The sequence below is a fragment of the Enhydra lutris genome, unplaced genomic scaffold, assembly GCF_002288905.1.
Source record: "Enhydra lutris kenyoni isolate GAN:26980312 unplaced genomic scaffold, ASM228890v2 scaffoldscaffold24, whole genome shotgun sequence".
NCBI classification, from domain to species: Eukaryota; Metazoa; Chordata; class Mammalia; order Carnivora; family Mustelidae; genus Enhydra; species Enhydra lutris.
The window spans coordinates 6,273,234-6,417,412 of NW_019154108.1; positions in this window are offsets into that span (position 1 = coordinate 6,273,234).

Here is a 144,179-nt window from a genome sequence, read left to right on the forward strand (position 1 = left end):
CTTAAACTCCAAATAGGATTCTTCCAGGCGGTGACACTGCCAAGAGGGTAAGTGTAATGACAAGAGGCAAGAGAAGTAAAAATATTGAGAACAGAGGAGGGAAAAAGGGAAAGGTTTTCTTTTTTTGCAAAAGCATTTTTGGGCAATACAATTACTGAGTACAATACTGAATACAATTACTGAAATTTTGAGGCCGAACTGTTAAAGAACTTTCCTTATGCCTCCTTAGTTCCACACATGAATTGTCACGTGAAAATGGCCACGCTCCCAGCAGATTCATGGCAAGCACTGAGTATTGGACTCATTCAACTTATACAGTTTATTATACTTGCAGAATGATTTGTGATCTCAATAGTCTCTTAAAAAGAAAGTATGTTGGTTCCATTTTAATAATTTCTAAAATTATTAACATTCTGAAAAAACACAACCAAAAGTTTGCAAGTCCCAGCCAGGAAAGATTTACAGAGTCAGCCTGGTCCTCAACCCCCCTAGTTCCAGGAACAGCTTCACAGGCATCTTTGATAGGCTCAACGATGCGTGCTTTTATTCAACAGGTCCTAGCTGTTGTCAGAGAGAACAGAATTAAAACATGTTTCGATCAATTTGGGGCAAAAACTCTCAGATTCACAGTATTAGATGTGATGATTAACAACATGCCTTCTTTGAACGCTTTGAAACATTTTCACAACATCTGGCAATCACCCGAAGTTATTCTTCCCAAGAACCTAGGAGGAAAGCAAACCTCCCATTTGTAAGAGCAGGAAAAGAGGCTGATGATATCGCTTGGTGACTGGGGCCAACTGGGGGTTTCCTTCCCTCCATCTCATTTCTTTACTCCTTCACACAAAGCAACAGGAACGTTGCCAAGGATCTGGAATCTTGGTGTCAGGACAGGCAAGGAGGCAAGAGGTATTTTGCTGGAGTGACCATTATGCTTTTCATTCCAACCAAGGGCACCAAAGCAACTGAGTTTTTGCTCACAGCGCATCTCCTCTAGCCCCTATGTATGCGGGGGTTCTCAGGGGAGTGAACATGCATGCCTCTTTCTTCAGCTGGCTAACTCGCTCTCACACACACACTCACACACACATGTCAGTGGCCCCACCATACCCTGAATTTAGCCCTCAGAGTCTTCCTTTGCCTTGAATCACTTTGCTACTCAGAGAAGTGGTTCGCATACAATTAACGTCTCAGGAGCATTGCCATAATAGTTGGTACCACAGCACGAATATCCTTCATTTTATCCACACATCTTGTGTTTGGCTTGTCTCAGAAGAAACTCGTAAATTATTCCTTTGGTTTTATTAACTATCCTCGGGGGCTGACAACGTTGTCAGTTTGCAAGGGGTGCCGGGACCGTAAATGCTGATCTGCTAAGCAGTGTGGGTTGGTCAAAGTGGGTTGGGCAGAGAGAGAGGAAGCAAAAGCACTTTCCTCTTAAGTAATGCCCTGGGGCCCGGGCTTTCTTGGTGTCAGAACAGGGCTGCACAGGCCAGGATAGTACAGAGGCAGCTAAAGGATCACTGGCCCTTTTCTAGAACATCGGCCTTTTCTAGAGCAATAGGCTCTTGAGTCGTAACGCCTCCTACGTTCTAGGAAAGGCTGCGGCAGTGCTGGATCCTCCCTGCCAAAAGGTGTAAGTGACCGAAGGCCAAGGGTTCAGCTGAGCTGATTAACTCACTCCCAGCTCGACCTCGTTGGGTTTTAGAGGTCAGGTCCAGGCAGTGCCGGGCTGTGCGTGAGTGGCGAATGGGATGAAGCTCAAACATTTTCTGGGACCTAAGTAAGAATTCTGCACATCCTGGGCAGGTTGGAGGGAAGCGCCCAAGGCTGCACATGGACAGGCGCATCTGGGATAAACCTGCTCCCACGGCCCAAGGGAAAACAGAATCCGAATCCAACAGCGAATAAAAGGCCCTTGACAGTGTTAGAATGCCACGATTATTTTTATGAATTTTACTACTAGAACCTCAACAGCCAAAGGTACTTCATCCGTGACGTGGAGCCTTTGTTTGGGAGGCTGTGGCTGAGCTCTCCAGCTAGAGGTGCACGTTCCTTGGCTCGGGGAGCACCCGCTGACTCTCAGCAACTGTCATGTGCGGCCCACGGTGGCCCGATGGGCTGATCCCAGCCTGCACCCTGTTTCCGTAAATAAGGTTATACTGAACACAGCCGTGCCTGTTTAGCTCCATTTTCTTCATGGCTGCTTTTGGGTTACAAAGACAGAGTGAGTAGTGGGGACAGAGACACACCCCACGAAGTCAAAAATATTTACTATGTGGCCTTTCACAGAAAAAGTTTGCCGAGTTCCTAACTTTTCCTCTCCCATTCACTCATTGCTCTCCCTTTCCCTTTGTGCGCTCTGGCTCGAAAGGTAGCTCCGCATTTTAAAATGTCTAACTATGAAGCATTTCAAACATAGAGCAAGCTACCCACCACCGAGGTTAAAACAATATTAATAGTTCCAATCTTTATTTTGCCATCTCCTTTAATTTTGAGAGAAATGAAACAATATAGGCAAAGCCAAAGTTTTGTTCTCCTATTCTTCTGCTGTTGCTGAGATGACCAGTGTCCTGCAGTTGATTATATCATTCCTGCTAGTGCTTTTCCGTGTTTCCTGGTATGTTTTGTGGATGAAGGCATGTCTGTGTGTGTGCTCGTGACCTTCACGTGTATATAGTACTACACTCTTGTTAAGCAACTTTTGTTTTATTGATTTTATTTTATATTATTTTACTATATTGTATTTTATTTTACTTTTGGAGCACCTTTTAAAATCAACAATTGGTGTTTGAGATTTTATACATGTGGATGTTTTGAGAAGATCTATTCACCTCCACTGCTGAATCTCAAAGCACGGTTTGTGCATTCGCCTTACTGGGGGCCCGTGAAGTTGCTTCTACTCTGTCACTGTTACCAACAGTGCTGTCCTGAACATATTTGTGTGTGTTTATTTATGCCTACCTGTTAGAGATTTACTAGAGGAGACACAGAGAAGTGGAAATGCTGCATCACGGGTTATGTACAACTAGAGCTTGACAAAGTTCCATCGTTACCTTCCAAGTCCTTGCACCAGTATTCTCCCCCCAGAGTAACCTTTGAATCCCTGCTGCTGCACACACTTGCTAACACTTGTGTTACCAGATTTTTTTTTAAGATTTTTATTTATTTATTTGTCAGAGAGAGAGAGAGAGAGAGAGAGAGAGTGAACACAGGCAGACAGAGTGGCAGAGGGAGAAGCAGGCTTCCTGCGGAGCAAGGAGCCCGATGCGGGACTCGATCCCAGGACGCTGGGATCATGACCTGAGCCGAAGGCAGCCGCTTAACCAACTGAGCCACCCAGGCGTCCCTGGTGTTACCAGATTTATGATGTTTCGCCCATCTGGAAAGTTTGAAATGGCATCCTATTATTATTATTTTAATTTGCATCCTTCTGATTCCAAGTTAGTTTTTCACCAAGCTCAAATACTGTAGTTGTACACTGTAAGGGAGTGATTGCAACTTATCATAAGTGGAGAAATGAAAACATTAGGAAAGGACGGGACGCCTGGATGGCTCGGTCATTAAGCGTCTACCTTCAGCTCAGCTCGTGATCCCAGGGTCCTGGGATCGAGCCCCGCATTGGGCTCCCTGCTCAGCGGGGAGTCTGCTTCTCCCTCTTCCACTCCCCCTGCTTGTGTTCTCTCTTTCGCTGCATCTCTCTCTGTCAAATAAAGGTATAAAATCTTTTTTTAAAAAAAAAGAAAGAAAAAGAAAACATTAGGAAAGGAAAAATAAGTACTAATTATAAATCTTCTGAACTTCCTATGAGAAAAATAGGCAGTGGCTTGCAATTTCAAAGCAGAATGATCAGGGCATCCCATATGACTCAGAAGTTTGAGATCCAAATGGATTCGTTTACTTTTCCAAGTGACATTGTCTGAGTGGAACACTGACTATCATTTTGTTCCAGGAGAAGTTTAATTTCCTCTGGAAAAATTATATTATGTTTTTAAAAAAGGTTTTCAACCAAATAAGAAATGATACTATCATTACTTACTTTGACTTCAGGATAGCAAGTGTATCATTTAGGAATTCGTAATCAGAGTTCTCAGTCTTTGAAACAATCGGGATAAACTCAGTCTGGGAAATGTCACGTTGAGGTAAGATGGCAGCAAAGCAGTAAGTTGAGTAAGAAAATGGAAGGGAGAGCTCTTTGAATGCTGTGAGCTTCTACACACATGGTTGCTTTTCTCAAGAGTGGAACCACTTGGGAATAAGAGTGAGAACATGGTTTCTGGGCCTGGAGCTGCCTATCTCGTGACCCTGTGTGACTCACTCCTAAGCTTCCCTGGTCTCCGTCCGTAAAATGGTGTTAATAGCACTTGCCACCCCCATTCCATGTCGCTGCTATGAAGAATGTGGCACTGAGATCCAGTCATGGTCCAAGTACTCTCAGAGCAAAAAGAACCATGTGTTTTATTTGAAAGGAAGGAAGAAATTATGAGTGATCCGTGAAGGATTTTATAGCCGGTGGCGTTGTTCTCTGCAGCCACGAGGCAGAACCTTTATTATGATGACGATGATGATTTTCAGATGAAGATTTTAGGCTGCGGCTCAAGGGACTAGTCATACTTGAGTGACTCTGCGCTTCTCTACCTCGTTCCTCAAGTCTTCTTCAGACAGTCTTGTGTGTTCAGGGTGAGCTTCTAAAACAAAAGGCTTCCCCTTCTCTGACAGCGGGGTTTGGAGTTTCTGTCTATGTATCCATAAAAATCAGAGGGGCCTGTCTAAAATGTGTGAGCAAAATCAAAAACGTCTTGACCACGCACCCCGTCAACAACCTCTACTTCAAGCTACTTTGTTTCACTTGTGTGACAAAGGGGAGCGGTGGGACCTTGCACGTAGGAAACCCTGACAAAACCGTGTACCCCCTTTTCACTTCCTCTGGAATTGACAACACAAGTATTTTTATTCCTTTTCTTTAGTCTTTTGATGTCTTTCATGGATTTTTCTTTCTCTGGCTTCCTCTTAGAGGTTAATAAACCTGTTTTCTCCTTCCTCACCTTCCCACTAAGAATTTCATCCGTGCCAAGATTTTAGCCACCAGTTGCTATCTGTTCATGACTCCCAGACTCTATACCCAGCTGCCTACCGAACATTCCCTGGATGCCTTATAGGCACCCCAAGTTTTCTAGGTCCCAAATCTTATCCTGTTTTTTTTACTCAGCGCCTCTTCTGAAAGTTACTGTTTCAGTGATGCAGCGTTTATCCTTTTCCCCCAGGCCAGAGAGCTGAGAGTGCAAGTCCTAGTTGAGGTACTACCTGAGAGCCAATGTCTTCATTCTTCTTGCTAACAGAAGCACAATGTTGTCCAGGAACCGGAGTCCAGGTTCATCATGGGCACTTCTACATACCGCGGAGTACGGAGTTGATAGGTCCTACTCAGTGACTAACAAGATGTAAGAAATAACCTCCTGGGAGAGACTTTTACTCCCTGATAAAAAAAGACATGCCAGAAGAAGTTACTGTTCTGGTCTGGGTTGTGTTTGTGCAAGGATCTGGAGACTGAGGCTACAGCAGCCCCCAGCAGGGTACAGCATGGGATGCGAGTCACACCTTTGCAGCATAAAGCACAAAAGAGAAAGCCACCGGACTCTTGATCACACGGGTAAGCCACTGAACTGACCATCCCTACCACTGCTCATCTCTGGACTTTGATGTTGTCCGTTAAAAACTCACCAGTATTTAAATCACTTTCATTTGGGTATGGAGAATACCCAAACTTATCTTCTCACATATTAAGCCCATTGTCTTAATTGTCTTAAATGATTGTCTTTCTTGCCTCACTGCTGAACCCACTGTTAGGACTTTGGCTTGGGTCCTCACTGGCCTCCCAGCCTCCAAACTCACCCTCACATCCACCTTCCAGGCTCGCATCGAGGAGATCCTGACATGCAGATCTGTCTCTCTTATGCCCTTCAGCCTTCCCTCGCCAGGTTTCCCATCACGCACTAGTTCAAAGTCCTTGGCACAGCGCATAAGCCTTCTGTGATCTTTGTCCCCTCTTGTTTCATCATGTTGTCCCCTCACAATAGCGCATTATGCCTGAAACACACAGAACTACGTGTCCTAACATGCAAGGTCGTTTTCCACCCACGAACATTTGCACGGCTCTTTCTCTTGCCCGAAATACTGTTTCTTTGACCACTGCTGGGTATTTAAGTTTCATTCAAGTTCCACTTCCATTGTGCTTCCTGTGCCCTTCGCTGCTGCTGTCCTCACACCTGCCTCATCACAGCCAACAGGCCGTTGTCCGTATTTTCCCCACTCAAGTGGATATTACTGGAAGACGTGATATTTAACCTTTGTTTCCATACTGACTTGTGGTTGGTCTACAGAATAGTTATGAATGCTTATTTATGTATGAATGAATGAAAGAGGGAATGATTACATAGGTTTTGGCTACACTGGTACAGATGAGAATGTTTTTATTTTTTATTTATTTTTTTTGAGAATGTTCTTATTTTTAAAAACTATAAAGAAGAACTTGAAACTGGGTTAATTTTTCAGTAGCAATAATGCTTTTTATGAAAGCCTTTCATCATCATGATTTAGTACATACCAAGCTATCAAAATCAGAAGTCAACGTAACTACTAAAAGTGGAATGATTTTTTTTTTTTTTACAATCCAATAGATGCCTATGATTCAGTAGTAATACTTTTGCAGGTCCTCGTCCTCATTTTATTTCAAACTGTGTCCGCCTGTCTTTGCTCTTGCTGACGCTGACCTGAAGTTCATGTCTTCTGCCCATTTCTTTCTTTTTTCTTTTTTTAAAGATTTTATTTATTTATTTGACACAGAGAGAGAGATCACAAGCAGGCAGAGAGGCAGGCAGAGAGAAAGGGAAGCAGGCTTCTCTCTGAGCGGAGAGCCCCATGCAGGGCTTGATCCCAGGACTCTGAGACCATGACCTGAGCTGAAGGCAGAGGCTCAACCCACTGAGCCACCCAGGTGCCCCACTTTTTTTTTTTTTTTTAAGATTATCTATTTATCTATCTATCTTAGAGAGAAACAGAGAGAGCGCTTGTGAGCATGAGCACAAGTGGGGGAAGTTGGGGGATGGGCAGAGGGGGAGGAGGAAGGAGAGAGTGAAAAGCTCAAGCAGACTCCAGGCTGAGCTGGGAACCCAAGGTGGGGCTCCATCTCCCAGCCCTGAGATCACGACCTGAGCTGAAACCAAGAGTCTGGCCAACTGACTGAGCTACTCAGGCTCCCCTCCCCCTCTTGATCTTGACAGGTTTTGGGTTTGAAAGCCTTTTTTCTTTTTAATTACTTTTAAAATTTATTTTAGAGAGAGAGGGTGCCTGCCGGTGCCCATGTAGGTGGAGGGGCAGAGGGGGAGGGGTGAGGAGAGGAAGTGAATCTCAAAAAATTTAAACTGACAAGATTTTCAAAAGTTTTAAGAGTTTGGGAAAGGACAGGGCGCTTGAGGGATGCAGTCCTTAAGGGTCCCACTCGGTTTTGGCTCAGGTCATGGTATCAGAGTCGTCAGATTAAGCCCCTCCTTGGGCTCTGAGCTCAGCCTGGAGTCAGCGTGAGATTCTCTCCCTTTGTGTCCCCCTCCCCGTCTGCCCCTCCCCTTCCTCCCCACTCAAGGCATGCGTGTCTGTGCCCACACTCTCTCTCTCGCAAATAAAATCCTTAAATAATAAAATATATAATAAATATATAAATATATATAAATAAAAATAAAAATAAATAAAATCCTTAAAAAAAAAAAAGCCTTTCAAACCCCAAACCTGTTATAAGGAGATAAATTCTATGGGGGAGAACTAGAGAGAGATACGATTCAAGGAAAAGAATGACATCACATTTCCTTTCAGTGTTTCTACATGTATTTTTTAAAAATGTGTAATAGTGGGCATAAAATATAGCTATGGTATTTGGCTATTATGGTATTTAGATTCTTCTGGAGACATTAAAGAGAGTATTATAACTATCATCTTTTAAAACATCCGTGTTGCGATATTCTTTAAATGATATTTGCTGCAAATTTGTATGTCGGAGAGTTTGTGAGAGGTTCCATAGATTTAATAATAGATTAGTAAAAATGTGTATAGACTAGTACACTAAATATGTTATTATATTACTATTTCTAAACACAAGAATTGTGTTAACAATACCAGGCAAGAAGAATAATTTGTCCTTGAATTCTCTGATACATACAAATTTTATGCCCCCAAGTAAATGTCATGAAGAGAGATCTCAGACTTTGCTTCTCTCCTATTCTTGTACTCATGTCTCCCAAATTCTGCACCCTCTTTTCTGACAGCTTTTCAAAACACTCTGTTGGCTAATGGGTCCATAGAGAACTGGAAACTCCCATATTAAGTAATTTAATTGAAACAAGAAGTGTGGTTCAGTTGCTGTTAAGTCTTATGCACCTTGCCCTTTTCATGTTAGCTCCTGAATTCAACTGATGTTGAATTCAGACAAACTAAAGGGTAAATTCAAGGCTCTTGACCAAAGAAAACAAACACAACCACAGACAACGAGCAGACTTATGCCAATGGACATGGAGTCATGGAAAAAGAAAAAAAATTAAACGTAAAAAAAATTTAAAAGTGTCAAAAACGTATTTAAAATGAATATAATACCCAATTCCCAAACCCGTCTTTTTATACACCTGGACCGGGCAGCACTTTTACTAACACTGTAAGCATTAACTGGTTTGTTCATTCATCCCATGTGTTCTGTGCACCTTCCTAGGGGATGGGATACAAAGATGAGTAAGACATCAATTTCATGCCAGGAAGAAGATAAATGAACAAGAAGTGACATTAGCCTTGGAAGTAGGAGACTAGTCAGCTGTGGAGTAATCCGTGAAAGAAACAATGGGGGGGATATAACCAAGGGGCAATGGTAACAGAAGAGAAGGAAACATTTAAGTCCTTGAACTTGAACGTGTTGAAGGGATTGAATGGACACGCGAATGGGGGAGACTGGGAAACCTGGGTATCCGCCCCAGGCAATAGGAAGCTGGAGACCAGGCTGGCTTTCCCAGGATGCAGAACAGGAGAGGAAGAGCTGGTGGGAGGAGACAGGGCGGTCTCCACACACAGGAAATCTGTGTGGTACAAGGAGGGCCTCACAAGCTCGATCTGAAGGGATGTCATTCTGTGGGGTTAAGAAGATCAAGAGGAGAAGTGGGCAGCGGCTGGAACTCGGGTACATAAGCTCTTCCAGAGACCGAGGAAAAGGAAACCTACAAAGGAGGCCGAGAGAGGGCCGAGATAGCCAGGCTGTGAGAAGTCAGATGAGGGAAGATGGATGCATGTTCCCTGGATCGAGGGTCCCCCCGTGTTGGGGCGAGGAGTTTTAGAGACATAGTGGGGTGAGGGCAAGACTGCAGAGGGGGGAAAGTGAAGATAATACGTAATGGATTCTGACTTTCAGACCTTAAAATTTTGGTAAGCCGTCATTATCTCGCCTTCCAAATAGTCAACAATTTACTCTGAGTGAAGTCAAAGGACCAACTGGAAAGGACAGAAAGTACTTTCTGAACCGCAACATCGGTAACCCAAACAATTTCACCCTGAAAAGCTGAGCAAAATGAAGCGAGGGCCGAGCTGGTGCCTGGGCTTGAAGTTCCTGATACTCCTTCTGAGGTTTCTGTTGATTTTCACATTTAATCTTCTCCCCCGAACACCTAAGCTTCCAGTCCTCTTCAATGGAAAACTCCAGCAGAGCAGAGATCAGTCTGTTTTAACCACTACCATGTTCCTGGAACTCAGCCCAGGTCCCAGCATATAGAAAATGACCAACAAATATTTATTGAATAAATGAACAAATGTCTAAAATTTTAGAGAAATTACAGGGGTCATAACTGCTGGTATTCAAACAGCCAGAATACAACCGATATTGGAGAAAAAGAAAAACCCGAGAGATTAGGAATCAGTCCTTTGCCTTTTATTTGGGAAATAAAGTGACTGTAAGTGTACCGTTCATGCAGGAAGTATTTACTGAACGCACATGTGCTCGTGATATGTTTGGTGTCCATTCTGCTTTTTATAACTCTCTGTTTAGATCTTTCCTTGGATCAGCCTAATTATAAATAATGTAAATAAAAAGGATCCTTACTGAACTTTCGAAGTAAGTCTAGGGCATGTTTCTTGTTAACATCAAATAGAGACAGTCATACCTTCAGCCAACCTTATCAAATATTTTCTAGGATATAGTTTCCAAACAGAAAGATGGGCACATTTTTCTATGGAGCAAGTTCTATTAACAATATCCACTATTTGCATTCAATACGAATTCAGTATAGGACTCCTTTTCTTTAATTAGTGATCCTCAAACCTCATTATGAACGAGACACACATGGGAACTTGTTAAAAGTGTAGATCCCAGGACTACATACTGCAGGAGTTGTGATTCCCAAGATTTGGGCTGGAACCTAAGAAATGGCATTTATAAGAAGCATCCCATATTCTGAAAAACAGAGCCAAAACTATTTGTCTAAAATGAAATTATCTGCGCTCTGGTCCACTGCCCAGGGCCAACTTCATTAATTATATCCTCATTAATAAGGACCAGAGACTAATCCAGGAATACACATCAATCAGTGTTAAAGTTAATTGAAATTCAGAGCTAACATCTCTTCTTTCTGTGAGCAATTTCCCCATGTTTAGAGCAGGGGACTTCTTTCATGGTCTGTGACAGGATGATGTGAGGGAGATGATTTGCAAGTAATTGTGATGTATGTTTCCACTTAGAATGCCTTTCTTCTCAAGCCTGTGTGCCACGGCTTTGGCAAGCTCCGTGGACCTCAGTGTTGGGAGGGATCCCTGCACGGAGACCCCAGGGGAGAGGGTCTGCACCGGGGACTGGCCACTGCGACGCAGGTGTACTGGAGGTTGGCAGTCACGTAACACGCGGAAGCCTGCAGCCCAGGGACCAACTCGTCTGATTCTCATGACCTGCCTCCCCTTCCCTCTTTCCACTTTTCCATGAAGTCTGGGGCTCTCTCAGGCAACACACATGGACTGGGAGCCTCAAGGGCTGGAGAGAAGCCATAGCAGGTATCGGTTATGGAGAAAGGGGCCACGTAAAGAAATCTGCATATTTAGTATGAAGACAATCATAGGCATTTGGGAGAGGCGCCGGCGATGGCAGTGCTGGGCGACGAGGGAGAGTGATTGATCGATCTCTCAGAGCTGCAGTCAGTGCCCGAGGGGCTGTCGTGTGGAGGACACAAGCCTCGCCTGCCTTTTTCAGAGCGGGTGACGGTCCACAAGCAGCTGCGCCAAGGCCAACTGTTCTTACCAAATATGTACATTTTTTAAAATATTTATTTGAGGGAGACAGCCAGAGAGAGAGCGAGCACAAGCAGGGGGAGCAACAGAGTCAGAGGGAGAAGCACCTCTGAGCAGGTCTCACCTGGTCTCACCTCTCACCCCAGAGCAGGAAGCCCAAGGTGGGACTCGATCTCAGGACCCTGACACCATGACCTGAGCTGAAGGCAGATGCCTAACTGAGCCACCCAGGCATCCCCAAATGTGTACATTTTTAAAAAGATAACAACTAAAGCTTTTTAAAAAGTGACTGGTGTCAGGGTGCCTGGGTGGCTCAAATGGTTAAGCATCTGCCTTCAGCTCAGGTCGTGATCCTGGGGTCCTGGGATAGAGTCCCGCATCAGGCCCCCAGGTCATGGGGGGAGGCCTGCTTCTTCCTCTCCCTCTCCCTCTGCCTCTTCCCCGCTTGTGCTCTCTCTGTCTCTCTCTCTCTCTCAAATGAATAAAATATTTTTAAAAAATAAAAATAAAATAAAAATTGTTTTTATTTTTTTAAAGATTTTATTTATTTATTTGACAGGCAGAGAGTACGAGTAGGCCGAGAAGCAGGCAGTGAGAGACAGGTAGAAGCAGGCTCCCTGCTGAGCAGAGAGCTCGATGCGGGCCTCGATCCCAGGACCCTGAGACCATGACCTGAGTCAAAGGCAGAGGCTTTAACCCACTGAGCCACCCAGGTGCCCCATTGTTTTTTTCTTTAACGTGACTGGTGTCAAGAATATATAAATCCATAGAGACAGAGCACAGACTGGTGGTTTCTAGAGGCTGGAGTGGAGTGGGAAGGGGGAACTATTAATGAATGGGCACAAGATTTCCTTTGGGGGTAATGAAAATGTTTTGAAACTAGACTGAGCTTGTGTTTGCACAACTTTGTGAATGTACTGTCATTGAATTTTGCACTTTGAAATGGTTAATTTTATGGTATGTGAATTTTCTCTTAAAAAACGGCAGAGAAATTAACATAAAACTTTTTTGAACAAAATTCTGTTTATGGTTAAAATTGAAATAAGTAAAAATCAACGATTGTTCTCAAAAACAAATACAAAGAAGTATGTGGCTTGATTCATAGCACATTAAATGCTTTACCTCTGAGGACATATGCAATGAAAGTTCTGTGGTGGTTGTTCAAGGACGTTATTGTGTAAACAGTGGCCATATGTATTACCCAAGTTAACTGCTTTTCTTTTTAAGAACTTGATCTTTTTGTCTTTAAAATCTTAATTTCATTGGGCTGCAAAAATTCTGTTTGCTATTTGTAGAAAATTTGGAGAATTCAGAAAACATGAAAGAGAAATATAAATAAGTTTCAATGACTATATAATCTTCTGACACATGTGAGTGTTCAGTGTACTTAATTATTCTTCCATTTGGCTGGTGCCCAATTTCCAACTTTACAAGTAATACTGCTCTAAACACCTCTGTATGTGAAGTTTGGAGCATCACACACTTAGCTTCCTAGAAGTGCCATTACTTTACCACAAAGAGACCTCTGGATTCCAAGATTTAATGGGTCTGAATATTTCCTTAGGGAATCAAGTGCCTTTGGTCCAGGGACAGATGGAAGAGAGAGCTGCCGCAGGCCCTAATAAGGATGAGCCTGGAAACTGACAGTTCAGAACTCCCGACAAGCCAAGGAACCCGGAAGAGGTAGGGGCTGAGCAGACGCAGAAAAATGACCTTTGATTATTTGTCTGTCTTCTCATGTCAACTGATTCTAAGTATAATAGAAAATTTTGGAGTTCCCATACAAGGGAATAGTGAGAGACAAGCTTTATGTAGGCAGGCTGTCTTTAAATAAACACAGGAGAAGAATGTGCTGGTGAAGAATATGTGAGAAGAGCATCAGATGAAACATCCGTATGCATGATCAATAAATATCCCGTAATAAAAGGAGGCTTGACGTCAAATGGACAATATCCTTCTATATTAAAATAAATACAAAATATTTAAAAAATGATTTCTCTGAATAGCTCGATAGCAGGTTAGTCGAATAATTCCAGAAGTTATGGATAAAATTTCCTCCTATTTTCTTCCATTTAGGGCGCTTTTCCTCTTTTCACAATTAATTATGGATAAATTTTGATCTTAAAGTGTGGTTCCCTGATTAGTAACATCTGTATCACCTGGGAATGTTTTAGAAATTGCCCCTCACCTCCATCCCCCAGACCTACTGAATCAGAAACTCTGGAGAGGAGATGGGATGTTTTGGGGTCCAACAGTCTGCATTTTAACAAGCCTTGCTGATGATTCTGGTTTTTTCTACATGGGCTCTCTGTTACAAAACTTAGGGGTAGAGGGCATTAATGGTAAGGGTTTTTAATAATTGATGCAATTACTTCGCTCCTTGCGAATTACAGTACATTTCTTACTTCCCTGACATACTGATTTAAAAAGCAATATTAGCTCTGTATATAAAAAGTGTCTTAATCATTCCTTATAAAGTTTTCATCTAAAATACTTAGTGAAAATAGTAAGATATTTCATCGAAAATTCACTGTTCATTTGTTGTTTCACAGTCCCACTTTTTCTGGAAGTTACGTTTTAGTGAGGGTGCACAGTTAATAAACCAGTAAATGTTACAAAACTAGGATCTTTTCAGATAGTAGGAGGTGCTATGGAGAACAAAAGTCCAGGATGATGGGAGGAAAAAAAGATTTGGCTGGGGTGTCATGAGTTGAGTGGTTAGTTAGGGAAGGCTCGTTAGAACGTTAGTTAGAAGGGAAGTTTGTTCTGAGGAGGACATACAACCTGACACCTGTACCAAGAAGGAGTGACACTCTTCTTTCTGGAAAGAGGCAAGAGCTAGCACAGGAACGACCAGGGGTGAGGACAACTTGTCACGTTCTTGCAAGAGGAAAGCCAGGGTGGCTAGTGATTAGTGATCTGGGGGACAGTATCAAGACATCGCGAAGAAGCAGGTGGGGACCAGATCGTATATGGTCTCGTGGGCTAAAATGAATGTTCGGGCTTTACTGTATGTTCAATGAGAAGCCAGCACAGGTTTTAAAGTAGCAAAGTGGTATGACCTAATTTCACGTCTTAAAAATCTTAGCGCTCTTATTGCTCTGTGAAGAAAGGAGAGTATGCGGGTGAGAAAGCAAGTTGAAGACCATAGAGAAGGCTATTGGGATAATCTAGATAAGAAACAACAATGGTGGAGAAGACAAGGAAATGGCTGTAAGATATGTTTCAAGGCGGGGCGCCTGGGTGGCTCAGTGGGTTAAGCCTCTGCCTTCTGCTCAGGTCATGATCTCGGGGTCCTGGGATCGAGCCCCACATCGGGCTCTCTGCTCAGCAGGGAGCCTGCTTCTCCCCCTCTCTCTGCCTGCCTCTCTGCCTACTTGTGATCTCTGTCAAGTAAATAAATAAAATAAAAAAAAAAAAGACATGTTTCAAGGATAAAAAACAACGTAACATACATTTGGTTAGATCTGAGCGTGAAGCAAAGTTTTTGAAATAAGAAAGACCAAGGGAAGAGAAGTTTTAGGACAGAAATCAAGGATTTGGTTTTGGCCATGTGAAGTGAGATGTCTATTAGATATCTAAGTGGAAAGGATCCGCTAAATTGTTAATAGGAGTCTAAAGGTGACCATGAGAGGTGAGAGGTGACAGTGGGCGAAAGATGGTGTTTAAAGCCAGGGACACAGAAAAGTGTATTTAGGCAGGCGCCAGAGAAGACTGAGTGCCCAGCACAGCTCTGGGGCCCTCCTGCCTCACAACGTTATGCAGAGAAGGAGGAACCAGCGAAGAAGATAGATCTGGAGCAGCCAGAGTTGAATAAAGGAACTGAGGAGGAAACATCACACAAGCCAAGAGAGAACGTTTCAAGAAGGCGTGGTTAAGTCTTTGGAATGCTGCTGAGATCAAGTAGGTAGAATTTCAGGAAAAAACCTGCTCCATGGATTTGGTCCTATGGAGGCCACCGTCAACCGAATGAGAGTAATTTCAGTGGAGATGCTTTAAGAGGAAGCCACATTCAGCAGGGATGGGGTGAGAATGAGAGGCAAGGAAAGAAAGCAGTGACTAGAGGAATTTTGCTGTGCAGGAGACCATAGGAAGGAGATGGTGGCTGGAATGAGTGAGGGGGCAGCTGGGAAGGTTCCAGAAATGTTAGGGATTATTTCAGGGTCTGTGATGTGCGGGGGTGCCGCAAAACTTGTTCTTCATGGAAACAACGAATGACTCCAACAAATCTAATAAATCCTCAATATACATCTTACTCTTGTAAGTCCAATCAATTGGGTTTCAACTTTTTCTCCACTCACAGTTTTATTCATTAAATGCTTTTTATTAAAGGGACCTATCAGTCCAGTGTCTTTTTGCCTCACTTTCCCTCTCCATAATTTAAAATATTAATTTCTGTTACTCCCACCCCTTTGATGAGGTCAAAAGTCAAGAGAATAAGATAACATCTCAGAAGTACTTTAAGTCTCTTGGAGGTACTCTGTATCAGTAAGGCTTTTATTATTTTTCCTCATTTACTCATTTCCTTTCTCTCTCTGGGAGGGCACTTTCGAGATTATACGAGGTTGGGATTTATGAGTTAAACAACACAAATACTTCACGACACAAGTACTAGCACTTAAAGAAAAAGGGATAGGGGTCATTGCATAATATTGTAAATTTTGGGACTAACAATTTTGTTTTGTGGGTTTTCTTCCTGAGGCTGTGTTCCAGAGAGGGCAATAAAGGGTAAAACTCATTAGTGCATCATTATCTTTTGTCTGAAGGAAACAATGTGTGGTTTTGGGCAGCCCACTTGGTGTTTGCATTGGTCCTGGATGTATTTCAAACCGACTATATTGTTTGAACAATTCCCCCCTTCAACATGAAAAAGACCACCACTAAACCACAGAGTTGATGCTAAATTACTAGGTGATGACTCTACTGGCTCCTAAAGGTTTCTAGATCCCAGTCACTGAAATCATGGATCTTTCTTCTAATGAGAAAGATCTAAGCCTTTATGGTAGACCTCCCATGCAGTCTTCCCACTCCTGCCCCCAGTGCGTTCCATGGACTTCTGAGAAGTTTGGTTTAGAATCAAGGTCATTGAGTTCTCTCCAACCCTGGCTCTTAATAGCAATTCTTTGGAAACTGCGAAGTATTTCCAGGTCAAATCTGCAAATTCACTTTTATCAGCAATTGTATAATCAATCAATATGTTTGATAATGAAAATCCAATCTGTTTTCTCTTTATCAAAATGAGGCATTAAGTGGAGAGGGGTGATTTTATTTTATTCTGTTGTTTGCTAACTTCAATTATCTTCCTTGGAGATTTCATTAGACTTTATTTTTTATTTCTGTATTTTTCAATGGTGATATTAGAAGAGCATTTATGAAGAAACTGAAAAAAATACATTTGGGGTCATCTGGGAAGAAATACTTTTCATAGGAATTTCCATTAAATATAGCACCATATACTGTGTCTCCAAAAGATTGTTGACTTGATTTATTATCAATTGATTTGTTTTGCTTATTATTTGTCTCTTGTAATCTCACGTCTAGACTTAAACAATAATAATAAAAACAATTGCCTTGCTCCTGGCTTATATTGCTTTCCAATTATGCAAAAGTTTCAAGGTTTTAATGTCAGAGAGCTAGAAAACCATAGGAACGGAAGAGTCATGGTATAGTGACTGAGCCTCAAATCCATGCTTGAATTGTGGGTTTTAGTTTTGTTCTTATAATGATTAGTGTCCGGTAGGATCCAGTGACGCATACACGGGAAGGTGATGGCTAAGCAGTGACTGGCCTTGTCCTCGAACCAGACCGCCTGGGTTGCAACCCTGTGTCCAACACTTTCACTGGCAAAAACGGCAGCAAGTTTGGAACTCTCCTTGTACTGTGGTTTCCTCATCGATAACTGGATAAGAAAACTGAAACGCCATCATTATTAACAGCCAGGATTCAAATTTATGCCTGACAAAAAAGTTCCTTGCTTTTCCCATATATATCCCAATTATTCAAAAATTAAAACCCCCTTACTTTTTAATAATTTAATAATGTGCCTTTCTCATTATCGGTTAAATATCCAAAGAAAACAATAAAGTGATATTTAAAAATGGAAACAATCTATCGTGCCATTTTGAATTTCTTCGTAAATTTTGTACAAGGAGCCCATTTTTCAAATTTTCTCTAGGTGTTCACACACAGAGGCCCAGAATTTAGGGACTGTCTGCTCCAGGCCTCTCCTGGCCATCCTGGGTTTCTGAGGGAATAAAGCACATTTATCATCTGCTGGTGCCTATTCTTGTGCCCTTGGTTAACACTGGATAAAGCTATTCTTCAAGATAAGTTCTTTGATTTCTCCTCAATTATGAATTTGTTGAAAAAGTTTTTAAAAATTGGAAATATCACATTATTGCTAAGAACATCCATTGTGCTCGAATATAGAGGAGTCCTGTGACATAGGCCCACTATGGAAACCCTTACCTTTCAAAAACCCAAATCCTATCTAGCATCACTCAAAGACATTTTAGAGACGCCAAGATAGGGAAGGTGGTACCTTATGAGGCAGCAGATTTTGTTATTTCTGCTCACTGTCATCAATATTATTTCTGTTCACTTTCACAGTCTTTTCTTTCAAATATTTTTTAAAGATTTTATTTGAGAGAGAGAAAAAGAGAGAGAGGAAAGACACGGATCACAGAGGGAGAGGGAGAAGCAGCCTCCCCACTGAGCAGAGAACCCAATGCTGTGCTCGATCTCAGGGCACTGAGATCGTGACCTGAGCTGAAGGCAGACGCTTAGTGGACTGAGCCACCCAGGTGCCCCAACTTTCACAGTCTTAAGAACAAAATATCATCACTTCCGCAAACCATGCCTGTTAAATTCCTTTCATGTAAGCCAAAGAGTTGGTCTTCATGTATCTAAAGATGTCAGTTTTTCCCAATTAATTCAAGTTTTAAATGACTTGTTTGTGCTTTTCAAAGGAATATATATTCCTGGAAGGCGAAGGAGTAGTGCGATTCTGGTGCAGAAGTGAAAACTGCAGTTTTGAAATGTTACGTATGCAATTCTGCCATCAGTTAGAGGGGCAGGACTAATTAACTCATGGTAAAAAAATCAATAATTTCCTTGCTAAATGTACTTGCTTTTTCTCGAAAGGACGGACAACAATTCTGAACAGAAAATATGTCCTTGTTAGTCTATATGATGTGGAGAGGAAGGTGTCCTTGCCTTTTTTCACCTTTTAACCCTTAATTCTTCCCATGTCTGAAGAAGGTCGAAGTGGACTATTGAAGCCTAAGAGTTTCTGGATTTGCGGCTAGATGAATTCATAAGAAAAGCCAACTCCATTTGAAAATTATGTTTTGATCAAAGAAGTATATCTCATTCAGAAACATCCACCTCCCAAAAAGAAACATCGTCTGAGTGGCAATAAGTTTCACTCTGTTCCTACCCCCACATTTGTGCTTTTGGACCAAAGAGACTTTAGAGGAAAAAAACAAAACAAAACAAAACTAGATGGATGGCTTGGCATGACTGGACTCTAATTGGAAAACAAAACCTCTCAAAGTACATATTGTCTTTACACAAGGATAGCACGTTTTTATTTCTTGATTAATTTATTTCTTGAAAGAATGTCACTTATTCTAAAGACCAGTCAGTGTTCTTGTGGGTTTTCAGAGTGCATTAAATTGCTGCTGTTGATGGTGTTTTGCTTTTTCAAGTTTTCTGAGTTTGGGGAGGAAGAAAGCTGCCAGTCCACGTCAAAGGGGAACAGTCTTGGTGGAAACTGAATTTTAGAAATTTACTCATTTTCAATGTATTAGGCTAACAGCTTGTAATTACGTGAAAGACTGTTGCAATGTATTCTTTCAAAAAGGAGATATTTTTTGGAAATTGAAGGATCACCCCTTAAGTCTTCCAAATGTACATTTCACATATTAGTTTACCTGAAAAACAGAGGTTAATGATGTGTATAACGTCATTTGCTCATATACTCACTGCTCTTAGGTTGGCGATATAATTGTAATTGGTATTTTTTTCTCTCCTTGCCCATAACAATAGCTTTTTGCTAGTGTTGCTGTTTGGACTGATTGTTCTCTCATGACTCTCTTCTACCTTCTTCATTTTTTTCTTTTCCTCTCTTTTCTTAGTTATCATCTTTATTTTTTCACTTGCTTCTTTTTCCTGGTAACATGGTTTTTATGACCACCATTTCCAAAAATAAAATTGCTTTATTCTCATCGGTAAACCAGCCAATTATACTAAATTCCTATATTTATTTTTAGGCTCTAGTTCAAGACAAGCTGAATATTAGCATATGTGGTATTCACATAAAACTTACTTAAAAAAAATCTGAAGCCATATGCATATTGATAGAGATGAAGTGTTCTTTCTTTCTTTACCTTTTCATTTCTCTTGGTCTCCTAAAGTTAATCCTTAGTGTTTGTCTAGTATGTTTTGGGAACAGAAGGACACCCTTCTTGTTCTCAATAATAGAATCAATATATGGAAATAAATTTAAGGCAAAATGAAAAAGATTTAAAAATGCTATGAAAAACTCGTCAGCGGGTACTCAGAAGGTAGTCTAGGGGTTTACAGGGACTCAGAAGTTGCCTTCTTATAGAAGCCAGCTCAAACCCACCTACTTCAGAAAACATTTTTTGGTGTATATCGCAAGTTCATGGTTCTCCCTCTCTCCTTTTTTGGGGGAGGGTGGAGGAGCAACTTATCACTATTTCTGCATTTTCCCTTATGCTCCATTTTTCTAATTTGTTCTTAAAGTCTTTGACTGTAGACATCATGTCTTAAAATTGGAATGGGCCCTAGTGGTCTTGTTGTCCATTCTTCAAACACAGGAACCCAAGCTCTTGACTCTGTTTTCACAAACAGTGACTGGGGTGAGATTCTGAGTGGAATGTAGACTCTGCTTCCAGAGAGACTGCTTCAAGGGACACATGTCCCTATGAAACACGTGTTTCATAGAGTGTTTTCATAGAGTGTTTTTCCATCTAGATTATAAATCATTGACAGCAGGAATTTTTTTCACATATATTTATCTTTTTAAAGGTTTGTGGTTTTTTTTTTTTTTTTGTATAACATTTTGTATTAGTGGGCAAAAAAAGTCTCTTTTTTTTTTTTTTTAGCCAATTTGAACCAACAATCTGGTTCAGCATCCTGTCTTTCATATTCTTTAGAAAGCAGAAAAAGTAGACTAAAGTACCAAAATAAACTCCTAATATAACTATAGTTTGGGTAAACTCTTTTTTGATGATCCCATTAAATTCTATCCTTGAGTCCCTTACTCTCTTCTGATTTCTCTCCTCTGAGTTACAAAGGCTTCATATTTTCCTGATTTTGTCTTGTGAGTGATGCTGGCAGCTTATAAACATCATTAGTATGCTCTTGCTTATAGTTTTTTATTTTTATAAATTTTAAATATGAAATAGGGAAAGACAGTAAGCATACCAAAGGAAGTACAAATGGCAGGATATTAACGACATCCGTTAGGATATTATCTATTCACAGTGAAGAGCTTTCTTCAGTTCTCTCAGACTATGCTTAAGATGGTCAACTCTTTCTAACCTTTATATATACATATATTCCAATTTGTTATTAGAATAATATAGTATTATATTATCTAATATAATATTAGAAAATATATAAATTTATATGTGTGTGTGTGTGTGTGTGTGTGTGTGTGTGTGTGTGTGTGTATGAACATCTTTGCCAAGAAAAGCCATGAATATACTCTGGGCAGGGTCCTATCTTGATCACAATGAATTTGGCTTCGGACATATTCAAGTCCTCAGTTGAATGCTTTACCTTGATAAAGCAGCATTGGAAACAGTGGTAATTCAGTGGGAGGGTAGAGCTTTGATGGTAAACACAATCTTACCACCTTTCTGTCAACATCGAGTAGTGACATGGAGCAGGAATGACTAATAATGAAAATTTACAGTAGCTTTATGAAATGATTCTAGAGAAATTTTTAGAGGTCCTTTGACCTCTAAAGGCACTGTTGTCAGGAGTTCTAATCCAAAGGCACCTCTGCCCTATCAGTTCCCTTGTGTGGGAGTGTTTGTCCTGCCTCTGAGAAAACACTGACTTACACATTTGTAACTTCTAGTAATTTAGGTTACATTTCCTCTGGTGTTTGCTAAGACCAAAACCTGTTTGGTCAGGTACAGTACACTGTTACTTCATTCTCCTATTTTACTCTATTGTTTGAAGTCCCTTTCCAGGAAAGAACACTCCATCTATGTGGAAACAATCAATATATATGTCTTTGAACTTTTAAAGGAAAAGAGGCCACAGGGAAAAACACCAAATGAGTCAAATCAAAGATTTTTCTTCACAAGCCCTACAGATTTTTTTTTTAAGATTCAACAATGACTTAAAAAAAAAAAAAAGGGGGGGGCGCCTGGGTGGCTCAGTGGGTTAAGGCCTCTGCCTTCGGCTCCGGTCGTGGTCCCGGGGTCCTGGGATCGAGCCCCACGTCGGGCTCTCTGCTCGGCGGGGAGCCTGCTTCCTGTTCTCTCTCTGCCTGCCTCTCTGCCTACTTGTGATCTCTGTCTGTCAAATAAATAAATAAAATCTTAAAAAAAAAAAAAGGCAGTATTATTTATTTATTTTTGAATAAGGTACCTGACTCAACAATTATAAAATGGAATGCAATTAAAGAATGGAAAACATTCTATTCATCCCTGTCCTTAGCCTAACAGTCTTGTAATATAATCAGTTTCTGATCATTATTCTAGAGCAGGGTTTCTCTTTCTTGGCACTACCGACATTTTATACTGGATCATTCTATGCTGGCGGAGGCTATCCTCTATCCTGTAAGATATCTAGCAGCACCCCTGGCTTCTACCCACTGGATATCATCAGCAGCTCTTCTCTGCCTCTTGGACATGACACCAAAAATGTCCCCCCAGTAGGCCCAAATGTTCTTTGGGGAGACTTCTAACAATACATCTAGGAAAAAAAAAAAATCTCTAACAGTAAATCTCCATAAAGATAGTCCTTATTATTTGGGGAAGCCACCCCCAAATTCATTAAATTCATTTTAAGAACTTATTTAACTAATAAGTTATTGATAATCCTTTAGATTTTTCTTTTCTGTATTATTTGCAGTTCAGTGCAGGGTGGCTATGAAAAAAATCTCACACGTGGTTTCTTTTCAATATATGTACTTTCACCTTTAATATAAATTCTTAGAAGTAAATTGCCGGGTCAAAGATTATGTGTGTTTGTAATTTTGATTGGTATTTTTAAACAGCCCCTTTTAGAGGCCATATCAATTTCTATTCTTGGTAACACAATATTTTTGCCAACATAGTGTGTTATTAACATTTAGATTGTTGCCAGTCTCATAGATAAAAATGGTGTTTCACTGTTCTTTTAGTTGTCATTCCCACACTGAGAGAGTTTAAGTAGCTTTTCATTTATTTAAGATCTATTTATATATCCCTTTTCTGAAGTATCTGTTCATATCCTTTCCTCATTTTCATTGATTTTTAGAAGTTCTTTATATCACACGGATATTTAGAAAGTGACTATGTAGGGGCGCCTGGGTGGCTCAGTGGGTTTAGCCTTTGCCTTCGGCTTGGGTCATGATCCCAAGGTCCTGGGATCGAGCCCCGCGTTGGGCTCTCTGCTCAGCGGGGAGCCTGCTTCCCCCTCTCTCTCTGCCTACCCCTCTGCCTACTTGTGATCTCCATCTGTCAAATAAATAAAATCTTAAAAAAAAAAAAAGTGACTATGCTGGTATTTTGAACAAGCGAGGAATTATAGGTCACACAATAAGTAGTGCTGGGACACCTTAAAAGTCCTCTGTGCAATACAGAGTTGAGCCAATGGCTCACATTACACCAGTACAAATTCCCATGGAGCAGAGATTTAACTAAAAGGTTACAGTATCAGAAGAAGCCATAGAAGTATTTTTAATAATCTAGGTATAGAGGTGTTCCCAAATATCACAAAACAGAAAGAAAAAAAAGGCATGCTAGGTGAATTATGTTTCCTTTTTGATGACCTTTCTTCTGTACCCTTTTTTCCTACCATAATTTTCTGAACTCGTTCATATCAGCATATCAGCGGGGTCTCGGCCCCATCGGCACAAGCCACAAGTGACCTCCTGATAATGTGTGGAAGCTGCACGGCCAGCGGCTCCGAGTCGCGCAGAGCCCGTGGGCTTTTGGACCAGGCGCACCTGGCTTTCGCCTTGTGTTTCAGCTACGGGGACCCCGTACAACCTTGGGCAGTTCACACAGACGCGCTGTCTCAGTTTTCTTTGCTTTCTCATAACCTCAGCTGAACCGAACGTGGTGAAGGCACGTGAAGGCCCGAGAGGGCGCAGGTGCCCAATGACGGGGGCTCACTCCCGTCCTCTCCCTTCCCCCCGTAACATCCAGTTCTGCACAAGCTTCCTCCTGTCTCCCACGTCCCCCCAACTGCACACTTAGTGGGCAGGAAATGTCATGATTTCTTAGTGCAAGACTGCTTAGCTGTACTCTGGGGCAGAGTCTCTGTTTTTGAACGACCTTACAGGTAGGACTGGGTCTCCTTGCCCTCTCGCTCAAGCCCCTCCTGGGAAGACATGGGCAGCGAGCCCCAAGAGTGTTTCTTAAGGCTCTCCTGGCTCTCAGCCTGGGGCTGAGCGGGACCTTTTGAGAGTGAAGGGCCAGGATACGACCCTGTCTCTGAAGCCTGTAATTTTCCTGTATTCATTTTCTCTTGCTCTCCTAGCAAATTACCACACATCGAGTGGCTTAAATCAACACAGATTTAGGACCCTACACTTTGGTAGAAGCCTCGGCGGACTGAAATAAAGGTGTGTACAGGGCTGTGTTCCTTTCTGGAGGCTCTAGGAGGATTCTTGCCCTTTCCGGGTTCCAGAGGCTGCCCATATCCATCGACTCAGGGTCTCCTTTCTCCATCTTAAATGGCAGCAAGGGTGCATCTCTTTGACCATTGTTGGTGCTCACGTCTCCTCCCTCTGACCACAACCAGGGAAGGTTCTCTTTTAACGACCCCTGTGTTTCCATTAGGTCCACCGAGATTATCCAGCATAATATCCCCATTTTGAGATCATGAACTCAATTACCACTGCAAAGTCCCTTTTTCCACGGGAGGTAACCTATTCGCAGGTTCCGGAGATTAGGATGTAGACTCCTTAGGGGGACATCACTTGGTCTACTACGACTTTATAACACGATTCCAGGATCTGGGTAGTGGGCAAATCATCCCTGAGACAATTAAGGGTCCGACTTTATAACTGTGTCATCATGATCAATACGCTGGCTGGGGGGGGGGGGGGGGGGGGGTCCAATTAAAGCCCTTTGCACAACAAGTATGTGAGTTTCACATGCTGGTTTCTGTAGAAATCAAAGCAACGCAATCTCCTCTTTGCCTTCATCACGAATCCGGCATTTCAACCGTGTTCTCCCTGGCTCACTTGGCCATCCAGACAAGCAGTCCAAAAGGGCCCTGGGTGCAGCTGCTCCGGCTAGCATCAGTGCCATGGCCTGGATCAGGTTACTTTGGCCTTCTTCTCAAACTTGGCTTTCTCCCAAGGAGTACTTTGATTTAAATATTCTATTACTGATGTACCAGGCACTCCCTGACCCCTGGCCATCTTTGAGGCAACTCCAAATCTCCATGCTTATGTGAACGTGTCTTTAAGAGCATCTACTGGACAGTCGCACACTGTTGTTCCCTGGCTTCAAAAAAAAAAAAAAAAAATCTGGGCTGTGATGCAAGTCTCTGAATATTAACATACAGCAGAAAAAGTGAATGTTGCCAGGTTGAAAACTGCACGTCTAAACTGCTTTTCTGGGCATAGGGAGGGATGGCCCAAGCGCACTGGCTGGAGAGAAACTTGAGCCCCGAGGATAGGGTCAGTTATCTTGTTACCTTTTAACCCTGTTAGCTGCTGTTCCACTAGCTAAGCAGTCCTCGTGAAGAGCGATCGTCAAAAGCCCCGGCTAGTGAGATGGTGAGACGGTTTGAGAATTCCAGGGAGGGAAACAAGAAAGGGCGCTGGTGAACAGGAAATGGGAATTAAGTCTACTTGGGGAGAGGGAACCTCTTCGATGTCACTCATTTGTATCCATGGCCTGTTGATTAATTTCGTTCTAATTCTGTTGTCATTTTCTTCTACTTGTCTCAGGAGCCCAGATAGGAAATGACATTAATTTCTACTAAAGAAAGGGAAATTTAATCTTGACAGGTTTAATAAGATGCATGGTTTTTTATCTTCATGTACCATTCACCATTTGTTACTTGAAATCACTTATAGTTCTGAGAGTCTTTTATTTTAAAAGATTTTTAATTTATTTGACAGAGAAGGAGAGATCACAAGCAGGCAGAGAGGCAGACAGAGGGGGAGGGGGAAGCAGGCTCCCTGCTGAGCAGAGAGCCCGATGCAGGGATGCCCAGGACCCTGAGACCGTGACCTGAGCTGAAGGCAGAGGCTTAACCCACTGAGCCACCCAGGCGCCCCACAATTGCCTTTTAAATAATGAGATTTCCTATGGGATTTTGAAATTTCTGAGTTTAGACTTACCATGTGACTCTAGAGAGGTAGGTACTCAATAATATTTGTTACGTTATCCATTCTTTTTTTTTTCTTTAAGATTTTATTTACTCGCCAGAGGAGATACAGCAAGAGAGGGAACACAAGCAGGGGGAGTGGGAGAGGGAGAAGCAAGGAGCCCGATGTGAGGCTCGATCCCATGACCCTGGGATCCTGACCTGAGCCAAAGACAGACACTTAAGAACTGAGCCACCCAGGTGCCCCGTCATTAGTACATTCTAAGCCCCAAACGATCATGGTTTCCACTGGCCACTCACTCCTCCTTTATTCACCTGTCTCCAATCCCTAAAATTTCAGAAACAACACTAGCCACAAGGAGAAAGTTGCACTTGGAGTGAAAGGGCAGTATTTTAGGAATGGTAAGAACAGCCTTCTTTGAATAAGCCTATGAGCCACAAAATAACTACATCAAGCTAATTAATTAATTAATTAATTACTACCAAGCCTAGTCTCAGTGTGCTCCGTGAATTTCCTTAGAGAAGTCTGACTTGAAAACACGTCTCCCGGGCTCCCTCTGTGCACGTCCAAATGTTCTGTCTCCTCAGTTCTAACACTATCCAGGGCCTTGCCAGGGAAATGATAAACAGCCCGCCTGCTGGGGTTTTATGACTTTCTAGCCTTAGAACAGCCCTTTATATCCAAGAAGAGCTTTACATTTAGCGTTGAGTTTTGCCAAAGCCACATCAAGGAGAATCATTTAACTTGAATTGTTTTCCATCTCTGACTCCTACATCCCAGGAAAGGGCTCTTGGGGCTTTCCTAAAGGGAGCATTTGATGAACCCCTATATCAGCAGCCAAAGTTGCCCTAAGGTGTTTGAATTCAGTTTCCTTTGTTATCTGACCACTTATGATGGCATGAAACTTTTGGCCTTAATTCCATAGGTATGGCAGGATGTTGGGGAATTTTTTTTTTCCCCTGCTGGACTTTCTGGTAAGGGGAGGGGAGTCAAATGGATGGGTTCTTCCAAAGTTGTGTCCCAGACAGAGATGACATAGTAATTTATATTGTGCCTTTTTGATTGATTCCTGTGAACCATTTGATAGACTTCTCTACTTAAAAATTGCCCGTGACTATGGTTTTTCTTACAAAGTTTAAGCTAGTGATTGCGTATTTACACCAAAGAATTTAGGAAATGACAAAAAAGGCATGGACAATCAGAACCAGAATGAGCATAGAAAAACTGACAGCTCATCTAGCAAAACAGCAGATCTTCCCTTATTGCTGATCTCATGCCCCAGGGCTAAACGTTCATCTTGAAATGACTTCCCAGCCGACGAACCCACATGGGCTTCAACCCTACAGCAAGCTAGTGAAAATACCTACCTGACAGATCGATTATGATTCGTAATGAATATATCAGATGAATAGAAAACAAAATAAAACAAAAAAATCAGATTTTTAATATTTAAATTCTTAAAAATTTTAAAATTTGCTCACAAATCTTATTCACTAAATTCCAGGATTATCAAAAAGTCCTACAAATATATTTAATGACTTAGAAAAGTGGTAGTTGAGTACACTAGTTGTATAAATTTCCCTAATCTCCTAGACGGTAGACAGTTTGAGATCTACCTCCCAAGGGATGTCAGTGTACTATTAATTTCCCTTGGGTTGGGCTTTCCTAGGTTCATTCACACAACCTGTAAGACACTGACAACACTGTTGCTGCTTCGATAAAAACAATGTATTTAATAAGCAAAGAGCCCTGACATTTCCTACCCAAGGACATTCACAAGGTAATCTTAGGACACAGGTTATCCCTACATGCTAGTTAATGTTTCAATTCCAAGATTCTGGTTTTAGATACTAGCTGACCACTTGACAACCTTGCTGGCCCCCAGATTTCTCAAGAAAAGGGAGTAGCTCAATGTTTCCTAAAACACCAATCTCAGAACACCAGTTCCATGGAATAAGAGAGTTCTGTGACCAAATAAATTATGGTGACGAGGGTTAACATGGCTATAGAACCTCCTTTTCTGAAAGACTTAAATGTAACTAACGTGATATGTGAGTCTCTAAAAGAGAGTTATAGCGGCGGGATTTCCTGACTTGTCAGACAATGGAAACCGGAGAAGTGGCTCACTGGACTAGTGTTACAAGCCAGGGACATACTTGGGGACGTAAAGACAAGATGATCTCTAAGAGTTCTTCCTGCTCTAAATTCTCTGATAATCTTGGGTTCACACGAAAAACCAAGCTATTCTCCAGATATGTCTTATACACCTAGCTCTCCGCATTCCTTTCTAAAATATATGACTCCTTGATGATGGTAAGGATCGAAAGGATCACATGTTGCTTCCAGGAAAAGAAGGTATTTTGAAATTGTGGTGCATAAAAAACATGCAGTTCAAGGGGAACTTTACACAGAGTTTGAAATAATGTTATCACTAACCGTTCTGACATGGAACAATCCCCAATGAACTCACTCTTTTAAAAACTGGGAAGATCAGTGGACACCAGGCAATGCAATGGTAAGTGCCATGGAGAGCAGCTGGTACCAAAAAGCCCAGAGGTTTTTCTGCAGTGGACAATATAAAGAACTCCAAGCTGAACGCTGTTCTTCCTGTCCTATTTTTCCTTGAATATAAATTACAAAAACTGGGCCTCACACTTTGAAAGAATCATTCATTTTGTCTAGCAACCCAATGCTTGTGAACAAGAGTACAAAGTGACCCAATAAACGGAATGGAAAAACACAGTTCTTTCTAGAGCTAACTTCTGCTGTTTTCAAGAAATTTCGGAGCAAAAATAAGCAATCCTACAACCTTTGAAATGCAGACAGGTATCGAGAAGCCTGTGCTACTAAGGGCTTTATTTTATTCCATTGAGTTTTCAATCAGATTTGCTGACAAATAATTGCGATGACTGAATTTATTACCAAGCAGTTCATGGGATTAGGAAACTCCCTTAACCAGAAAGATGACTCATTTAGAAGCCCCCATTTAGATTTCTGCAGGAGGAAGAAATATTCCCAGCTACTCTTTCTGGCACAAAATGATATTTTTCTTGCATGTTCTCTCAATCTCCATTTATAGAAATTCTGTTTCTTTACCCTACCCTTCTGGTGTACCTCAAACAAATTGACGATATAATTAAAAATTTGATGTTTCTGGGAGATAGCGTCACAGGGGAAGGCAACCTCGTTAAAGCCAGACAGAAGTGGTGAGATTAAACCTGTCAGATCTGCGTGCCAGCCCCGGGGAATGTGTCCGTCTCAACAGTCACTGGACTTTTAATCAGATTTGTATGTAACAGTATTTCATAATTTTCCACAGAGCTCTTTCTTCTTTCTTTGGAGAAGAAAAACCTCCCAAACAAAAGGAAGAAAGTAACAGGATGGTGTAGTTGGTTTGTGGCTATGTGGCAAGAGCGGTCAGTTCTCTGCTCATTTGGCACCTTCCTCCTCCCTGACGTGGACTCCAAAGTCTGTGAGGTGCTCTCACTGTTCCTTAAATCTAATAGTCACACGGATTTCATCAATCCCAGCAACTGGGAATAATAAGCATTGATATATGCTTTGGTTCTAGTCCTGGATCTTCACTCACTAGCCTCTAATAAGCTATATGATCTATTAGATCTTAATCTTCTTAGCCCCTATTTCCTATTTTAGAAAGTGAGGGTTTTGAACTAAATGGTCTTTATCTCCCTTCCACTCCAAACATCTAAGCCTTGAACTTAATGGCAGTTCTCCAAAGTTAACCAAAGTTATACAGTTTATTTTCGTGCTTACAACAAATTTTAATGAAAAGTCCAATAAATTTAGAAAGTATAATTTAAAGCAACCTGTTGGATACAAGGTAGTAAAAATGGTAAGTGACATTTCCTAAGGGCCAATCTATGTCAGGTAGTGTAATAACCATATCATAAAAGTTATATGAATTGATCCTTGCCAGAACATCATCATTACCATTTTACAGATAAGGACTAATTCTTTGAGAAGTTAGGTGCCTATCTAAATATGGATAGCTAGCGGCTACCCAAGGTGGAATTCAAGCCTGTTTCTTTATCCTCCAGAGTCATGCTTAGAACCAATGTAATTTGTTGCCCCTGGCATTCTGCCTTGAAGCGTACCCTGGTTCCCTCATGTTTTTCAAGTTGTTGAACTTCTCTGAACTTCATCTGTATTGGTCCCTTCATTCCTTCAACCAGCAGCAATCAAGTGTTTATGTACCATAGGTCCTATGATTGATATTACGATACAGAGGTGACTATGACATTAAACCTACCTAGGAAGAACTTGCAGTTTAATTATGGAGTTGGGCAAGAGAGGTGACACTTAGAATATAATGTCATAGGTACCATGAGGTATAGGAGACACGTGTGCATGGCACATGGAGAAAGGAGATCTGGGAGTAGAGATTGGGGAAATAATCAGTTCCTCGGATTATAAGAAGTGGAAGGCACTTCAAGAACCAGTAGAAATGTGCTAGCAGAAGGCATTCCAGCAAAGAGAACAGGTGAGTTCAGAAGCTTCTGAGGGCATCACATTTCCGGAGAACTGAGAGTAGGTCTCCATCAGTGGGGTACAGTGTGTATGATAAGTGCCGGGAGATGAATCTGAAAAACTATGACTGAGAAGACCTTGGTGTCTCCTGCTAAAAGTATGGAACTCTATCCTGAAGACATCAGGGAGTACCTCTAGAATTTCAAACATGATATATTAAGGTAATAGGGAAGTCCCTTTGGGAGCAGTGAAAAGTCACGAGTAAATTGGAGGGTGTTGGTGGTCCTGTGTAGTAGCACAAAGAATCTCCTGCAGGATATGCAGCCTCCTCCCTAAAACCGAAGGAATCAACCATTGGAATACAGAGAAACAGCTGAATTTGAGTGATGTTTGGACGCGGAGGAGCAGGATAGAAAGGATTTTGGTGGAGGAACAGATATTGGAGGTAGAAGTGTGCTATGTCTCCAAAGTTTCTGGTTGGTCTAACAAAATGGACTGTAGCTAGCTCTGTTTTGGGGGAAACTAGTCAATAGAAAGAGGAAAGACTTGAAGAGACAAAAATTCAGCCTACAGCATGACATTCTTGAGTTGCCTGCGAAGTTTCATTCAGGTAGATAAATGTTCCTATCACAAGTCAAAGAAAACATGGTTTACCCTTGGGTAATATATTTGAGAGAAGGACAGATTTGTAAACGAATTACATTGTCAAGTGTGTACTGGGCATAGGTACTAGTTAAACATAATTATAATATAATAAAACATAAATAATAAACTATAAAAATATAATTTAAATTAAATGTGCAGGAATCAAGTAATGTATACTTTATATTAATGCAAACATTACGCTAGTGTTTATATTACCTAGGAATATAAACATCTGGAACTAAATACTTTTTATAGAGACGATAAATTATAACGAGATTGTGTAATTTATCCAGCATTATGTTGTTGGTGAAAGTGAGTGTTAAGAGCTGATACTCAAATTCAGGTTTGAGTTCATTTATCTGTTTATCTGTTTGTTTATTTGTTTCTTAGCCACAATACTTGAGTTCACAAAGAGGGAAGATTATAAAAAGGAGAGAGCATAAAAAGAACAAAGGGCCAAGAACGACAATTCTAAAGAACAGATGTGGGAAAGATCCACTGGTACTGGAGATTTTGGGTGAAAAGATAGAGGGCAGAGCTCAGCCAAGACTTTGATGTACACTAAGAGAAAGACAGTATTAGCGAGCAGGGAGTGATCTGCCACGTTAGCTGTGGCCACGAGGAGTAAGATAAGGACTCAAGAGAGTCCTCTGAGTTGGGAATAGGTAGGATGTGAGTGACCTTTGTCAGAACAATTTTACGAGGGCCGGTGTCACAGAGACCAAACTGCACAAGGCTGGAGACTGACAAGGATATGAGAAATTGGCATCGCAGTACAGACTAGTCTCTCTTATTTTTAGGTAAAACTGTTATATAGCATCATGTAAGTTTCAGGTGTACATTACTATAATCCAATATTTGCATGCATGGCAAAGTGATCACCGTGAAAATCTAGTGACATCCATCACCATAAAACTGACCCCTTTGTCCAGTATCTGTCTTCCTCCATCTGACTTACCTCACCCAGCGTAATACCTTCAAAGTACATCCATGTTGCAAATGACAAGATTTCATACTTTTTTATAGCTGAGTGGTAGTCCATTGTATGTGTACTAGAAATAATACTGCAATAAACGTAGGAATGCATATATCTTTTTGAATTAGCATTTTTGTATTCTTTGGATATATACCCAGAAGTGAAATAGGTAGATCACAAGACAGTTTTATTTTTAATTTTTTGAGGAATTTTCACACTGTTTTCCATAGTGCGTTAACCAATGTACGTTCTCACCAACAGTTTGCAGGTTTCCCTTCTCTCCACACCCTCTTCAACACTTGTTACTTCTTGTCTTTTGATAATAGCAATTCCAGTGGGTGTGAGGTGGTATCTTATCGTAGGTTTGATTTCATTTCCATAATTGGTGGTGTGGAGCTTCTTTTCATGAGCCTGTTGGGCATCTGTATGTCTTTGGAAAAATATCTGTCTATCCAGATCTTTTGTCCATTTTTAATTGCTTTTTTGTTGTTGTAGTATGAATTGTTCATAAATTTTGGATATTAATCCTTTGTCACATATACGATTCACAAAACACTTTTTCCATTTGATAGGTCTCCCTTTTGTTTTAGTGATGGTTTTCTTTCACTGTGCAGAAGCTTTTTAGGTTCATGTCATCGTTTGTTTTTGCTTTTGTTACCCTTGTCTTTGGAGTCAGATCTATAAAAGTACGGTCAAGACCAAAGTCAAGGAGCTTACTACCTATGTTTTCTTCTAGAGTTTTATGGTTTCAGGTTTTAAATTCAAGTCTTTAATCCTCTTTAATTTTTGTGTATAGTGTAAGACACTAGTCTAGTTTCCTTCCTTTGCACATGGCTGTCCACTTTCACCACCACCTTTTATTGAGAAACTGTCCTTTGTATGTTCTCCGTTCCTTTGTCATAAAATAATTGTCCCTATATATGTGGGTTTAACTCTGGGCTGTCGTTTTTATTCCATCGATACATATCTATTTTTATGCCAATGTCATACTCTTTTGATTACTATAGCCTTGCAGTATAGTTTGTAATCAGGAAGCATGGTACTTGCAGCTCTGTTATTCTTTCTCAAGATTGCTTTGGTGATTCAGGATCTTTTGTGGCTCCATACAAATTTTAGAATTATTTGCTTTAGTTCTATGAAAAAAATCATTCCAATTTTGATAGGGATTTCATTAAATCTGTACACTTCTTTGGGTAGCATGGATATTTTAATAATATGAATTCTTCCAATCCCTGAGGATGGAATATCTTTCTATTTATTTGTGTCTTCTCCAATTGTCTTCATCAGTGTCATAGTTTTCGGTGTACAGATCTTTCCCTCCTTGATTAAATTTATTCCTAGGTATTTTATCCTTTGGATGTACTTTTAAATGAGACTGTTTCCTTAATTTCTCTTTCTGATAACTCATTCGTGTATAGAAATGCCAGAGATTTCTGTATGTTAATTTTGCATGTGGCTACTTTGCTGAATTCATTAATAAGTAACAGTTTATTGGTGAAGTTTTTTGGGTTTTCTATATACTGTATCAAGTCATCTGCAAATAGTGACAGTTTCACTTTTTCCTTTCTGATGGGGATGTACTTTATTTCTTTTTCTTGCTTAAATGCTTCGGCTAGGATTTCCAACACTATGTTGAATAAAAGTGGTGAAAGTGGACATGTTTATCTTGTTCCTGATCATAGAGAGAAAACGTTTACCTTTTTACCATTGAGTATGATGTTACTCATGGGTGTGTTACATATGGCTTTTATTATTTATTATCCATTGTTTTTGGGTGGAATATTTTGTATACATCCTATTAAGTCCATCTGGGATAATACGTCATTTAATGCTGATGTTTCTTTATTAATTTTCTTTGAGTGATTTATCTGTCGATATAAATAAGGTATTAAAGTCCCTTACTATTATTGCATTGCTGGCACTTTCTCCCGTTATGTCCAGTAATGTTTGCTTTATATATTTTGGTGCTATGTTGGGTGCATATATGTTTGTAAATGTTATAACTTCTTGTTGGGCCAGCTCCTTTATCATTATGTAATGCCCTTCTTTGACTTTTATTAGTCTCTGTATTCTTAATTTTTTTATTAGTCTTTGTTTTAAGGTCTATTTTGTCTGAGTGTATCTTCCCTAACTTCATTTCTCATTTCCGTTTGCATGGGAGTGTCTTTTCCATCCTTTCACTTTCAGTCTGTGTCCTTACTTCTGAAGTGAGTCTCCTATAGGCAGTATATAGATGGGTCTTGTTTTTTTGTTTTTGTTTTGTTTTGTTTTTAATCCATTCAGCCACAGGTTATGCTTTCATCACAGCAAGATTACTGCAGCGGTGACAGCGAGACCTGTAACGTTTCTTTGCTAGGCTCATGAGTAAAGAGTGGATGTAACAAGACTTTTCAATATTAGAAACCAGTAAGGAATAATATCTTTTAGATCGTTTGCCAAAAGAGCAAACAATACACTTCCTATAATTTTATATATAGGGCCCTAAAGTAAATTGCTTGAAGACATTGGACCTTAAAGATTACAGATGGAGAATTTCTGAAGTATCTATATACAAGTCGATCAAGGAAGCCCAAGCACCAAAAGAATTGTGGGCTGACTTACAACGACAACTAGGGATTGAGTAGGAGTTCTTTTTAAAAGGGCTATCTGGCAGATGATGACTCAGACCTTTAAGGAACTAAGGGGATTGTCAGTAGAAGGAATCACATGTGAAACTCCTCAAATGAAAATGTATTTTTTTTAAAGATTTTATTTATTTATTTGACAGACAGAGATCACAAGTAGGCAGAGAGGCAGGCAGAGAGAGAGGAAGAGAAGCAAGCTCCCTGCTGAGCAGAGAGCCCAATGCGGGGCTCAATCCCAGGACCCTGGGATCATGACCTGAGCTGAAGGCAGAGGCTTTAACCCACTAAGCCACCCAGGTGCCCCGAAGAAAATGTATTGACTTTAAAACAAAAACAAAGAGAAGAGAAGGAAAAAACCAGGTCTCGGTTAGAGTGGTTAGAAGAAGGGCAGCTCCAGACAGGTAATTTTTTATTTACCCATTTACTTATTTGGCTAGATTATAAGTACATGTATTTTTAAAGTTGAAAGGTAAAAAGCAGCCAGAAGCATGAGGTTTAAGTCATAATAGTCATAGCCAAATCTTCTAGTCAGAGACTGTAATGAATCCTAGAGCAAGGTCTGTAATGCCATGAGAAGGAAGGGGCATTCAACGTGCACAGGTAGATGTGCAGACCTTGAATTGACCGATGGGTAATTTGCCTTTGACGCCAGGAAAAATATGTGATGATGGAAGGGTAAATTGGTACATGGGTATAAAGAAGGGTGAGAAGTTGATGCTTGTGTCTGACAATTAAATTTTCTCGGTCCAGGAAGGGGTATGGTGATTTTTCCTAGTATGAAATTGAAAATACAGGTTTCAAGTATAAGAAAAAATTCCCGCTGGGGTTGTAGATCTGGAAGCCATCTGTACTTATGTGCCTGAGGATAATCCTTCAGGAGTAATGTGAGGTTCGAAAGAGATAAATACTGAAGCTTGGAGAAAAATATTTGGGATGAGCAGAGGGTAACATTCCTTCAATGGAGTGATGGAGAAGTTTGGAAGGAGGAGCACTCAGAATCCAAGGCAAGAGTACCGAAGGCCTGAGTACTGAGCAAAGTGTACCGGCATAGCATGTTAGAGTAGATGCGATGGAAATGACCAGTTAATTCCTAACAAAGCAGACAGCTTAGTTAAAGCAATTTTAGTTATGCTGTGGGAGAGACTATAATACAGATTTTTTTCCTAGAAACTAGAAGAGACCTTAGATATTATAGCCTTCCTGGGGCACCTGGGTGGCTCAGTGGGTTAAAGCCTCTGCCTTCAGCTCAGGTCATGATCTCAGGGTCCTGGGACCAAGCCCCACATCTCTCTGCTCAGCGGGGAGTCTGCTTCCTCCTCTCTCTCTGCCTGCCTCTCTGCCTACTTGTGATCTCTGTTTGTCAAATGAATAAATAAAATCTTAAAAAAAAATTATAGCCTTCCTCTCTCCTTCCTTTCTTTCCTTCCTTCTTTCCTTCCTTTTTCTTTTTCTTCTTTACTCTTTCTTAGAGTTAAATTTTAAATGAAAGCTTTTAAATATATTTTAAGTTGAGAACCCAAAAATGCAGTGGGAAAATAGAGGAAAGAAAGAGAATACTGGACAATATTAGATGCATTCTCTAAGATGGAAGTAAGGAGAAAAGAATGGTACCTTGTAGAGGGAGGTTAGGTTCTAAAGATGAGGAGGTGTGTGTCTGGTGGCCTCTCCATTTTCTGAAGCTGTCTGCTAAGTGAACATGGCTGTGGACAGGGGCGAAAAGCTTAAGAAGCATGGTAAATCCAGGAAACAGCACTGCAGGACGGGAAGAAGGGAGCTAATGTCCAAGGCAACAACAGAAAGAGTTCAATAACTTCTACAAAAAGTGAGGGTGTGTTACTCTATTATAAAAATGGAAAAGCATCAATGATATAAATTCTGCAAAATACCCATGATTTATGCAATAACTTCCATAATGTTCAATGGAAACTCGCGTCAGACATTAAGTCCTGAAGTGACTGACAGACTGCACCTTCTCTGATAAGAAGGCTGAGAACTGCTTTATTAAAACTAAAGAAACATTAAACCTCAATAGATTTCATTTATTTGAAACAATAGAACTTAAAACTAATAAAAGTCAATAAATAGAGGAAAAAGTTGAAGTACGATTGTCTAGAAAGTAAAATGTCTTGGCTACACTGACCTTAAATTTAGTTACTCTTACTACCTATAAACTTACGTACAATGTTTGGGGGTTCAGGCTCCATGTGTCCCCCCATGGCAGGGTCTGCAGCTCTGTCTTGACTCTCTTGATAAAAAGAGATTTTTGTATCCTCTTGAGAATGCTTTTTTTTTTTTTTTTTTTAGCTCTTTCTTGATTTATTATTCCCCTAACAAGGTCAACCCATTAAATGGGAACGTAACGTAACTTCTCTAGCTTCAGTAACCTGGGGAAGAGTTGACAAAAGTATGGAATCGTTGGATTATCCTTTCATCCACATCTGTATTAAGGATACATGAGGGCTTTTTAGAACAGAGTTTGGTAGTTACCATAACTCAATTAATATTACCTGTCTATAAAGTATTAAATTCAGTGAAATACTATGTGTATGTGTCTCTCCCCAAAATGAATCTGAAACTTGGCACACTGGTGAAGAATGCTTTGAAACATCTCTCAAATGAACAATTTTTAGATATTACATTTGAGAAATGAAATAACAGTATCAGATAATTGGCAGCAAAGTCATTTTCCCAAGTACGGATGCCAAGCACATGGCAGACATCCATTATGCGTTGATATAGATCAAAAGGGGCTGAGACACCATCTCATGCTTATAGAATTTCAGAATGAGAGACATTTGGAAGGGAAAAGTTAGCATCATTTGCCATGTCAAAGCCAAACCATGTGCACTGAGCTGCTTTTCCTCACCAGCCAGGGCCCAGTCATTCCATCCTTATTTACCACCCCCTCTGGATTTCTTACAATAGTCGATGCATGCAGAATTTGTCAAGACTAAATGCCTCACTCCAGTTACAACAAAGGCTGACTTAGAATCTTCCTGTTGGTGACAAGTCTCTGTATTTGCCTGGCAAGCCAGACTTCTTCCCCCTCTCCAGATGAGCGTGTATGAGTGAGCCATCTAAAAGTACTTAGAAAAAAAAAATATTTGTCTACTGCTTCTAGAGAAGGAAGGAGCCAAACGTCTCTCTCCTTTCCTGGACCCCCACCCAAAGCCCTGATTTTCTTCTATTAGATCTTACCACTTTCTCCGGTCACTTAGAACACCAGGCTCTTGAACAGAATACATTTATGAATTGATACATGGCTTTAAAACATTCTTGAGCCCTTGCAGGACTTTGAAGGACCTCTTGAAATAATGTATTCAGTCTCCCTGGAACACATAATCCATATACACATGGTGAAGAAATGACTTGGAGCTAACAGTAGGCTTTAGAGGGTGGAAGGAGGAAAAGGGCAATTGACTCGTCATGTTAAACTCCGTGGAACACAGATGGAGTGGAGATCTTAAACGGCAGTGTTATTGTAAATTTTCCAGTAATCTGGATTTCTGAATTGCAAATACTGGAAACCAGTCCTGCCTTCCAGCTTCACACTGACAGCGACACTTGGCCTGCCCACATCAGAGATCCTGCGGCTTTTGATTCATTCTGTTGTTGATGCCTCCTCTTTTGTTTTCTCAAAATGTAAATATTTGTTCTGTCTGCATCCTAATTGCTAGTCTTGGGGTCTTATTGTGTGTGAGGCCTGCGGTAACTCGGATGTCTCAGGATCCCTTGCTACGGGCTGGGATTTCATGTCTTATGACATTAGCTCGGCATAGCTGTCGGCTCCCCTCTTCCCTGCCCCCGACTAAACGGCAGTTATGTCTCTAATTGAAAGCCAACATTATTTTATTCCTTTCTACGGAGAGGAAACCCAGAACCATTATTCTGTACACATACCAAACCACAGGAGCCTGGGTGAGGGTCTGTAATGACAGGGCCTCCTACACAGCACATTTGCAAGCTTTCTACTAATTACCTTAATTTTCTTTGTCTAGACTAACTTATTGCATTGAAGAGCTCCTTTTCTAAAGGGGTGGGGGCGGGGGTAAAAGGGACATCGTTAGTCCTTCAATTCCTGCCAAGGAAAGAGGAGAGAAAAACAGGAATAGAACCAAGCAGGCAAATAAAGCAGAATGAGGAGATTAGCCCTTGAGTGGGCTGTTTTCGGGAGCACATGAAACTGATCTGGGAGGCTGTGATCTAGTGAGACCAGAATCTCTACCTTTAACAGCAGAAAACACATTAACCAATGCAGAAACCCCAAGAAGAAAGGTGTTTCCTAAGATGGTCACTAAGCAGGGAAATGACACTTGTCACTGTAGTCCCTACATCACCAACCATAATGAAAACTCTTCTGTTTTGTTCTGCTTTGGGGACATCTTCCTAGCTTGTCTTTTCAGATCAGAAAAAAAGGGGGGGGGGCTTGTGTGGAATAACGGGGCTTCTCTGGCTCATGCTTGCGCTGAACACTAAGACAAGACGAGTATCTCAGCTATAAGCCACTTTGAAAACTTTTTCCTTGGACAAAGGGGTTGGATCAACTCACATAAGAGCAGGCTGCATTTTCACTGTTCTTAAAAGCAAGAGATGAAAACAAAGGCTGGTATTTACAGACTGTAGGGATCTAAGGCTAGGGAGAGGAGCACCAAAGGTCTCAGAGATTGCCACAGTGGACTCAAAGACCAGAGGGCAAGGCTGGCCTTTCCTGGGCTACAGATGCCCCTTTGGTTGCCAGCAGGCCAAAGCCACGGGAACACTGGTCCTGGCTGGGAGCCCGAGGAGCTCCTTTCCTGTGGGACATTCTCTTTAGCCAAATTCTCAAGCCCCTGCTGGTTGACTCACTTCCTATCTCTCTTCTGTTGAGCACATTACATTTATTTCCATTTTCCATATTCAAAGATGTATTGGTTTCCTGGGATATGACGATGGGTTTCATTTTACTGCTATCTTGGGTCTCAATTATGTTTCCCTTGATAGATATACTTTTGAGTTCAGGTAAATTAACCCTCAGTGGGCAAAAAATTCAGGATTTATTTTTTCTGTCTCTTCATAAATAGTGCATAATAAAGATATTTTCCCAGATAAAATATTGTGTTTCTGTTTCTAAATCTGAGGGAACCATGGAGGCAAGGATTGTGGAGGTCCCAAAATGTGTCTTGTGTCCCAGGCCTCAGGATGGGTATAAGTAATCTGGACTGGGCAGGTACACACTTGGACGTGACCAGTGCTACGGCTATCGTCATCACTCATTTATCTGTGTTGTTACTCTGAGCCCCATTTCTGGGAGAGAGAATTCTATATTGATTAGATCAGTGGTTTTCAGCCAGGGCCTATCTGTCGATGTCCGGAGTCATTTTTGGTTGTCACTACGGGGGAGCAGAGTGTTACTGGAATCTAGGGGGTAGAGTCAGGGATAAGACCAAATGTCCTGAAGTACTCAGGACAGTCTTCCACAAGAAAGAATGGCCTTGTCTCAGACGTCAACAGCATCAAGACTGAGAAATCATAAATTAGCTTGACAGTCTGCTACTCTATCACATCTCGACAGATGTGACGGCATTCAGAGCTATCTCTATTCCCTCGACGGCAACTGATTCAGCATTTTACTTTCTTAGGAGTGGATACATTTTTCTTACAATGCTGGATAACTCTTTGGATTTTTTTCACTCAGTTTTAAAAGAGCTGGAGTCATAGGAAGCTGTGGCATAAGATTAAAGCCAAGCAAATCTGACAATAAAACTTTGCTTATGCTTCTGATTTGAGACAAAGGTGTCATCATTTTTGTGCTTTGTGGATTTGTACGTTGATTTTTTTTTTTCTAGTAAATTGAAGTTCTTGCAAAATTATTCACCATCTTAGAGGAAGAAAAAGCTCCTCCCACTAATACAAATACAATGAAGCCCCACCCCAAATTTGCCTTCTTTTTGAAGCCTTCGACTTTCCTTTCTACACATTCTCGAGATCTCATTAAAACATTAATTCCTCTATGAAGCATCCCTAAATTTCCTAGGCTGAATTTTTAAAATCGCTATATTTTGATTATTTGTGTGCAATTTTATCTCCACCATCAGACTGGGAGTTGCCCAAGGACGGGGGCCAGGCTTCATGCTAGGGTGACTCTACAACCCAGCAGAGTAAACAGAGAAAGTGCTCTATAAAATGTGTCAGATAACAGGTCCAGAAATGATCACTATTCCAAAGTACACCTTTAAAAAATATTTGGCATAAACACAAAAATGTCGTCAAAGGTAACTGGCTCTAACTCTAAACCCACCTTGACATTGATCTTTCATAGAAATAACTAAGTAATTACATTTCAAAAGGGGTTGATACATAGGTCCAGCACTATTTCTGAAATTTGATATGTTAAGGGAAATACCATATATGAGACTACTATAATTTATTTTTAAAAATTGTTTCCAGTTTTATTTCAGTTATAAACAATGCTGTTATGCACATCGTTTGTACTGTATATGGCTTCTTCTTTTTTAAATTTTATTTTTCCAGTGTTCCAAGATTCACTGTTTATGCACCGCACCCAGTGCTCCATGCAATCCATGCCCTTCTTAATCCCTGCCTCCTGGCTCACCCATCCCCCCACCACCCCTCTAAAACCCTCAGTTTGTTTCTCAGAGTCCATGAGACTATTATAATTTCAAAAGCATATTATATACTTTCTTATGGAAACAAGAGGAGAACTAAGATTTCTCATATATGCAAAATTCTCCAACTGTGACTCAAAGAACTCTTTGTATCAATTATGGCTACGTGTTTTCTATTATTATAAAACAAATGATTCCACTCCTATATTTAAAAGCATTTTCAAGTTCATCTATACCCCTTCAAACATCTCTTTTACTTCATTTTATGATCTTAGTAGTTTGCAATATGTGTTTTTGGTATCCTGAACGCTATACTCTCTTCCCTTTTCCTCTCTCAGCGGCCAGTGGTGTTTTATCTGTGATCTGTGTACGTGTTGTAAGGGACTGAACTATCAGACCTTCCTGGATCCTCTTATTCCTCCAGCCCCGGAAAAGTTATACAATCCTCAAAGTTCAGAACTTAATATTACCCACACCAACTCATTTCATGTTGAGTAGAGTGGATATTACGTGTCGCTAAAATATAAAATATTCAGAACATGAATGTTTTGCATAAAACTAAACCTAAAACCTTTGGTAGTTATTTAATTAGCCAAGTAATTTATTAATTAGTTACCATTTAAGCCCAAATAAATGTTTAAAACAAAACTAATTAACAGCTCCTGACTTCTACCCAATTCTTCACCGTTGTCTCCAATTTCTCCAGGAAGAATTTTTCACTTCATCATTTGCCCACTTTATGTATGTCTCACAGGATCACTCACTGTCAGGTCTAAAAGGTAGGGACATGTGCTCTTGTGATTACAAGATTGTAGCTCCTTAAGGGGAAGGTTATCACATTTATCTTGCCCTCCCACAGTGCCTACCACAGGGTTTTGCACATAACTCCCTAAATTCAGTGGACGTCTGCGCTACAGAGAAGCTTAAAAACAATACTCCTTGTTCTTGTGCTTCAAAGGTATGCTTCCTTTTCCAAGATTTGTAAAATGTACTGCAGTGTGTTGACCCTGTCCATGGTATCTTTCAGGAATGAGAGAGAAAATAACATTTTTATATCATCAAAAAAAGGAGTTGTCAACTCCTAAGCATTAATCCTCTGCCTTGTCTGCTTGATGTTTTTCAGTACCATTTTAGATGTCAGGAACACAAAAAAGTAACTTGTCTTTTGTGGCCTTATAATATAGTTTTGAAGGTAGACTGTGTACATACATGTAAAAAAATACATAGTGATATAGGATATCATGGAAAAATTGCTGATGGAAGGAAAGAAAGTGCCACCAGAGCTCAGATGAGAAAGAAGACACTGAAAACGGAGGTGCCTATTGATGGCCTAATGGTGGAGGTGAAAATTGGTCCGACCTTAAAAAGAAGAGAGGGATTTAAAGGGGAGGGGATGATGAAGGGTGTTCTTGGCAAGAAGTGTGAAGCTGGAGTGTATATGGCACGGTTACAACAGAGAGATGGGAGAGGAGTATTTTGATGTGAAAGAAGGTTAGGCACGTTGCTGGAGGTCAGGGAAACAAAAGCAAAACTGAACTATTGGGACTTTATCAAGATAAAAAGCTTCTGCCCCATGAAGGAAACAGTCCATGAAACCAAAAGGCAGCCTACAGAATGGGAGAAGAGGGGTACCTGGGTGGCTCAGCCATTAAGTGTCTGCCTTCAGCTTGCGTCATGATCTAGGGGTCCTGGGATCGAGCCCCGCATCGGGCTCCCTGCTCAGGGGGAAGCCTGCTTCTCCCTCTCCCACCCCCCCTGCTTGTGTTCCCTCTCACTGTGTCTCTCTCTGTCAAGTAAATAAATGAAATCTTAAAAAAAAAAAAGAATGGGAGAAGATATTTGCAAATGACATATCAGATAAAGGGCTGATATCCAAAATCCATAAAGAACTTATCAAACTCAACACCCAAAAAATAAATAATCCAGTTAAGAAATGGGCAGAAAACATGAATAAACATTTCTCCAAAGAAGACATCCAGATGGCTGGCAGACACATGAAAAGATGTTCCACGTCACTCGGCATCAGGGAAATACAACTCAAAACCACAATGAGATACCACCTCACACCAGTCAGAATGGCTAAAATTAACAGCACAGGAAAGGACAGATGTTGGCGAGGATGCGGAGAAAGGGGACCCTCTTGCACTGTTGGTGGGGACGCAAGCTGGTGCAGCCGCTCTGGAAACCAGTGTGGAGGTTCCTCAAAAAGTTAAATAAATAATGACTCCGCATACAGCAATTGCACTGCTAGGTACTAACCCCAAGGGATAAAACAGTACACGTTCAACAGGGTCTAGGCTCCCTGATGTTTACAGCAGCGTTATCAACAATAGTCAAATTATGGAAAGAGCCCAAACATGCATCGAGTGATGAGTGGATAAAGAAGGCATGGTGTGGTGTATACACACTACACACACACACCACACACACACACACACACACACACACACACACACACATATACACACGGAACATTACGCAGCCATCAAAAAATGAAATCTTGCCATTTGCAACAACATGGATAGAGCTGGAGTGTATTGAGCTGAGCAAAATAACTCAGTCAGAGAAAGACAATTATCATACGATCTCTCTGATATGAGGAATTTAGGAAACAAAACAGATGGTAAGGGGCAAAAAGAGAAGCAAACCGTAAGATTCTTAATGATAGAGAACAAACTGAGGCTTGACGGAGAGAGGTGGGTGAGGGGGGCTACGTGGGGGACAGGTGTTAAGGCAGGCACTTGTTACGATGAGCACTGGAACCAGTATTACACTATATGTTAACCTAACTAGAATTTGAATAAAAATTTAGAAGATAAAACAAAAAGGTTAGGAAGGGGCCTCTGGACAGAGCGGAGCATTCAGATTGAGAATGTCACAGGTGGGGGCGCCTAGATTGCTCAGTTGGTTAAGCGTCTGCCTTCTGCTCAGGTCATGGTCCCGGGGTCCTGGGATGGAGCCCCGAATCGGGCTCCCTGATCATCGGAGAGCCTGCTTCTCCCTCTCCCTCTGCCTGCCTCTCTGCCTACTTGTGCTCTCCCTCTCTCTGTGTCAAATAAATAAATTTTTTAAAAATCTTGAAAAAAAAAAGGATGTCAGACCTGAAACAAAGGAAGTAAGACTGGTCTTGATAACTGAAAAGCCCTTTAACAGAGTAGTGAGTGCATGAAGAGGTGTTTTCAGAGGATTAATACGGCACTTCAAGGAAAATTCTGGAAACAGAAGTCTTTGGGAGAAAATTACAATCATTTACTTATTATATTAAAAATCCACCAAGAAGAAGTCAAGCTCCAGCACAGTAAATGCTGACCGACCAGTTACTGAATAAATGAGTTTACAGATGTAAGAATCACAAATATATTATCTCATAGTGGGGAATGTTAAATCGTTGTAAAGGAAGAGAATAGGGTTTAGTGATAAATACTCTTTTTTAGAAAGGGAAGAGGATTATATATGGATTTTTGTTTATGTTTCTGTAAGAAACACAGAAATAGGATTTAAGCTCTTCAATCTTATAAAGTACCTAAGATTTTCTTCTGAAACTTCCAACTCTTCCCCAATTGCTAGATTTGATTTCTCAGCCATACTCCTTAGAACTTTGCATGGAGTTCTCTTAAAGCTCTTACACTCTGGTCTATATTGTATTAGTTTTCATACAAGATTCAAAAGCTTTGTGAGGTGCCTGGCTCAGTTGGCTAAGCGTCTGCTTTAGGCTCAGGTCATGATCTTAGAGTCTCGGTATCAAGCCCCATATCAGGGTCCCTGCGCAGCGGGGAGTCTGCTTCTCCCTCTCCCTCTGCTCCTCCCTCTGCTTGTGTATGTGTGCATGCACATGCTCTCTCTAATAAATAAATAAAATCTTTTTTAAAAATCTTCAAAAGCTTTGGTCTTAGGTTGATAAGAAAATAATGTTTCCAATAACATATATATGAAGCATAAACTGGCTTTGCCAAAAATATATATATAGATCTAGTTTAAGATATTGAGAATCTAAACTAATTGCAGACTTTTAGTAAGGGGCATCTGACTGATAGACAATGGTAAAGAGTGATCTTAAGACCGAAGATGTGGCAGAGGTGTCCTTTTAAATCATGAGAATGGATGAGATTCCAGACAGAAAAGCAAAAAGGTTGTACCAAATGAATGTCCATGTTCAAGGAGGGAATGAAGAGAAGTAGGGAAGCCACTGACTTTCATTTGAAAGAAGACTTTAAAGGCAAAATAAAAACTAGGTACATGTGGGATCACAGGAAAGTAATTTTAGAAGAAGGTGAGAGTAATCTAGGAGAGTGATGACTGCAAGAAACACCTTTGGATTTGGTGCTTAAAAGGTCACTGGTAGCCACTGAGAAAAAGATCCAGGGGCACCTGGGTGGCTCAGTCTGTTAAGCGTCCAAACACTCTTGGTTTGGGCTCAGGTCTTGATCTCCTGGGTTGTGGGAAGCAGCATTGCATCGGGCTCCTCACTCAGCGGGGAGTCTGCTTGAAAGATTCTCTCCCTCTGCCCCTCCTCTCTCTTCTCTCTCTCTCTCTCTCTCTCTCTCGCTTTCAAAATAAATAAGTAAATCTTAAAAAAAGATCCAGTCAAGGTAGCAACCAAAGTTGGATCAGACTTGAGAAGTAAAGAGAGCTTGAGGGTAACATGTTAATTGCTGAGTCAAACTAAAAAGAGGTAGACTGCAATAGGGTTAAAAAAGAGGGGTGTGTACATGTGCATGTATGTGTTAGGAGATCTGAGCGGATTTACAAGGTACAGAATCAGTAGGGAGTAAAAGACGGAAGACGCAACAGGAAATGATGTACATCAGAGCATCAGAAAGCTCGGGAGGATATGGGGATTTATAGCACAGAGATGACTAAAATGGGGACTAGCCTTGTGAAAGAGGAGGTACAGCCTTTCTCTGAGAGAAGACGGAAGAGCAAGGGGTCCAGCAAGCTGTGAATATGTGCTTTAAGCCTGTGCGAAACATGCGGCTCAGAGTCCTGCCGAAGTAGCAAGGAATAAAAAAGAAGGTACAGTTCCACTGATGGACAGAAATGAGGCCATCAGAAGGGTAGAATTCTGGGAACAGCCTGTGGAAGCAAGATAAAACATGATTATGGGGCAAACTTAAACCATGAGGACCCCGTGAGCTTACATATTAATGTTATAAACTCATGGCACGATTCCCTGCTTTCTCTAGCAATGCTCCGAAGATTGAGTAAATGTGGGTGTGACTCAGGATGGGGGGGCAGCAAAACCATCGGCCACGATGAGATGTGGTGTGAGAGGCTGGGGAGCACAAGGAAATAGAGTAAGGCCAAGCACAGCATTAACTCAAAAGCTAGAAAGGTTCGCGTTTGGTTAAAAATGAAAGACGGAAAAGAACTTTATTAAATAATTAGATACACCCAGTTTCTAATCTTTAATTTTCTTGCTTTATAATGGCATTTCCTTTTCCATATTTACATTGTAGACTGATCTGTTGGGTCACTCTGAAAAGGGTTTAATGATACTTTTGTTACATGCTAGTTATAATGGTTTTCATTGCATATTGCAGTATTTTGAAAGATTGAAGGCAAATATTGTCCTGTCATATGCAATGAATGGTTTTCAAACATTCCCAGACTATATTCTTTAGATTAAGTCTTTCATATATTTCGACATATTGCAATTACTATGGCAAGACCATGAAGATCAATTAGAATGGAATCTTAGAATTTAAAAAGGAATACTGATTTTGGAAAAAAAAAAATTCTTCCAGGGCCAAAAGAATCTATAAAAGTGTTCTATAATGGGCTAAATATTACAGAATGTCCCTTAATTTGATTTATTCGGTTGTATTCTGAAATCAGGCTGATTTCTCATCTTCCCCCATGCTTCCAGTGGAGCTGATCCAAGCACAGAGTCTTCTTTAACATTGGAAGAGACTTTGCCTTTGGAGCTCATCCACAAGGATTTGAAATTAGATGAAACACTGGTTCTTGGGAATGAAATGACTGTGGATCTGAACTGCCTGACATCTGAAAAAAATATGGTTGATTTCCATTGAGATCTGAGTTCAGTGAAGAATACATATTTTGAGTTACTGGGGTTTGACTGTCATTAAACATTTTTTTAAAAGATTTTATTTATTTATTTGACAGACAGAGATCATAAGTAGGCAGAGAGGCAGGCAGAGAGAGAGGAGGAAGCAGGCTCCCCACTGAGCAGAGAGCCTGATGTGGGGTTCGATCCCAGGACCCTGAGACCAAGACCTGAGCTGAAGGCAGAGGCTTCACCCACTGAGCCACCCAGGCGCCCCTAAACATTTTTTTAAATGATCAATTGAATGAGGTGCAAAGTAGAAGCACAAATACGAATGAAAAAAAAAAAAAAACCACACACAGAAATAAGATCTGCTTTTCTCCCTTTTTCCCTCCTTGAATGCTGAGTTTGGATTCATTGAGGCTACTGAAGGCAAATATTTGTTGAATTAATAGAAACAGGAGGGGGAATCATAGGCTCTTAGAGCCAGAAGGGGTCCTACAGATTATGCCACCATTTCTTACGAAGTTCAGGAAAACCAGGACTACAAAAATAACATGACGTGTGTAGGTTTGCACACCTATTTAGTAAATAAACCAGGACTACACGACAGAACTTTTGGTTTGCTTAGTACTTTCCAATACATCACGTTGCCTCTTTCAAGTTTCTCTTAACCCAACTAATTCAGTAACTGGACAAACTTCCATAGAGAGCACAGATCTTCCTTGTAGCGATAGCGATGGATTCTAGGGGGTTAGTACTATGGGACATCTAATTTTGTTTTCTGCCTTTAGCAATCAGCTGCATTTAAAGTACTCGACTAAAGGAATTTCTAGTAGTTATCTTTGAAATTGGTTTCAGTTTTTAGTAGCCTCCATTTTAAAAAAAGAAGACTAGTTTTTTAGAATAGTAGGTTTACAAAAAAAATTGAGAGGAAGGTAGAGAGATACCCCATATGCTACCTGTCCCCACACAAGCATGCTTCTCCCATTTTCAATATCACTCATCAAAGTGGCACATTTTTTTAAACCAAGGATGAACCAGATCAACACATTATAATTGCCCAAATTCCATAGTTTACCATAAGGTTCACTCTTGGGTTGTAAATCATCCGGGTTTGGATAAATGTATATGATGTGTCTCTATCATATAATATCATAGAGAGCATTTTCTGTGCCCTAAAAATCCTCTGTGCTCTGCCTATTTATGCCCCCCCACCATGGGCACCCACTGAGCTCTTTACTGTATTGTTTTGTGTTTGTCGGAATGTCGTATAGATGGAATCATATAGTATGTAGCCTTTTCAGTTTGGTTTCTTTCACTTTATAATGTGAATTAAGGTTCCTCCAGGCCTTTTAATGGCCTGATAGCTCGTTCCTTGTCCGTGCTGAGTAACACATAATACATAATAATACATCTGTATTATCTGTAGATATACCACGGCTTATACACTCAACTATTGAAGGACATCTTGGTTGCTTCCAAGTCTTGGCAATTATGAATAAAGCTCGTGTAAACATCCTTGGGCAGGTTTTTGTGTGGCTACAACTTTTCAGTCCCTTTGGATAAATACCAAGGAGTGTTACTGCTGGATCATAAGGTATGTTATGTTTGGTAAGAAACTGCTAAGCGGTGCCCCTTTGCATTCCCGCTGGCCATAAATGAGAACTCCTTTTGCTCCGCAGTGTTGCTAGCCCTTGGTATCACCCGTGTTCTGGATGTGGGCCATTCTGATAGTTGTGTGCTATCTCGTTACTGTTTTCATTTGCATTTCCTTGATGGCAGATGGTGTGGAGCATCTTTTCATATGCTTATTTGCCATTTGTAGATCTTCTTGACAATAGCCTTTATTTTAAAAAATGTATTTCTCTACATGGAAAGGCAGTTTGGGTGCAGCCTGAAGAGCCCCAGGACAGGCATTGGTAGATTTGATCTTATCATGGACCTGCTGCGTACAAGCTGTATGGTTCAACATCCAGTCTTCCTAAACATCGTTTCATTGGCTGTGAATACAGAATGAGAAAGTTCTTCTATCCTACTTTGATGTGGGGATGAATCTTACATAAGATGCTATATTTGAAAGTTCTTGAAAAATGCATATGTAAACTGATATAAAATATTAACTAAAACATCCATTCCTAATCATTAAGCTATTCTCTTACGTAGTGTTCCATGAATATTAAGAGTTGTTGGTGACCACATTCTATATCCTGGGATTCTTAAGCTCATTTTTAAGCATTTCTCCTCTATCATTTGCATTTCACTGCCTAAGTACCTGGAAAATATAAGAAAGAAATTCAGTGGTATTTCTGCAAGAGACTCTGTATGGGGAATTGTATATGGCAACCCAATTTCAGCATTTTGAGATGCCAAAGAATATTAGAAGTCTATGGGAAATCACAGAGGCTTTGAAGTGTTTGCGTCTTGACCACCGAGCCAAAGAGACCCCTAATCAAAATCTTGTCATTTGTGACAATGTGGAGGGACTTTGAGGGAATTATGCTAAGTGATATGAAGGGGTGGAGGGGGATAGAGGTGGAGGAATTTGGTAAGGTGGGCAAAAGGCACAGATTTCTAGTTATAAGATAATTAAGTTCTGGGGAGAAAATGTGCAACATGATGACTATAATTAATAATGTATATTTGAAAGTTTCTAAGAGAGTAGCTCTTAAAAGTTCTCATCACAAGGGGGCACCTGGGTGGCTCAGTCGGTTTCCAGGCTGCCTTAGGTTCAGGTCATGATCCCAGGGTCCCAGGGAGCTTGCTTTTCCCTCTCCCCTTCCCCACCCAGCTCACGCTCAAAAAAATAAATAAAATAGTTGGAAAAAAAAAAAAAGCTCATCACAAGGGAAAAAACTGTAACTAGTTGAGGTGATGAATGTTAACTAAATTTACTGTGGCAACGATTTTACAATATATGTATATAAAATCATTACATTGCACATCTTAAGCTTATACAATGTAAAAGTAAAGGTACTTTCCATCTTGACCATGATATGGCTTGGAAGGAGAATCCAGCCAGAGAGTTGAAGGCTACACTATTTTTCAATTCTCTTGCAGTTGGGATGTATGCAGCTTTCAGGATCACAGGACAGATGACACATCCAATTTTTATTTGTCATTTCCTTATTCTCCAGGAGTTAGATTATACAATTTTCTTTTGATGTCTTTTCTAGGACTCTCGACATACCTTTGAACCTGTCAGATGTGCAAAAATCTCCTAAATTCTACATGAAACATGGACATTGACACAATCTGGTAGGACTCCATTTTTAATTAGGCACAAGTTCCCAATTAGCAATCATGAACGAGCTCACACATTTTAAGCAGTTAACACTTCGTGTTTAATGTGGTATGGGATCTCAGGATTGCCACCATTTATTTATACAATGAATTCTTTTGATACCAATTGAAATGAAATGTATATGGAGAAGTGTAAAAAAAATGCGGTGCACGGGTCTATAAATAATCTGAAGCAGAATGCCTATTCCTCAATGGGTCACATCTGCATGCTTAATCTTTACAGAGTTTGGTTTTCTTAATTCCCCTCCTAAATTTCCATGGAAAACACTCCACAGATTTATAGAGAATATGAATCTGCTTTAGAATACACTGACCTAGAAGAAAAAAAAGTGAAGAGAAAATCAAATTTCAGGTACAGGTGGATGAACTCTTATCCAAGAGTGAATCATCAGTCCTGGCTGAAGGGCTTGCCAGTGTCCCATGAGTCTAGAAAGTCCCCAGTCTCTAGAGTTGCTTGAATCATCAACTCCAGACTTGGATGCTAAATGCATGAATGTCTTGTCTTCTTTTTTGCATCATTTCTTTCTTCTTGATCCTTGAAGGAAGCAGTGACCTATGGTCTATCACTTTCCAGGTGTTTGGACCAGTCTCCAGAGTCAGCACTTCTTCCTCAGCTACCACTTATGACCCCAGAAGTAAATGTTCTTTGCAGCTAGCTAGGAATAGCTTCTAGAACAGAGGACTATCACTGCCTTGCATAAATGGGGCTGCGAACCTCATGCCACTCTGCCTACAAATTCAGAAAAGCCACATGATACAATAAAATGGAGTTGTGAGTTGGAGATTTAAAAATTCATTTATTCCAATTCAAATTAAAAGGAGAAAAAGAAATGTGTTCACTTGAGTTTTACTTTGCAAATGAAGAAGGTAGAGAATTTTTTTAAAAAATTTCCTCTAAAATGAAATCTTGCCATTTGCGACGACGTGGATGGAACTAGAGGGTATTATGCTGAGCGAAATAAGTCAATCAGAGAAAGACAACAATCATGATCTCCCTGATATGAGGAATTTGAGAGGCAATATGGGGAGTTTGCGGGGTAGGAAAAGAATAAATGAAACAAGATGGGATCAGGAGGGAGACAAACCATAAGGGACTCCTAATGTCACAAAACAAACTGAGGGGGGTCGGGGGGAGGGGGGTAGGGAGAGGGTGGTGGGGTTATGTGCTTTGCGGAGGGTATGTGCTATGGTGAGTGCTGTGAAGTGTGCAAACCTGGCAATTCACAGACTTGTACCCCTGGGGCTAATAATACATATATGTTTATAAAAAAGTTAAAAAATTAAAAAAAAATTTCCTCTAACCTGAGTCTTCAAAGACACTTGATATGTGAGTTACAGAGTTAGAAGTAAATGCATAAATATGGGAACAATCTACAGAAAAATTATACATTAGGGAAGCTGTCTTTTAGGTGTTTTACTGTTTATCTCTTTGAAGTCACTAACTGAAATCCTCCTTTCTAAAAAGTAGAACTTATTGGACATCTAGTTGTACTCTGCAGAAATCCTTCTTGGATCTTAAACTTCTGATAAACAAACAAAAACCAAATCAACTCATGCATCCCTGTCTGATTCTGCTATCATCTTCCCTTCCCTTTTCCAAATAAAATGAGCCTGCTCAGGTCTCTTTGGGTTAGATCATTCCCTTCCAGTAAGGGTATCTGTCTTGGTAACACGCTTAGTTAGACTTTTAAAAATAATTCTTTGGCAATTAAAAAAAAAAAAATAGAAAACAAACATGAGAACTTACTGACTCTGGAAGAGCAGTGGGGATGATACGAAAGATTGAATGAATGTATAAAATAATGAATGAACATATTCAAAACATATTTATTGATCATCTATATTCTAGGCATTGGAACTTCTAAAAACAGCAAAGCATATACAGCTCATGGATTCATGGCACGCGGTCAGTAGAGGCCAATAATGCCAGGACAGGCAAAATGCTTCTGTGCCCTGACTAGCCCATGGGAATTAAAGATAACTGCCTCCTTCTCCATCACGTAAACAATTCTCTTGCACTGTGCCTCTCATCTGAAGTAGATCATCTCTTGCCTCCTGTTATAATGATTTATAAACATGTTTTAGCCCTTCTCCACTTGATTTTTCTTTCACTTGATTTTAGGTCCTTTTTATAGCAGAAACTGGATCTTATTTGTCTTTGTATGTCTTACAATAATTATCAAAATGTATTACAAATAACCCCACAGGATATTCTTAAAAATGTCAGAAGAGTTTTTCTGGGCCAGAAGAGTGATCAAGAACAAGTAGAAGGCAGCATTCTTTTTTACCTTCTTGATTTTTTTTCTTTCTTTAAAATGAAAATACTTAAGTTCTACGCTGTCAGCAAATGTCAATTACGCAATACAATGCTAGCAACTATAATCACCCTGTTATGTATTCAATCTTCAGACCTTATTTATCTTATCACAAAAACCTTGCACCCTTTTACCAACCTCTTTCCATTTCCCCCACTCTCCAGCTCTTGGCAACCACCATTCTACTCTTTCTATGGGCTCAACGTTATTTTTAATATTATGCATTATTCGTCATGGCCTGGATTATTTCACTTAGCATAATGCCCTCCAGGTTCATCCAGGTAATTGCAAATAGCAGCATTTCCTTCTTTTTAAAGGTTGAATAATATATTCCGCTCCATATACATACACCGTATTTTCTTTATCCACTCATCTGTTGACCAACCCTTAGGCTGAGATGATGATGTGATTTTTATCCTTCATTTTGTTAATGTGGTGTATCACATGTATGATTCGTGATGGTGAACTATCCTTGCTTCCCAGGAGTAAAACCCACTTGCTCACGGAGTATGATCCTTTCAATGTACGGTTACATTTGGTTTGCTAAAGTTTTGTTGAGGATTCTTACACCTACGTTCATCAGGGATATTATCCTATGAATTTCTAGAAAAAGTATATTTTTAATTTGGAAGATTTCAGCAGCTAAACTTAAAGTTCATACTTTATAAATCCCTAGTTAACTTCAAAAGAAAAGTTAGGACTGTAGATAATCATTGAATAAGCTAAAGTTTTCATGCTCTATAATTTTCAGATATTACAAAATTCTTGAGTCATACTTATTTAAATCTGACAGTCTTTTTGGTATAATCCTAAGAATTTTCAGACTTCAGCTTATGATTGCTAGACAGAAAAAACTGGTAAATCCAAAAATGTTGCATTAGAGTCCTGAAATCTATTCCAGAATGGAACCCCCAGGGACACAGGCTACAGTGTGACAGGTTTTTTTTTTTTCATAGAGCCCACGTTATTTGGTTGCAGCAGTGAGAGCTCTTAACCACAGCCGAACTATCCAAGTAAGCACTAATTCTCATGAGTAAATGTTGACAAGGACAGACACATTTGCATGGGCAGAGCACCAGGGATTATTCAATTGTTACAAAAATTGCCATTCTACATTGTCTACAGAAAACAGAACTGGTATTTAAGCTTCACAGTTGGCACACTGGAATTCCTGTATCATTCACACTTTTTTCTCATTCCCTTCATTACAGCACATTTCCATTCTGGAATTTGAGTTGGCATATCTTCTCCCCTTCCTCTCCCTTCTCACCATGAGTTACGCTAATGTTAAGAATCAATCACAATGTAAGAATGATGACCACATAATCGGGAGGCCATATTTTATCATTTTGAATAACACAGACTTTGGGGCAGATGGAATTGTATTCCAGTCCTGGATTTACTGCTTTGGTTCTACAACTATAATAATGGACTGTGATAAGGACTGAGTACAGTTCATATGTGAAAGCATACCACACAGGACCTGCCACAGAGTGCAAGCATTAAAAATAGCTATAACTGGGGCACCTGGGTGGCTCAGTTGTTAAGCATCTGCCTTCATCTCAGGTCATGATCCCAGGCTCCTGGGTTGGAGCCCCATGCAGGGCTCCCTGCTCAGCGGGGAGCCTGCTTCTCCCTCTCCCACTCCCCTTGCTTGTGTTCACTCTCTCGAAGTCGCTCTCTCTCTAATAAATAAATAAAATCTTTAAAAAAAAGAAATAGCTATAATTATTGGCAATGTGCAAGTGAGTACAAGTTGGCTTCTAAAGTGTCATAAATAATTTAAATATTTTTTAAAAATAAAAATGATTAGGGTCAAGACAAATCAGAAATGAATGATGTAAGACGAAACGGTAACAGTGTTTGATAGGACCTCCTTGTGTCTCTGAGGATGGAAAAGAAAGCTGTACATACAACAGAATTGAGTGTGTACACCAGGGAATGTTGACGTCACCCGTATTTTGGATGCAGATGATGTATTTAGGAGAAACTTATCAGCAGATCAAGAGATAAGTGTAAAATGGGCCTTCAATGATTTGAGTTTAAGATACTTGTACTGGGAAGATATTCAAAGTCTGTTCTTCATTACGCATTCACTCCAACTATCCTTGGAGAATAGTTTGATTTGAAACAGATGCAAAAACTGCAGTTAATTCATAATTCCCACAGAGCAGACAGATTTCAATTGCCAAGATATTTTAGTCACCTCTGATTTAATAGCCCTTGGTTTTTCCCCTCAAATTTATTTTTCTAAGATAGGACAAACATTAGCTTTGTGACACTTCCTTGAAGTTCATAAGGGTTTCTAGTAGAATATATCCTAAAAGTGTTTTTTCAATAAATACTTGTTGCAAATGATGAGGGACTGACTTTACCTTTTTAAAGATTTTTATTTACTTGAGAGAGAGAGATTGCACGGGCTGGGTGGGGGCAGAAGGAGAAGCAGTCTCCCCGCTGAGCAGGAAGGCCTATGCTGGGCTCCATCCCAGGACTCTAGGATCATGACCTGAGCCAAAGGCGGACACTTAACCCACTGAGCCACCCAGGCGCCCAAGGGATTGACTGGAGTCATCATTTACTAACAAGCTCCATTTTTCTCTGTCATTGGAGTCTAATATCTATAAGAGGCTTTATGTAATATATTCATATAAGTCATGCTTGATGTTTGAAAATTGAATAAATCTTCAGTTGTTATAAATCAGATCAAATTTTAATAAAATCTTTAAAATGTTTCTTTGTAAATGCTGGAATATGAAATCTCTTGACAATTTCTGGAAATTCTGCCAAACAATAAGCAATAAAAATCGAAGTGGGTCTTTATTTATTTAAAGACAGCAAGTTGAACATATACAAAAACTGCCCCCGCCTCCCAAAACAGCCACTTAAATGACAGGATATTAAGAGAAGGAGGAAAGTATTAAGTTAAAAAAGGAGACAGAAATCCAAATGGATGTAAACTCAAGTAGGAGAGCAGACAACAGCAACGAAGTTCCGGAGGCTGTGAGGATGGGGGTTGATCATTTTCTAAAGACCCTATGCCCCAGGGAGGCGGTCAAAGAATCACCGAGTGCGCAAGAAGTCTCACAAGTAGGGCTGAGCTGGGGGCTCAAATCAGGGAAGTGTCCTATTGGTCTGATTAGGACAGAATCAGACTCCGGCCCCTCTACTGTTCTACGTAGGAGGTTGTCTTACCCCAGGGCGTGATGTACATTGATGTTCTGAACACACATGTGCACACGTACATTCACTCTTTGGAGACAGTCAAAGCAGAAGGGCTCTGGACTCTAGGACACCACTTGAAAGTGAGGACGCTTGCCACAAAGAGGGTGAATGAGTGAATGTTGGAATAGGGAGTCCCGAGACATTGTCCCAACTCAGCACCCAGAACTCTGGCCGTCAGGTTTATACCTCCCAGCCAGGATAGGAAGAGCCTTCCCTGGGACATCTGTTAACCCGGTGCAGGATTAAAAAAAAAGAAGAAGAAGAAGGCTTGATGATACTGCCTTTGGGATCGCCCCAAATAAAGAACTAAAGTAGATCCTTGGCGGTACATTTTACTGTTAGCAAGTCTATTCAGCAGTATTGTACTGCCAATCAGTTTTTTTAGTTCTTTAATTTTAAATTTGTACCACAAACTGCCGGGATGTCTGTCAACATCTGAGGAAAGTCTCTAGCATTACAGAAAGCCCCAAATCAGCCAACCAATGAGCAGAAGCAATTAGAGGAAAGAAAGAACAATTTGGAGAGAAGAAATCTCAAAATCCTCAAAGCAACTATTACGCCTTTGGGAAAAAAAGAAGACACCACCAAAAAAGGACTCCAGAGAATAAAAGAGAGCTCTTGGAAGCTAAGGAATTCCAAAGCAAAATAATTAATAATAATAAATAACCTGTAACAACAACAACAAAAAAACCACAATAAAAATGGGGACATGAAGTTCAGGAAATCTTTACAAATGACAAAACAACAAAAGATGGAAAAGAAGAGAGAGATGTTAAAAAAAAAAAAAATTAAAGGACCAGTCCAAGAAGACTTATCTGAATCAAAGGAACTTTAGAAGGAGTAAAAGAGAAAATTATCAAGAAAATACTTGAAGAAAATGTTCAGGCGCAGAGGAATCCACCAGTATCTAGCATAAGGAATGAAACCTATCTTCCCAAAGCACATTAATAATTTTCAAAAATGGGACAAGGTAAAAATCCCCAGTTCTCCCAGAAAGGAAAACAAACAAACAAAAAACAAGAATAGTTTTTATGTAAATAACCAAGGATGAAAATTGCACTGGACTTCTCAATAGCTATACTAAAAGCAGAGGATAATGGAACAAGGGTTTTAAAATTCTGAGGAAAGACAGTTACCATATGATCTCTCTGATATGAAGAATTTGAGAGACAGGGTGGGGGTGGGGGAAGGGAGGGAAAAATGAAACAAGATGGAACCAGGGAGAGAGACAAACCATAAGAGACTCTTAATCTCAGGAAACAAACTGAAAGCTGCTGGAGGGGAGGGGGAGGGAGGGGGAGGCTGGGGAATGGACACTGGGGAGGGTACGTGCTATGGTGGGTGCTGTGAATTGTGTAAGACTGATGATTCACAGAAACAAATAATACATTATAGGTTAATAAAAAAATAAAAAATTAAAAAATAAAATTCTGAGACAAAATGATTTTTCAAGCTGTAGTTCTCTTTCAAATTGATAAATCTATTTTTATTTATTCATTATTAGTTTATTAATACATGTAATTTCAGACATGCACATCCTGAGAAATTTTATCTTCCATGTCCCTTTTTTGGTGGTTACCAGAGTGTGCTGCACCAAATTAAGGAGAAAAGTAAGAAAGAGAAAGACATGGGATCAGAAACAGAGGCGGTATTTGGTGAGCTGTGATGGTGAGAGAGATCCCAAAGATGGCCGCTGCACAGCCCCCCTCCACGCAGCCTCTGGACTGGGGCAGGTCAGAGGGCACTCTGAGACACTACCTCAGGAAGATGAACATCAGAGAACACCTAATGCGATTAAAATATCAACAGGAGATTATGCAACTACGGAGAGTGTGTGGCTGGAGAAGCAATAAATAGAACGAATATGAAAATAAAAAACAATTATTAATGAAGGGAAAGTAAAAAAAAATATGCAGGAAAAGGAAATTAGTAAGAGTGTACTACATAGCTCCACTGTGAATTGTGCGTCCTTATTTATGATGGCATAAGAAGTTAAAAATTTTTTTTAAGATTTTTTTTTTTTTAAAGATTTTATTTATTTGACAGACAGAGATTACAAGTAGACAGAGAGGCAGGCAGAGAGACAGGAAGGGAAGCAGGCTCCTTGCTGAGCAGAGAGCCCGACACAGGGCTTGATCCCAGGACCCTGAGACTATGACCTGAGCTGAAGGCAGAGGCTTTAACCCACTGGGCCACCCAGGCACCCCAAGAAGTTAAAATTTTATCTAATCAGAACTGTAGTATTAGGAGGATGGGAGTGTGTGTGTGTGTGTGTGTGTGTGTGCGTGCGTGCACGTGCGTGTGTGTTTGGGAGGTGGTAGTGATGGGTTTGGCGGTATACGGTGACAGAGGGTTCAATCCTCCTCTTCCACAGTAGGGAGTCAGTACATACTGCTAACAGCTAAAAAATTAGATCTCAAAATATAAGCATGTTATATAGAGAAAGAGAAATAAATACCAAGAGGATTAGCCAGAAACACTGGAAATAATTTTCTTTTGGAAGCTGAAAATTTGGGGCTAGGTTAGCAGCTGAGGGGTTTCTGATTTCCTTATTAAGCTTTGTAGAAAAATTTGCCTCCAAACGATGAAAATGTGATGTTGATGAAATAAAAAATAAACTCAAAAAGAAAAGAGCCTGAAAAGCATTTATAACATCCAAACTAAATAAATAAAACACTGACTATGGAAAGGAAATGCATAACGTATAAAAACAGACAGAAGAAGTCCAGCAAGTTCTGAATCATAATTGCAACTGACAGAGAACTACATTGATTTCTTTCTTCCACGCTGATCTCTATTAATTGAACAAGTCTTCCCTGGACACTCCACGATGGGCTAGACAGCAATTCTTGAACTTGGTCTCTGAGCCTTTTTTACTCTTAAAAATATTATTGACGCTCATGAAGAGGTTTTGCTTCTGTGGGTTGTATCTATCATATTAATCATATTAGAAATTAAAACAAATTTTAATTAATTTATTAACTCATTTATAAATACTAATCATAAATTCACTATATGTTTTATGAAAAGGAACTATATTTTTTTTTATTTTTTATTTTTTTAAGATTTTATTTATTTGTCAGAGAGAGAGAGAGAGAGAGAGCGAGCACAGGCAGACAGAATGGCAGGCAGAGGCAGAGGGAGAAGCAGGCTCCCTGATGAGCAAGGAGCCCGATGTGGGACTCGATCCCAGGACGCTGGGATCATGACCTGAGCCGAAGGCAGCTGCTTAACCAACTGAGCCACCCAGGCGTCCCAAGGAACTATATTTTTTAAATAGAAAGAAGAATGGCATTCTTTTATATCTTTTGCAAATCTCTTTAATACCTGGCTTAACAGAAATCAGCTGGATTTTCCTATCTTCTTCTGCATTCAAGCTGTTGTGTTGTTTCAGTTGAAGTGTGTGAAGAAAATCTGGCCCTACAAAGACATGTGATTATGTAGCTTTTTAGATAATTACTGTGAATGTTCTTTGGTAGTACACCAATACCTGACATGAAATTGTATCTTAAGGGTTAGCTGAAATGTAGAATTTAAGATGATATGAATGAAATTCTTGAACTCTGTTACATTGAAACTAGTTGGTCTACCATTCCCTTCAAATGGATCTTGTATTCAAGCATGATTTTATCAACATCACGCACTGGCTTACTGAAAGGCAAAGATCCTGAAAATGTTGACACGCTTATTATACAAGATGAAAGAAACCAGCCATTTTATCACCACCAATCTCATCAAAAGTCTTTGACAAGCTGTCAAGCTACTGGCGGCAGATAAAATTTTCCAAAACTAAGGGCACCTGGGTGGCTCAGTCGGTTAGGCGTCTGCCTTTGGCTCTGGTCATGATCCCAGGGTCCAGGGATCAAGTCCTGCATCAGGCTCAGCAGGGAGCCTGCTTCTCCCACTCCTCCCTGCTCCTTCTCTCTCTCTCTCTACTATAAATAAATAAAATCTTAAAATTTTTTTCCCAAAATTCAAATATTTGCTTGAAGGCTCAGATTTTTTCATTGGCAATCGATACTGTCAGTTGCTTTCTTTGAAGTGATACACTTGTTTTGTTCAGTTTTCCCATCTACACATGTTGGAGTAATCCTGGTTTTCCCGATATCGGTGTCTGATGGTACTCAATGGCGTTCACCTCCAACAGTCACACGAGTGTTCTGCCTTGAAACAGTCCTGCTATTTCACATGCAGCAGGCATATTTTGTGTGTGTGTGCTTCCCATTTGCCTCATGCGGTATTAGAAAGACATCTCATCAAGGGTTGAGATTTAATAAAATTAGGAATTTTTACCACTGTGTTGAGAATGTCCTTAGGTGAAACTGGCAATCTTTCCCCCCCTGTGATTGCACGGTCAAATACAACTATAGTACAGTTTGGAGAAACAGCCCTGACCAACGCTGAGACGTTAGAATTTTTAGCCACTGCTGCTTTTTATACCATCAGTGCCAATGTCAACACAGTTAAAAAGACCAATAATGTCTCGGTATTATCGTGACCTTTTGGACTGCCAGAAACTGTCTTAGGGACTCCTTCTGGGCTAAATCATAAGCTCCTGGGAAGTGGTGATTAATTCTTACTTACTCTTCTTTGTTTCTATAATATGTGGTCAAAAAGTATGTTGACTTGAATGAAGACAGTTAAACGAAACATTCATGTACAAAAATGGTGGATAAATTAATGGGAGAACATGCCAAGAGATGGACCCTTAAAAAACAAATGAAAACTTCTGAATGATATTACTGTATTTATTATTCTCCTTAAAACTTGGCCTCCACTCATCTCCCACCCCCCTACTGCTTCTCAGCTGGCATTATATTGGCCTAGAGAACGCACCACTCTACCACCAAGCCTTGCATTCAAGACTTCCCTGTCCCTCTAAAACCAATATCTTTGTCTATAGCCCCTTATCTCTGATCCCTAATTAATCACTTAGCCTCTTTCAAATACGTGATGGTCCAGTTCCTCTACAGGTAATATCCTTTCCCTGTTTTCCAACTTCTCTCTGTTTTCCCTTGTCTTTCCTTTCTGGTTAAAATCCAAACATATTTATGATGTATGTCCTGGTGACCTGACCCTAGTGACATATGTCATCCCTGGCCAATGATTTAGGTTACCTTTAGGTCACATGACTTAATTTTATAAGCAGACAGTCCATTGTTTGCTAGTTGACTCATATGTATGACTCACATCTCCCCAGGTATCAAGCTCCTGGAGTATGGAAATCATCTCTTTCAAGATGAGACCAGGAAGGAGAGACAAGTTCCATGAGTGGCTTGTGAACCAATAATTACTCTATAATCTGTCATCATTTATTTCTCTTGCAGACTCCATAGTGTTTAATATGGTACAGGCTTACTATAGGTCTTCAGTAAACACTTGTAGATTAATTGAATGCAGAAAGTAAGGGCTGCTATTTGGAAGAAAGATTATCCACAAGGGAGTGGAAAGACTTGAAGGATTATATGTGGTAAAGCCAAGTGACGATTGCAGATTCCAGTTTTCCAGTTGATTTCACTACATTCTATTTGTCCACCATAACAGGCCCAGGCAAGCGTGGACATGGAAAATGCAGTTAAAAAGAGCAAGGCCTTTTGGTTCCATAAATAAATACCTTCACATTAAATAGCTCTTGCAGTAAAAATAATAAAATGAAGTTTTCTCAGAATCAATCATTCTTATCCTAGCAATCCTATCCCATACTTGGATTTTACAAGGTTTTTACTGAATAAAGTAACAAGGTTTTTACTGAAAAAATTCCGAGATGCTTGCTGAAAACTGAGACCATTGTCATCAGTCACACAAAATAATGCTGCACTTAAAAAAAAAAAACACCTGCCATAGGAACCGTGAGCTGGAAATACTCACTGTGTACTTATTAATTGTCACATACTTGGAGATCACTTTCTGAGTCCTCCCACCAGGTCTTCAAAAGAGCTATTATCAACCTCACTTAGAGAAAAGTTCCCTAATGCTTAGAAAGAATAAGAAACTTGACCAAAGTCACAGAATGTCGGGGTTGGGAACTGTCGTCTGAACCCAGAAGTCATGTTCTTTCTCCTCCACCCCATAAAAAGATCTCATTTTAATAAGGTGTCACCTGGCCTCGAGAAACATTGATGAAGGAAATGGATTCCGAGCTACTCTGTGAATATCCAATGCAGCCCTGCGCTGCTTCTTGCTAATTGAAAGATTCCCTACGGAAAGGGGAAAAACAACCACCACCCCCACATAAACTTGTTTGGATAAGTGTGCGTTTGGGGTGCCCGTGGTTGTGTAGAGGGAGGTGATGCAATCGTCTCTATGCTCCTTGCTGACTCAGAGGAGGAGAGCGACGGCAAACATAAACATGGTCCCGGGGCCCCATTCCTTTTGTGAACCGCATGACCCCAGCTCAGCAAATCCACAGCGGTGGATTAGGGACGCCTCCCTAATACAGTCATTTCACCTCGTCAGTCTAAGGAAACGACTGAAACCGAAAAATGACAGAGCTGCCGTAACCTTTAGAAGCAGCCCTGCCCCCGAGCCCCAGCCATCCTGTGCTCCCAGGGATTACGATTCCGACGTTGACAAGTGGTGTCAGAGAGCAGGACTTAATCCTCCAGGGGCTGCCTGGTGTCCGGTCTCGCCCTTCACTGTAGGTGTGATCCACGCCATCAGTTTAATATTACTCTGTGGGAAAGACACCAAGAGACAGGGTCCTGGAGAAGGTCCCGGGATTTCCAATATCTCTAGGGGAAATTATTTATATCTGGTGCAGGGCTTTCCCTGCAGATTTTCCCATGCAAACATTTGTAGGACTCCAGAGTCCGTGGTGTGCATTTGCGTGCCCGTGCAAACCCATACTTGTTTTAAACTTAACATCTCTTTACACACCCACCGCATATGCCAAAAAGTATGAAGTCTTGGAAGTGGAGAACACAATGCTCCCCGGGCTAGGTGCAGGGAGGACGGGCTCCTGCCAGCTTGGGAGTGCACGGTAAAGGCGAAGAAGCAGGGGAGCAAAAATGGCTGTAGGAATACGTTCTGTAATATAACGGCAGAACAAATGGATTTAGACAAGAACAAAATAGCGGAGGATGGAAAAAATGTTCTGTGCCCAGCTATTAATCCAAGTATGGGATAGGATTGCTACCTTTTGTCTGAGTTTCCCAGGATGTGAGTCAAGGGGACGCATGTGAAACTTAGGCCGTTTCCACAGCGACTGCTAGCAGGACCAGGTGAACCTGGAATCCCACATCATTTTGCAAATGTCTGTGTTGGCGGGACCACATATCTAGATGGCCTCCCCTTCCCATCCCTTACACGCTTGTTTTCTTTAAGTTTCCTTCCACTTCATGTGCCTGGTTAAACAAAAGGTACAGGCTAACTTGTTCCCAGTGGCCTTTGAACTTGCAGTGTTTAGGGATATATTCAAGGCAAGGTCTGTATGAGTCCCCACTGTTGAGTTTTCTAAAATTACTCTGGAGGAAGGTAGAGGTGTGACAACTTTAAACCCTATTACCGGTCTGGACTTCCTCTGTATCCTTCACCCTTCCCTTCTGAGTTAAATCTGGGATAAGGCTAATGAAAGTGTAACCTCAGGATCCTGCAGAGGCTAGCCATATTTTCACATGATCATAGGTTTTGTAACATTTGCAAAGGTAAGCTGTATTAGCTGCAGTTGTTAAATACTGAACACCTCTCCACTTCAACCCGCCCTCTTCCATACCTTGCTTTGTGTCAGGTAACACTGGGATGGCCAGGGGCATATTTTGCACATTTCATCTCTGGGAGAATCAGAGTTGGACACACATTCATTTTGGGTTTGGTAGGATATAGTTTTGTGGTTCACAGTCACTCCTGTATGTGGGTGAATGAACTTCCAGTAATGGAAGACTTTTAGAACTAGTGCATGGATTTCCTTTTTGTCAGAGTTACATATTTATAATTTTGGATTTTTGTTCCTTGAAGAAGTTTCTCAAATTAAGCTTTAAGCCCCACCAAACTTGGGTCTTCCCCTGACTTGATTTTATATGTCTCTTGGTGTTTGCCTTATGTTAACATTTTGTTCTACATGGATAGAGGATTCCCTGTAGTTCAATGTATGACTGAGGGATCCTAATAATACTTTTTAAAATTTAGTTCAGGACAAAAGTCTACTCAGAAGTTATGCACAGCCTCTATATCTCCTAATGCCAGACTATATTTACTTATGAAATGACAGTGTCAAATTACAATATAAATCACTAAAATTGAACGCACCTTCTATTACCCAAATTGACTACACTCTTCTTTCATTGTATTTTATAAATTTACGTGAGAAAGCTTGAGATATGAATAACATTTTACAGATGGTTCTGTGGGCTATATTTCTACCAATTACAATGCGTGTCATCAATTAAGCAATGTTTTAGGGAGGACATACCTCTTATTTACATGTTGGGTTCAGTCATTTCAAATAAGTATACTAAGAAGTTATTCCTATTTATTGTTTCCTCCATAAACCTGATGTCACTAAATTATATTACATTTTAAGGAATAGTCATCCTTAACTCTGAACACTTAAGAAAGACTTTTTATAGGCAGTAATTTGCATCAAAGCCACAGATGGACACTAAATCATTTAATCTTTGAGCTTTTGTGTTTTTCTTTGAAACCAGGGAACAACAATTTTTTCCTTTGATATTTCAGCATCAAACTTTAAATTATTAGAGATTCAGAGAAATATAAATACACATCTTCCAAAAGAAAATGCAGATTAGTTTTATAACAGGTTACAAATTAAATTGAGGACCTCTATTTCTGGCCAAGTTAAAAAGAGGGGATTGAATTTATGCTCCTGACTGAATCAGCCAAACCCCAAAACCAAAACCAAACCAAAACAAAACAGACAAAATACTTGAAACTGTGGTTTTCAAGACAACGAACCAAGAAAACAAAAGGCACTGATCCTTGAGAGATGGAAAACAAGCAAAGTGGACCTTATGATTGCCTCAGCTGATTGCTTTGAGAGAGCTTCTGGGTGGTGCTGCAGGGAGAGGGACACAGGTGGAGCCCAATGGATTTCTTGAGTTGAAGAAATAAAGCTGAAAGTCTGGGGAGGTCAAGGCAGCTAGAGTTCTTATAACTGAAACTATGAGAGTAGAGAGTGGCACAGGGAGAGAACTTCAGGTATCTTCAGCAGGTCCTCTTCTAGAGTTCAGCTGAATACTGATCAGAGAATTCATGTAAAGCAACCACCCAGGGCCAGGAAAAGAATTATCCAAATGTATTAGAGATCCAAAAGGATCAGCCTGTTTCCATGTAACTTAACTGTTCCCCAGAACAAAACCCAAGGATATTTAAAGCACTATAGAATTATCCAGTCCCCAACAGGTACAATTTACAATGTATCTTATCCAGTCCAAGATTGCTAGGAATGCAAAGAATTAGAACAATATAAACGACAATGAAGAGAAAAAGCAATCAACTGAAACCAACTAAGAATGGACACAAATGGTAAGATTAACGGAGAAGTACATTTTAAGAGTTATTATAGCTATATCCCATTATGTTCAGAAAGTTGAGACATGAAAAATACAGAAAAGACCTAAATCAACTTCTAGAAATGGAAACTACAATATCTGAGATTAAAAATACACTGAAAAAAAAAAAACACGGGATAAGGATTTTAATGAAAGATTATATATGGCAAAGAAAAGATTAATGAACTCGAGGACATAGCAATAGAAACTACAGTTGAAATTTGAATGACACAGGTGCTGACCCCTTCAACCTCACTTTTATATGCTAGGAACAAACATTTGGAAATTGAAATTAAAAAGTGATATTACAATAACAAATATATGAAATATTTAGGAATAAAAATAACAAAAATTACACAAACCTGTGCACTGAAAACTACAGAACCTTACTGACATAAATTAAAGAAGACTTGAGTAAATGGAGAGACATCTTATTTATGGGTTGAAATACTCAGTATTGTTAAGATGACAACTATCCTTAAGTGGATCTACTAATTTAATTCAATTTCAGTAAAATCCTAAGCAGGTCTTTTTTTTTTTTTTTGGTAGGTATTATCAAATGGAGTCTAAAGTTCATGTGGAAATGAAAAGAACTTAAATAACCAAAATAATTCTAAAAAGGAACAATGTTGGTATGTGAACACTTTCTGATTTCAAAACTTCTTATGAATTTACTATAATTGAGATAGTGTGTGATTAGCATCAAGATAGACAAATTAATGAAAGAAAAAGAACAGATTGTCCAGAAATAGATTCACACATGATTTTTGACAAACATGTACAGGCAATTCAATAGAGAAAGGATAGATTATTTAGCAAGTGGAGGTGGGACAACTGAATATTGATATATGAAAAAATGAACTTTGACCTGTACTTTGCACTGTATGCGAAAAGTTACTTGAGGTAGATATAAATGTAAAACTTAAAATACAGACTTCTTTAAGAAAATATAGAAGAAAATCTTTGTGACTTTAGGCCAGGCAAAGACTTCTTAGATATGATACCCAAAGTACAACGTATTTTAAAAAATGATAAATTGAATTTTATCATCAAAATTTAAAATGTCAGCTCTTTAAAATAAACTGTGAAAGAGGTTAAAGAATGAAAAGATAAGCCACAGACTGTGAAACTATATTTGCAGAACATCTATCAGATAAGGGACTTGTATCCAGACTGACTATATCCTGAAGTCTCAAAATTCATTGGTAAGAAAATAACCCAAAACATGAGCAAAGAGTTAAATCATCACTTCATCAAAGCACATGTAAAGATGATTCACATCAGCGGCCATTAGGGAAATGCAAATTAAGGTCACATGACACTACTGCATACCTATTAAAATGCTAGAAAGGGTGACCATTTCAAATGTTAGGAACTGTAACTATTTCACTGTAGGTGCAAATGTAAAATGGTACCACCACTTTAGAAAATAAACCACTTTAGTTAAAATAAAAAAGCTGGACCTGTACCTAGCATTTGATACAGTCACTCCATTTCTAGGCTTTAACCAAGGGAAAGGAAAGTATTCCTTTATCTAGACTTGTGCAAACACATCTTTAGTAGCTGTATTTGTAACAACTCAAATGTCCACGAACAAGTGAATGGATGAACTAATTGTGGGAGAGCCATACAATGGAATACTACATAGAAAAAAAAAGGACTGAACTATCGATACAACAGCATGGGTAAATATCAAAATAATCACGAGTTAAAGAAGCTAGACATATGGACTGTATTTACAGAAAACTCTAGAAAATGCACTTCGTGGTAGAGGGATTCTGAAGGAGCTCAAGGAAACGTCTGAGTGTGTTGGATATGCTAACTGTCCTGATATAGGTCAAAACGTACGTTTTAACTAAGCATAGTTTATTGTATGACAATCATACCTTTCTAAGTCTTTTTTTAAAAATTTTATTTATTTGAGAGAGAGAGAAAGAGAGACAGCAGAGTGAGAAATAGCAGGAATTGGGGGGATGGCACAGGGAGAGGGAGAAGCCGACTCACTGAGCAGGAAGCCCAAGACGGGACTTCATCCTGGGACCCAGGGATCATGACCTGAGCTGAAGGCAGACACTTTGTGACTGAGCCACTCAGGCACCCCCTTAGTAAAGCTTTTTAAAAATGCAATTAAAAATGTGTGTTGGGCACCTGAGTGGCTCAGTCAGTTGAGCGTCTGCCTTCGGCTCAGGTCACGATCTCAGGGTCCTGGGATGGAGTCCCATATCAGGCTTCCTGCTCAGCAGGAAGTCCACTTCTCCCTCTGACCTCCCCCCCACCATGTTCTCTCTCTCTCTCTGTAATAAATACACAAAATCTTAAAAAAAAAATGTGTGTCAATGTTATATTGGCTGTTCTTTGCCTCCCACTGGCTTTCTGGTGGTCACGTGGACTTCCCATACATTATGTTCTTACAATTTGGTTAAAAATCTTGTTTTCTTCCAGTGCTTTCAGTTGCAGATGTACAGATGGAGGTGTTTATTTCATTTTCATAGGTGTTGAAATGCTTTCACTGGGAAGCTTGGTGTTGTTAGGTCTCTGATACTATCTTTTTAAAACTAAATTAATTAGGGTGGGAAGGTTTTGTGAACACCTTTCAGAAAGTTGAGGAAACTCCAGTAAAGGACAAATATGCCTCAGAAGGTCTGAGACACTTAATGGACGTCCGCAAACGGCAATACTCCACCGTCGGAATTGTGCTCTACCCTGGGGTCTGCTGAGTGTCTTCTGGGAGAAGTTAATACAGTCCTGACAGTTCTGTTCTGTAGTTTCCCTTTTTCATTTACCAACACCAATGAAATTATTCCAAAAATGACAGTGCCAGGTAACCCAAGGAATCATGTTTTTGTAGGTCATGTCCCACATTTTTTTTCTACATTCTTTTTGAGTGAGTACATTAGTAAAATTTATGTAGATGTAATCATCTGCAAGTATTACAATATTAAATCCCTTTTTTTTTTAAATATTATATTAATCATCCCTGTTCTGAGCTTAGTGCTCTATACCCTATGGGCATGCGATGAATGAAGCCTGACTCGTGATTTAGGCAGGAAACAGTGGATGCAGGAAGGACCTGGCCTATCCAGATTAAATATCTGCATATTGCCAATTTCAATCATACAATATTTCAACATTTGGAACACTAAAATTGTTGTTGATTTTGATATAGAACCAGTATATCTATAAGAAACATTCCTGTGAGAGCACATTTTGGGATAGTCTAAAACTAGGAACAATTTAAATGCCCACCCAAGGGGAAAGAATAAACAAATGTAGTATGTTCATGCAATGAAAGACTCCTCAGTAACAAAAAGGACTAAATTATCAATATATTTAACAGCACTGATAACATTTGAAACAATCATGCTGAGTGAAAGAAACCAGACAATATAGAGTATATACTGTCTGACTCTACTTGGATAAAGTTCCCCAAAGTGCAAACTAATCTATAGTGACAAAAAAAGAGACAAGTAGTTGCTTGGGATGGGGAGTGGGGAGGGATTACTAAGGGGAAAGAGGAAATGGTTGGAGGTGACGGATATGTTCAACACCTTGATTGTGCTGATGGTGTCACACGTGTATACATGTGTAAAATTTTACCAAATTGAGCACTTTAAATGAGTGCAATTTATAGTGTGTCAATTATGTCAATGATTTCTGAATTTTCTTCATTAAAAAATAATACTTATGTAAAAAAAAAAAAACATTCCTGTGTATGTATTTTTCGACTATTTTCCTGACTCTATTCTAACTGATGATATTCTAACGATATTCAGCTTACCAAATGGCATTCCTCATGAGTGAGCAAGATTAACTAGTGGAAAGAACACTAGAAAAGGAATTCCATAAATCTGGCTTCTATTCTAAAAGGTGTGTGGCCTTGAAGAAATTTCATCACCTGTAGAATGAGAACTGTTTGCCTCCATGGATTTCCACGAAGCTGCCTACTGTTAAATACCTGATTAGGACAGATCTTTAGAGAAGAATTCAGGTCAGTTTCTTATCTGGCATGGATGGTAGTCCCTGCCCTGCAATGAACTTTTCAGGGGTGACACATGGGCCCTCAAGTTCCACTACCAATTACTTCTCAGTTTTCAAACTGAGGAATTTGAACTATTGATTTTGTTTGAGGAGATAATGAAGCCAAATGCAACTGTTGGGTTCATCATCAACCCCTTAGTCCCCGAGACATTCTGACTGCCAGGACCAGGCACCTACGTCAGTGTCACCACTCAGAACTGGCTGATTCCTGGAGGGAGTCTAATTACACCCACAAGGCTCCATGAGAATTTTGGCATCTTTTGATCCAAGATGTAACTGATGCTGGACTAAATAAGCTTATTCTTCCCATTCTCTTGTCTTCCCTACTTTTCATTAGGGCTGGAATATTCCAATAGATTTATTAGGAATTTTTTAAATTTTCCATTAAAAGAAGATGTATTTGCGTTCTGGTGTACTCAGACAAATCTTTTACTTTACACATACTTTGTGGAAGAATTTCAAGCAGCACCTAGTGAGGAAATTGAGTTTGTTTTACTAGTGTGTTCCCCCGTCACTTTGGCTCTCTATAAAGTGAATATTAAGCACTCGAACAATAACGGAAGGAGTTGGCACTACCTGACAGATAAGACTTATCCTGACTTTTCTAAGCTTTATTTTTCTGCATTCTATATAATCAGACACACCACTGGAAACTCAAATTATCTTAAAGAGTAAAGTCTTCTCCAGCAGCTGACCATTGATGTCCCTATGTCAACAAGGGAGAGACACTGCCAACATCAAGTCTATTTTATCCCCTGCTGGGCTTTACCTTTGACTAATGATTATGGAGAGTTAAAAGTCAGTTTTCTTACACTTGTGAGGTAGTCTCCCATAATTCTTATTTCATTTTTCTTGGTGGATTGGTGGTATGGGAAATCATCAAGTCAAAAATGTTGACTGAATAACCTATATATTTCAGGCAAGCAAGTCAAGTCAGATGACTTGTTGGATAATCACTGAATTGAGCATTTGTTTTACCCAGGTGTCTAGACTGGTAGCACACAGTGAGGTATACGGAGGGAAATGCTCTGAAAAAGGACTTTGGTTATAATAACATGACTGACACCAACTGTCAACGTCCCTTACTGGCAAAATAAAATGATGTTTCTATTATTTGAATCAGTTTTTAATCTTACATTAAAATTAGTCCCTGGCGTTCGGAAGCAAACCTATCAAAACAGTGCTAATGTGTGGGCAGAGTAGGGATCAGGGTAAGGAAGTAAGGCACTTCCCTGAAATAAAAACTGAAGTAGGACCCAAAACCTCAGTAATTAAGAGAAATAACACTTCAAGAAAATGCTTAAGAAACAAAAGCAAACACCAAATCCATGAAAAAAATCCAAGATGAATAAAAACATCAAAATTTTAATAGATAGGATCAATGCTAGTTGGATTTTCCCCTTTTGGTTTGAGCTTAGTACATATGACTAAGAGTATCATTGCTAACACCGTCTATTTTAAAATGTTGATACTTTGTTCATCATGGATTTTTGCACTAATTTTTATTCTTTAAAATATTGCACGAAAATATTATTTATTTTGATTACTTGGGTTTTTGGCACTCTCTTGCATGTTGTACCAGAGTTGTTCTCGTCTTGCTCTTGTCCCAGGCCCAGCTTTCTACTTCGATGCCCAAGATGAGAGACTGAAATTCCAAAGTCACATAGTAAGTGGTGAAATCTGGATTCAGCATCAGGCATCATCAGGCCTTCTGTTGAGAACTGTGCTTGAATACTTCTCAAAGCTGCTGTGTAGTCTAACACAGCACTAAAACACTGTGTAGTCCAGAGGAGCTAGAGCTCTGTTTCTGGGTTGGTAAATTCAGAGCTAACGATCTCAGAGATGAGATTATAGTTTGATAGGGATCCAGGAATGAGTTAAGGGCTACTTATCTCAAATGGGAGGAATGTTTAACATTTTTGTTATTGTTGTTGGACAGGATTCAGTCCTAAAAAGTCAAAAAAGGGAACTGGTAAGGCAAAAACGTATCATCTAAGGAGTAAGTTCTCAGAGAAGAACCTAGCAATGTATAGCCTAATGATGAAACAATAAACTCTCTCACATAGCACTAGGGCTTTTCCTACATTTCTTCACCCATGTACTTATGTGATGCATTTAAGAGTTCTGGGATACTGAATAAGCCCTTGGAGCAGGAAGGAGTGTTTTTCCTCCGAGAAGGTGTCAATGGATAAAAATAAGGGAAGATGTTTACTTGCAGAAGACAAGAGGAATATCAGGTACTTGAAGGTAGAACTAGTAAGGTTAGAGTTGGTCCTGACAGCAAGCTTGGAAGTCAGTGAAGTAGGATACTGGAACCACTGGTGGGCAGGTGGGGGCAGGAAGAATGTGGAAGGCGAGGGCAAAGGCAAGTGGACAGTTTTGGAAGACTCTTTGTGGTAAGTGTGGTAAGTGTTATTCTAATTTTTTTCACAAAAAATAAGACCACAAGATTATACTCCAGTGGGAACAAAACTGAGATTACATGGTGGAAAAGAATATGAACCTAAGATTTACTTAATTGAAACTTGGATTTCAATAACTTTTATTGGATATTTCCTAAAGGGTAACCCTTCTCTTACATTTGGTATGTTATAACATTTATATTATTAATATGTCGTTCATTCCAAACACCATCATAGAAAGACTATTTTTTAAAGAAACTTACACAGAAGGAGAATGTAAAACAACATCAGAATTTGGGTGATACATGCTATGCTGGGAAAAAAAGAAGAAAGAACAAAATCACTCTTGTAAAATCATAGAGCATTTGTCAATGGCAAACGCCAAGATAGAGAGGCTGTCTGCCCAAAATAAGAAGAAAAATTAATTGAATTCCTATGCATCCTATCGAAATAATTTTTAAAAACATTTCTTCCAACTTCCCAAGGCAAACAGCCACACACCTTATAGAAATGAATTCTCTGGAGAAAACAGACAAGAAAGAAAGAAAGAAAGAAAACCTATGAGCTCAGTGATGTACACCAGTAATTCACCAAGGCAGCATGAAAGCTTAAGTAGAAATTTGAATTCATAGATAACCCACTTTGATTTACTGGGGCCCACAACAGAATTGACTATGTTCTTTCTGCACCTTGGGTTAGCTCCTCCAACCGCTTCCTCCCAAATGTAGTCTTTCATGAATCTTGTAAATGGATCTGCCTTCCCTTTCCTTTTTTTTTTTTTTTTGGTTTTATTTATTTATTTGACAGACAGAGAGAGAGAAAGAGAGAGAGATCACAAGTAGGCAGAGAGAGGGGGGAAAGCAGGCTTCCTGCTGAGCAGAGAGCCTGATGCAGGGCTTGATCCTAGGAGAGCCAGAGAGGTGCCCCTGCCTTCCCTTTCTTGACTGAGTTTCCTGCATTTATCTGGGGAACGTAATGCAGCCTTTGTGACAGCTGGTCACGTTACTAGCATCACCCCTCCATATTTCCTGTTCAGAGTTTAGGGAAACCACAAAATCTGGAGAATCATAGCTTTGGTTTGGTTTGGTTTGGTTATAAAACTTCTTCTTCTTCTTCTTTTTTTTTTAAGAAACTGTGAAACCACACAACGAGTCCAGAGTCCCAGAGGCTGCCAAGTATCCCTGGTTGACCTAGTTAGTACTGTAGTGGAAATGGGGGAGGGGGGGAAGTTAAACAACACAACTCCAATTAAAATATTCAGAAGACTTTCAAACATTTTAAACTGAACTCTTTGGAGTAAAAATTATTAGATATTTGGATGTGATAGAGAATATATCAGAAATTATAACAATTTTTTCTTTAAATTTCAGATATCCCAATTGGAACTAAATTAAACTCAATGAATTGAGGTTTATTAAGCTCTGCTAGTTCTTTTTATATTTGTTTGTAGTATTTTTTTTTTTTAAACAACCATGTAATCAATATTTCAGGAAACAATACATAAGAATTACTTGGTAGATTTTTTATTGTTCCTGAGGTATATTTCTTAGTAACATGCTACATGTTTTTCCTCAGTTTCAGTACTTATCTAATAAATCAATAGATTCATATTTGAAAGATTTACACATAATTTCCAAATGAATTATTCTGTCTCTATTTAAAGTAGGCGCCAAAATTAGTCTTTGGTTTATAGTGGATCTTTCTTATTTTCCTTTCAGAGTCATGCAAAACTAGGATCTCTTCTTTAACTGAGCTTTAAAAACATTCCTGGCACTGTTAATATCAAAGTAAATAGAAGTTCCATTCCTCAGAACTAACATGGAATTGAGTGGGCCACAAAAGTGATGTTGTCGCAACTTATTTCAACAAAGAGAAGTTTTAAAATTAAAAACATGTTTCTTCTCTCATGTGTCATACAAAAAAAAATGGAAATAAGGGAAATCTTAGTGTGTTCCTAATTTAGATTCCTCTTCTTTACTATAAACATAACTTTCTCCAACAATGACACACAAATATGTTGTGTTACTCTTGAGTATTGAAGGAATTTCTTTTTTCAATTTTGATTCCCACCATTTGGACACTGCATTTAAAAACAAAGTTTACATATATGAGTGATGATGAGAGGTGGGTCTACTATTTACACGGATATTTCTTGAATATGGTTTTGGTCCTAACTTGAAAACTAGAGCATCACGAAACATAGTTCTTTGAGAAATTAGAGTCTGGGATGTTAGCCTTAATACCAAGTTTGTAGATATTTTGATCAATTCACAAACTATTAAATTACCTACTTAACAATATCTGAATTTCTAAATAATAAACTTATGATTACCTATGTGTATATTCTGCATAAAATATTTTATAATTTTAGCTATTAGATTTATGGAAATTCACAATGAAAAAGAATCAGGCACAGACTAAATCTATGTGAGCAAATCTACGTTTTTAGAATAACTGAGCCAAGTAAACAACTTATTTTCTAAAAACCAAATATCCAAGAATTCAAGGTCATCATTTCTTGAGAGCAAGTCATGAATCTTTACATACATGTGCCATTAAATTCAAAGAGCAGGAAGCTGAAGGTGTGTGGTCTGAAGACTGTAGGTAGTTGGCTTACTTTTTTCTTTATGGCTTCTTTACTCCACAACCTTTGGCAAGGCAATTCTTTTTCTCCTAGTTTGCTCATCTAAACAATGGGTATAAAAGAACTTGCTTCTCTACTGTTTAGCCTTTTAGAGGCTTTCTGAAAAACGTTTCTGATTAGTACGTCTTATTTTGCAGTCGATTCTTTTCTTTTTATTTGTTTCCAACCTACCTCCACCCAGGTTCTGATACCTCAATTTCACTGACGGTAAAATAAATGAAATTGGAACTCTTAACAGATGTTACACCATAAATTCTTTTTTTTTTTTTTTTTTACACCATAAATTCTTATGGGCTTTAGCCAAATGCATGGCAAGCTTTATGGCTGCTTATGAGGGTTAATAAGATTAACATCTATGAAAGGATCTTGGGAAGAGATAGCAGGTTAAAATGATCACACAAGTAATCCACATGCCAGAATCACAAGAGGGACGTTGTATCTCATTGTTTTCCAAATTGTGATCTACTAATCACTTTTATTAGAATTACCTGTGAGTTTACTTAAAGGGCAGATAATAAGACTTTCTGGTAGACACTAATAAATCAGAAGTCCTAGGGCAGAGATTGGGAATCTGCATTCTTAAACAATCTCAAGACTGGGCGGGGGGAGGTGAGTCTTATTTGAAAATTTTATATCTCAGACTTTCTTTATACGATAGGGCATGGAGAACAAGCTTGAGCCATATGTCATAGCTGAAATCAGGGTGACTCCTGTCATTCACCATTACTGTTCTCGGCTTCTCCCTTCCCCTAGTGAGACAACTCGTTTATAGTTTTCATTGAAATACCCAACTAAAATCATGTGTAAGGGATGGTGGGCAATTGATTACTCGGGCGATACAAAGCAGAATATAACAAAAAAACATATAGTGAGTCCCATAAAAAGGATTGGGATTGAGAAGGAAAAATCTTCACACTCAGGTAGGAATTCATCTGGTATTTGGCACTTTGGAAACTAGAAGATTCTTCTCCCTCCTGTTCAGATACTCATTGTCAGGGTATTCCTCGAAAACCTTTGGGAGGGGAGATGAGTTTTCTAGGCCACAGCTGCCAGATTCTACACAGCAGTTACATCCATACCCAATGCTCTCTGCCACTACTATCTGCGGAGAAACATGGAGATCTGCAGAGAAGTCTAAAAGGTCGTGGGAAAGCAATGGAAGACCTTAAATCAACTTTGTGGTAGGATCCTGACTACCCCAGAATTAATTAATTTATTTTTAAATTTGTCAATTCTTTCAACACATATTTGAGGACAGAATGCATGGGAGAAGCCCAGATGCAGAGTGAGAAGATTCGGAGTAATACTAAGCAAAGCACTTCCCAAATCTTACTTTCAGATTCTTCATGTGTCACAAGAGAATCATGACGATGTCTACTTTACAGGGTAGATGTGAGGATGAAATGATATGGGGGGGGAGGCACTTTGAAAACTCTAATGCCCGAGCAAGCATTCTTATTTCCATGTGCAAGATGCTGCGACAGAGGTTACAAGAATGCAAGGATGTTGAAGACACAGTTTTTCAAAGTGCAGTGTCACAGGGTGTTAACAGCTACTTGAGCAGCTGTAGCGTGAATGTCATGTGAGTGGAGGCCATGGTAGTGAAGTGGGGGAGACTTTGCCTGGGATCACCAGGAAAGTTTTGTTGCAGTGCATGATAGTGTATCGTGTGGGCTTCAAAGTGTGGATAGGGTCTCAAATGACAAATAGAGGAGGGGGCATTTCTGGAGAAGGGAAGGATGTGAGGAATAATGTAGACCTTAGAGAGTGGAAGATGTGCTTGGGAAATGGTACACTTTGCCCCCCACCCCCCAAGTCCATCTCTACCTTGGGACCACACCCTTCCACGTGGCCTTAAGGGGAGCGGTTATAAAAGTGGAGGACTAGAGTCAACCAGACAGGCTTGTCACTCTTCTTGAGACTCACAGGAATCTGAAGCCCATGTGCCTCTAAAAACAGAGATTTCTCTCCCAGATGATGAAATCAGGGCAACTTAGGACGAGATAAAAAAGTTCATGTCCTTGCTGATCTATTTCACAGTAATATGTACACAGGGAAGGAGCATGAATAGATACATTAGGCTTTTGTTAAATTTCTCCTCTTAGCCTATTAAAATAAAAATGGTTTGAATTTTCACAAGCTTTCTCTTCATACCAATGATCAACTAATATTTTCCCTTGTTGGCATGCTTAACCAAGATACGAGCGCTTGTCTAAGTAAGTGAGAACTCTCCTCCACAAAAGGTTGATGGAGACACTTAACTTGTTAATTACCACTACATACATCATCTTCGAGGCAAAATCTTACTGCAAAATATTCAAGATATTGTTTATATTATAAAAAATTTTGCATTTAAAAACCTAAAATGACCTGCTAGCTAAGAACATGAACTCTGGAGTCAGACAGCCTGGGCTGGGAGACCTGTTCTGAGATTCAGTAGCCTTTTTTTTTTTTTTTTTAAAGATCTTATTTATTTATTTGACAGAGCTCACAAATAATCAGAGAGGCAGGCAGAGAGAGAGAGAGAGAGGGAAGCAGGCTCCCTGCTCAGCAGACAGCCCGATGCAGGGCTCCATCCCAGGACCCTGAGACTATGATCTGAGCCGAAGGCAGAGGCTTAAGCCACTAAGCCGCCCAGGTGCCCCCCTGAGATTCAGGAGACTTCTGATCTCCAGCCAGTTATCAACCTCTCTGCGTCAGTCACCATATGCAGCATATAGCTCACAGTACCCATCTTACACAGCTGCTGGAAAGACTAGCAAAGCCCGACATGTAGTAAATTCTGAATTGCGGCTAATACTATTAAGTCCAAATATTTTAAGTCAAATTGACTTTTATCCAAAGGTTTAAAGAGGGTTTTATAGTCTCATAACAATGTTAATAAAAATATATTATATCAAATAACTTTTTAAATCCAGTTATAGAAATTGATAATTTAATTTATATTTTTATTATTTACAAAATAAAAGCAATATGTTTTATAATAAATAACACAGCACATATATTATATATAACTATATTATGCAATATAGACAGTATGAAAAGAGTGATATTATAATATATAATAAATATAACATAAAAATAAATGAAATGAATATATGCCATATTACATTAGTTATATAATTACATTAATGGTATTATAAAAATAATATTCCTGTAATAAATAATAATTCATAATTTATTAAAAAATAAAATTATTTTTCTCAATTGTATTCTTTAGAATTCAGGAAGCATTTTTTGGCATGAAATATTCTTTAAATAAAGAATTAAAGTTGGACTTGAACTTTCCTCTCCCTATCAATTTACATATGTAAATAGCTGCTTACTGAGTAAGTGTTTCAACTTCAAATTTTCAACACAAAGATTTCTGCTTTTAAGTTTTAAAGAGATAGTAATTACAGAATATATGGGCCCAGCACACTTCCGCTGCGGGACTCTGCTCCTTAGTAATTACAAAATATATGAACATAAAATTCATTTTGATGGTCCTCCAACATAAAGCATTTATATTAATAATTTATGTAAACTCTTCGGTAGATATCTCTCTGGAACCCGCAAGGAGATTCTGTAACACAGTGGTCCTCAAACTTCACAATCACCAGAAGGCTCCTTAAAGTCCAGATTGCTGGGTTTCATCCCCAGTTCTCTGATTCAGGAGGAAAGGGGACAGGGTGAGAATCTGCCTTTCTAACATGTTTTCAGGTGATACTGATGATGCAGGTCAAAGAACCACATTTTGAAGACCACTGCTATAACTCATAAGAATTTAAAATGTTAGATTCTAATTGTCTAATATGAATAAAACTTTATTAAGAAATCTGTTACATAGGGGCGCTTGGGTGGCTCAGTCCTTAAGCATCTGCCTTTGGCTCAGATCATGACCCCAGGGTCCTGGGATGGAGCCCCCCATTGGGCTCCCTGCCAGGGGAGGGGTGTGGGAAGCCTGCTTCTCCCTCTCCCACTCTCCCTACTTGTCATCTCTCTCTCACTGTGTCACTCTCTGTCAAATAAATAAATAAAATCTTTTTTAAAAAAGAGAAAGAAATCTTATGTATTTCTCTCTTCTTTGAAACAAGGATCAAATATTTGTGTGCGTTTTTTGTCTTTTTTTTTTTAGATTTTTTTCTCTGAATATAGTTGACATGCAATGTTACATTAGTTTTATGTGTACAACATAGTGATTCAACTTCTCTATATATTATGTCCTTGAATTCCAAAGGGTAAATAAAATCTAGAAAATGTGTTTCTCAGAAAACTATTTCTGGGTTCCATGACTGACTTTCTTTTTTTCCCCCACTTTGGATATGCTCCACTAAGACCTCTAGCATTTCATTTCTCCTCCTCACCATACTTTAACAATGATGACAGTCTTCCTTTATGGGATTTTAGGATTTTGTTTTGTCTGCGTAAGTCCTAAAAAAAAAATATTTCCTTGTATCTACCTGCACATTCCCTTGTAATCTGTAATTACATCGAATCACCATTTAAAAACAATTTCTGGAATGTGACACTTTGGAAATAATCCTTAATTGCAGAAAATGTTGCTTTTCTAGCATAGTATGCATTAGTCTCATGGAGGAAAAAGGGGCACACGAGAATGAGAGTATGTGCAGTCTGAGTAAATATCAGAAGTATCCAACAACAACAAAAAAATGCAGACAATATTTGGAAAAATAAAAAGATGTGGCAAATAGGTAATGAGAAATTGCCAATTTTGCTATTTCAGCAAACATGGCTACCAGAAGATTTCCCTGCTTAGGCTGACACCAAATGTACCTGAGGTCAGTGCCTTTTCTTGGGGCAAGTGCTCCCTTCAAACAGTGGGGTCTGAATTGCCTCCCATAATTTTGCTTCGATGAACAAATACGCTGTACATCATTTCCAGCTTCTAAATCACCTTCTTCCATCCCCCTCTTCCTGCTTTCTTCCTTCATCCTGGTCCCGTGCACTTGATTCTGCATCACATCTAGTTTTGAAGCTGAAATCTCCAGAGGCATGACTACTCCCTTTCCCTCCTGGTGCCTGAACAAGAGTGAGCTAGGAGTCCTGCGCGGTTTCTCCTGACTGCCATCCTGTCTCTCCATACCTCCCATTTTTGCAGTTTCGTTTCCATTTGGAAAAAAGAGCATGGTTTTGTGCAGAGAGCACGGCATTAAAATGAAGCTTTAGGCTCTAGTCCATTGCTACCTGCAAAACCTTCATCCATAAATTAGGCTCCTTATCGATGTGGGGGTCATTGTATTTGCTCGGTTTCGTAAGATGGCCGTGAGGATCAAGTTAGACTATCCAGGTAAAGGCTCTTTAAGCATAACCGACATGTCAGGGCCAGGACGAGGGTGAAGCCAGTGAGTTGCCCAGGTGCAAAGTTTAAGGAGGTGCTCACTCTTAGGGCTGTGCCCACGCAGGGTGTGAAGGTTGCCCTCAATTTCCACCCTTAACTGCAACTCAGTTGTGACCATGACACATGCAACTCAGCTGTGACCAAAGGGTTAAAATCAGAGTGAATGAGTGACATTAAACAGATTTAATACTATTCTTTCTCCCAGGGGAGAAGGACTTAGCAGTTTGGGGATTACAGAAAAAGAAATAAAGTTCCTAGATGGTGAAAGACCCCCTCAAAATTTTGCGATAGTTTTCTGGTGACCTACTCTACCCAGGAATGAGGCTGGTCCTGGGTTTCAAGGACACTGACGTAAGAGTACCAGTAGGGAGGAGGCCTGTACGTTCAAAAAAAGAATTTGCATCGACTGAGCTCCTTCTCTGAACATCTTTCCACTTGGGTCCTCGAAGAAAAGAATTTAGAAGAATTTTACTATATTTAATTCAGAACCCACATTAAAAACAAACAAGCAAAGCCCACACGTAATTAGAGCAGGAAGCCCTCTTTCAGCCTTATCCTCGAAACTGTAATGCTACACAAGCAGATTGAAGGAAAATTTCTCCCTGCCTCAACGGAACATTAAGACAAAGATTACTACATAGTGACAAAGCGAAATCATCTCAGGAGGATAGAGTTCCTTGCTCACTAATGATTACCATCTGCCAAGAACTAGCATGCTATTAATACTCGCAAAGTTCTCTGGACTAGAAATCCATTAGTAGCAAAAGTACAAGTCCATTTTTATTCTAGGTAATTAATCTAATTTGACTTTCTCCTGATTGCTGTGTAGCAGAAAAGGATGCTGACTCCCTTCTCTGCAAAGAACAAGCAGATCTTTAGAACAAGCAGATCCTGAAGCATCATTCTCTCTCCTTATCATAGCCTCTCTATGTCCAGTGAGTTCTCCAACTGCAGAAACTTGTCTAGGACTATGATTTTTAGCAGAAAACATACCCAGTGCCCAATGGCTGCTATGTAAGGAAAGAGGTGGGCCTGGGGAAAAGGGCTGAGGAGAAACCCATGAACCAGGCTCCCAACCCCAAAGGCAAACAAAAAGTAAGCCCCACACATTCATGTTGATTTTTCCAGAGTATACAGAATTGGGACCCATCAGCCTTCAACCTTCCTACGTTGCTTCCTTCAAAGAGAGCGGAAAAACCATTTATCTCGTGATAAATAAGATGGCTCTCAAAGAAGGAAGTTCTAAAGTGTTGACTTCAGTGCTTTATCCAGTCTCTAAAGATGTCTGAGGCAAAGAAGCTACATGTTTGAAAATGCTTCCTAGGTTCCAGTCAGTCCACTCTTCCCCTGAGAGTGAATTTAAACTGGAAGAATCAGAGACTGCAGAAAAGTACGGGAAGGGCTTAATACTACACATCAGTTACCACAGCAATCAGTGGAGAATTCTGGAAATACATGTGACGTATATTATAGATATTTCTGAATTACTTGGATTTTACTCTCTAGTCTGATTATTTGATCTGACTTTTGGGTCTGATTTTTTTTTTTTTGTATTCTGAAATTAAGTTGCTCTAAACAATACATGTCAATTAAAGAAAAATGAGAGGGTAGAGATAAGTGGAAAATAAAGTCACTGAGAAACCTCCCACAGATATCCCAAAGATAACCTCTGCTAAAATGAACACTATATAAATATATATATATATATTCTTCTAGACTTTTATGCGTGTTTATAGCATGTATATTGTAAATCTTTAAACTTGTGTTTTCACTTTTTTGAGCATCTTTCCATGTAAATAAATAAGCTTTAATACACTGTTCTTATTCACTGCATTATGTTACACTGGGCATCAATGAATGATTGACAGGTGTAGGGGTATTAATATCTCAGCTCTTTCACTTCGAGGTGAAGATGACTGTGAGGTTGTATTTTGCACTGTTTTCTGGGTGTTGTCCCACTGGATTAGAACCATTTGCTCTCTGTGGTTGCTGGTTTAAAATGCATGCTTTATTGACTGCCTTGCCTTCCCTATCACTTCTGTCACTCTCCTGTGTCCTTGCACTTTCCCATACACTACTCGCACTTGAATCCTTGGCTCGGGGTCTGCTTCTGGTATTACCCAAACTAAGACACCTGTTCCAGTCTCGTCACCAGCAGGAATTCCGAAAGCACAGTCTCTGTGTTGCCGCAGAGGTAGGGTAGGAATTCATCCAGTCACACAACAGGAACTCTCTTCTTACTTTACATCAGTATAATATTTGGTGCATTTACAGAAAAGCAGGGTGCTTAACACCAAGTTTATTTTTCGTATGGAAAAACTGTAGACTCTGAGGTTAAGCAAATATTGGACAAGGTCATGCAGCTAGTTAGAAGAGCCAGTACCAGACCTGCTTGTTTTTTGTTTTTTGTTCTTTTTAACTAGGAAATTGTATCTTTGCTAAGTAGCACGTATGTGTCCAAAGTGAGGTTGACTTGGGAAAAATACAAATTGCTTTTAGGGAGCCTAAACCTTGAGATATGGTCTATTCAGAGGATTTTAAAAGCAGAGTTATTTGCTCAATAACTCTGTTTCATTCTTGATTCTAATCCCTACTTCCCCTCCTCTTTACGTCACTTCCGCGGCATGTCCTTCACTTCCTCTGTCACCTAAGTGGAACTTTCTCTACCAGGCAGTCTATGGGATCACAAACTCACAAGGGCCATTTGGTTGAACTTTAGTAGGTTGGACTCATGGGGGAAAGCGACGTACATAAATAGTTATGGTTCAAGGCCGTGTGGTGAGCACTAAGAGAGGTGGAAAGTCCTCTGGGAGGACAGAGGAAGGAAAGATACATTCTGGCAGAGGGGAGCTGGGAAGGCTTGATGGAACAGGTGGCCTTTAAGCTGGATCTGGAAGGATGGGTAGGATTTCAACAGGCGGATGTCAGGGTAGGGAGGGGTGAGGAGGAAGGAGCAGCATGAGCAAAGAAAAATGCAATACGGGTTCAGGGACTGTCGAGCGGATTGGGGTTACAGGCTCACACAGCACATCGTCAGGGATGGAAGAGACGCGTTTAACATTATATGGTGAAGAACTCTCTCCTCAATGCCCAGGAGTTACCGTCTTATTTGGCGAGTGGCAGCTCTGTTAGCACGGAAGCGTTGTAATTCAATCTACAGTTCAAGAATATTTGTCTGAAGACACGGTTTTTTTATGGGACACTATTAATTGTGTTGCACTCAGTCTTCCTTTTACTATAGAATAAAATTCACATAGAACAATATCAGAGTCTTTTACCATGACTCTGACACCATATAGTATCTGGCCTTTGCCTGCTTGTCCACCTTAAATTGTGCCACTGACATTTGCACACCAAGCTCAGAGCACACTGGCTTCTAGAAGTTCCTGGAAAACACCTGCTTCTGTTCGTCCCTGGCCCAGGGATTCTGCACGGCTTCTTTTCCCAGCTTCCGCATGACTGGTTTCCTCCCCTGCCCCCGCCCCAACTTTCACTGAGATGTAACTGACACAGAGCCTTGTATGAACGTGAGGCACACAGGAGAAGGGTTTGACTTAAGTATGTTGTGAAACGGTTACCCCGGTAACCTTAGTGAGCATCCATCATCTCATGTAGATACAATAGAAGGAAAAAAAAGGAAAGAAAAATTTATATCCTTGTGATAACTCTTGGGATTTCTTGCTCTCTTCACAATTTTCCCACATATCATACAGCAGTCTTAGTAGTAGCCACCATTTTCTACGCCACATCCCCAGCCCTTACTTGTCCCGTATCTGGAAGTTTGTACCTTCTGACCCCCTTCCTCCAATCCCCCACTGGCTTCTTCTTTCTTTCTTTCTTTCTTTTTTTTTTAAGATTTTATTTATTTATTTGACAGAGACAGAGATCATAAGTAGGCAGAGAGGCAGGCAGAGAGAGACGGGGAAGTAGGCTCCCCGCTGAGCAGAAAACCCGATGCGGGGCTCGATCCCAGGACCCTGAGATCATGACCTGAGCCGAAGGCAGAAGCTTTAACCCACTGAGCCACCCAGGCGCCCCCCACTGGCTTCTTCTTTATGGATCATGCAGTCACAGTCTTCAGGATATGGCCTGACCGTGGCAGAGTGACCAACATATACAAGAAGCGAAGAAAAGTTTGTTGAATGAATAAACTGAATGAAGTAGGATTCATGTTGTTAGAAAACTGGAAAGACATTCCGTTGCTTAGAGATATACCTAAATCAGGTGTTCAGCCTCTGATTATGGAGGTGTGTATTGAAGGCTACGGAACAGGCTGGTTCAAGTGTGCAGAATATCTTACAACTTTGGCCGTCCTTACTCATGTTCGCCAAAGCATCGTTTCTAGGTGGAATTTCCTTCCAGTACATTTGTTCCTTCTTCCCCTCATTTCCCACCTCCAGCATTTTCTGGCCGTTGTTTCATCTAAGTGCTAGGCTTGGTAATTTTCCTAATGATCTGGAAATGGATTGCTTTTTTGCAGATGGCCATGGATTGAGTTGCCCAAGACCCGGTCATAAGTCATGACTTGCTGAAAAGAAAGGGAGTTTTTTGAAGTGGAAGGGGCCTTTGGAGGTCATCCAGCAGCTTTTGAAACCGCTCCAGCAGCCAAACTAGTAGGCCCAATACCTTCCCTGGCAATCTGGTTTCCTGATTTACTACGAGGTATGGAGCTGTTTATGATGCTTTTGATAGAAAATAAATGACTCTTAATTCTACTGTATGATGAAGTTCATATTTGAAATGTCTGAATAGGTTTTTCAGACCGTGGTTCTACAATTGGCTATAAAATTTACAGTCTTGTTTCAAGGATATAAAAATCTGTGATTGGAGCCTCTACTCAGAGCTACAACTGGAAGAATTATAAACGCCGAGGCTACAGCTGAGAGACACTCCTTCCTGGCTTTGGAAGACAAAATGCATCGAACTAAAAAAATCAATGGATAAAGGTTGGTAGGGCTGATTTGAGACTACTTCTAAAGTTAAATTTCACCTGGAAGGTGAGTAAAAGAATACTAATTAACACGTCCTATGATTTCTCGGGTGAAATGCAATCAGAACTGTAAGACACTGTTTGTTCCTAAACCGAGTTCACGTGGAAAGAGATTATAGTTTTCAAAGTATTTTAACTACAATAATGGACACCATGAGAGACCACGATTCGGTGGCCTTGTGGGTATTTGGAAGGAAGCTCTACCCTCGTTCATCACGGGGAATGTCTTCCTCTCCAAACATACGATTTCTTGCCATAGTTCCACGAACATAATACAACTCATTCTCACCACTTCAATGTCACAAGAGCCCAGAGAACATACTTATATGAACTGGCCAAGGTTGTGCTGAAGGTCAGCATCCATGGTTCTAAATGGAAGTTACAACCTTGTATTTCCTAGAGCTGTACTATTAAAGTGGCTCCTCATTCCCTAAACACATCTGACACCTTGGAACACGGTCAAGGCCTGGAAACCCAGTCAAAATGACCTCTGGGTAACAAAAACGGGTGGCACAAAAGTCATGCACAAAATCGCCAACAGTTTTTAAAAGACCACCCTCTACCTGTACCGTCTTCCCCACGAGCTTGGGTACTTCCAAGCTGATACTTAACCGTATAACCGTATAACTTAAGCTTATACTTAACCGTCATAAGTTCTGTTGTTTGGTTTGCTGTTGCTAATAAAGCAAATCCACCATGGTGAAGCGTAAAGAGTAAGAAACCATAGCATCGGGGTGTCTGTGTGGCTCAGTCAGTTAAGTGTTTGACGCTTGGTCTCAGCTCAGGTCATGATCTTGGGGTCCTAGGATCGAGCCCCATGTGGGGTTATGTGCTCAGTGGGGAGTCTTCTTCTCCTCTCCTGCTCCCTTTGCCCCTCCCCCACCCTATAGCTGCTTATTAAATTAATATAAATAAATGTGGATCTTAATACAAAATGAGGGCCTAGAGGACAACAGACGTTCTCTAGGATGACAGCGATTTTACAAAAGAGAGTTTCATCACCCTTCGTATGTCACATTGAATAGTGCAGGAAAATAAACGCCACTTTTTGGAAATATTTCCATCAGGAAAAAATATTTAAACTCAAAAAAATGGCCATTAAAATGGTACATTTTAATTATTTTCAAAACTCACATAGGTGGCTCTCCAACATTGGATGTCACCTGACAAATAGGGTTTCTTGAAGTCTTTTGATTCTTGATTTATTCCTTGATTTAATGCATAACAGGGAGTGTATCAGAATTCTGAAATGTGATGGAAACTACTTTCCAGCAACAGCATTAGATTTGGAGTCAAGGGGTGTCTGGGTGGCTCAGTCATTAAGCGTCTGCCTTCAGCTCAGGTCATGATCCCGGGGTCCTGGGATCCAGCCCCACATTGGGCTCCCTGCTCGGCGGAAAGCCTGCTTCTCCCTCTCCCACCCCCCCGCTTGTATCTCGCTGTGTCTCTTTCTGCCAAATAAATAAGTAAAATCTTAAAAAAAAAAAAAAAAAGGTTTGGAGTCAATTTGTCAAGTGAAAGGAAGAGCTTAGGGCAGAACGGGCACCAAGGTTCTGTACCCAGCTCTGGCCCTAACAGGGATCTTGATCCTAAAGCACAACTCTGCCTACAATCATAGGCTTATGTGCCTTCAAACTCCTGTCACCTTTAGGCCCTCTCCTCCTCTCCACTGCAGAGACAAGTACTTTGAAGACCCAGGTTCTGTCCCTGCCCTTTATACCTGGTGCTTCGGGGAGAAATTTACTCCCCTGGACCTTTGCCTGGAGTGTCTCCATCCCACTCCTTCACATCCTGATGGAATTCTCAGTTTTCATCAAGGCCCATCTCAAATGCTACCTCCTCTGTGACATTCTCCTCCTCAAGTGGCCCACATGCCTCACAGGCAGTGGTGGGAGCCTTCTTTGTGCTCCAGTGGCACCCGGCTCCTGTCTCCACTGTGACGTGTCTCAGTGTCCTCCAAAGGGAAGAAGCAAAGCATGGTGGCCGTGAGCCCAGGCCTGGAACCTGCACACATCAAGGCCTGAACCCTGCTTCCACCAGCTGCGTGCGACAGACCTTGGACATGCCCTCCCTGCTAGTCTCAGTGTCCCGACTGGAAAACCCAGCATAAATACCACTCAGTTCGTGGGACGGAGTGTGGATTATGTGAGATAATGAACAAAAAGTCCATCGTAGGTCATGTGGACAGTTCTCGGTGCATGTTGGTTAGCGCTGCTACTGTTAAAAACTCAAGTCATGTACGAGTCTTTTTTCACTAGACTGTGAGGCTCATCAGTGAATCCTTAGTAGTGGCAAGCCCTGCCTTAGCACACGGAGCGTTCTTCATGCTCGTCGATGAATATACGTGATTGCTTTCAGCGTCATATGTGGTTTCCCAGGACTGTGCCCTCCTGAAGGGGTTACATCATGCGAGGGGCCAGACCACTGTTCTTCATGCCCTTGTTTGCCCTGCAGTGGCCTGCCTTCTGCCTGTTGTCCCAGCAGGATTATTAATAGCACCCTCTGGGAAGTGTCTGGTTTAGACAATAAATTTTATGGTCACCCTAGTTTTGAGAGGTGTCTCATCAGTTTTATGGCCAGAAATTAAGCTCCTTGCTGTGCAAAACACAGCTACTTTCTTTTAAAGATTTTATTTATTTATTTGAGAGAGTGAGCGAGAGAGTACACGAGCAGGGGCAGAGGGAGAGGAAGAGGGAGAAGCAGACTCCCCTGCTGAGCAAGGGATCCCGACGTGGGGCTCAAGTCTCGGGACCCTGGGATCATGATCTGAGCGGAAGGCAGATGCTTAACGGCTGAGCCACCCAGGCGCTCCCACATGTGACTTTTGACATGGGGAGCAGTCAGTCAGTTGCTGTCTAGGGTTGAAATCCTTCATACAGAGAAAATGTTCAATAAAGAGCTGATACAAGAATAAATGGATAAAAATTGGGACATTATTTTCCTTTTGGGGGGAAATAAAATAGGGTAGAATTTTGGATATGAGTCTAGGAAGATAGGAATACTGGACTGAGAAATTTTTTCTGCCATTTAGGATTAGAGGTGGGATAACCCTATGTGAGTAGAACTTTAGAGAATTTAATAATAAACCGAAAACAAGATAGAAGATCAAGATCCGAGAAAAACCCAAGTTAAGGGTATATGTGCTCTTTGGCCTCATATCTACTTGTGAATAGTATTTCCAGGGAACACTACAGTGAAATTAAAAAAAGAAAACCTAGTTCAGAGTTTTCTGTTTGTTTGTTTGTTTAATACTAAGCAATGCGGTTCCCTGACCTAGCCCTTAGAAAAACGGTGAAGTAGTTGCTTTCCTCATTAATCCTCAGGCTCCTTTTCTTAATTTATTTTGTCCTCTCAGTGTCGTGCCCTCAGACCCTCCCCGCATACCCTTTTTCCTTTGTCCCCCTCCCCCCGTGCACCTGTATACTGGCCTTGGCAACCCAGAGCTCTTTGGTCAATCTTCAAATACCCCAGCAGTGTTTTTCTTTCCAAGTCAGCTTCCAAATTGTGGAATGAAAGGTGTTATTTCCTATTAAGGGAATTTCAGGCACCAGAAAACCCACTGGGAAGAAAGGCAACCCGCGGATGAGGAGAGCGTCCTGGAACACATCTGGAGGCAGCATACTGAGTCGATGGAAAGCAAGGGTTTTGGAGTCAGGCCTAGCTGGGTCTGAATTCTGGCTCTTTGCTGTTGGCATTGGGGCTCTGGGTCTCCAAGTGTATGAAAGGAATAATAATAAGACTTGACTCTAAGGTTGCTTTGAAAATTAATAGGATTGTCTTTGTAAAATACCTAATAATATGTGAAGGTCAAAATCTTGCATGAGGGTTAGGAGTTAGAGTTTTGGAGGTAGATAGACCGGGGGCCTAACTGTCACTCAAGGGGAAATAAACTTGACTCTCAGAGTTCTGGAGAACAGAGATAACAGTGCTTTTCTCATGACTGTTATTCGGGCTTAAATGCATGTAAAAAGACTGACTCCAGTCCTTGGAATATGGTAAGTTCTAAATGAGGTGTGGCCTTCTCTAGTAACAGTTATAATTAGAGTATTCTACTATGGATGGGCTCACTGAATGACAGAAATTATTTTTCTTGTCATTATTAGTGAATCATTGGCATTTCTGAACTCCTTTGGGACATGGATATCTTGCTTGTTTAAACATGAGGTGGAATCCTGAATTGAATCAGTCATTTTATATGATACCTCTAAGGGAAACTTAGTCAATGTTTGAAATCCATTACATTTTTCCAGGGGCAGCTAAGGAAATGTAAAACTACAGAGAAATGCCTTGACCTTTTTTGTCCCCCATTACTACTTACCGCGGTCATTTGTGTGCACCCCCCCCCCGAAAAAACAAGGTGACTGAATTCATGTTTAATGTCATTTGGGCTGTGGAGAGCTGTTTAGATCACTCCACGTAAGCCCCTGTTATGAAACAGGATTCTCGTTCAGCTGGCTCCAGTCACGTAGACGTACCCAAACTTATGCTCTGACAGAAAAACAAACATTTGGTTATCTCCCTGTGCGTACTTCGGGAGAGAGAGGGGAGAAAAAAGAAAAACGAAAAGGATCTGACCTTCTGATATTCACTTTTCCATCCTGCATCTGGCCCTCATACAAGTCAGTAAAGGCTGGAAACGACAATCCCGCTGTGCCATTCTTTGTCATGAGCTAAAACCCAGCCAACGCCAGATCAGAAAACAGAAACAAGGAGTGTTACTGCTCTACCGAGGCACACTGCCTTCTTCAGATCATGTTTTTCCAAAGAGCTACACCTGAAAGTGACTTGCTGGGATTCCAGTAATCCTTTTTTATGATCGTGGCTACGATCCTTTTGGAAAAAGCCAGGAATGAGACCACTGTCTCTGGTGTGCAGCAAAACCCAGAAGCCAGAGTGTTCCGAGTACCTGGACAGAGGAGCCTCCTAAGCCACAGGCAGGCGAGCCAACAGGACATTGTAGATGTCGCAGACTGTTTGCATTTTACTAGTAGTCCAAGGGACCAGGAAAAGGTCGCACAGCAGGTCTATTGTCCTGTCACAAGGACCGAAACAAAACCAAAAAACCACAAAACCAAAACCAAGAAATGAAACCATGGAAGAGAGATGTATGCGGGCTGTGAACCGCTTTGCGTAATGGGCTCACGGTCACGGTCACGGTCTCCTCCAGTGTGACGTGTGCTTTACAGTCTCTACAAAGTAAAACTAGCGAGCCACGTTGCCATTGTTGCCGTTATCTGTTACGTGTCTAGTGCTTGTCTCCCCTGCTGGACGGGGAGCTGCTGGAGGGCAGGACCGGATCTTCATCCTTCTCTATACTCCGAGAGCCTGCCACACTGTAAGCACTCAGGAATGTTTGATTGTATATAAATCAGAACCTTGACAAAACAGGGCTAACTTCTAAACGGATGGTCAATTTGTTAACATTATCTGTGACTTCTTTTTTATATTTAAACAGCTACAGGTCCTTACTTTCGAATCCACACACTCTAAGTTATTCATTTTTTTCACGCATTCCAAAGACATTTCCAATGCACCTACACCACAGGCCAGCTACCGAGGGGGTTTACACAGATGGGGAAAAAATCTTTTCCCCTCCTTTAATGAGATTATTGAGTCTGTGTCATGAGCCACAGCCTATATATTCAGAAGCTGCCCTAATAAATATTTTTGGGTTTATTTGATAGTCTTGGCTGTCGCTTGAAACAGAAAATCAGTTCAACACCGCAGTAGTTAATATTGACCGAACGGCCCCAAACCTCCGTTGGCCAATGTTTTAATCATATGGAGACAATCTGAGTTTTACTGCCATCGAGAAACAACAGGAATATCGAATGCAGGAATTAGGAATGCGTATCAGTTTTCACAGGGCAGTTTGGCAATTGTGAGAGCACACTTTCTTGTTGTCAGTAAAGGGGCTTTCTGGTAGCCAAACTATTGTTCTGGTGGGTGGTGAGTCTAATGACTTCACTGGCCTGACTTTGATCTTTGGAGTTTCTGAAGTTGTGGGATTTTGCATGCTACACTGATAATCTGGGAAAACGTACAATCACTATAAAAGGAAATTTTTCCTATTAGTCCAAGAATAATTGTTTATAGCAAAACCACCTGACAGAAACATGTGGGTGCCTATCACCCTTAGGAAGACCAGAGATATTTTTACAACTGAGGATTATTTGCTTCCCTTTGCACAAATCCATATGGTGCCTATTCAGACACAAGCCCTCAGCAATGTTGTCTTATTCAACCCCAAGAATAGAGTTCACGAGTTTTGCTCCAAATTTGGATAAAAAGAAGTTTCATGAAGAGTTAGTTTCATCTTCCCCAGCCCAATTACTTGAGGTCAATGGCATGTAAACTCAGCTGGAGTAGGGCAGCAGTCGTGAATGAAGTAACCAGGGAGGACGGCTTTCCAGCCTCGGATATACCCTGCTTGGTCGGTGCCCTGCTTCCCGCTTTCTCTCCTGGAGTAAAACAACTTCCTGGCTGTTTAAGGGACAGTTCTTCTCCCACAGAGAGAAATCTGTCTCTTGCTGACCCTCAGAGTCCTCTAGGGGCACCATGGGTAGGAACAGCCACATAGGAGGGAGGTGCCCACTATTTACTGGGCGGCCTGTCCCAGGGGGCTGTCTGGTCCTGCGCATGTCTGTTTCCAGAAATAAAAGGAGCGAGGAGGGAGAAGGAGCACTGAGCCAAATGACCTGGCTGAGGAAGAAAGTTTTCCTCCAGAGAGCACCCTTCCTCTGACAAACAGGAGGGGGAAAATTCTGGATGGAGTGTGACACCAGCTCTTTTCTTTTCCCAAATCCTGTCTGGAGGCTGCATTTGTTGGTTAAAGTCATTCTAAGTATGACCAAGTAAACCTGTCTAACTAGGGCATTTGAACTGGAGAAAACACTGGTTGCCGGGGATGTGGAAAAACCTGACTGCATAGATCACAAAAAAAAAGATCCACCCTTGGTCCAAACGGAGGGTAGGGAAAGTCACTGTCATTATTTTCATAAGCCAAAAAGCACTATGACACTTGGCGGCCTGGGAAGGAGAATGCAAAGGGACTTTCCTCCTCTTACCACTTCATTCCATTTTCCATTTGTTCATGACGTGATTTGAAGGCACTGCTGGACTTCTAAAAATGACTGGGACTATTTCAATGGACCTCAGCTTTGGGGAGTACAAGCTCTAGGATTATCTGGTATTGCAGAGAGGAGAAAAGTTCATCCAAATTAAACAACAACAGACTATATGGCATTTATACAAAATCCTTCTACTGTCCCCAAAGCAAAATGGTCTCTGCCCCGCTTGGGCACACATCCTGTAGCCTGCACCTTGGACCTTTGTGAAACCTCCTGCAGCACTTTGTGTACTGTTGATTTAGGCTTAGCTTCCTGGTGGAGGCCCACTGGGGGGCATGGTGTGGTAGGAAGAGGAATAGATTGGGAGATAGGGAACCTGGTTCCACTTCTAGTTCTACAAGGCACACAGCTTTCTGCGCTATCAGTTCCCTCTGAGTGAAATGAGAAGATTAAATAAATTGCTACTTTGTATCTCTAAAACTCAAGGAGCCAGAAGACAGTGATACAGAACACAGGTCATAGGCTGGAGAAAACAGACAGGAAATAATTCAAAGTGGCACATGGCACGGTTTGTCCAGGCCTTCCTGGAGCATCGAAAATTCTTCAACGGAAATAACTTCTCACTCCTCCAATGCCTTTGTCCCCTCGTTGGTTTGCCTCTTTACCAATTTTATCCAGTTTTAATCTGGTGTCCTCATTATTGACACATATGTTTTATCTTCCCCGTTGGCTATAAGCTCCTTGAAAATACGATCTGTCTTTTGATATTCTGCCATTTCCAGCTCTGAATCCGTAAATATTTGTCAAAAGAATCAATGGTTCCAGGGAGAGTGTTTAATGAACTCTTCTAAATAATTATTACATTTAAAAGATAAACTTCAGACTCAAATGTTTTACTTGTCTTGGTTCAAAAAATTGGATTCGAGCTCCCAATTCCAAGGCATCCACAGCAATGCACTGTTCTTTTACTAAATATTCACAGATATCCATTCTGAAGACTGTACTATGAGGTTTTAGATGAGGATGACTGCTTCTAAGAAACAGTGCCCTCAGATAGGAACGGAGCCCAGTTTATCCGACTCCAAAGTTCATGCTTTAAACTAGAAGTGCACACTTCCTCTCTGTTTGATATCCTCCCAACACAACGTACCTAGACTCTTATCTCTGTCTCTAGTATGAACCCTGCATCACTGCGAGGCAACAGAACCAAAATTATGGAAGAGAAAGGCAGTGTTTTCAAGCTTTGTTGTAGTGAAAAGGCAGTGACTTGCATTTGGAGTTCTTAAGCTCTAGAATGAAGCTTACTGAGCCACTGAGCGGCTGTGTGAAGTTGGGAAATTTACTGAAACTCAATAAACTTCAGTTCTTTTTCGGTGAAATGTGGACAGCAGCACTTACTGCAAAAAGTTTTTATAAAAACTCAATGACGAATTGTATGTTCAAATACCTAAAATGAACAGTAGTTGCGTGGTAGGTCCTTACTGTCCCCTCCCAACTCTGCCTTCCAGCATGAGCCCGACCTTCCCAAAGTCTGTAACATTGGAAGAATGAGCTCTACATGTGTAGGAACACCTTGGCATCCCTGTGAAGGAGAACTTCTCCTCAGTTTAACCAAGTCCCGAGTAAAATGCCTTACCTCCCAAAAAGATATCAGAGACCACCAAGGCCTCAGCCACCCTGAAAGGTCTTTGCTATCAACATTTCCATTGAGTTGAACAGAATTTGCTCATTTCACCATGAACAGAATTCTTCTCTGAGGTTTTTACTTGGCTACTCAGTGGTCCAGAACTATGCTCTCCGAGAGCCCATCCCATGAGGATACTTATATTGAGTAAAATCAGAAGTATTCTTTCTCAGATTTTCTTCCTTAATTTATTTTTTAAAAATGGGACCCCTGGTTCTGCAACAACAGTGACCTCTACAGGGGCATCCACCAATTCGTTTGCCAAACATGAAGTCTCTTGGACTGGAGACATCAAGATGCCAATGCATGGCCCCTGAGATATCTCACAGCACAGGAGGGGAGGCCAGAAATGGAAAGACAGTTACAATCCAGCCTGGAGTTTTGTACCTAGGAACCCCAAGCGGTGAGTCTCTGACTTTTCAGGACACTAGCCAGACCTGATCGGTAACGGTGGCCCTCAGCCACCCCATTCACAAGTACTTATTGGTGTTTGAGACTAACCTAGAAACAAACACCAAGATATGTGGCATGGTGTGTACCTCTGAAGGACTCTTGTCTCTTTCTCCTTATAGAAGCTAGCTGGCTCAGACCCTTGCAAACCGAAATTGAGGAAAGCAATGGACTTTTCTTTGCCTCTTGGTCTCGACCACGTAGCCTCAGTGTTGGGTGGTAGCATCATGCCCAACCCCGTATCTGATGTATGACTCCCCTCAACTGAGATCCATCCCCACCGCCGTCTTGCCCCGCACCAGCACAAGCTTCCTGGGCTCCCAGGGTGGCCTGTTCCATTTGGGGCAACTTCAGCTGACAGAATGTTTGCCATCTAAGAAGCCAAATTTACCACCCTCTAGACCGAGGTGTTTTAGATTTTTTTCCCCACGGACTTCCTTTTGGTCTAGTGAAGCTCCTTTTCAGGACAATGTTTCTAAGGTCAGAAGTGTATACTCTCTTTTTTTAGAGAGAGAAAGAGAGAGAGTGAGCAGGGAGGGGCAGAAGGAGAAGGAGAAAGAGAATTGTAAGCAGGCTCCACGCTCAGCTCACAGTTTGACGCGGGGCTGGCTCGCATGACCCTGAGATCGTCACCTGAGCTGAAATCAAGAGTCAGACCCTCAACCAACTGAGCCACCAAGGCTCCCCCAGAAATGTATACTCTTAATAGGGAACTATGTATGTGTGTGTATACACACACACACGTATGTGTGTATATATATAAATATGTGTGTATAAATATACAAATATATATATACTAACATATTTTTTTAAAGTGTGATATAGATTTATGTGGTCTTCCTTACATGTTAATACCAGATCTAGAAGTAGGTATCATAAGCACCATAATTTTGAAGTAGTGGTAGGTGTAAGTGATATTTTGAAACATTTGTATCAACTGTGGTATAGTATGAAAATAGCTCTGATTTCTATTGGTGACAAGGCGATGGTTCTGCTAATACTGCTGGGGTATGCTGCTCACATTCAGAACTAAAGGGGAAGGGAAATTTCGGTTTCAGGGCAGGAGAGACAAAGATGCCATTTTTTACCACCCAAATTCATAGACTCCCCTGAATTGTCATAGATTACCCCAGAATTGTCACAGACTAACCCCACAGACAAAGAATTCTCTGTGACGAATTCTTTCACAGATATTTTTAAAAATCTACTTTTTGCAACCACACAGAGCAAATCAGTCCTCTTGAACTCTCCTGCTTTTCCTAAATTAAGCCTTCCAATTCAAACCCGACACTGTTTCCAGAATCTTTGGTAACCTTATCACTTTCTCTGCATGAGCTAGAGTTTGTTAATTTCCAAATGAAAGCACAGCGCACGGAAAGTTAGCAAGCATTCCAGTGTGTTATGACCAGCCCACACAACCCCAAAGGAAGGAAGGATAAACTTGGAGGGACACCTTGGCACCCTCTAATGATGAAGTGATCTCTCACTTTGGGAAGAAAAATCTGTCAAAATGGTTGATTAAGTATTTTAAAGTCAAAGCAGTACGTTGTTTAAAAAGAGGATTAATTGACTTTTAATGACAGTTTGATTTTCCTACCGAAATGATCATTTTAAACACTAATGTGTTACACAAGGGATCAGTAACACAAAGGAAAAAGGAAAAAAGAAAGTTTTTTTCCTCCCAGATGAATGACTGAGTTTATCATTTGTTTAGCCTACACCGAATGTGTGTATTTAAAGCCTTAAAAAAAAAAAAAGATGCTATTTATTTGACAGACAGAGGTCACAAGTAGGCAGAGAGGTAGACAGAGAGAGAAGCAGGCTCCCCACTGAGCAGAGAGCCCAACATGGGGCTCGATCCCAGGTCCCAGGATCCTGAGATCATGACCTGAGCTGAAGGCGGAGGCTTAACCCACTGAGCCACCCAGGATCCCCTATTTAAAGCTCTTGAAGACTGCACCTTTTGGCAGATAAACAGGAGTCTCTGCTGCTAGCCATAAATTAGACATAGCGGGAGATCAGCAGAGGTAAAATTCATTAAGCATCAATTCTGTGCTGGGGAACCAAAAGATGAATAAGAAATGGCTTCTGTCCTCAAGGGAAATTTAAAATTTAGTGAAAGATGTAAACATATGACAAAAATAATTACACAAGGAAGACTAACACCATGCTATCTTGGAGGGGGAGAACTATCCAAAATGATACAAAGAAAAGAGATGAGTTCTTACAATCAGTAGACTTAAACTGTCAAATGGTTTTGTTAACAAGGCAAAATAATACCATAGATTTGCAAAGCCTCCTGTATTACCATACTCAGCAAACAACCTTATAGTTGCTAGAATATTCTTTGTCTTTCCTACTTATTTGAGCTCTTCATGATTATCTCCATAAGCTTGCACAACACCTTGCACACAGAATCCTCTCCACATACTATAAATAAGTGAATGAAGGTGCAACATACAATGGGAAAGGCGGGGAGGGGTGTGAATCCTAGTTTGCAATTGGCTTGTCTGTGTTAATTGCTGAAAGCTGTGTTAATCCCCCTAAGCCTTAGTTATCTCACCTGTAAGGTGGGGATAATAACGAGAATATTAGGCTTTTTTTTTTTTAAGATTTTTATTTATTTATTTGACAGAGAGAGATCACAAGTAGGCAGAGAGGCAGGCAGAGAAAGAGGAAGGGAAGCAGGCTCCCCGCTGAGCAGAGAGCCCGTAGCAAGGACGGGCTTGATCCCAGGACCCTGGGATCATGACCTGAGCTGAAGGCAGAGGCTTTAACCCACTGAGCCACCCAGGGAATATTAGGCTTTTGATAAAGCTTAGATGATACCTATAAAAGACTTGAAAAACAGTCATCCTTCAAGGACTGTCAGCTATCGTCACAGAAGGAAGCATGTAGAACTGATGTTTAGGGCTGGAAAGAAATACAATGATCCACTTCCATTTCTCTTTTTAAAGACTGAGCTCAAGAGATCGGAGGTTCTCCTTAAAGCCACACTTCCGATGTGAAAAACAGGAACAGGTGCAAACCTGGTCCTCTCATTTTCCTAGCTTAATAAGTTTTAATAATAACCAGATAACCCTCTTCTAGGTCAAAGGGGTCTTATTATCATTTGGCCTTCTGAAACACTGTGATGCCATTGTCTGCTATTGTCTGTTTTCTCCAAAGTTTACGTTCTCTGAATTCACAGAAGTGAGATATCTTAAATACTTTTTCCATATTATTTGTCAAGTTGAAGTCTAGGAGGCAGATATATATATATATATATATATATATATATATATATCTGAAGCTACACATTTCCGTATTGCTGCAAATATTTAATGAGCTACAATGAGGGGTGCTGTCTGCCGGCCAGAGGATGTGGCCCTGAGACATGAACACATCCTCAGCAAAGGGGTTAAAATAGACACAACCTATTTTTTCTCTCCAGTAGTGGGCTTGAGGGTGACTATTTTTCATCTGTTTATCAAATAAGACACTCCTATGACCATAGACTTCAATCAACAGCCAGGCAAGATTATTTCCACATACATAGTTTCAATCATGAAGTGAGGAGTTGGTGCTATAGAAAGATGTTTGCTTGTTGTTTACACATGTGTGAGGAACTGGCTGACCCAGGAATTAAGTGCAACAATGTATGTGGAAACAAAATGCAAAGGATCATCTAGAGATAATAACCAGATCATTTTGTTACTGTTGCTTTTGTTACTGCTGTTCAAAGAAGCTCAACAGCTACCTATTGAATGAATGCTTGCATAAATGGTTATGTTTTTAGCTTTCAAATGTCCTGGTTATAATCAATGCCTTAATAAAACTTGCAGAAGATAAACACTCCGAGTTCATGTAATGATTAAATGATATATTATGCAGGAACGTATCTAGTATAACCTGGCATGTGTTCAGCCCTTAACAAGTGTTAGATGAATCTTAATTTGTAAAATGATCAGTAAGGGAAAATTAAAGATAGCTTGAAAACTGGATGAAATTTAGATTCCTAGAAAAAGCAGGTGGCAATGAAATCTCATTATAGATCTGCTGGGTTTTTATTAACTGTAAGTACAATATCACACATCTATCGACTGGCCTGAAACACTGCTACTATAATTAGAAAATATAATGCATTATCCAGAGTGTGTGTTGTAATTGCATAAAAGCAGAGCGAGGTGGCGAGTTTCCCCTAGGTGATAAGATTAGCCTCCTTCAGCCTTTAGAGTCCCAGCTATAGAACCAGGTGGAATAATTGTGAATGCAGACGGTATTTGTTCTAGGCAAAGTCAACTCAGCTTAGCATTTCACATGAGCTAGTCAAGTGTTCCCCTGCTCAGTATGTTCTCTTTTTCTCCCTCTCTCGATGTTTAAATAAATTACAGGAGTGGAGAATTTTAGCTTGGAACTACTACTAATCCATACCACGAAAGTCATGTTTGTGAATATTTGTGCACTTGGTGTCATAGCCTTCAAAAACCCTCTTTGGGGAGAATTTTTTCATAAAGTCATGTATTTCCTTTGTCTCAAATTCCCTTGCCTTCACAATCTGGAAATGTTTTCTTACTGGAACAAACCCTCAGGTGTGTCTTCTCCTGAGGATTACTGTATCCACCAGCAGCCTATGATCTTACTTACCCTGCTTTGCCCCTCAAACGGGTAAGTGCCTTCAAAGAGATTTCCCCTTCAGCCATGGGATTCCTTTATTGCAAAGTAATCTAGAAAAAAGAGATGGAATCCAGAGTTTCTCTGACTGAAGGAGCTGGGAAGGGCTACATCAAAAACTGAGAAACAGCAATGCAGCTTCTCAGCCTCCAGGATTTGCCTCTCCCTCCCTTGTTGCTGACGCCCCACTATTACCGCACTGTGCTGCGTTCTACGATGACCCTGGACGAATGTTTCCCCCTTTACCCAAGCTCCCTCAGCAGCACTGGGGCACTGCGTCATTCCAGACAGTACATGGGAGTGCTGCAGAGGCTAATCTGGCAGAGAATGGGGGAGACACGCAGTGACCTCCCTTTCTTCCCAGACACCGAGACATCTTTACTTTGTCCTTGAAAAAACCTCCTGCTTTGATTCAAGGACACCACGACTCCTAGCAGAGTATAGTGGCCCCAGAGAGAAATGCTTTCAAGGCTGAGCCCTGCTGGGCAGGTCCTGAGGGTCCCAGGATTTGCTTTCCAGAAGCTTCAGCACTTACCCTTTCTTGACACAGAGGTCATGGCTTCCCTCACTCTCGTGTGCCCATCCCCAGCCCAGGGTCCCTTCCGCCTCCTCTTCTCTCAGGAGAAACCTCAGCTTTTCATCAAGAATGCTTTTTTTCTGGGCCTCCCAGACTTTGTTTTTAAAGCCCCCTCTGAGCTGCGTTCTAAACAGCCTTCATATTTAGCAGCAAGCTGTGTGTGGCATTTGACGGCACAAATCACGGCAAAGAGACAAGGGTGTTCCTGAAGCTAAAACCCCCAACGTAGCTCAATTCGGATGAAGAATGCAGGAATTCTCTCTGCCAGCTCCAGGTTGCCCACTTGAAGAGTGATTATTTCTCTCTTCTGTGCACATTTATAGTTTGTCCCTAGAATATGGCTGATCTGTGAAAGTAAGAACAGTGCGAGGCTTATCAGCCTTGAGTTTTTCAAAGGCTGGACTAGGTGTAGCAGGGATTAGGTCTGACCATCTCGGAGATTCTGAGATTCTAAGCAGTAGATGTAGAATTCTTTTTTTTTTTTTTTTTTTTATAGCACAAGTCTTAGACTCTGGAAACAACAACAACAACAACAAAAAAGCTATTCTAGTTCTTCTGTTTTGAAACCAAATTCACTAGGATTCTAGAGACACTACTGACTGTCAATTTACAAAATGTATTCTTGTGGCCCTGAACCTGCTTTTGAGACATGCTTGAAACAATAAGGTGTACAGAGAAAGCAGCTCATAAAAACTTCCCCTCGAGAACCAACTCAAAAAACCCCTATTCTCTCTCTTTTTTCCCCTCTGTATTCTACCTCCCTTTCTCCCACCCATCTCCTGGCAGAGTAAAGATGAAGACCACTTGGACTGCTTCAAAGAATGAAGCTAATTCAAAGACAGAGAAGTTGAGTTCTCTCTTAAATAGGCTGCTTTCCTGATCTTGCCGGGCGGCTCCAACTCTGGAGGCAAAAGTAGAAACAAATCTTTCTGAACGTTGTATCCCATATTAAGTAAGGCTCTCGACTCTGCTTTTCAAAGAGAAGACAGTGCCTACTGTTAGGGAGACAGGTTTAGCTATTTTGGAGATCGGAGAACCCCTGGTCAAGAGGAGACGTCACTTTTTACAGTTTGCACGCTGCCCTCTCCTGGTGAGTGTTGACAGCACATCCCATGTATTTATTTTCATCCCATACCTGGGTGCAAGGTCCATGTGTACACATGAGAGTTTGTTTAAAATATTCAGGAAATCACAAAGAAAGTTTATACTGGAAGCTTATTTGAGGAAATACACTCATTATGCCTTTGACTCTTGGGTTCCTATTTAAGGATGACCATCTTTATGCCATCTCCCCTCACACTCTCGGTGCTTTGACCCTCTCGCTGTTCATCACCCTCTTAAGGCCATGTGGCTCTGGGACTCTGCTCTGCACATCAGTAGTCCGCGTGAGCTGGGTCCTACGGACGAGTTGGCCAGTCAAAGACATATCCCCACCCAGAAGTGGTGGCTGTGGGAAATACCTGTATTTAGACTAGGGGCTTGAGGACCATACTTTAGCCTGACTTGGGCTCAAAATTCATTCTACACATGATTAGGTCAGTGTGTACAATTTAGAGAAAAGAGAACTCTGGGGTAGGAAGAGAAACAGCTAAGCAAACACAGGAGTAGATGGCACCAGAGGCCAAGTTTATAACTGTGTATTTCCCCTTCAAAACGATTTGTCTTATTTGCTGGCTCTCTGTGTGACTTGTTTTAAGCCCAATACTTGGCCCAGGCAGTTGCTCTAATTCACCACTTTCTCCTAAATACTTAGTGGACCCTGATACTGAGAAAGTGCTTGCAAACTGGCAGGACGTGGTTGGTCTGATCTCTTGTGTGCCCGTGCCTCCACAGCCTCTCCTCGTTTGTCCTTGACCTAGGCCGGCCAGTTCTCTCCATATCAATAAGAGCTCAGCGCCCGGACTGGAAGCCTAATTCCATTCCTTTGCTTTAGAAGAAGAGGACTAAGGAGTTGTTGTTTACTTTAAAGAGATTTCAAGGCAAGTACCTTGTTTAAACTTTACCAAACTTATAACTTGATGGTATCTAAAGCTCTAGCCGGCTATCCTAAAACACAGAGGGAATGAACTTTCGATTACTTCTCCCAGCAAAGAGTGATAGCACGAAACAATGAGTAATCAAAGCACGGTTTACATTTATCTTTGAAAAGCTCTTAGTCCAGACAAAGTGTGTGTGTAAGTATACATATTCAGCCTCACATTTACACTGTCACTACCGACATGCCCAAAACAGCTCTCGAGCTTGGATGGCAAAAGGAAATGGGTCTCCGTGTATTTCAGATATTATACTTTTAGATTGAAAAATGTGTATAGTGACGCAAAACTACACTTTTAACTGCAAATAGAATTGAGTGGGGTCAGTTAATTAGTGTTTATTGAAATAGGTAAATCCTGATAATCAGTTTCCTTTGTGATGTAAAAAGAGAAAAATACTCATATAAAATCAAAATGCTCTCTGCAAAATAAAATGCTCACTTGCCATGTCTCTTCTTTGACATGGTTTCAAAAATACCCCATTATATCATTCGAACTTGGCATTGGGCAACCGTATGAACAGTTTTCAAGACTCCGTGGTTGAGCTAAGCATGCCTTTTCCTTAATGACAAAGATTAATTTGATTTAAAAAAACAGGTCAGTGTAAATTCTCCATTGTGATATGTAAAACAAATACCTTTCTTATATCTTCCTTATCTACCTCGGGCAGGCACATGTCTTGGATCAGAATGCCCTACAATCCAGGCATGACAGAATGGGGAACTGTGAATTACCAGTGGAGGGTTTGAATATGTTCCACCGAGAATCCACTGAGAAGAGTGAGAGAACATATTCAAGTTCTCTTGTTCTCTAGTAAGAGAACATACTCTACCAGCCCTGCACCTGCTATAGGGCGGTTCTCTCGTGGAACCAGAGTCCTTCACTGCAGGAAAAGCTCTTATTCGGGGATTTGGGAAGGCTCTACACCAGCTGTTTGAGGATCGCCCAAAGCAAGACTAATCTTTTAACTCAGCCTTCATTCAGTCCCCACTGGCTTTTCCAAGGCAAAGACTGAACTCATTAAGCAATGCTAATTTAATCACAAGTAATCAACAGGAAAAGAGAAAGTTATGTAACCATCTTCAAAATCTGAAATCAAACATGGTTTTATATATATCTTTAAATTTATTTTATTTATTTTTACTAAATTCACGTCTCAAAATAAAATGAATAAAGACAGGCCAGGACATGGCCAGGCATCTACGGATTTTAGTATCAAATAAAATCAAGCCCCAGATGGGCGTTTCCTCCCAAGATCCCATCTACGACACGGTTCCAGTTCATGACTTTTTAGTGTAGTGATCCGTGAGGTCTCGGAATTCTTCCCACCGGAGGGTGCACAACACAGATGCACTTTCAACTCCGAAGACGATGCCCAAGTAAATCAGGTACACAACAGGAGTCGCTGACCATGACACTGAGAAACCCCGTCCTCCCTCCGGCCACAGCGAAGCGACACGGCGCTGTTCTCACTCCCGAGCTCGGCCCACGCCGGCCGCGCTTTTAGGCTCAAACCCGTGCTCAGTCCGCGCGGGCTCCCGCTCCTCAGAGGAGGGTCCCGACCTGGGGGGGCGGTGGGGACTGCTCGGAGCCCGCTTCCCAACAACCGGCCGGGGTCTGCCTCGCCGTGGCCTCAGCTACGACGGGGTCACCGGGAGCTGCCGGGGGCAGCGTGACAGCGCGCAGAGCCCGGTGCGGCTGGAGAGACGGGGACGCCGAGCAAGTTGGACGGCCCCGTCGCAGCCGCGGATAACTGAGTGGGTGGCTGGACCCCGCGCCCTCCGCACGCGCGTCAACCGCTTCACCTTCGGGGGGACCCGGGACGCGCCCTCGCCGCTCTCGGCGGCGACCTGCCGAGGAAGCAGCGGCGCCAATGACTTTTAAGTGCCCCGCGGAGGCAGAAACGGGCAGCCGGGTCCGCGCCCCCGGTCGCGACGTACCTGCAATGACGTGATGGAAGCCTCGTCCTCGGGGCCCTGTCCGGCGAGCCACAGAGCGCCCCGCGGGCTGCGCGCCGGCTCTGCGTCTGCCGCCTTCGGGGGCCGGCGGCCGGGCTCCCGCGGACGCGCATGCGGGGGCGCGCGCGGGCGGGGGGCGGCGCGGGGCGCGCGGGGCTGCGGCTGGCGGCTGTGCACCGGCCCGGGCTGGGCTCTGCCTCCGCGCGGCGCTGCGCCCGGGTCTGAGCGCGGCCCCGGATTCCTATTGGCTCCGCGCGCCGAGCCAAGGACACGCGCCGCGCCCCCGCCCGCGCCGGGCTTCGCTCGGACCCGCAAACGTCGCAGCACGGGCTGTGCCCTCGCTCGCGGGGTGTCTCCTCCGCTCGCGGCAGGCTGGGTGTGCAGCCCTGCGGTCGGCGGGAGCGTGGCTGGGAGCGACTTCCAGCCCGAACCGCCCTGCTTACGTGGGGGAGCCCTCCATCCCCGGACCCGCAAAACCCGCTCACTCCCCTCAGGTCTTCTCCTCCCTTTGTGGATGGGTCTGAATGTGAGGAATGTACAAAGCCTGCGTGTGTGCGGACACACACGCGCGCACACACACACGCGCGCGCGCACACACACGCACGCACACTTCAGGCTCCTTTTGTTTTGAATAACTGAGGCCAATGAAATTAAAGGCAAGCTGAGCCCCATCACCGAAGTGAGAGCTCCGCTAATAAAATCTTGAATGAATTCAGTGGAAAACACTCACTGCTTGAGTTTGTTTTCTGTTCCAAATAGTGCTTTGGTCATTATCCCTATTTTTGTTTATTGAATACAGAGGTTTCTAATGCAAATCAGACTTTACAGCATCCAGTGAACATGGAGCGATGACGCCAGACCAGTTCCTGGGCTGCGTGGGCTCCGTGTGTTTTACCGGGAGGCTCCGGGGACGCCTGCATGCTCCTGCATTTTGCTGTTGTTGTTGTTAAATTTTGGAGTCTTGTCTCCACCGACGGTCTGAAGACACTCACTTAGTGGGATTCACTGGCCAAAGAAAGCTGGTGAGACTCTGCTGAAAAAGTTACCTGGATTAAAAATTTCAGTCTGTGTAGGTCAAGAGTGCTAAATGCTCAGCTGAGAATGAACACCCCCCCCCCCCATTTCTCTTCTGAGATCTGACAAACTTGACTGGGGGAAGTTAAGCATAAAATAAAACTTCACTGTGTTTTCTAAAACAGACCCTCCCTTAGCGTCCATCACCCCTAAATCATTTTCACTTGTGCCTATTTAAATTTTAATGACGGTTCTTCTTAACCAGAAACATTGCTTCTGAAATCACTGAGCTGTATTTTGATTTTTGATTGGAAAATTTCCCCCCAGTGTTATGCCTTCTGTCTACTAGTTTCGTATTTGATGTCCTGGTTTCAGCCCAGCTCCTAACACATTTTGTTGCAAAGTCACAGGAAACAAAAGTTAGTTTTTGGAATTCACTGTCACCAAACTACCTGCTTGCTTTTCTTACTTGGACATGTTCCAAGAAGCCTTATTTTTTGGAATGGGCCAACCTGAAACCAGCTGAAATTGACAAAAGAAATACAAAACAAAACCACATTTGGCCACATTGGTTTCTGCCAACAACAATCCAACTTCCAAATGGCGTCTCCTTATTACTTTTACAACTCGAATCCATTCCCTTTCTTCAAGTAAGCAGTTAAAAAAAAAAAAAAAAAACACTGACATAAACCTTTGAATGTGTGAAGCTTATTTCTTCTAAAGGTCTCAACAGTTATAGAAAGAAAGGAGTCATAGGTAAGATTTTCCAGATTTTCCAGGTGGAGAAACAAAGGCAGAGAAGGATAAAGTTGCCTGTGCTATGAAGGTAGACAGCAGGCAGAGCTGGGAGATTGGATAACTGCTTTCCTTCTTACCTTTTTGAGATTACTATTCTATACAAAATATTCAGTCCGAAGGGAAGTGAAGTGTTATTATAGCAGATTTGGATTCCCATGTGCCTTTGCAGAGGCGAGCTAACAATTCTTGAAATCATCTGACCAGCTTGGTAAATAGTTATTTTACACAGTATCCCAGGACAGATGATGGCATGTTCTGATAAGCTGCCAATAATTTGTACTTTCTTAGAGTTGCCTTTCCAAAACGAGAGACACTACTGATAAAATCAAGCAGGTTGTTATGTTTTCTGCTTGTTATTTGGGGGAATCACTGATGCACGTTATATTCCTGAAAAGACCTTAAAATAAAATCATGGTTCACTTAAAGTCACAGATAAATCTTAAACTTGATTTTAGGCGATAACTCAAGCCTTCTTTCCTTCATTCATGGAAGCATACACCTCTTATACCCAATTAGTCATGCGACTTAGAGAAAATAAATTATTAGTATTTGTTTTTCTATGTTTTATTCTTTTGATCATTTTGCTACTTTTAAAAAGGTTTTTTTCAAAGATATTTCTCAAATGCTGCAATTAAATTAGCTCTCATAAATAGCATAGGTGGTGGTAATAAGAAAAACTCTGCATCTCAGAAGACACCAGAGTAAACTGCCCAGCATAGTAACAGCAGAACAATCCTATTTCGTTTTCCACTCATTCAGCCACATCAGGGTCACCTGTTTAGCTCGTATGGCGCCTTTTATGGGAGACATTCGCAAGCTGGCATGTATCCAGAAGAGTCCCTAAGATAGCGGTTTTGGATGTTATAATTTATGGGAGATGATGAAGAGAATTGGGCAGTTTGTCTTGCAGAAGGGACTTGGGGTAGACATGGTAACAATTTGCAAATCATATATATGAAAGAGGGATTATGTTTATCATTCATATATGCTTAAAGCGTATTGTCATTTTCACACGTATTTTCTGACTTGAATCTTTTAACAACCCGATGAGGAATATGGGGCAAAGAGTATTAGACTGATTTTATAGATCAAGTCTGCATAGGAAAGTAGAGTAAAGTAACATGATTCAGTTAGGCTATGCCACTAAAGGATGGGAAAACTTGAAATGCATGCCAAGCCCAGTGCTCTTCTGGGGAGAAGTTAAAGGAGGTGAATAAAATTCAGAGTAGGGTAGGACTTTTCATAATTAGAGCATGCAAGCAAATGCAAGGATTTCCTGGCGAATCGATGATTTCCCAGTGACCAAAGTGGTCAAGAAAGGGCTCCCAGTCATCTAAAGAGATTAGGTGATCCCGGGTTTCTTCCGGTTTGACAGCATCTTTGGTTTTATTATGGAACTTCAAAATATTGTAAGAGAACTTATAATTTCACTAAATGATTCTCATGACATGTTGTTAAGCTTAAAAATTTATGATTATGATATAAATATATCTCTGGACTAAACATGATTAGAGATGGCCTTTTAACCTTTTATCCATATGATGACTCTGCATCATTTGCAATAACAGAACACTTTAAAAAGCCATACAGAAGAAGAATAAAAGAGTTTGCAATTTTTCTCTACTACTCAAAGATATGAGATTTCCACATAGCTAGTATGCTGAAGGCTGATTGACTTTCTAATAAGATAAGCATCATACTCTCGATGTTTTCTATACCTATTTATCATTTTCTTTCCAACTTGTATTAGATGCCTTTTTAATGCTGATTTTTTTTCTTGGTTATCTCATACTCATCTTAGTAGCTTTTTTCTAACCTATCAATTTGTTGATAAATCTATAAGTGTTTGTTTAGTCCTTTTATAGTTATAGTCATTTTCCTTAGGTTATCACGACAGTTTAAATTTAACATTAAAATGAATTTGATATATGAAATTTTTAATTCTTCGACTTAAATATATATTCTTCCATCAGATTAAAATCTTCATTTTACAGAAAGGCCAAAGCTCTACTGATTAATGTTGTATATATACATCGAAATCTCCAAATGGATTAATATTTAGGATTCACTGACCTATCGGCATCTAAAACTTACCACCCACACATTGCTGCTGCTTACGTGTATGGAACAGCATTTCTCTCTCTTGTGTCACAATATTCCTGCACCAAATGCACAAGAGTGATTTATAAGATTTATAAGAGTTTTTATAGGAAAAAATACAGCCCCTCCTGGGTTGCAGAATAAACTCCTTGGGCATGAGAGTGCCATCTGTCATGTTTGTGTCACCCCAGCAGAGCAGAGAGTACAACCCACAGAGGAGCTTGGGAAATTAACAAGAAAGGGAACGACCACATATTCAGCTCAAGCCTTATATTTTCCCTTAAGACCCAGGGAGCAGGTGGCTGTGGGTTTTTTTGATTCATTAGTTCATGCTTATTAGACGTCAGCAAGGCCTCTGCGCTGTACCCTTAGTTCTGAGAAATGGATGGAAAGAGGCAAAGAGGGCAGAATCAGGGTGAAGGGAAGATAGAACAGCCTTTGACCTCAATGTGCTCATGACACAGCAAACAGAGGAGATGGCTAAAACAAGATTTAGTAATGACAAATGTAGTTGAGATAATGGCCAGGACAGCCTCCATCATGGTGCCTGCCACCCCACAGCCCTTTCCCCAACCTCACAACCCAGGGCTAAGGAAGCCCTCCTAGATAGTTCCATACATGAGTACAGAAGAGTCATACTCTTGTTGATCTGACTACGGGTATCAGACGAGACTAGGTTCAGAGGCAAACAATCTGCCGGCCGTGCAGAGATAATGGTGGCTAGTTGCCCATCAGATTTCCTCTTTTGAAGATCTTAAACTAAGGCTATATCTGGGTATCGATCTGTCTGATTATCTACCTATCCATCTAGTTATCCATCCATAGTTCGCAGTTGAGAGCAATGATATTATCTTCAAGAGTCTGAAAATCAGAGAAAGGAGAATATACTATGTATGATTACACTGAAAATGATCGTTTGTGAAGTTTTGACTAAGAATGCAAGACAAAGGGGTGTCCTGTTGCTCACTCTTTCTCAGCTTCCATGGGCTGTACCTCTATTTTCCCTTGTTTCTGTGTGTGTTCTTATACTAAATCTCCCAATGCTCGAGGTAAATTTTGTGAATTTCTCCTCCTGGGAAAGGAGACTACAAGAAGGAAAAAACCCAGTGAAATATGGGGGCATCTCCCATAATCTGAAAAGTTAGGTTAACCTCAGGCTAGTTTTAAATGATGGACATTCTTGCACGATCATTTGGTGTGTGGACTTTGATGTCAACAAAGGGTTTGAATGCTGAATCACTTACTGTTTGGGATTTCTGCTTTTCTTCTTGGGTTTTGGTCTTGGCATATATAAAATAAGGTTAAAATACCTATAATGCAGAGTTCTAGGACGATTAAAGTAGATTTGGCTTCAGAGAGATTATACAGTGCCTGGTCCAGAGAAAATACTTAATAAGATAAGAAATTCAAACTCACTGGAGTAGGCATTTCATATTCTGTGGATAGCGGGAGTTGTTGAAATTCATTAATCAATGTTTGGATGTGGAGGGGAGAATCTGTGCTATTCCACATGAATTGGGGGGAGGGTGTCCTCTCTAGGATTGGCTTTAACCCACATGGTATAGTCTACTGATTTGATTTTTAGAAATAATCCCAAGTCGTTCTGAGCTGTGCCTTATGAGAAGAGAAGAAGCTGCCTATTTCCATTTTAGCACAGATTAAGGTAGTGTAATTATATGATGAGTCTATACTCCTTAAGCAGGGACTATGTCTCATTTAATTTGCTATATCCAGCACCTACCACTGTGTCTGGTACATAGCTGGCCCTCAGTCAAGGTTAGCTGAATGACTTATTTTCTAACTACTCTTATGAGAAAGTTAACTGATGGATGGGTTACTTTGTTAATGGAAAGATAACTTCTTTATATGGATTATGAACTGGCTTGGAATGTAATTCTAAAGAAGGGGTTCCAATCTGTTTTGTTCAATAGAAATACCATCTGAATTAAGTGGTTGATAGTGGCTGGTTGTATTATTGTTCAAAATATTCATTTCCCCATCCTACAGGACTTATCCTTAAGAGAGGATTATATATGCCCTCTCCCCCTGACTGAGGCTTGGCAATTTGGCTTACTCTGGGCACAAGTTACACGTGTACTTCCCAAACAAAGCAATAGTCACCATGCACGGCTCCCACCCCCCACTTGCTTTTGTTTCCTTCCAGGAGACCAGCAAGGTCCTTGGGTCTCTGAATCAGGATGGCATGAACATAAGCAGTTTGAGACAGATATGACGATGAGAGATAAACCTTAGTTGTCATAAACCACTGTAATTCTGTAGTCATTTGGTGACTGTCGCACAACATAGCCTTGGCTGACTGATACTCTACAGTTTATTTATACCTACACTATACATTTTAAGTCATTTTTCAGAGACCAGAATCCTTTTGCATAGATAAGATTCAGTTTGCTTGTTAACAGATGTTTCCTCTTGTCTTACTTAAACTAGATATTATACCAATGTGAATGCTATGTTATGAAATTCCCATAAAGAAAAAACAAACAAACAAAAGTATTAGATTTTACACCTAGATCTTCTTTTAGTGTTCATTCTTTCTTCCCCCCAGTGCCATACACTTTCTGAATACAAGACTCATGTGAATCACTTGGTGACTGTTGCTGAAGTTCATTTCCTGACATGTGGCCACAGAGGACACGCTGGGTTGACAACTGTGGTCCTGGAATGAACATCCAGACCGGCTAGCCCTCTGAATGTGTCTGGGCCACTCCCTTCCCTCTTAAGGGCCCCCTAGGAAGGACAATAGCAAACGTCAGGCTGTAATCTTACCAGCCTTAATGACTTATCACATTTTACAGGACTCAGTTTCCACATCTGTAAGATGGGAATGCTAAGACTTATCACCCAACATTGTGTAAAAATGACCCACTATCTAAGCAAAGTGTTGAACAATGGCACACACTTAACTGTGCACTTTCTTCTTCCTGAAGTAGTTTTCCACCTTGAAAATGCATGCCACTCCTTCTAGACTGAGCCTGATGCCAACCTTGTCCTTCACCTTCCTCTGTAGTGGATCAGACATTCCTTTCCTTCTAAAATTCCCATCATAGGAAGTCTCTCTTTCTTTTGTTATTCTTAGAGAACATCTTCAAGAGAAAGAATTCTGGACTCAGACATCCCAGGTTCAAGCCCTAGCTCCGTCAGTGTCTCTCAATCGCTCTCTGACTCAGTTTCCTCATCTTGAAAGACGGACATCCATAACCCTTCCTCATGGATGTATCCAGCAGAGTTCTTGGTAGGAGACATACAAATAACCTTTGTCAAATGAACAAAAGGTTGCTTATTCCATTGTGGTAAGAAACACTTCTCCTCCCCACCTTCTAGTATATTTTATTTAATAGACGTGTTGCCCAACTACTGCATAATTGCCATTGATTACACCTCAAAGCAATTTCTGGAGGAACAGGCGGAATTTAAATACTCTGAAGAGATTTTCTCTAGTTGTGCTTGTAATAGTAGAAAGTATTAATTTTTAATTAGTTTCTGTTAAGAATGGCAATATACAATACTATTGTTTCTTAACCTCTGCTCTGGGTTATTTACAAAGTCAATTGATCAGGCTCCCCTCTCCAGTCCAGAGCCAGAATTAATATAAAACAACCCTCACTGCTTCTTCTGTTCTCCCACACACACATTCCTGCTGTCTGAAAGGACCCAAAGCAAAAGTTCCTGATATATTTGGAAGGGAACAAAAGTTAGTACGGAACAGCATTTGACCTCTGTCTTGTATTATTGTGAATCTTGGGCTCCCCTGCATGAACTTCCGAGAGTGACATATCTCCCTGTGGGATCAGTGACAGGGGGACAGCTGGCTGGCCTCAGAATGAGCTTGGCCCCATAAGGACTGCAGGCCTGTCCTGTTAGAAAAGCAAGGGCGAGAGGCTTCTCCCCAGCTGGTGCCTTTGGAGGGACTTTCTCATCAAGGGTGGTTATAGAGCCAGGGTCAAGAAGTCACAGATCTATGGGGATTTGGTTATAATAGGAGTATGTTCTATTAGACTTGAGAATTCAGAAATTCATGAATATTGAATAAATGCATGTGGCCGCCATAGGAAATATTGATTCAACTTCTGCACCCAAGTGTCAGCCTATTAAGAGTTAATAAAGTGAACCAAATTGATTGGTAACATTGATCTCTAATTCGGGCAGCAGAATTAGACCTTGGGTGGGTAAAGAAATCAAGACCAGTAGACACACCCCATGTCCTGGCAAATAGGTCTGAAATCAGAGTCTGTTCTTTGGTTTCATATTATTAAGAAGATTCTTTAATATTTATGTATGTGTGTATGTATGTGTGCCTGTGTGTATTGGCAGTCACCCACAGACAGGATGCAAGACAGGGTTGAACTTAGTGGGAGACACCAAGGCATTTATATATATCACACTACAAACCTGAGCACCTGGGTCCTCTCCTCTCTTCTTGAATGGCTGGTTACACTACTGAGTAACTCCTTACCATGTCTTCACTGGAATTGGGATAAATTAAGAGAAAGAACTAACATTTTTTTTTAAGATTTTATTTATTTATTTGACAGAGAGATCACAAGTAGGCAGAGAGACAGAGAGGGAAGCAAGCTCCCTGCTGAGCAGAGAGCCTGATGTGGGGCTCGATCCCAAGACCCTGGGATCATGACCTGAGCCGAAGGCAGAGGCTTAACCCACTGAGCCGCCCAGGTGCCCCAGAACTAACATTTCTTAAAGGTCTGTTAAGACTTATGCACTTTCAATGGGTTAACTAATTTTTTTTTTAAGATTTATTTATTTATGGTAGAGAAAAAGAGAGAGAGAGAGAGCAGGGGGAGGGGCAGAGGGAAAGGGAGAGAGAGAGAGAGAGACTCTCAAGCAGACTCCTGGAGGAGTGCAGCGTTGGACGTGGGGCTCGATCCCACAACCTTGAGATCGTGACTGAGCCAAAACCAAGAGTTGGGCACTTAACCTATTGAGCCACCCAGGGGCCCCGGGTTAGCTCATTTAAACTTAACTATATTACTTTAAATTAGATACCATTTTTCTGATTTTAAAGGTAAAGAAACAAGAGGTTTCCCTAATCAGAAAACTGAAGATCTAGAATATGATCTAGATCATACTGGGTGGCTCAGTTAGTTAAGCGGCTGCCTTTGGTCAGGTCATGGTCCCAGGGTCCTGGGATCGAGCCCCACATCCGGCTCCCTGCTCAGCGGGGAGCCTGCTTCTCCCTCTGCCTCTGCCTGATTCTCTGCCTACTTGTGCTCTCTCTCTTTCTGTCAAATAAATAAATAAAATCTGTTTTAAAAAGTAATTCATTCTTACTGTAAAGCTCTTTATAGAAGTGCACAGTTAAAGGAAAGCAAATCAGTCATAATTCTACTACTAAATTTTTAGTATTCTGTTTTCTGACTGCTCATTTTGTGCTCAATTGAGATCATACTCTATATTCAACTTCCATATGGCTTTTCTCTTTAATATTATATCGGAGCATTTCAAATATGAAACAAAATTGTTTATAAATAATTTTGTGGTTACATGATATTCTGGATCACGGATGCATAATGGGTATGTATGGATACATAACGGATATATATGGATATATATGGATACAAAAACCAACCCTTCTTATCGGACATTTAAATTATTTCCAGAGATAAGCTATTATAAATAAACTGTAAAAAGATTTTGTTATGTAGGGGTACCTGGGTGACTCAGTCGGTTAAGTGGCTGCTTTTGGCTCAGGTCATGATCCTGGTGTCCTGAGATCGAGCTCCATGTAGGGGTCCCTGTTCAGTGGGGAGTCTGCTTCTCACTTTCCCTCTGTTTCTCCTCCTGCTTGTGCTTTCTTTCTTTCTCTCTCTCTCTCTCAAATAAATAAATAAAACCTTTTAAAAATGTATTATGTGAAAGTATCTGTACATTCTAGGCATTGTAAGTGACACTAATTTTCTCATGGTGACATCCTTAGTCACCTATTGACATGCTAAATTTGGAATTCCGTGCATCAGCTAACAAATATTTCAAGCTCTTCATTTCTGGCAATATCTTCTTTAATGTAATATTTATTTGTTTGTGCACTTAGGTTTTGGTGATTAACATACCTCAGAGAGGATTCCAGACAGAGCCAAGCTTAACGTGAACCTCAGAGAATTCATATAAATCACACTCTAAGTCTGACTACCTCGGTCCTCTATAATCCTGAATGGTTCACCGTTCTGCCTCTTCTCTGCCCGGAAAAGAAATGCCAGATATTTTCCAGGTTCCAGTGCATTCTCTGTGAGCTTTTATTTGTCTCTATGACACCAAGTGTTTGTCAATCATTTTCATATTTTATATATTTATCCTATTTATTTTATAAAAATTAATGAAATTATGGAAGGTAGAAAATAGAAGTTATTATGTATAGCCAAAGTGACAAATTTTTATCCTCATTTGACCCTTACCATCCTTCAGTCATTTCACAGTTAAGAAACATATGAAATGTTGCAAAGTCCTATAAAAGATAGTACCTAAAAAGGGAAGTGAACTTCGGGATATTAGGATGATTTTTAGCAGTTTGATCATTGAAATTTCCCCTTAGAACTATTTATTAGTGTGTGGCCTGTGGATAGTCTGCGTCAGAATAACCTGGGGTACATTTCAAGAATGTAAATTCCTCTGCTTCCACCCGGAGTAAGGGTAGAAATGGAATTTTAATAAAGTCCTCAGGAGAATCTTAGCCACATTAAAATTGGAAAACTACGGCCTTCAAAACTTACTTTTCCACTGGTCAGCTTTCCCATGTTTGGCATTTGAGTGGGTTTTCAGAAACTTGGTAAATTCAAGGAATGTTTATAGTACATAATGCTGTTAAAGGCTACTCCTACACGTATCTAAAATTGCTTGAAAATTGCTTTCCACATCTGCTCTTCCATAATATGTGAAATTTCTAGTTCTTAATACCGGTGATTAATTTCTTCTCATTTGTCCAAGTTGAGATGTGTTGTTTATTGTTTCCTGTTTTTAAGGACAATTAGATGTTTGTGTGTGTGTGTTTTAAATTTTCAATGCGTGTTTACCAGTTTATTCGCTTACAGTTGCCTCTTGCTTTTCACTCTTGCCATCCAGGAGATGATGGAGCGTGGGGGCCGAGCGTGAGCCTGGCTTCAGATGCACTGGCAGACGCTCACCGAGGGGAGGACCAGGGGCAAGCCAGCCCAAGTTAGCTGTTATTTTCATCTGTACTGTAGGAGCCGGTGTTTATGATAACCACGTGCTTTTGCTATTCTGTACACTGTTTATTTGCATGTGTTCCATTCCTTCAACTTTCCAGATCATAGTATGTAGTTTCTGAAGCTATGCAACAGCTCTTCAGGTAGTGATGGTGTTACCCCTTTGTCATATTTATCATAAATGCTTCCACAATATATTGTTTCCCTATACATCTACCCGTGCTACTGTAGAAATACAGCCTACAATTTCCAAAGTATATGTTGTTAATATAGCAATACATTTCTTTGTTATTTCTTTCATTATTTTGCAATATTTGAAACCTATTTCTCATCCAAGGATGAAGTCAAATTTGCCTGTATTTTCTTTTTCTTTTTAAGATTTTATTTATTTATTTGAAGAGAAAGAGAGAGATCACAAGTAGACAGAGAGGCAGGCAGAGACTGGGGGGAGGGGAAGCAGGCCCCCTGCTGAGCAGAGAGCCTGATGTGGGACTTGATCCCAGGACCCCAGGATCATGACCTGAGCCAAAGGCAGAGGCTTAACCCACTGAGGCAGCCAGGTGCCCTGCCTGTATTTCTTTTTTTTAAATTTATGTTTGAATTGTAAAACTTAGCAGCTTAATAAGAGGAATTTATTAATATTGGTTAATTTTAAGTAATATTAAGTAAATTCAGTCTCATAATTTAGGTGAAATGTATTTCATTACATAGTGTGAGGTGACATTGTTGGGGAATAACTAATGCTTCTAATTTGTATTAGACTAGATTTTTTTATATTAGACTAGATTTTTGTATACATGTGTTTTATATATAGATTATATTTTAAATAAATGATTTCCCCACTTCCCTGCTTTAATCAACCCTTCACTAACAAAATAATGGTCTGATCCTTTTGGCTGTGGGGATTTTCACAGTAACGTAGATGCTAATCAACAGATTTGGTTTTTTTTTTCTCCTGAGTGAAAGTTCTACTGTTTCCCCATTAAGTAAAGTGGGTGATTGGTACATATAAATCTTTCTTATAAATATCATATTTGTTATTATATGTATATATCCATGTTATTATATGTTATTTTATACTTGTTAATTATGGTAGGGAAAAATTCTTTGGCAGTAAGAGAATATTTTGAAAATGTAGTTAGTGGTCACTCCTCTTTATGTTCATCCATGCTTTGGGGTAAGTTTGAGGAGAGAAAGAATTTATTCAATGCTCAGCTTTTGAACGTCAAAACAGACTTTCTGTCTTCCAAACCAGGACACTTTTGATTGTGAAAGGAAGCACCATTCATTATGCTGGGAAAAGAGGTTAGGTCTGGATTGTCCCCAGACACACTGAGAGACTCACAGTCACTCCAACCACGGATAATAGAGTTAGGATCATGCACGCAAATGTAAGAGGAGGAAAAAAGTCCCCAGAGCTGGTGAAAGACAGAACAGTCTGAGGAAATGCAATGGACTTTGGAATTGTTCAGTGTCTCTCAGAAGGGATTCTGAGGAGATACCCCAACTCCCTCCCGGGGCTAAGTTTCATGAAGGCAGAGGGAACCCGTGAGGTCCTAGTTATTCTTCTCATGCAGTGCAAACCTGACACGGCTTAGGGTGATCTAGGCAGAGGTGGCTCAAGCAGGCTCATAGGACCGTGACCACACAGAGTGCCATGGGGAGCAGCCAAAGGAGAGAAGCACATGCACGGAGAGCCAGGGAACCTGGCAAACCCTCAGTGGACACCAGTAGGATGAAGGAGAAGATGTTGGTGTGGACAGACACCTGGAGTGAGCAGGGAATCACTAGTTTCCGGAAACGACAAGGGAAGGGTGAATGATAATTGAGGACCATGGAGCAAGGATGTGTGTGACAAGATCACAGTCTATATTTGGAAGATAATTCTGAGTTGTAGAGGGATGTGTAAGGGAGAGAGTCAGATGGCATCTCCCAACATCCAGTTACTAATGCTGGAAATCCTCCAGCCATCTTTGTTTTCCTCTCTCCCTCAGCCGGGCTTTCTGTACAGCTGATGACCAAGTCCTGTTATCATCTTGAATCTCATTGCTCTAGCTCATATCCTCTTTATATCTTTCATACACATTTGAAATGATATTTTTTTCCTTACCACTCCTCTCCCCCATTTCGTTAGTTCTTAATTTTCTGGTAAGCCATGGATCTCTTTGAGAGTCTATTAAAATGTATAGACCTGCACTATCCAATATGGCAGCCACATGTGACTATAGAGCATTTGAACAGTGGCTTGTCCAAATTGAGATGTGCTGTAAGTGTAAGATACATACCTGGTTTCAAAGACTCCATATTTTAAAAATGCATGTAAAATATATTTATTGATTATATGTTAAAACAATGATATTTTGATAGATTGGTTTAGCAAATTAAACTTTTTCTTAAAATTAATTTTACCTATTCCTTTATTTTTTATGTGACTGCTAGAAAATTAAAATTACATGTGTAGCTCACATTACATTTTACTGGGCAGTCTCAATATAGACACTTTCTTTAGAAAAATGCATATAATCACATACACAATTTAAATTCATATTTTTTATTGTTGGCATCCATAACCTTATTGAGGCTTGGTAGAATCCAAGTAGAAAACCATGGATCCAGTCTAGTCTCCAGAACTCTCTCTCATGGAGCTTTCAAAAAAAGAAATATAAAAATGCCATGGCTATGGTTTAAAATTTTGAATGGATCTCTCATTGCCTACAAACTGAGGTATGAATTTCTGTAATTTTATACACAGGTCTTCTTAATATTACCTAATTTACTTTCCAGTCTGCTTCCCTAACATATCCTGACCACACACACATCCTATCCTTCAGCTTTTCCAAACAATTTGACCTTCTCCAAACAGGTATGCATGCAGTTTTTGCCCTTTTCTCAGCCTCTTCCCTCAGCCTAAGTATTCTCTCCTTCCTAGTTTTCCCACCTAAATCCTCCTCATTCAACAAGGACCCATTCAAGTATCGCTTCCTCTGTTAATCCTTTTCTGTCATCAAAGTTTGAGTTAGTTACTTCTGCAGAGTTAGTCTGTCCCATTGCAGTGTACTCACACCACTGTGATGTCAGTTTACTTCATGTTGATGTTACATAAACACATAAATGAGTGTATTACACAGTGATGTGTGTATCTGTCTTCCATGCTGCAATATGAACTCTTTCAATCAATGTCCTCATATAGTCATTAATAGTGACAAAACCTAACCACATAGTTTGGCTAAACACAAATGAAGAAGAAAAACACCAAGTGACAGAGGAGGTTGACCACAAGTTGAATATGAATTGGCCTCTTTCCAGTGCTTTGCCTATGGTGGGTGCACCATGAAAGTCTGCAATGAATGAAAAAGAAGAAAATGAATGAAAAATAGAAAGATAACACACTGCATTCCTGGATTAGTTAATAAGGGCCCAAACTATGTAAATGGAATTGTGGAAATAGAAAGAGGAGAAATAAAGGGCATCTGTCTCGTGGTTTAGAGAGAAGAAATATGAGAAACAAGGGGCAAAGAGCACCTTGAGCCCACATGATAGAAATGAATGGTTATGGGATTACTGGAAAGGGCCAGAAGCTGGGAAGAGCAGGACTGACAGAGGGTTGAGGTAGAGCAGACAAATACCTAGGTACTGAGTTCAACTGGGTCTCAAGTGACAGCAGGGTATATTATGAGGAGGTTCCAGCAATTACAAAACATTTGACTCTAGAGTTTGGGTGACACTTGAAAATTATTTTCTTAAAAGTTGTACCCGAAGCTCTGGGAAAAGATGTGATCAAGGGAGAGTATATGTGGACAAAAAGAAAAGAATCAAGGCCAGAGTCCTGAGTGATAACACTTAAGGGTTGGAAGAAAGAAGTGATCTTCATGGAAATCCAGTGGTCAGCAAAGTTCTGCTCCTGTTCCTGCTGTTGTCACCACACCCTGCCCTCCGTGGAGCTGGCCCTAGAACTTCTTGCACCACCCTTGTCCCCATCAGCAGGAAGAGGGCATCTGCTCTATCTCAGCCTTCTGAGTCTCACAGGGATGTCTCTCATTGCTGAACAGAATTGTACCTGGAACTCTAGCTGCGCTGGAGTCTAGAAACCATAGTTTTATCCTTTCATCCCTTTTGATGCTGAGTGGGGGAATGTAGATGAAGGAAATGGGTACCAAATGCCAATTAACCTTATCCAACATTTTGGGTTGAAGCAGCTACCTTTGATCTTGGAAGAACAGTTTTAGTAAAGAAGTAAGATCTTTGAGATCTTAGCAGGTTGAATAGGTAAGAAATGGACTAAGAAGGAAGAGTGGCAGTAGAAGCAGATTGTCCTTTTGAAATGGTTACATTCTTTTTTTGCAGGTTCTTGAAAACCTCTCATTGGTTAGGAGCCTAGCATCTGGACTTAAGTCCCAGTTCTATTGCTTACTCATTTCAAAATTCTCAGCAAGTGCCCCAACCTTTAATTACCCATTTTCTCATTTGTACAATAAGGTAGTAGGAATACCCGTAGGATTCACCGTGAGGGTAAAATTATTTAATCCCTGCTGAGTGTTCACACCAGCACTGGGCACACGGCAACATACAGAGGCTCTGCTACTCTTAGTTGGGCTCCATGTCCTTTTGAGAAGGACCCCATGGCCACTGTAACACCAACTTCCTAATCTGTACGAAGTGTTACTTTAGGCTGTCAAAGCTACTACAATGAAGTAAACAGAATGGGTAGCTTAACCAACAGACCTTCATTTTCTCACCATTCTGGAGGCTGCAAATCCAAGAAGAAAGTGCCAGCAGGATTGGTTTCTCCCAGAATGCCTCTCTCCTTGACTTACAAATGGCTGTCTTCTCCCTGTGTCTTCAAATGGGTTTTCCTCTGTGTGTCTCTGAGTCCTCATCTTCTCTTATAAGGAGGCCAGTAAGACTGGACTAGGGTCCACTCTAAAGACTTCGTTTTAGCTTTAAGTCTTAGAAGTTCTTAAAATTAAATAGAGGTATATTCTGAGGTACTTGGGGTTGGGACTTCAACATACGAATTTCGGGGAGACACAGTTCAGCCCAGAATAGGTACATCTGGCTGAAGAAAATATATTTTATCCTTCAGGGAGGAACATTTGGAAGCATGTTGGAGGATTAAATTAGACAAAATTTTTCATCAGAGAAAGAACTCAAAAACTCAGTCAGGAATTGGTTTGCTTGAATTCACAGAGCTTTTAAGTGGCAACGAATTCTGTCAAGTTGTAACGCGGTGTTCTTCTATATCTGACCCTCCTCTGTTCCTTAGCATCCTTCTTTATGTCATCTAAGTCTGAATGCTTCTTCACGCATCAGAACAATTCCTATAGGTTCTGGTATTTGGATATTGGGTTGAACAGTACTCTTATTTCATTAGGGTGGAAAGGCAGAGAATTACGTGGTTTTACAATAGAGATAGAATAAAAGACAAAAACACAAAGGGGTGGGGCTGTTCCAAGAAAACAACGTACTACTGTGTGGTTACATGGAGTCTTTCACCAACTCCTTGTAAAACCTGGTACTGGAATCCTCTAGCTCAGACCCGATGGCTGCTATTATGTCAGTCTGGGCCACATATGTGTCTGACTGAAGTGAGTGTAGACATATGTGGCTTATTAATAAACTCTTTTTGCCTTGCCCATTCCCTAGAAGATGCCAGATTTCCCCAACTACTCTACTTGCTGGACTCTCCATCATCAAGTCTGAAGTAGCCATAAACACAGCCATCTCTCCTCTACCCTTTAATGACTGGGCATCTTAAGCTTATAATGTATTCACTCTGAGCAGGGGATCTATTCTAATCAGGGATTAAATTAAATGGTACATCACTTCTTTCATCATTGTCTCCTGTGAGGAAATAGACTTTGGAGGTTAAGGAAATACACTTGATTTTGATCCTAGCTTTGTCTGTTCTTTAATGGCTTTGTGACTTGCTGCAGTTTACCTAATCTTCCTAGCCCGATTTTCTTACCTGTAAAGAGGTGTTAGTAGTTTAGTAGCTATGTCTTACCTGAAAGGTTATTGTGAGGATTAAGTAAGAAAATGAAGATAACACAAGTTGTATAGCCTATGATATATAATAGGTACTCAGTAAATACTATTATTAATACTAGTTATATAGAATATATAGTAAGTTATAATCAATATTAATAAGTCTCGGAGGATGATGAAAATGCACATGGGAAAAATAGATGAGAAATAAACTTTTAGCCTATATTAAGCAATGACTGTGTATTGTTTTGAACTTTTTATGTCACATTTAAAATTATTTTTTAGAGATCTCATCTCTCGTATCTCAATCCTATTATATGAATGTGGTTGATATTTCCCATTTTTGCCATTTTTTATTATTATAAGGCAATTCTGTGATATAAAAACTATGGAGAATAATACAATGAATAAGCAGGTACCTATAACCCAACACGACTTCACATATTACAAAGCACAGTTGAAGCCGACTGTCAGATTTTATACACAATCCCCTAAACCTCTCTCTTTCTCTCTAGACCTTCATTCTAAAATCCTACCACTTTTTTTTTTATTAACATATAATGTATTATTTGCTTCAGGGGTATAGGTCTACTGAATCATCAGTTTTACACAACTCATGACACTCACCATAGCACATGCCCTCCCCAGTGTCCATAACCCAGCCACCCTATCCCTCCCACCCCTCTCCTTCCCAGGAACCCTCAGTTTGTTTCCTGAGATTATGAGTCTCTTATGGTTTGTCTCCCTCCCTGGTCCCAACTTGTTTCATTTTCCCCCACCCTTCCCCTCACGACCTCTACCTTGCCTCTCAAATTCCTCATATCAGAGAGATCATATAATAATTATTTTTCTCTGATTGACTTATTTCCTTTAGCATAATACCCTCTAGTTCCATCCATGTTGTTGCAAAAGCAAGATTTTGTGGGTTTTTTGATGGCTGCATAGTATTCCACTGTATATATGTAGATATATGGATATTTGTATCTATATATATAAATATAGATATATATCACTTCTTCTTTATCCATTCATCTGTTGATGGACATCTAGGTTCTTTCCATAGTTTGGCTATTGTGGACATTGCTGTTATAAACATTTGGGTGCACTTGCCCTTTCAGATCACTACATTTGTATCTTAGGGTAAATACCCCGTAGTGTGATTACTGGATCATAGGGTAGCTCTATTTTCAACTTTCTGAGGAACCTGCATACTGTTTTCCAGAGTGGCTGCTCAGGCTTGCATGCCTACCAACCATGTAGGAGGGTTCCTCTTTCTCTGCATCCTCATGAACATCTGTTGTTTCCTGACTAATTTTAGCCATTCTGACTGGTGTGAGCTGGTATCTCACTGTGGTTTTGATTTGTATCTCCCTAATGCCAAGTGATGCTGACCACTATTTCATGTGTTTGTTTGCCATTCGGATGTCCTCTTTGCAGAAATGTCTATTCATGTCTTCTGCCCATTTCTTGATTGGGTTGTTTTTTGGGTGTTGATTTGGTAAGTTCTTTATAGATTTTGGATACTAGCCCTTTATCTGATATGTCATTTTCAAAGATCTTCTCCCACTCTGTCGGTTGTCTTTTGGTTTTTTTGACTGTTTCCTTTGCTGTGCAAGGACTTTTGATCTTGATGAAGTCCCAATAGTTCATTTTTGCCCTTGCTTCCCTTATCTTTGGTGATGTTTCTAGGAAGAAGTTGCTGCACATGAGCTGCCTGTTATTTCCTCAAGGATTTTGGTAGATTCCTTTCTCACATTGAGGTCTTTCATCCATTTTCAGTCCATTTTTGTGTGTGGTGTAAGGAAATGGTCCATTTCCTTCTTCTGCATGTGGCTGTCCACTTTTCCCAACACCATTTCTTGAAGAGGCTGTCTTTTTTCCACTGGACATTCTTTCCTGCTTTGTCAAAGATTAGTTGACCATAGACTTGAGGGTCCATTTCTGGGCTCTCTATTCTGTTCCATTGATCTATGTGTCTGTTTTTGTGCTAGTACCATACTGTCTTGATGATTCCAGCTTTGTAATAGAGCTTGAAGTCTGAAATTGTGATGCCGCCAACTTTGGTTTTCTTTTTCGACATTCCTTTGGCTATTTGGAGTCTTTTCTGGTTCCATACAAATTTTAGGATTATTTATTCCATTTCTTTGAAAAGTTGGTAGTATTTTGATAGGGATTGCATTAAATGTGTAGATTGCTCTAGGTAGCATAGACATTTTCACCGTATTTGTTCTTCCAATCCATTAGCATGGAACATTTTTCCATCTCTTTGTGTCTTGCTCAGTTTCTTTCATGAGTGCTTTATAGTTTTCTGAGTACAGATTCTATGTCTCTTTGGTTAGATGTATTCCTAGGTATCTTATGGTTTTGGGTGCAATTGTAAACAGAATTGTCTCCTTAATTTCTCTTTCTTCTGCCTTGTTGTTGGTGTATAGAAATGCAACTGCTTTTTGTGCATTGATTTTATATCCTGACACTTTACTGAATTCCTGTTGAGTTCTAGCAGTTTTGGAGTAGAGTGTTTTTGGTTTTCCACATAAACTACCATATCATCTGCAAAGAGTGAGAGTTTGATTTCTTCTTTGGTGATTTGGATGAATTTTATTTCTTTTTGTTGTCTGATTGATGAGGCTAGGACTTCTAGTATGATGTTGGATAGCAGTGGTGATAGTGGACAGTCCTACCGTGTTCCTGACCTTAGGGGAAAAGATCTCAGTTTTTCCCCATTGAGAATGATATTTGCTGTGGGTTTTTCATAGATGGCTTTGACGATATGTAGGTATGTATCCTGTGAAGAGTTTTGATTAAGAAAGGATGCTGTACTTTGTCAAGTGCTTTTTCAGCATCTATTGAGAGTATCATACAGTTCTTTTTCTTTCTTTTATTAATGTATTGTATCACATTGATTGATTTGTGGATGTTGAACCAAACTTGCAGCCCAGGAATACATCCCACTTGGTTGTGGTGAATAATCATTTTAATATACTATTGAGTCCTATTGGCTAGTATTTTGGTGAGAATTTTTGCATCCATGTTCGTCAGGGATATTGCTCTGTAAGTCTCCTTTTTGATGGGGTCTTTGTTTGGTTTTGGGATTAAGGTGATGCTGGCCTCATAAAATGAGTTTGGAAGTTTTCCTTCCATTTCTATTTTTTGGATCAGTTTCAGGAGAATAGGAATTAATTCTTCTTTAAATGTTTGGTAGAATTCCCTTGGGAAGCCATCTGGCTCTGGGCTCTTGTTTACTTGGAGATTTTTGAAGACTGCTTCAATCTCCTTGCTAGGTATGGGTCTGTTGAGGTTTTCTGTTCCTTCCTGGTTCAGTTTTGGTAGTTTATATGTTTCCAGGAATGCATCCATTTCTTCCAGATTGTCAGATTTGCTGGTGTATAGTTGCTCATAATATGTTCTTATAATTGTTTGTATTTCTTTGGTGTTAGCTGTGATCTTTCCTCTTTTATTCATGATTTTGCTAATTTGGGTCCTTTCTCTTTTCTTTTTGATATGTCTGGCCAGGGGTTTATCAATCTTATTAATTCTTTCAAAGAGCCACCTCCTGGTTTTGTTGATCTTTTCTATTGTTCTTTTGGTTTCTATTTCATTGATTTCTGCTTTGATCTTTATTATTTCTTTGGGTTTAAGTTTTCTTTGCTGTTCTTTCTCCAGCATCTTTAGGTGTAGGGTTATATTGAGTATTTGAGGCCTTTCTTGTTTCTTGAGAAAGGCTTGTATTGCTATATACTTTCCTCTCAGGACCACCTTTGCTGTATCCCAAAGATTCTGAACTATTGTGTTTTCATTTTCATTTCTTTCTATGAATTTTTAAAATTCTTATTTAATTTCCTGGTTGACTCATTCATTCTTTAATAGGATGCTCTTTAGCCTCCATATATTTGAGTTCTTTCCAACTTTCCTCTTGTGGTTGAGTTCTAGTTTCAAAGCATTGTGGTCTGAAAATATGCAGGGAATAATCCCAATATTTTGGTACTGGTTAAGGCCTGATTAGTGATCCAGGACTGATCTATTCTGGAGAATGCTCCATGTGCACTACAGAAGAATGTGTATTCTGTTGCTTTGGGATGGCATGTTCTGAATATATCTGTGATGTCCCTCTGGTCCAGTGTGTCATGTAAAGCCTTTATTTCCTTGTTGATCTTTTGCTTAGATGATCTGTCCATTTCAGTGAGGGGGGTGTTAAAGTCTCCTACTGTTATTATGTTATTGTTGATGTGTTTCTTTGATTTTGTTATTAATTGGTTTACATAGCTGGCTGCTCCTGTGCTAGGGGCATAGATATTTAAAATTGTTAAATCTTCTTGTTGAACTGACCCTTTAAGTATGATATAGTCTCCTTCCTCATCTCTTATTGTAGTCTTTGGCTTAAAATCTAATTTGCCTGGTATAAGGATTGCTACCCCAGGTTTCTTTTGATGTCCATTAGCATGGTGGATGGTTTTCCACCCCCTCACTTTAAATCTGGAGGTGTCTTTGGGTCTGAAATGAGTTTCTTGCAGAGAGCATATTGATGGGTTTTGTTTTTTTTAATCCATTCTGATCCCCTATGTCTTTTGGTTGGGGCATTTAGACCATTTACACTCAGGCTAACTATTGAAAGATATGAATTTAGTGCCATTGTATTGCCTCTAAGATGACTGTTACTGTATATTGTCTCTGTTTCTTTCTGGTCTGTTACTTTTACATTCTCTCTTTGCTTAGAAGACCCCTTTAAATATTTTCTGTAGGGCTGGTTTGGTGTTTGCAAATTCTTTTCATTTTTGTTTGTCCTGGAAGCTTTTTATCTCTCCTATTTTCAATGACAGCCTAGCTGGGTATAGTATTTTTGGCTTCATATTTTTCTCATTTAGTGCTCTGAATATATCATGCTGGTCCTTTCTGGCCTGCCAGGTCTCTATGGATAGGTCTGCTGCTAATCTAATATTTCTGCCATTGTATGTCACAAAGCGCTTGTCCTGAGCTGCTTTCTGGATTTTCTCTTTGTCACTGAGACTTGTGTGTTTTACTATTAGATGACAGGGTGTTGACCTGTTTTTACTGATTTTGAGGGGGGTTCTTTGTGCCTCCTGGATTTTGAGGCTTTTTCCCTTCCCCAAATTGGGGAAGTTCTCTGCTATAAATTGCTCCAATACATCTTCTGGCCCTCTCTCTCTTTCTTCTTTTTCTGAGATCCCAATTATTCTAATATTGTTTTTTCTTATAGTATCACTTTTCTCTCAAATTCTCCCCTCGTGGTCTAGTAGTTGTTTATCTCTCTTTTTCTCAATTTCTTTATTCTCCATCATTTGATTTTCTATATCACTAATTCTGTCTTCTGCCTTATTTATCCTATCAGTAAAAGCCTCCATTTTTTATTGTACCTCATTCATAGCTCTTTTGATTTCAACTTGGTTAGATTTTAATTCTTTTATTTCTCCAGAAAGGGATTATCTAGTATCTTCTATGCTTTTTTCAAGCCTAGCTAGCATCTTGATAATCATCATTCTGGACTCTAGTTCTGACATCTTACTAATGTCCAAGCTGATTAGGTCCCTAGGTATTGGTACTGCCTCTTGTTCTTTTTTTTTGAGCTGAGTTTTTCCACCTCATAATTTTATCAGATGAGAATAGATGAATGAGAGACAAAATACTAAAAGGGTAGCAATGACCCCAGAAAAATATACACTAACCAAATGAGAAGAGACCCAAAACTGGGGGCGAGAATAAAGGAGGGGGGGAAAATATATATATATATTCCTCTCCTTTACTTATATATGTATTTATTATTCCCCTCCTTTATTAATATATGTATTTATACACACACACACACACACACACACACACACATATATATATATATATATATATATATATATATATATGTACACACACACACATATATACTGGTTAATAGAACAGAGCCACACACTTGATTTTGGGTGTATTTTGGTCTGTTAGAAGAAACTGCCTCCCAGATTTTAACAAAAGAAAAACTTATGTATATACAAAAATTAGGGTAAACATGATGAAGGGATGGAATATGACTGTAAAGATGAAAATTCAAAAAGATTCTAAAAAAGGAATTGATAAGAAGTTGGTTGAAAAAAGGAGAGAATGTGATCAGGCTGGAGACTAGAATGAAGCCATATGCTAGATTTAGGGTATATTCTGATCTGTTAAAAAACTGTATTCCAAAATTTAAAGAAAGAAAAACTTACGTGTATACAAAAAATAAGGTTAAATACAATGAAGCAATAGAATATGACAAATAACAACGAAAATTAAAGAAGATTTTTTAAAGGTATTGATAAGATAAAATAGTTAAAAAAGGTTAAAATAAGAAAGAGGAAAAATTTTAAAAATAGAATAAGAAAAGAATAAAATTTAAAAATTTTAACTTTGAAAGACCAAAGGATCATGGGAAAAAATCCATGAATTCTATGTGCTGCTTTCCCATAGCTCATTGATCTGTGAACTTGGTCTTGGCTGGACCTTCTTGCTAATCTTCTGCAGGAGGGGCCTGTTGCTGTTACTCTCAAATGTCTTTTCCTGAGGCGGAATTGCACCGCCCTTGCCAGGGGCCGGGCTAAGCAATCTGCTCGGTTCGCGCTGGGAGCTTTTGTTCCCTGAGCGCTTTCCGTACGGCTTTGGAGGACGGGAATGAAGATGGCGGCCACCGGGTCTCTGAGGAGGAGACCGAGGAGCCGGGAGCTTGGGGTACCCAGTCCTTAGTGAGACCTCGGAGAAAAGCCGTCAATCCCTCCCATCTCCCCGGTCTCTGGCCGGGCTCCGAGCTCCCCCGGCCTGGACTGAGCATTTCTGTCTCTGGCGCGGGGCCCCATTTGGAGTCTCCAAACCCAGCAGATTCCTGCCGTGCTCCCCAGCTGCTCTTCTGGAGATGGACGGAGGAGTCTCCTCGGATCTGCCACTTGCGGGGTTCCTGCTGAATAGTAATGGCCCGACTGTGCCTTGGGTCACAGTTTATGACGACCCCGAGCTGAGAGCCCCCTCCTCGGCTCTGTCTCTGCCCCCGGCTGCCCTGCTCCGATACCCTGGGGGCTCTGCCGCACTCAGACACCCCCGGTCCTTCTGTAGCCCTGAGGGTCCTGAGACCACACTGTCCCTGCAAAGGCTCCACCCCCACTCCACTCCACGTCACTGGAGTGACGTCCCTCCATGGAGTAGACTTCTAAAAGTTCTGATTTTGTGCTCCTCTGCTCTCTCACCTGCCAGTAAGTGGCTGACGGAGTCTCCCTCCCCACCCGCGGTCTATCTCCCCATTTATCACCTTGGATTCACTTCTCTGCACGTCCTACCTTCCAGAAAGTGGTCGCTTTTCTGTTCGTAGAATTGCTGCTGTTCTTTCTCTTCGATCTCCTGTTGAGTTTGTAGGTGTTCAGGATGGTTTGGTAACTATCTAGCTGAACTCTTGGGACTAGACAGATGAAATTTAGGTCTCTTCGTCCTCCGCCATCTTGCTCCTGGGCCAAATCCTACCACTTTTATTCCACCTTCAAACGGGCAGATAGTCCCCCAAACAATAGTTCTATTTGATAGCTAGTGAAGGAAGAAGGATAGAAACATCTGTAAGTGGGCCCCAGACTCTGAGGAAACTGCTGCCACCGTATTTTTTTAATCCACTGTATTCGGAGTAATGATTTTTAAATTCTATACCCTAATGCATTAGTGTACCAAGTGAAATCAAGTTAGTTAGTTAGTTAGTGGTTTGTGACCAGCAAGATTAAAAATAATGAAATGGGATGAAATGGAAGAAAAGAGAAATGAGCAGAAAATTTCAAAGTACACATAATAAGGACAAATTTTCTTATGTGAAGTTTTGTTTCAGATTTGTATATGATTATGTACTTATATATGTATACATAGTTGCTATGTGAATTATGTTTATGAATTATAAATATGATTCAAAAATTATATTTCTTCCCATGAATTCTATGGAAAACTTACTGAAAATGGCCGATAGGGGAGACTTGACAATGCTTCAGCAGACCTGCTATCCAGTCCTCAGCATCCGGGTGAGGAGGGAGCAAGCAATGATAGCTCAACATCAAGTCAGTGCTTCAAGACCAAAGCTTCCATCTGGAAACTCGAGGCAGGAAATGTGTATTCTCAGCCCTTGTTTCCCATGCAAACCATTTACTTTCCAGTAGGAAAGTATAAACCATTTACTTTCCTCTGTGTAGGAGAAGTGCACCCTCCATCCCGAACACCAACACCTCTGAGAGCCTTACTCCTCCCTGTGTCCTCCATCCCTTCCACTACCCAGTGACTCTCAAAGTAACATGCATGAAGTTGACTTTTCATGAAATGTTTGTGTTTTATGGGGACTTGGGATTTATATTGTTCGGATAGGGTCAGACATGCAGACACAGAAATGACTGTCATGAAGAAAGAAGTATTTTAGACTCACAGATTGTAGAAGCAGGAGGCACAGCATGCCTTGCAGGGTGACATGGTGAAGCACTGAGGTCAGTCAGGAGGCAGAGAAAGTGAGGCAAGAACATGGGCCTTTACCGTATATTCAATGGGAAAGAGTGGGGGGAACAAGCCAAGTAAGTTTAGGATTAGCTACTTGAATTATTTCAGTGGGATCTGGGGTCCAAGGGCTATCCCTAGTTGTCTGGTGTCTGGTGTCTGGTCCTGGGGTGATTAGGGCAGGTGGATAGTAGTCCAGAGTAGTGACAGCCCATGAAGGAGGTGATTGGGTATATGGGCTCTGGATTGTCGGTTTGCATATGAAAGACATACTCAAAGGTGAACTGTTTGTTATCTCTAGGAATTGGCTGGTCCTGGGAAGGTTAGTCTCTCCAGCAGCGGAGCCCTCAAGAAGTCAAAGCACCAAAAATACAGAAAATAAAGAGATGGGATTAATGATTAATACAGTTTGAGAAATGGGGATAGACTCTCTGAGTAATGAAGTTATTTTGTAGTGTTGTGCTGTGAGGCATAAAGCAGAATATATGTCTATAATTTTACGTTCTTCTGTCTCTCTCCCCTGTTTATATGGCTAGTTAGGTGCTTGGTATATAATACCCATTCAAAAGTGTTTGTTTTTCCTTTTGTTTTTAAATAATTTTGAGTTAGTAGATACAAACTAGTTTCGGTGTGTGAGTAGATTCATTAGAACATAACTTTTCATCAAACCAAAAGTTATATTAAGCGAATGTATCTACACATAAGGAATCTTATTTTTTGGCATAATAAGGCAAAGAAAGAATGATAATAGTGGTTTATATTTGTTAAGGTTTCCAGGTAGAATACAGAGTGCCCAGTTCAACTTGAATTTCAGATAAAACAATAGAAGTTTTTAGTATGTCTCAAATATTGCATGACATTTATGAAGAGATTATTGTTGCTTTCCTAAAATTCAGTTTCACTGGGTATCCTACACTTTGTTTTTCCTTTGGCTTAGCTAAGTTTAATACTTCAGTGTAGTAGGTGATATGTTCTAAAAAATGGTCCGGCAAACTCCACACCCTAATCTCTGGAACTTGTGAGCACGAGTAACTTCTACTCTCGTGATTACATCATGGTACATACAGGTCTATAGTACACAGCTGACTTTAAGATGGAAACACTTTCCAGGGGACCTGATCTAAGAAAATAAGCCTCTATAAGCAGCGAACTTTCCTTGGCTGACAGCAGAAGAGGAGGACAGAAAAGAAGGTAGAAGGAATCAGAGAGATTCAAAGTGTGAGGACTCCATACTCCATGACTGACTCTGAAGGTGGAGGAGGGGCATGTGATGAATGTAGGCAGCTTAGAGGAGCTAAGGGTGGGAGGGTTGCAAGGACCTGAATTCTGCCCAAATATGTATGCGTTTGGTAATGGATTTTTTCTGGATCCTCCAGATAAGAACCCAGCCCAACTAATACCTTGATTTTGGCTTTGTGATGTCCTGCACATCATCCCAGATGAGCCCATCTGGACTTTGGATCTATAGAATGGTGAGCTTACACCAAGGGTATTTAGCATCTATGTTTGTGGTACTTACGAATCAGGAGAAAATGGATACACCTAGCATTTATATGCATTTTCTTTCCAAATACTTCACATACTTTTTTTTTAAATTTTTTTTTTTAAGATTTTATTTATTCATTTGACAGATAGAGATCACAAGTAGGCAGAGAGGCAGGCAGAGAGAGAGGAGGAAGAAGGCCCCCTAGTAAGCAGAGAGTCCGACGCGGGGCTCGATCCCAGGACCCTAAGATCATGACCTGAGCCAAAGGCAGAGGCTTTAACCCACTGAGCCACCCAGGCGCCCCCATATACTTTTTTTAAAGATTATTTATTTATTTGGAGAGAGAGAGAGAGAGAGTGAACAGGAGGAGGGTCAGAGGGAGAGGGGAGAGAGAGAACCTTGCGCAAACTTCCCACTGAGCACAGAGCCTGACACAGGGCTGACACAGCCCTGAGATCATGACTGGGGAGCTGAAATCAAGAGTCAGAGGCTTAACTGAGTGAGCCACCCAGGCACCTCTCTTCACATACATTTTTTTGGTCTTGATTTTCAAATGTAGGAGAGACACAGGGTGAATGTTATTTTAAATTTTCAGGTATATCTATTGGCATTCAGACAAATTAAATCACTTGATTAAGGTCCCCTGGGTTCACAGCCGCCAAGAGAAATCAGGTAGTCAGGAAGTATTTGTTTTTTGTTCGTTTGTTTTTTAAGGAGTATTAAAATAAAACACCCGGGAAAATCTAGATTGTTTGTTTTTTACTTTCTTTATCTCTCCCTTAATTTTCCAGATGTGAAAGCCATCCTTTGGGAAGGGTTGCCCTAGTTTGGTACCATGGTAGAGTTTTTGAAGGAAGTGAGCTTTAACAGGGGGTTGAAAACTAAAGAAGGAGCCAGTTTGGGTAGAATAGAGTAGAATAGATAGAGAGGATGAAGGGTTTATGTACAAGATATCAAGACAGTATTTCCAAAACTATCTGTCACTTTGGTTGTAGAGATAATCCAAGAGCTGGTGTGTGTTCGACAGACCCCTATCTAAGTATTAAGTTCAAAAGCAGCCTGCTCCATTTTATACTCCACATCTTAGCATGGCCAACGGGGAGGATTAGAAGGCAGTGAGCTGCGGCTTATACTCTGGCCCGTGGGGTTTTGAGAACATGATCCGTGTTTTCACGGAAAATGAAGACTGACAGTGTGGATACCTGCCCATTCTGGCCTAAGGACTTACATTGCTGAGAGATGGTATGTCCTGAGCTACACCAGGAGTTTATCTCAAGGCCCACCCCAGGCAACTCCTCAGAAGGAGATCCACACCATTTTCCTCACCCCAGCTTCTTCTGGCGCTACAAGCATCAGAAGAAAATAATGATTTCCATGATCTGGAAGGTCAAGAGCCCCTGTTCCTTTGACCTAGTAGTTAAGGTCATAAGCCCTAGATGCAGATCAACTTGGGTTCAAATCCTAGATCTAGAATAAATTCTCTATGATTTGCACTAAGTTACTTAACTTCTTCAAGCCTCAATTTCCACATCCATAAAGTTGGAATAATAATAATCAAACTCATAGCATGTGCTAAGAATTAAATAATGTATAAATGAGGACAGCATTATGCTTGGCATGTGTTATACATTTTTAGTAATTGCTACCTACTGACCTTACTGATATTATTATTTTTGTATTATGAGTAACTGTCCGTTTATGGTAGTCTCCTGTCAGGTTATGAGCAGGTTTGGAGAGCAGGGCCCATATCCCATTTCTATTAATTTCCCTGAGCATCTACCATGATGTTTGGCACATAATAGGTGCTCAATAAATGCTTGCTGACTGAATGGGTTGATGAATCAGCAATGGCTTTGAAGTGTCCCTGCTGGAAAATGTGTTTGGCTGCTTTTTTAAAAAATGGAAAGTATGCAGTGGGTTTGGGGTAAAGCCAGAGGTTTTTCCTTACCAGGTCTGGGACAACACATTGTCAGCATCCCATGAACTTGGAAAGAGAGACTTGGATGGCATGCCTTCCAGATAGATCACATTAAGTGACAGAGAACCAGCTAAATTTCAGTGTTATACCCATGTACTTTTTTAATGGACCAGCCATGGCGAGTCCCCTATCCAATGACTTTCCTTCTCTCTGTCTACAATCTGGTTCCCTAAATTTATCCCCACCATGAAAGCAAGAAAACTGCTCCCAAATTCGTTGCCATGTGGCCATGCCAGCATGGTGTTAGAGTTCATATTTTGCCTGAAGTGTTAGAGGCATGTGAATGCACTTGAACAACAGGAAAGCCAAAATGATTCCCAAAGGATTCCAGAAATTACTTTTGGAAGCACATTTAAAAAACTTCCAAGTGGATGTGTCTGGAGTAAGAAAAGCCTGCAAATATGCATGCCCACCTCCAAAGTTAAAGTTTCTCTAACTCAGTCGCACACTTACAAGGTTGTCATTTCTAGGTGTTTGGTAAGATGCCTTAAACTATATGAGTACTATCACATACATGTCTATATTTAAGTACAATTTTCTATCTAAAAACTTTCCCACATTTTTCCATGGAGATAAAGCTGTTTTCCCAAATCCACAAGTACCCCTTATGAGGGGAGCAAGTTACATCACTATTTTCAGAAAGGAAGTGTGTTTGTGTGCTTACGTACATGTGTGTATGCACACATGAGTGTGTGAGAGGTAGAGAGGTAGTGTTTATGATGGAATAGTCAAAAAATTTCATTGATTTCCTTTCTCATTTCTGGAAGGTTGTTCTCTTTCGTAAGATAGGTTCATGTTGGAAAGATCCATTTGCTTCCTGAAAAAGGAATCCTGAATGGCTATAGGGGTATTTGCTCAATACATACTTACTGGGCACTCTGTGAATAGGGCTCTGATAAGAATTCTGGGAAATGCAAACAACACAAAACAAAGCCCTGCATGAACTAGAGTCCGGTTGTGTACAATTATCCAAAATGCAAGCAAAAGCAGAGATGAAACACATTAAGGAGTTCAACAGAATGATTACTCTGGCTCTCATGAGCAGGACAGGCTTAGGAGGAGGTGAAATTTGAACTCGGTCGTGAAGTATGAGGAGGATTTTGGTCCATGGAATAGAAGAAGTATGGGGGAAGAACGTTCCCAGAAGGTAGATCAACAAGGAACAAAGAGAGCTGGCAGGCTCAGAGATGGCTCAGGGAGTGTGCAGGCCTGTTCATCCAGAGGAGAGCCTTTATGATGGGAAGGAATAGGAGGAATATTTGCAGAGTGGACATGGGTCACTAGAAAGGTCAAGAATGGCAGTTGTGTCAGGATTCATTCGTTTGTAAGCAACTAAATACAAAATACATTAATAACTTAGAGCTCTTCGGGAAAATAAATGAAAACAAACAAATGACAACAACAAAAACCCTCTAGGCTTCAGGAAAATAAGGTGTTGGAAAAACCCATGGCACTTCACAAAACCAAGAGAAGACTACAGGGATGAGAAGGGTGACAACTGGCATGCCGGGGCTCTAGAACTCCGACCCCCCACCCATTTGTTTCATTTTCTTCCCTTTGTTTGGTTGTTTTCTCTTCTGCTATGCAAGTCTTTGCAGAATAGAGTTAAAAACAATGGCCCTCTGTCACCCCAACTACCCATTCTTCTATTATTGCTATTAGAGGCAAAGCTGCCTCTTCCCCAGCTCTAAATCAGGAAACCAAGTGACTGGGCTCTAATCCACTTGGCTTCGGTCACGTGATGACCCTTGTCCAGTCACATAACAGTAGGAATGGGCATTATGACTGGACAAGCCTGTGTCCCAGCTCACCTGTCATCCTATTAGAAATGAGCAAACTTTCTGGACAAACAAGTGCAGTAACAGCCACGATTTATTTTTACCAGGCTGAGTTTTATTCTTTTTGAATTAATTCACTCATTCGTGGATTCATTTCTTTGGTTTTCATCATATAGACAATGTAGAATCATCAAAGGTGTTTTATCTACTAAATAAGCCAGTTAGGGCATAGATGGTGTGATCTCCAGGATAGACCGGAATGAAGAAGAGAGGACTACATGATTATCATACAAAAAGTGATGAAGCCAAAACAAGGACAGGATCATGGGAATGAAGAGAAAGGAAGGGACAAATTGCATAATTAAAAGGTAGATCATCATGGAAGAGATAAGAAGACCTCAGTTGAAAATATGAGGAACACTGATGTCAAAAATGGCTATTTATTGACCAGAGTAAGGGGGTCAATTATCTCAGTTCTAATTGAAATTGGAAAGTCAGAATGAAAATTAGATTAGATGAGAAAATAATATTCCATAATAATAATATTCTGAAAATAATGGGTTTGAAGTAATAGTGAGTCATCGAAGTGGTATTTCTTTTTTTCAGATTTATTATTATTTTTTTTTTATTATGTCATGTTAGTCACCCTACATCATTAGTTTTTGATTTAGTGTTTCTGATTCATTGAATCATAGGTGATATTTCTTTTAGTAGTTATAAAGTGCTCAGGAGGGAAGTTGAGCTGAGGATTCACACTGGGATCATCTGAATAAAGATTCAGTTTGAAGTTATGGGAGGGGACCAAAATTCCAAGGGAAAGGATATAGAAAGAGCAGAATCAAGAAAGAATACAGAATGATGAGGCATGATGAAGAAATCTTTAACCAATGATGATCCTTATTGTGAATTGCATTGTGTCCCCCTAAAAAGATATTTTGAAGTCCTAACCCTGGGTACCTATGAATGCAACCTTATTTGGAAATGAGGCCTTTGCAGACAACATCAAGTTAACATGAAATGATGAGCGTGGACCCTTAATCCAATATGAGTGATATCCTTATAAGAAATGGGAAATTTGGAGACAGACATAGACACAGAGGGAATATAGCTACGTGAAGATAGGAGAGGAGTTCTTGTGCCTCAAGCCCAGGAGTGCCTGGGACCACTAGTCTCTAGAAGAGATGAGGAAGGTCCTTCCTGAGAGGCTTCTGGGGAAGCATAACTCTGCTAACATCTTGATTTTGGAAGTTGTGCACACAGATTGGTGTTGGAGAGGATGTGGAGAAAGGGGAACACTCTTACACTGTTGGTGGGAATGCAAGTTGGTGCAACCACTTTGGAGAACAGTGTGGAGATTCCTCAAGAAATTAAAAATAGAGCTTCCCTATGACCCTGCAATTGCACTACTGGGTATTTACCCCAAAGATACAGATGTGGTGAAAAGAAGGGCCATCCGTACCCCAATGTTTATAGCAGCGATGGCCACGGTCGCCAAACTGTGGAAAGAACCAAGATGCTCTTCAACGGACGAATGGATAAGGAAGATGTGGTCCATATACACTATGGAGTATTATGCCTCCATCAGAAAGGATGAATACCCAACTTTTGTAGCAACATGGACGGGACTGGAAGAGATTATGCTGAGTGAAGTAAGTCAAGCAGAGAGAGTCAATTATCATATGGTTTCGCTTATTTGTGGAGCATAACAAATAACATGGAGGACATAGGGAGATGGAGAGGAGAAGGGAGTTGAGGGAAATTGGAAGGGGAGGTGAACCATGAGAGACTATGGACTCTGAAAAACAACCTGAGGGTTTTGAAGGGGTGGGGGATGGGAGGTTGGGGGAGCCAGGTGGTGGGTATTAGAGAGGGCACGGATTGCATGGAGCACTGGGCGTGGTGCAAAAACAATGAATTCTGTTATGCTGAAAAGAAATAAAATAAAATAAAATAAAATAAAATAAAAATAAATAAATAAATAAATAAATAATAACATACTTCACAATTAAAAAAAAAGGACACACAGATCCTGTTATTAAGAGTTTGGAGCCCATCAGGTTTGGGAGTGAGCTTCTTCTACTCTGAAAAGCAACAGTCTGTGTTGCAGATTCTTCTAGAGCTGAGCCATTAGGGAGATTCAGAAGACAGAAGTTCTCAGGTTGGTAGGAAGCATCTTGGGACTGCTATGTATGCCCAGGCAAAAGACTGTAAGTGAAAGGAAATTCTCCTCATTGTGGAGAATCACCTGGTCTTCTGTTTCTGGAGATGTGAACACTACTGGACAACATCACAGGCAAGATTAGGGGACGGAAGGCAACTGAAATAAGGGCCCCGTGTTTGGGCCTTTGCAAGACACCTATTTATTAAATTCTGCTAATATTTTAAAATTTCCCTTAGGCCCATGAGTTCTCTGTGTTTGAAACTAGGGAATTAATGGAGTCAACTGGACCATCCACTGGCAAGATTAACCCAGGTTCTTGTGAGAAGCTGGAACCGGGAAAACCTGCCAGCCGCATGAGGAACTAGTCCTCTGATGTAAGGACCACATGTATCTTCACTATGCTTTCTGTGTTCATGAGATGATCCAATTGTTTTTTATTTTATTATTTTTTTATTTTTTGTCAGTGAAGATTCAACGGATTGCTTAAGATTACTGGAGACTTTCCCTGACCTCTAAATGTGATCTCTGTACTGAGTTGTTTTAGGGTCCAAAGTATTATGTAGCAAGGAATGTTTTATAACAAATCCTTAAAAAATATGTCTATAAATATCCAGTGCACTAATACGAAGGCAGTAAATGTTATTCCTGGTGGCCAGACTACCCATCCTGGTTCCCATGCCAGGAACAGTCTCAGTCCCGCTTGGCCCACCGAGCTGGAGTTCATCACCCTCTGGATGGCCATGATTACGGGTTTTACTTGAGATGAGGCCAATGTCATGGTCAGATCAGAATGTTTCCTCCCGGATCTATGCATTTCCTTTAGGAATGAAGAAACGCTTCTAGAGCTCAAGCCTTGGGAAACAAAATAGTCTCTTTGAAGTGTTTTCCTTCAGTTTTTGCTTCAGTAATTGTAGAATTGCCTAATAGAGAAATGAAAGATTTCTCCTGAGTTTTCTGCAGAAAGGAACCTTTTGGCTACAGTCTGGAATGAAAAACATTCTTCTCATTCAGGATGTTTCCATTAAAGTGCCATTAAATATATTAGCTTTGTGACTTTGGGCTGGTTACTTCATTGCCCCAGGCAAGTGTCTCATCTGTAAAGTGAACACCAGGTAATTTCTGAGCAGGTCGATCATACAATTTACTTTCTACAGTGAATTATACCAGCCCTAGGAAAGAACTGGAGCTCTCCTGGGGAAACTAGAGTGTATGTTCATTCCTCTCTAAGGAGTTTTGAAGCTCTATAACTAGACAGTTCTCAGGTTCACTATCTGCACCCAAATCTAATAGCTGGGCTGGTCTTTATCTTATAACTTTCTTCTGGGCAGGATATGTCCATTCTGCTTCGGAGAATAGTTCAGCTTAATGGAAGTGTTCACGTAGGTACAACAGATGTAAATGCTTGGACTTCTGTTGCTGCTTTCTTACGCCTTATCTGAGCAATACCCAACTCCAGACCTATTCTTCCTGTACGTGGGTTGATAGCCAGGTCCAAAGTGAGAATGTTTTATTCCTATGGCCAGGGATCTGGGCAGCCATAACCCGGTTCTAATACTTCGCTGTCCTGAGAGTGATGTTAAAAACCATTGCAGTGAAGACCCTGTGCATATGTCATTATTTCCCATTTGTGGTGATAAGAACCATGATTCTTTCTATTGTATGCTTAGCACTGGAGGAGGTACTAGAGCCTACAGGCACCAGGAACATCTTTTTATCATCTGCAGGCTGGAGGCCAGAGTTGCAATTTTCAATCCAGAACTAACCTACTTCACTTATTTATTAATTAATCCAGCATATGCCTAATAATTATAACTATGTATAGGACATTGTATAGGAGACCCAGCTTATGGTCTGGCAAACTGTTAATTATGCTACAGTACAATAATTGATGGAACAGAAATCTCAACAAAATATTGAAAAACCACATACTTCGTGAGGTGGTTCTTACTTCTATCCTTAATATGCCTTTCCCGTCTACATTATTTAAATTACGTCAACTTATTAAAATGCAGGGATTTAGTTAACCCTCTCATCATCCAGTTCCAGTACCCTTTTCAGCCCAGAGGCGTTATGATGGATTAAGGATGAATTTTTTGTTAGTGGCATTGAATTGATGTCCACTGGAGCTGTACTAAAGTGGCATCGTATGTACACACATTCCCTCTTACTGGAAAGAATCTCGGTTTCATCCACGTATTTTTCTCTCTTCTCATTTCTTTCATTTATTTTCCTTCTCTGTTTTCTCGCACAGACACTTAGTCACCCATATGGCACTTCTGTGACACATACTCGCCCTCGCCTTATTCCCTCTCTCACACGCTCACTGTCCTGGGCACCGGCACATCTCTATCACTCATTCTGTTGAAGCCTCTTCCACACTGAGTTTCTCCCTCTTAAATACACATGCTCTCATTTGTAATTTCCTACAGATGCTCTCGGTCCCTGGAGACCCATTGGCTTTCCTTTGAGCGCGCAGCCTTTCCACGACAGCCTTGGCCTCATTCGCACACGCCCACATCTGCAGGCACTCAGGCTTCGGCCCCCAGCCCCTCCCACACCTCAGGCTCCTCCCGGGTGACCAGCGTAGGGACAGGAGGCGGGAAGGGTGGAGGAGATACCAGTAAGTCGTCCGCCCTCCACCCACTTTGTCGTTAACTTTTTTCTTCCTTTCTGGTAAGCAGAGAGCAGACTTGCTGGTAGGATGGTATGGCTCTTTCCAAGCGTAGCTGGGGTGCCAAGAATGAGTGGTGTAAGACGGCATTTGAGACACCCTCAGAGTGATGTCATTAGAGGGCGAGGAAGGAAGCATCTCACAGTGCCCAGAGAGAAAAACCTGTCTCACTAAGCAGCTGTCCTTCTAAGAATTGTTTCCACTGGGAGTATTTCATTACGCGAAGGCACTGTGTATCTACCAAAAATATTAGAATTCTAAGAGAGACAACACATAAAATAATCAGAAGTTATTATGGAATATTGGTATATATCAGGGATTGGCAAATATTTTGTGTACTAGAGGCCGGATAGTAAATACGTTTTGGTCTTTTAGGCTACAACTACTCAACTGTACTATCCTAGAGTAAAGGCAGCCATAGGTGATATATCAGTGAATGTATGTGGCTGTGTTCCAATAAAACTTTATTTATAAACACAGGCAGCGGGCCGGATTTGAACAATGGTCCCTAGTTGGTAGACTTCTGATCTATGTAAACAACACCATTTTAACTAAATATTTTTATTTTTCTCCCCCCACCCCCCCGCCCCGTTTTCTCATCACTTAGTTTGAAAATGGCTGGATGAAATTTTCAGCAAATTTTCAAGATTTATTTAGAATTTAGAATTTACTTGGAAGATTTATTTAGAATTCGCATGATAAAAATCATCTCTGTACTCTGTGAAAAATTCTTCTCTGGTGGCTCAGAGTCGGCTAAAAAGACAAGAGATCCTTTTGTAAACTAGTGACTGTATTCCTCAATGAGAACAGATAAATAAACAACTGTTTCGGATATAAGCCCCAGCTAGGTTTTTACCAGAATCAGGTTGCTGCTTCTTATGTAAGTACCTCTCTGTAGGATGCCCCTGGTGTGTAGGGGGACACAGTACCATGGGGACGAGCGCTAGGACAGAGAAGCTGGCACGGTGGGAATGGGAAAGACCTCGTTAGTAGGCATGTCTGGGAGGTTTACATCCCCACAAGTGACAGCGGGAAGGAGGGTGACATGAGGTACACAGGCTATCAGGGCAAAGAAAGGGCAGCACCAAAAGCCAGGTCTGAGGAGCACCTCAGGTACTTCTTGACTTCAGGAATTTGTAGTCTGGCTAAGGTTTTTAACTTTTTCTCCCGCAGTAAAATTTCATGTGAAAGTATCTTGTTTTTGAGCCAACCAGCTAGAAAGTAGTTGCACATTTGCATCCTGCACTTTTTATTAGTTTCCTTTTGCTCTTGAAATGCTATTTAAATTTGTAGCCATTTCTGAATAATAGAATACAGGGAAGATATGTGCATATTATCATGCATATTTATACAATATATTGTTCCATGAAAGAGAAAAGCAGATTCTGGAGACATCATTATAGAAAAATCTCACATTTTTGTATATGTGTGTACATATATGTGGACGCACATGCACATATATACATACTCTTGTCTAGAAAAAAGTTTGTACAAATCTGTACAAATTTTCAACAGTCGTTATTTCCAGGCAGCATAGTACTTCTAAAGTACTATATTTTCCCCTTATCCATTTCTTCCTCTTTCTTCCTCTTTCTCTTTCTCTTCCTCTACATAAGCACATATTAGACTTATAATTCCAAAAGGGCAATGAGGAAATTTTCATTTGGAATCTTTTTAAAAAGTTGAACATCATGGCTTCAATTCTGGACAGAGGAGTCATTCACATATTGAGACTGGGTCAGAGAAAGCCTTCCTCTTATTTACCTTGCCAGGTGTTCTTGGCTCTTTCCATGTGGGTTGTTGGAGTAAAGTTACATCCAGTTATGATCAAAGAATGTGTTTTATTGAGTGAAGGGATAACTTTGTCCTGGTAGTTAGAATTGTCTATGGGTCAACAGTTGACCCACATTAAAGAAAAAACAAGATTTTGAAAGCAATGTTCTTTGCAGTTTGGGGCAAACTTCTCTGAAACCCTATTTCCATATTTCTGTAAGAGAATTAATAAAGCACATCTCACAAGTGTGTGAGGATTAAGTGAAATATACAGAAAACACCAAGCAGAGCCTGACCTCTGATGGAGGCTTAAAAAATGCTGACTTATTCCTCTTTCTCACATTTTCTTTCTCCTCCAGCAACAGATTTCCCAAATGAGAAGAGGAAGAACTGGGTTATGCTTCCATCTTTAATAAGTCCCATTGCATGTTCCTCCCCAGATCCCAAACCATTTGCTTTCTCTTTCATTGTCAGGGAGAGCAAATACTCAGATGGCAAGCAAATACTGGAGGGGGAAGCAAATGGCAGTCCCATTTGTGCTACGAATGGCCAATATAATTTCATTTTAAAATTAAACTCTAGAAACAACATTTGAAGTAATCCAATTACTCTTGATAATATCGTAAAAAAAAAAAACAAACAAACTTGATTCAGGCAGGCTTTATTTAAAACCAGAGATCTGGCTTGCTGAATGTGGTATCATTTCTCCTTATTCTCCAGTTCCCACTGAGTCACCAACACTTGCCCTGCCACCTAGTACCTAAAAGACCACCAAAATTTACATAACATCCAGTTTCTTCCTATTAATGGAGAGTTGTAATTAAAATGTGTGCATATTTCCTGATTTTCAGTGTTTTACACATCACTGTCTCAAGGTGTGAACTGGTATGTCATGTTTCCCTATCAGGAATGTCAGGGTTTTAATTTTAGACAAAAGTATTAATACTGATTATGTTAAAGGGGAAGCAGTGTCAGTACCCTCTGTAATCTTTTTTAAAATAATGTTTTATTTTTTATTAACATATAATGTATTATTAGCCCCAGGGGTACAGGTCTGTGAATCGCCAGGTTTACACTTGACAACACTCACCATAGCACATACCTTCCCCGGCATCCCTCAGTTTGTTTTGTGAGTTTAAGAGTCTCTTATGGGGGCACCTGGGTGGCTCAGTTGGTTAAGCAACTGTCTTATGCTCCGGTCAGGATCCCGGAGTCCCGGGATCGAGTCCCGCATAGGGCTCCCAGCTCCGTGGGGAGTCTGCTTCTCCCTCTGACCTTCTCACCTCTCATGCTCTCTCTCACTGTCTCTCTCTCTCAAATAAATGAATAAAAATCTTTAAAAAAAAAAAAAGAAAAAAAAAAGAGTCTCTTATGGTTTGTCTCCCTCCTGATCCCGTCTTGTTTCATTTATTACTTTCCTCCCCACCAAACCCCCCACGTTGCCTCGCAACTTCCTCAAATCAGGGAGATGATATGATAATTGTCTTTCCTCTGATTGACTTATTTCACTGAGCATAATACCCTCTGATTCTATCCACGTTGTCGCAAATGGCAAGATTTCATTTCTTTTGATGTCTGCATAGTATTCCATTGTGTATCTACACCATATCTTCTTTATCCATTCATCTGTTGATGGACACCTAGGCTCTTTCCGTAGTTTGGCTAGTGTGGACTTTGTTGCTATAAACATTTGGGTGCACGTGCCCCTTCGCATCACTACATTTGTATCTTTAGGGTAAATACCCAATAGTGCAATTGCTGGGTCGCAGTACCTTCTATAATCTTGGGTCAGTCTCCCTCACTAGATACATGGATACATGTCTTGCAATTTCTGCTTCCAATATTTCATTCCAGCAGCATAAACAGATTCCAAATTCCTGAGTACACCATTCTGTCTCATGAATTCTGCTTTTGGCTCACGTCTGCTCCTTTAAAATGTATTTTCTTTCCCTACTAGCTAACTTCTATGTGTTCTTTAAGACATAATTCAAGTATAAAAATTCTGTGAAGCTTTGCCAAACTCTTCTGGATAGATTGAGTCCCTCTTTTTGTGTGTGTTTTTATGTAACTTTTTCATTGCACTCATCAACTTGAACTAAAACTATTTGTGTATCCACACTTCAAAAGGTTCTGTTAGCTCCTAGAGGGCAGATTCTTTGTTTTACTATGTCTCTGAAGTATTTCATAATAATTGAAAGACTGTAGATGTCTACTAATACTTACTGAGTAAATGAATTAATTCATAGGTGTGTATTAATTTTCTGTTGCTTCATTACCCAACATTCAGAGGCTTAAAATAACAGATATTTATTATTTCTAATAGTTTCTGGGAGTCAGGAATCTAGGAGTGACTTAGCTGGATGGGTCTAGCTCAGCATCTCTCATGAAGTTGCTGGGGCTGCAGTAACTAGGGGTTTGGGTAGGGCTGGGGCATCTACTTCCAAGCCCAGCTCACATGGTTGTTGGCAGGACACCTTAGTTAACCTCCACATGGGCATCTCCATAGGATTACTTATGACATGCCACCTGATTTTCCCCATAGTGAGTGATATGAGAGAGAAAGAGCAATCTAAGTGAAGTCATGTTGTCTTCCATAACTTGATTTCAGAAGTGCCATAGCATTACTTCAGCTGGAAGCAATTCTACTGGACTCACAGATCAACCCTAGTTTAATGTGGAAGAAAGCTATACGAGGGTCTGGGTATCAGAAGGCAGGGATCATTGGTCATCCTGGAGGATGGCTACAACAGGCAGCAATATCTTCCACATTCCTAAAATCCTCCTAAGTAGGTATTTTCTCTTTTGCCTACTTATAGGTCATTTCTGAACATAGAAATCATTCAAAGAGCAAATCAGACAGGGTCTGGGTAAAACATCTAATTTCTGGATACTATTTATTTTGTTATTAATGAGAGAGAGATATTATCCTGGGAGAGAGACAAATTTTTCTTGATATTATTGATTCAACAGCCCTGATCAAATTCATTAGTCCAACAATAAGGTTTTTATTGATTCTGAAAGTTCACACTTGATATTTATGCATTTTCCCTCAATTTATACACACAGGGCATATAATCCAAGAATATTTTGAATGGCTGCACATTTAAGGATTAGATTTAAGAAATTGAGTTGACTGTACCCGTGAGGCTAATAATACATTATAACTTAATAAAAAAATTAAAAAATTAAAAAATATGTATATCTTAAGGGGGAAAAAAAAGAAACTGAGTTGACTATTATAAGCAGGGGCAGTACAAGGACTAGAAATAACAACAAAGGGGCACCTGGGTGGCTCACTTCTTAAGTTTCTCTCTTTGGCCCAGGTCATGATTCCAGTGTCCTGGGATCGAGCCCCGCCTCAGGCTCCCTGCTCAGCGGAATGCCTGC